Below are 144,179 nucleotides of genomic sequence, written 5' to 3'. Positions count from 1 at the left end.
TTACTGAAAATACTGGCAGTCTCACAGAGATTTAGGTTGAAATTTAGCACTGCGTCTATCTCAAAAATATGTAATAAGGAGAACTGGTAATTTCTCTGATGGATTGCTCACAAAACTGTTTTTCAATATGTGTATTTTCCCTGCCTTTCTTTTCTGTGCTTTTATGTCAGAATTCATGCTAGAAGGAGAGTTCATAAAATGCAAACATACCTTAATGTAATACACATCATGGTCATCCACTATCAGCTCCAGGTGTCCAACTCGGGAATTTTTAGAAAACTCAATCCTCCCTTGGAGAAAAAGAAATCTCTTTACTTTTTCTTTACTGTTTAGTGATGCCTCATAAGATTGTACTTGAAATGATAGTTGTTCTTGTTATCAACAATAGATATAGAGAGATTAAAAACATAAATATCAGCTTGAAGGAAAAAAGGATCAGAATTTGCAAAGGCATTTTGCAAAGTGTCTTCAGAATAAACTAGTAATTTTGAAAAGATATTCTGAGGAGAATAATTGAGAAGAGTCAACAACAGCTTAGTTCTGGAATTGATTTATCCACTTCCTTTAGGCCTGTGCTTAAACTTGTGAGTTGTGTTGTGGAGACATTTCAGGAGCTCAGAACACTGTGACAAAGCTTTGCCCAGTGCTGATAAAGCTTCCTTGCAATCTATTTGGAAATAACCAGGATCAAAAAAAAAAAAAAAAAAAAAAAAGAGTGGAAAATGCTAAAAACATCATATGGCAGAATATATCAACACAAAAAATCACTTGACCAGTACACCAAAGAAACTGAAATATGTTGTCTATATTATTATCATTAATTTATCAGTTTATTTTTCATCAATGGGCTTGTAGATTCTCAATTCTATGTTACACTGTGATTAAAATGTAATTTTTTATTATCATGCATGACAATATCATAGTCAGTACTTCACTGATTTAGCAACAAATAACTTTACCTTATAACTAACGGAACACAGCAAACTGAAACAATAAGGCAAGATCAGCATATGTAAAAGATGTCAGAACAATGCACTCTATTCTTTGGCTTTCAGTTCATCAATCCTGGTAACAGCTTTCTTCTCTAACAAGACTTTATGAGCCAGGTACTGAACCTCAGACTGTGCAAAATATAGTCTTAACCAAGATGCAAACCCCACTGGGAATGGCTGCTACCTAAAGCAGTAAACTGAACAGTTATCACATAGCAGTTTCAGCATTAGAGTAGTGAGTGAAATATGCTGATATTTCTCAGTTAATTGTAATGACATTCTCCTAACTGACATTAGGCTCTTAGTTGAAAAACCTACCATCAATCTCAATTTTTTTCTTAGGTTGCATAAACTGGATGCTGAATTTTTTCTGTGGGACACTAAAACTTAGGTCAACACCAACATCTCTTTTCATGTCTGACTTTGGAGTCCCAAGGAAGAAGTGGAAGACAGCTTCACTAGGGATCCATGAATTCTCCTGAAAGAAAAAACGGATAATCACATTATTCATTGGCACACCATTTACAAAACAGTCTCTCACACTGAGACAACAGATTGTTTGTGTGTGCTGTTTTGTAGATAAAAAGAGTATATACATCCTATCAGCATCAGTAATTTGTGTTCAACACATCTTCCCATATATTGGGAATGGAATGAATAATAACACAGAGCTTGGAATGCAGCGGGTTGGATATGCAGTACTGAGACACACCAGAATAGCAAACTGCAACTAAAGGCAGAGTCCAGCGTGCCAGTGGTACCTGAGCTATGTAGTTATAGGCAGCTTCCACCACGTACTGCTGCAGGCCTCTGTCTTGCTTAGTTAATGTCACAGCCACTCTCAAAGGTCCACTGAGGGGGAAAACCAAACCACTGGCTGGGTCAGGATAGGACATTTCAGAACACAGCTGCCAGCCAATAATCTCAGATACTAGTGGAAGACAACAGTTGAACATTCAATTAGAACAGCAAACAAAGAAAACACAAAAATGAACATGGCACTGTAGACCTTTTAGAAATAATACATGAAAAAGAAACTCTAGTGAATAAAATGATCTGTTACAGATATTTCGGAATGCCTTTCTAAGACAAACATAACAGTTGGACTCACCTTCCTCCCTAGTGCAAGATCTGGTTTCTGAGTGGTCTTGGAAGACATCTATATCTTCTGTCTCATCCACCATTCTGAAGTAGAGTTTAGAGCTACAACCAAGAATTTTGAACAATAACTTAAAACCAATTATGCTAAAGTTGCAGCTATATTGAAGCAAAACTGTCATTCATATTCAAGAAAGTTAACAGTTACTGTTTTTGAAGATGCCCTTGCTTAATGTTACCTGTAATTAATTATCTCCATAGATTCTTCAGGAGTGTTCAAGAAAACTTTGAGCTCTTTCCCTTTCTTCACCTGGATTCCCCCATCAAGACTAGTAGATGTCCTCATTCCTGTTAACCACTTTAGGCCAGCTTGTCCCAGAGTCCCCACAATTCCCATTTGGACAGAAAGCTGAACAAATGCACTGTTGAGAGATTCATGTACATATCCTTCTATGAAATGCAGTTTCTTTTTAAAGCGCTTAACTTAAAACTCTTCAATAAATACACAACATCTGATGCTGTAACACAGTATATTCTATGATTGAAATAATGAACTATTTTGTTTCAGGTAATAACTGAAAAGACTGCATGTACACCAACACACACTTTCTAACAAGAATTACAGTTTTACTGTATGTCCTAAGGAGGGGATTTGAATGCAGCTTTCAGAATAAAATATTAAGAAAGGGAAAGCAATTAGAATTGAGTATCACAGGGCAAGTTTCTCTCTGTCTGTACAGCACTTAGTAAAGTTTAGTAACCTCTTCAGTATGTACAAAAGCTAAAACAGCCAGGTAAGGAAATATAGGGTTAAATCCTCCACTGGTTTGTGCATCCATAGACTGTAACAGCATTATTTGATCCAAATAAAAATCCAATTGTCACATGTAAAACATTCCAAAAAATCATCTGCATGCAACAGTTCAAGAGTTTGATTTAGAGACAGAAAGGAATAGCCAGCTTAAACCAGTACTGGAATAACACAGTGAGAGCTCAAAATCAGACAGGCAGGACAGGAAAGCACTGCTGCCCCTACACCATGGCAACCATTCAGCAACAGAAAGATGATGACTGCTTTTGTTCTTCAGGAATCTCCTAATTAATTAATAGGCATTCACACAAAACTTTCACATCAGGAATTGCTACTTTACATCAGGGATATGTGAAATAGACACATTTGCAGCATTTAATACCTTGCCTTGATATATCCATTTAGAAAGAAATTGGACTGTTGTTTGAAATCAGCATTCCCTTTGATTTTTATGTTGATTGCTGCTGAGGCATTGACTGCCAGTTGAACAGGAAAGCCTGAAATTGCTGGAAACTGGAGCTCTTCAGTGGCCAAGCTCATCCTTTTATTAAACTGGACCTCCTGCCCCTGTGGTGAACAAAGCCAAACAAAACCCAGAATATTATTTTGCATAATAGAGTTAGGATTCAATAAATTTCCCAGATATAACTTTTGACTGCACCTGTCTACTGTAAAAGTGTTTTCACCTGAGCTGATCTGGGACATAAAGAAGAAACTAGCCCACAGCCTGCCTATGGCCATGGCATGAGTCAGACACCAGTCCTACTCTAGTTAAAAAAAAGAATTTGCATTTAAGCATGGATGGATTTGAATGACAGAAGTAAGAAATAAGAACCATTAGACAGCAGAACAAATCTTGGCCTAATGTACTGAATGCTGTTTAAACCAAATATATACACTGGTGTCTTTTAGAGTTCAATTTAGAGAAATAACAAGTAATATTTTGTACCTTTAACATATCTGTCACACGGCAATTTCTCAGGATATTTACTTTCAAATAGAAAAAAGGTTCCTTTTACCTTCAGAAGTCTGACGGCCAACTCAGCCAGATTTAAGGAATAATGTTTCATTTGTTTTCTTAAATCTTCACAATCTAAGAAGCTAAGTTCATTTCCAAAGATTTTCATGCTTAGCTCACATTTCAACGCCTCCTTTCTTACTGTTCTCTCAGTGAACTGACATGATAAAAAAAAGAAATCAAAAGGAAGGGTGTTATAATTTCCTTTCAAACTCACAATAAACAATTCCTCAATGCAGGCTATGCTATTAGTAAAGAAACATTATGGTCCCTTTTCCAAGTACTTTGGAGACCACTTAAGACTCTGGATTAGTAGCTGTTCTTTCCAGCTACACTTCAACTCCATAGCAAACAAGCTGGCTGCCACTATGAAGACTGGTCATGTCCAGTCTAAGAGGGCAGCCAAAGGAGAAGTATTACAATACAAACCCACAAAAGCTTTGAAAAATACAATCTCAAAACAACATTAGGGATGCCTTGATTGCTAAATAAACTGCTAGGAAGTAAAAATTTTACATTTTCTGTCCTTACAATTCTACAATACCACAGCAACACAATATCATGAGCTTACTCTCTAAGAAGAAACCCTAAGAAGATGAGTCCAAGAAGAGAGATGATCTAAGACAAACTAAATGAATCACAGTCCCTGATTTTTCCAGCTAATATATCAACAACTGAAGTCAGTTCTCAGAGCTTCCCTGTTGTGTACATAAAACACAGCTCTCTCCAAAAATGAGTAAATTCTCAAAGTGTCACTGTGACATCTGACATCAAACTGGGAAGTCAGATTGCAAACAACAGGACTCAGTAACTCAACATCAAGCAGCTATTTAAAGTGTCACAGCAGTCAATCGACAAAAGGACATCAGCATAAAGGGAGCAGAGCTCAAAATAACGAGAGGAAGCCCAAAACACAGGCAACATAATCCCATGGCTGAGTGTCATTGTTTTGAGACAACGAAACAATCTGAAAAAAACCTAAAGATCTGACTCTTTGCTGCTCCCTATTTTCTGCAGCTGTTAAATTCTCTGCAAGAATAAGTTACATGTGCTTTATGCAAAGGAGTCACAGTAATCCAGAGCACTTGTCCAATGTGATATGGGGCCCTGTGTTTGACTGAGAAATGTCATTAATTTTTCCAAGATCTACAGATTCGGTTACCTTTTTGACTAACTCATTCATCCTACTGTATTTTCTACCAAGACAATTTTGGTTTGTTTTTCTCAGCTTTGTCTTGCTCACAAGATGATCAGTGGGGCTATATTGCTTCAAAGTCGGGTTCTTCTGCTTGACTTTCTTTGCTGTTTCCACTGGAGTTTCTGACTTGTGGTTTCCTTCATTAGTGTTTCCAAAAAAATAGTCACTGAAAGTAGAAGATTTCAGCCCAAAACCCTTCTCTATGAGAGTTTCAGCATTCTCCAATCGTACACCAACCTAGTGAAAAGCATGCAGCAGTGAAAAGTCCAACAGTGGCCATGGCCAGTTATAAAGCAGAAAATCAAATATACAACCAGCTATAACCAACACAAAAGATTTACCAAGCAAGATCACAGTCTACGAAGTTTAGCATTCTACCTCCTTCAGCATTCAATACTGGATATTCCAGTATTATATTTTCCCCCAAAATTAGGTATGTAAAGCTCAGTCCAAAATAGAAATCCTTTTTCCTTCAGGTATTGTGGTCCATTTGCACCATAATGGGCCAAAAGGGCATACTGCTATTTTGGCATGTTAAAAACAGTATTTTGGCTCAAAAACAGTAACACATCCTTTTCATGCTCTGAAATAAGATTCTGTTTGGAAGTTTACTTAAAACAGAATTACTAACACACATAAATCCAGGCTATGTGGCACTGAAAAAAATTTTGTTCCCTTGCAAGCTTAAACTTGAGATCTGAAGGCTACATTAACTAATTTCTTTCTTTCATGTGCACATTGTTACCTGGCACAGCAGGTAAAGATGATGAGGTCACAGGCAGGTCATTGAAATGTGCCAAGCACTGGAAGGTCAATGGCACTAGAACAGTGACTTCAGCTAAGTACAAATCTATCTCTGTATTAAAGCAATGCTACCCAAGGCAATCCATTTTCCACTGTACATCAAGGAAAGGAATCTTACTCTCCTAAACAGGAGCTAGAGCTGTGTCTCAAGAAGCACTGACTAACGTTTCGTTTGAATCAACAGGAGCGGAGTAGAAGTCTTTCCTAGTTCATGGCACTAGCAGAGTAATAGTGCTTTTATTCTGACTAAGCCCATTACACAAAGGACTCACCAGTCTGAGGCAACTGTGCTACAGCAGTGAAAAGCACATTTTGCTAAAGAACTACAATAGGAAAGCAAAAAATGCTTTGTACTTCAGTAGTCCAAGTGTCACTTGAGAAGGAGGATAAAAAACTCCCACAATTAAAAAACCCATAAACTTGCCTCCAGGAGATTTATAGCCTGTCCCATGAAGTGAACAGTCAAATTTGTCATGACTGATCGTGGTAGAAAAGATGTAGGAGAAAAGACCACTGATGCTTCCATATTTGCACCTGTACCAGCTGCAATGGAAAGTAGATGTCTGTCAGCTGGAGATCAGCTGTTCTCATATATTTTGCAAAATTCATAATTCTTCAGAAAACTGATACTCCACTCAATAAGAAGATGGTGAATGAAACATTGTCAACAGGTGAAAATATTTAACTTTTTAATGCAGCAAAGGCATTACTGTAAGTAACTTCCAGCTATTGAAATTCCATATTTACTGGATATTACTGGGTATTATCTCACTAACATCAAAAGGAAAGTATTTATAATGCATAAGATACATAAATGCACTGGAGAAAATGGACAGAAAATCAAAATGTAACTCTGAAAAACATCATCTAGCATTTTCACTGAAAACAAATGAACAGATAGTAAAACAGAAAGGAACTAGTTTGACTCTTTTCTTATACTAAGGACAGCACATGGATTAGGAGAAGAAAAAACATCCTAGTCCCCTGCTGCAGCAAAGGAGGTTAATTAAGGAAGGAATTAAAAGTTGATGTTCACAAAAATAATCTTAAGTGTTCATTGGTTCTTAGCCTCCTCTCTCACAAGAGGCAAAGGAGTGTATTTCCTGGTTTGCAGGAAATACATTTCATATGCTCCAATTAAGGTCAAAGCAGAATCAAGCTTACATTTGCATATTTGGATAGTATTAAATCACAAAAAAATCAAAGTTCTCTGGAACAATATGTAAAGGGACAGAAAAGCCACGTAAATAATCCATATGCTACAAAGTATTAAGTTCTAAAACTCCACATACCTGAGTGAAACGTGACATCGGAGTATGAGGAGTATTTCCATGTCTCCCAGTCAAAATCTTTGCTAAGGATTTCATCAGGAATAGAATCTCGAAGGTGCTCCTTCAACGGGTCATCTGTCTCCAGGAGCTGAGAGAGATGACTCCAAACAAAGGAGCCCACTAAAATTCAACCAAAAAAAGCATGTGGAAATCAGAGAAAAATTACAGGAGTCTTAAAAAGAGATACAGGAATTTTTTTTTATATACCACCATTAATTCTAATGGTGGTATATAATTCTAAGCCATTCCCCTGACCACAACAGAATCCATTCATTTTCAGCATGATTAAAATCAGTCTGATGCACCTACTGCAACAGCATCTTAAATAAAAAAAAAAAGGCACATACAATCAAACAATTGTGATTCAGAATTAGTATTTCTGCATGACACTGTGGAGTCCCAGTTTGGCCATGTATGTGCTGTATCATGGGGGACAAATATTTCCCATATGTTCTGGAGTCTGGTTCCTAAATAGAGGCTTTTTTGTCTCCTGAAGATAAAAGATATTAGACTCCAGTGCTAGTTCAATGCACAGACACTGAATACTGATGTAACTGCATTTTTCACAACATAACTTTTTAAATTTCATTTTCTGAATGTGGAACCAAAAACTAACATGTGCCCTATGCCTTCAAAAGCACTTGTTATTCAAAAGTTTATTATATAAATTATTTAGATGTCACATCAACAAAAGACAAAGGAAAGAAATTAAGAATAATAATGAGTACTGCATTAAATAGTTTGAAACATACAACAATCTGGATGGACTTGTAAAGCTCCTTCATAAATCAGACAAATTAAATTTTCTGCATGGAGTCCCCAGGAGGAGTCACTGAGGGTACACCTTGACAGGATTTTGGAGGTGGATGCAATTTCTCTCAGTCTGAACTCTGAACAGAGAGGAATGAGTGCCCTCCAAACCACAAGCCATATCAGCAGGTGAACACAACGCTGAGCCTGAATTCACAATCACTGCAGGAGACACTGGTCTGGACATAACATCCTGGGAAATGGATACCAGCTCCAAGGCCGAGCTGGACAGGATCCAGACACAGCGCAGACAGAGCCTGCTTTCATTTGCCTGCAAACAATCTTACAGATACCCTTCTCATGTCTGCTGCTTCTTGACAGATGTAAATGCAAGGATTTGTCTAGAGGTATCCTTCATGAATGTGGTGATACCATTGTAGAATATCATAACATTTTTTTCTGCCACTTGCTTCTTTCTCAACTTAACAAAATGCAATTTGAAGTCATGAATTTGTATTTCTAATGCACAGAGCATCCATACATCCTTCTCAGGAGACTTCAGTGAATGAAATGTTGCCAGTAGAAGGAACTAATTCTATGAGAAGTCAGTCCTTACTTTTGCTAAACTAACAGTATCACAATTTCAATATAAAATGTCACAATCATACAAACAATTATTTAGAAACAATCTACAAAGCACTGAGATTAAATAAAAATTGACACAGATTGGTACCATTACACCTGCAAAGTAAATGTCACATTGAAGTGTCAATTAGGAACACGTAAGACTTCAGCAGACACTTGGCTGACCTTGGCTGGATGTTTCTTTCAGCAAAGTCTTTTGTACTTGTTTAAACAACTCTTCATGTGGACATTTCATTGCTATATAATAAGCAGCAATTCTTATTTCCACATCTTCACTGGTTGCTTGATACAGCTGAACTAATATAGCATTCTAAGAGAAAAACACAAAAAGATAAAGACAATTATGATTCACTCCCCTGGAACACCTCATGCACTTTCAGGTCCTGGTGGGTTTTTTGTACTCAAAGAGCTATTGTTACATTTATACCTTAAACAGCCTTATACCTGACAAAACCACTTTGTGTAACATGGATACAAATGTATGTACATATTGTCTATACTACCTTATCCACAAATTTCCTGAACAAGCTGTCATTGTGACCTTGAATCCTATACAGACAAATCTATACATGACTCTGCAACACAGAGCTTGCCCTGCATGCACAACTGGTAAGAATGATTTTATCCCACCACATGGGAGACCTGTCTGTTGTATTTCTCATGTGCTACAGCCAATACACAGAACAATGGCCATGGTTTTGTTCACAAGCTATTAAGATCATTACTTTTGGTCTCAATCAAAGAGCAGGCCAGCAACAAATTTATTCTGTTCAATATTTCCCCAGTACCAATCAAGATAACTTTTTTGGTGAACTAAGGAACTAAGAAACCAGTGAATGATACTACTAACATTTTTATTTGCATTTAACAGCCCCAGTCCACCCAGATCAGCAGTTCATTTGCTAGACAATGATGGGGAATATGACAATATACAGACTCGATACTTTGAACACTTCTAAGGAACAACACCAAGCTTCATAACTGCAGAACAAGTGAATCACAACAATCCATGCTGAAATTAAATTTTAAAAAGCCATAGAAAGGTGCTTCTCCAAGTTCAAGTCCCCATGGAGCTTCTTGTTTTTCTGTCAGCTTTGTCCTTGCTTTGCCATTCTTCTAAGTATCAAGGTATTAGAGATAAATAAGTCTTGAACTTTCTTCCATTAAACCACTCAACAAAACGTTTTAACTATGGCAGTGTATTGCAAATCACAACAAGCTTCTCACATTAATACTTTATGTTTCAGAGAATGAAACAGTGAAACAGACTATGGGAAAAATCAAGTCCTGTGTGTTCTCAGCCACAACCCAACTGCAGTGCCTAATTAAGAAGTCGCAAACACTGGATGTGCTACCTCAACTGCAGCAAAGCTCATTATAGATTTGCTCATCTGGGTGGTTCTACCCTCCCCTCCAACAGCAGAGGGGCTCTGCTGGAACATATCTATACTTGTTCCTTATCCATTGGCATGTTTTGTAACTATTCCAACGGGTCCCAAATGTGTGGCAGTGGCAGGAAGCCATCAGTCACCTGTGGCAGTAAATCACTCACCCTGAGCGAGCAGGGGATGCGCCGGAAGGCCTGGACAGCGGCGAGGCGGATTTCCATGGGATGGCTCCTCAGGGCAGCGCACGAGCTCAGAGCAGGAACCAGCGAAGCCGCTGCCAATCCCGCATTCCCGATGCCTTTCAACACCAGCTGCATCTGGAAATGCAAAGCAAGGTTGAACAGAAAGCTCTCCAAGTGCTGGCAGCTGTACATTGAATTTCATGGCACTAGCATCTTCTGCGCAAAAATCTGTTTAAAATGATTACTGGTGATTTGGGGAGTTTACTGCAGCTCCTATTGTACTATCTATACCCCGGCTTTACTGGGAGGACAAGACCAATATGGACCATGTGGCACTTGTAAGTAGAACCTGCCTCAGACCCAGGGGAATGCAAAAATATTTTTTAATAGACTACATTGCAACAGAATAGCAAAGTCACAAATTTTACGTACTGGAAAGGTTTTTCAAGTACTTTGATATTTTATCCCTTTTGACCACAGATATTTTGACATGTTAGTGGTTCAACATAGAGTTCTGGACACAATAATTAAATTAAAATAATAATTTGTCAACAGATATGTGTTCGTCATATTGCTCAATGGTTTGAAGTTCGCTTCATCAGTAAATTCAAGGCTTTTCTTTATTTCCACACACAAGAACACCCACACTGATAGATTCTACTGTTGGATTACAAAATTTTATCAGCTCATTCCAGCAAGGAATATTCATTTACTAAGCTTGCATTCATGGCTGTCTGGAAATCCAATGAATACCATTTTCATCAAACAAGTACTAGACCATAAAGGGAAGACCAGAAAAGTAAAGCCTTGTATCATGTGCCTCTGTACAACCAATACCTTGCTGAGATGTTCTGAATCTTGCACGGTACAGTTTTCTCCCAAAAATTTCCCAAGAGTCCTCATCACACTCTGCACAGCAGGTACAACACCACAGGAGCTGTGAGCTGAACAAAATCTATGTACAAGAGCAGTTACTCCCAAGAAGCAGCTCTGGCTTGCTCTAGGTGACTTCAGCAAAGGCTGTAAACAACCACAAAAAGAATGAGATGTTTCAGAAAAGTAATGAGAATGACTATTGTGAAATACCACAGATTATAAATGTATCAAAATATTTACATACTCAAATTCAACCTCGACAAAATTGCCTGGACAGAGCTTTGTATAAATCTGCAAAAAAGACTGTTACTGTAAAACACAAAAACTATGAGCCACCTAGATTCATTACAAATTAAAAAAGAAAAAACAACACCCACTCACAGCAAGAGATTCAATCATGCCCGAGGTGGGATTAGGAATGAATGCAAATGACCAGAAGAAATGCTCTACTTTGTCTTCCTCAACTTCTCCAGAAGCTATGAGGTCTTTCATTAGGACAACACATGTCTCTGTGGCACAAGATGGGAGAGCATCTATTAACGGTTGCCTGTAACACAAGAAATAAGTACAAAAAAACCCTAAAATGACCAAAAATACTTAGGAATCACATAACAAGTACATTGAGACTGGGCTTCTTTCAAAGTAAATAAATCTTGAGTGGCTTAGCAAATTCCAGATTCCACAGAAATAAATATTACCTTCTGGTATAGTGGCCTGATAGGAATATGTTTCAGACAGGAGATGCGATGGAAGTGCATTGTTGTTTCAATGTACCTAACCAGATTTTCAAGAAAATATTCAGTTGCTTTCTCTGAGAATTAAACCACATCATATCCCAGGTTTGACTTCTAAAGACTAAGGTACCTTAAAGCCTTGACTTTTTATTAAGGTGGTTTTTACTTTTCATTTCACCTGTAACACGAGTAACAAATTAAAATATTAAAACATTAAAAATGAATTGACCAGCTTTTACTTCCTGAGCTTTTTCAGACCTTTTCTAAAGGGAAAGCTTACACCAGCATGACAGACAATACATATTAAACATTTAAATATGAGACTTACCAATTGTCTCTGCACTTAAATGATGATCTTTGCCATAGTGCTCTTAAGGCTTCAAGAGAAAGGTGCCGAAGCTCAAACACGAGAGTCATGAAGAGGTCTGCAGTCTGTAAGTGCACAACCACAACTGTAATATTCCTGCTGTGCAGAAACCAGCTTCAGAGAACAGAGCACGGGGTTATGCTGGCATTGCCATTGACTTACAATGTAACCTGAGACTGAACCCTCTTTCTTTCCTGTGTCCTTACATTTCTTCCTCATTTGCTTTTCTCTCCAGACTGCAAATGTATATGGAGAAGGGCTTTTGCTCTGGATGTCAGTCAGTCCCTCAGACAACAGTTCTCAGTGACCATCACACATACCCCACTGGCATACAAATGAATAATAAACCAAAAGGCAACAGTGTGGCTACAATCCAGAAGAGAAAGTCAATCTTCTCTGAGTTTGTCTGGCAAGATCCTGATTTATGACCAGAAGTGCTGACAGCTTTGACACAAATGAAAAATGGTCAAGCTAACTGTATATTAATCTTAGGTTTATATGAAAAATCATTTAACTGAGATTTGGGCAACACTTAGAAGTTTCACTTAAGAACCCTTGGGCCGTGAGAAATGATTCTATCTTACTGGGGAAAAGCCCAAGCAGAACTGCCCTTACCTCTGCAGGCAGCACAGAACTAGCTGGAAATACAGAGGCAGAAGAGCTGCGCTCACTAAGAGGAATTGCTACATCATAGAGCAGCTATTTTACCTGGCATTTTAAATGCTAAATAGCACGTGGATGTATTCCTCTGAGACCTGATCCAAAGTTCAAGAAAGAAGATAGGTCTCATTACATGAAAAATTAGCAGAATATTCAATACAATATCCTGTATGTTCATGTGAACTGAACTTTAAAATGTGTAAGTTTTAAACATGATCTATGTCAGATTTACTTCAATGCTTGATTCACCTCAGATGTGAAAGGCTTAGACATAGGACTAAATGTATGGTTCCAAAGAAAACATTTTTCTTTACATAAAAATCATACAAACCAAGTCTAGTTTCACTAAGTCACATTTCCAAAGGTTTGGGGACAGACCTAATTTCACCTTCTGACCTTCCTTCCAGGAGCCACTCCCAAAAACAATGAAAACATGGAATAACCCAGTGCCAGCATTCAATTTTAATTCAAGACTGCCAAGCCATTTTCAGTAACAAGAAGCTGTTTTTCAGTAAGAAGCCTGAGTAATTTCTTACTATTTTGTTTGATTGGCTGAGGGAGGAATTTGTCAGATCCAATATAGGTATAGTTTATGTTTTATTCTTTTGGGATTTATATTATTCTTAGAAATAATGTATAATTTAATCAAATTAAAACCTGTTCTCGTATATGAAGCCCCACCTATGTATTAATTCTGTTAACATTTATAATTCCATACCTAGAATTCAGATAGATCCACATGCATTCTCTTCTATTCCATTCCACCCCTCATTACCACTGAGATCTAATTTAAAAAGAAATTCCAAGCCTGTACACTATGGAGCTAGTGAATAATAATAATAATAACTTTTTGAAAGCATTTCTAAAGCATGGGCCCTATGTGCTTTTTTCCACAGGTAAATCTACTGGGGGGCAGGGGATCCTCACAGATCTCATCACAAGGAGCTGCATGTGCAGCTGCTGCTGAGCCCCGGTGGCCCATCAGCTGGAGCTGCAGCACAGGTCAAGATAAAACTGCCAGACTGATTTACTTTCAGGTGATACAATTTTAGACTGTAAACTGACTTCATTCTGCTTCCCACCTGCTGACTAGACAAGCTCTCATCTAATAACTCCATGTAAAATTTTGCAGAGAAGCAGCTATTTTTACTCTCTAATAACAAATCTTTAGAATGAACTGTCTGACCAGGTGGGTTGTTTTCATTTTCTAAGGCTGAAATTGAGCTGTCATTGCAAATTCCTCTCTTTGTAGTATCATAGTAACAAACTACATTCAAATCCAACTCCCATTCCCACCTCTGAAAGAAACATAAGAAAGCCTGGCTTTTATTCTACATAGAAGCTTGATTGCCCTTCTATCTGCAGACCTGACATATTTTAAAAAAAGAAACTAGGTAAAAGCAAGCAGTTAGAATGCCCTACAAGGAAAAAAACCCTAAAAACCAAAACCAAACAAAAATGAAAGATCATGCCCTGAGAGTAAACTTTTTTGGGTCAGACTGGGGTCCAGAAGCAAGGCAAAGCAAATCTGACATACTCTTGCATACACAGCCACAGTCACCAGAGCTACTGACCAAGCACCAAATCCCAGCCAGTCACTGGAAATGCAGCCCCAGCAGAAGTGGTGTGACAGGCTTCTCTCCAGCCTCTCTCAAGAGAGGGTCCCTTCTCCCCATCCCTTTTTCCATTCTTTGTCAGCAGGCAGCTTGTTCACTTAATGGTCCATTAGCTAATCTACATCCACATTGAAATTCAATCTTGTCTCATAATAGCATTAAAAAATTAAACAACGACTTTGCTTCCTTGGAACTGACACCATCTCCACCTCCATTTTCTCATCCCTTCACTGTTTTCCCCAGAGTTGGAGATTTTCCCTTCCATTTATTCTTGGTTTTGTGTCCTGAAAGAAATGCATAATCTCACCTCATTCAGAGTCAAACAATAAAGGGACAAACAAGCTCTACATGCATAACAGTGCAGCTGTCTCCCAAGCAACACTGTGGGCATTCCCATAACTTCTTTCTTGGTCCAAAGGACATTTCATTGGTTGAAATGAGGGATGATAAAGATTCTCTTTGAAATGTCTGGTCACACAGAAAGAACACCCTGAAACAGTGAAAATGGTTGACAACCAATCAAACCCTGTGCTGGGACAGGCACATGATGAATAATTCACTTCTCTTTCAGGCAGTGGCACAGACAGCAGCCACTTGTGCTAATCTTAGTGATTGAAGAAAAACCCAAATTTCCCACACATGAAGCCAGTCAGTCTTTCTGGAGGCAGAAATGACATCCCACTGTTACTGGGAAAAATCATCTCCCATTCTTTCAAAGGCATTGAATTAAGGGTATTCCATAGAAGGTAGGATTTAGACAGTTTCTCAGGTCTCCTGCAGTAATTTCATCCTTCAACATCTTCCAAGCAATATGTGACCCTCTAGTCTGTGCCTAAATGCTATTTCATACTGCTGTACAGTGACAATCCCATGGAATTAAGCATTACCCCTCCCCAGGAGGAAGGTCTGCTCTTATTCTATATTAGCACCCACCATTATTGTATGGCTCTCTTAGCCTTCCACAACCCCAGTCTCCATAGCATGCAGCTAAAAGACCTGCATATAACTCAGAGACAAGAAGCCTATCCCAAATATTGCAACACCCACAAAGGCTACCTGCTGCTTTCTCCTCAGCCCCATGCCCAGGCTTTAGTCAGGCTGTGATACAAGGTCAGCTATGTCCTTACTCCCAACCTGTTAGTAGTTAGGAGTAAGGTCTGGGGCTGAAATTTATCACAGCTGATTGAAGGTGACGGCCTCAGCTGCTGTGACTTATCCTGCTCCACCCAGTGCCTTGCCCTGAAGTCTCACACACAAAACATGAGCACCTACCTGCGCTCATGAATCACAGGGGACACTAAGAGAAAGGTGAACACACCCAGGGTATCACTGCAGAGCTGTAATCCAGCACTGCACTTGTCTGCAGTCTGCATAAAGCCTCTTCTCCATCCCTCAGTATCTGTGTCCAGCCCAGGAAAAAGACAGGAAGAGCTTCTGTTCTTTGACATGGGACTTAATCTAAACAAGGAAGGTGAGTGCCTTCCATGCTGGGTCTGCAGCTTTCTGTTAACATCACTTGTACCTATGTGCATTTACAGGAGAGATCTCAGCCTCTCCGCACAGGAAATACCCTTGCTCCAAAGTACAAGCAATCTGACAACAATCTCAGAGGACAGGGAATATATCAGCAACGAGATGACTAAACTCATCAGTGGCAAATACATGGAGGCACCAGTGCCCTGTTTAGTGCCTTTCCCATTAGACCATACTTGTTTTCTATAATATCCTGACCAAAAATTATTTAGAGTGTTTTCTTCTGTTTTCACATTTACACTTTTTCCCTTATTTTTCTCTGGAGCTTCACTACTAGCAAGAACCACCCTATTTGAAGGATAGTGGGATATGAAATGTCCTCTGTTTGCCCTCAGTTGATCTCAGGTGAACAGTGATTAAGCACCATCATCTGTTGATCGTTCTGTATTGTACATAACAGGTGTTCTTTATAACCTAGCAGGTGTTCTTGATAACGACTGAATTTCAGAGATAGGGATCTTCATTTCAAAGACAGAGAAAATTACTGACTGATTCAGCTGCTGCCAGTATCAACAAAAAATACAACACCCAAGTGAGCTAAGGAGACAGGCAGACTCATCTGGAATGATGGTCATCATAAAAAATATTTAAGCCACTGCCTGTTCCACATGACCAGAAGATTCCACCCTATCTTAGCAGCATTCGCCAATGAAAATGGTCTCCGGGGCAGAGATTCCCTCTGGACCGAAGCAGCATCCCCAGAAAACACGATGGTTGTTACAGTTCATCAGAAGCACAAGGAACCTACCAGCCAAGACCAAGAGGCAAGGGCATCATGTGCAAACTGTTTTGAAGGGATGAGGCAACAAAAGGATGACAGAACTCCAATAAACATGGAGACAACAGCACTGCCAGGGGTAGTACAGCACTGCCAGGCTTTACACACCAAAGCTGTAAAAGATGTGTTTTACAATAAAGTATCAAAACTGACAGACACAACCCAAACCAGATACTTTATATGCTTTTGTTTCTTCACAGCAAAACAAAAATGTGGGACATTTTCTTTCAGATTAATTTAGAATATAGTTCAAAACTGCTTTTGTCTAATATTCAGGGGGCTACAGGATATTTTAACTCCTCAGTGTGATTTACTGCTTATATAAGAAAATGACATTCCAAAGCATTTTCTCTTTTCTAATTTCACATTTAAAAATGTCCGAAATGATGGAAGGCTTCAATATTTCAAAATTGCTGCTCTCCTGGTCGCCTCTTATCTGTGCAGGAGAATTCTCAACCCATGAAGAGCCTCCCAAGGAAGCAGAGGCTGTACAGCTTACCTCATAACTTGCACTGTGTGCTAAGCAAAGCTTCCACACCAGTTCAGTCACTTCTGCTCCAGTGACCTCCCTCTTAGTTACCTCCCTTTCATAGAGAATGTCAGTCACATACAGATCCTCAGAGTCCCCTGGAACAAGGAACATAAAGGGAAAACCACATCTCTGGTGATTGCTGGCCATTTGCTATCATTAACCCTACATGCAAGGCTGAGCCTTTACTTCTCCCTGTATGAGTACGAATGCCTGCAGTCAGCTTGAATTTAAGAACACAACGGATTGTTGTGCACCCAAACACGTGTAACCAAAAAGAGTCAGAGAAACAAGACAGAAATACACATGAAAAAAAGCTCTATTTTTTACCCATCCATCTCTTAGTATGGCCCTGCTACTTTACATTCATCACCTTTTCCAATGTCATCTAATCACTAGTCCCACACTTCAACCACCCAAAAGTGAACAGGAGATCTAGGTGCAAAGAAAAATAAATGGCTTGGCTCTGAACCTCTTCCTGAGGAAAAATTCTATCATGTTTGTATAATAACAAACAAAGTGTTCTATTATGTTTGTATAATAACAAAGCATTCTGGAAATTTGGGGGTTCCTTTAAAAAAAGAACTAATCAATTATTTAGAAACAGACAAAAAACATGTTCCTCAACATTTAGAGTTCAACTTGGAAATCATTCCTCAGGCAAGCCACCTGCTGACTTCAGTAAAATAATTTTCCTAAGGAGAAACATATAGGGCAAAGAAGGAGCAAAAATTAAAATAGTTCTCAGACACGGCATGTCCTTAGTTTCATTAGAACTTGCAATTATTTAGGCTCCATTTATATAAAAACTAGGAATTGTCCACAGACCTGGGAAAGTTGATGCTCTGTGTACAAGGGCCTGAAGTATGTAAAGTAGATAAAGGGGAGCTAGCCATTACAGACCATCACTGTTGGAAACCTACCCAGTTTTGGAGATCCACACAGTTTTGTTATGGCATGCCCAAGCCCCCAAAGAAGGGACAGCTCAGGCCAGCCTGTAAAAACACCCACATTAAAGCAGTTTAATACATTAAAAGTGAAAATCATGGATGCAAAGAGTTCTCACATCAAGACAAAGACACAATATTTTTCTAGGAAATCAATTTACTTGACTTTAGCAGAAGCATAGTTACCTTTATTGTAGAGTGTCTCTGTTTCCACGTGCATGAGTTTGAGTGCAGACCGTGTCTGTGTTTCTGCCCCACTGCCCTGCTGAGGGAACAGTGTCACACGGTTGGACTCGGTACATCTGGCCTCCTCCAGGACCCCTTCCCTAATGCTCTGGACACATTCCAGTTGGGAGGACAGAATCTGCTGGTCAGACTGAGAAAAACAGATACTTCATGAAGATTCCTGATGACCTGTGTCAGCCTACCCAGTCCTTCCTCTCCCAACTTCACAGAGGATTCCAGTTCTGGGATAGTGGGAAGTCTCTTGTCCACACCTCTGACAGTGCCCAGCCTGTGGAGGTTAATGCACTCCTAATTTTAGCCTAGTTTTTCAACACTGAAAAAAACTGCTATTAACTGTCAGCATCAAATGGTGTCAATTCATTTCAATTCACAAAGCCTCAAAGTTAATCAAATACTTTTGGTCAGCAAAGTAGAAAAAAAACAAAAGTCTAGTAAATTCTGAATGGCTACTACAATACAAGAAACAGGTGATATTCACCTAATAAAAATAGCACAAGATACAAACATTGACTGTATTTTCTGTCAACAGTGGAAAGTTGCAAGTCTGGCATTTCGTAAATCTTCTATCTTTCCAAAGTTTTCTACAAATAATAACTTTCTTTTTCTAATGTATTTTTTCTTACATCTCTCGATTCTTCCCTTCCACAGACTATTTTCAGTTTATCTCTGTAAAGTATTTTAATGAGAGTTTAATCCAGGTGCCTAACAGCCCTTTGCATTTCATACTGTAACATTCATCAACTACAATGCAAATTTGCATTGAAACAAATTCTGTGAATAACAGACATTACAGGGAAAATAATATTCACCATTTCTTTGCTAAGAACTCAAGTTTGGGCAGACACTCTCTTCAAATGAGTCAAAAGCAAGAGTCAGTGTTATTCTCCAAAACTTACTGACACATGAGGAAGAACAACAGACTGCACAGAAGTCAAACCAGAAGAGCGATGGGAGCAGAGGTTTAAGTCCCTTGTCTTTACAAGAATGGGACCCTTTCGCTGATACCTGGTTGGGCATATTCCCAGGACATCCACCTAGTAACAAACATACACTGCTGAGTCACACATGCATATTTAAAATACAAGGAGATAGTGTAGGTTATTGCAATCAGTTTTAACAATTACTTTTTTTGTAATAACAACAGAGATCTAAATTCTCCATTGCAGAAGACCAGTATTGCCACAAAAGCCATGAAAAGGCAAATAATTTTAAAGACCTTGGTCAAGTTTATAGCAGCTAGGTTCTCTCGGTTTGTTGAATTTCACTGTGTTATTCTGAATCAGATAATTACAGACATATGCTTTTCCATTTAAAATTTTGTGGGCATGCAGAGAAGCATTAATTCAGAAGAGCATTACTAGGCAGAGTAACTTCAATTACGTACGGGTGTGCCAAGCCCTACTGCAGAACATCTCTTTAAGCACTGACACGCAGCAATAGCCTGAGATAATTTTAGAACATTCACTACAAGAAGCAATCAGATGACTGCCACTGTCTGCTGAACTAAGTGGCAAACCCCTTTATTTATTTATAATGGAGTAGACTTAACATGTACAAGAACTAGGAGTCACCTCAGAGCATGACTGACAGTCTCACCTCCGCAACAACAGCACCAGCAGAGAATTCTGGCGCTGTCTGCAGGACACTGAGAATGCCTCGCTTGATGTTCAGTGCCCAGGTCTGTTCACTCCTCACAGGACAGAGCTTCAGAACTTTCCCATCATGGAAAGAAAAACGAAGAGGATGCTGTTCTAGTATTTCCCTGTGATAAAAAATTTATCATTTCTTGCTCCAAAGAATGCAAGTCAATTTATGACATTAGACTCAGATTTTCCTCAACAGAGCTGTTCTTCCACAATGCATCTGTCTCACTATGTATCTCTGTTCTTTACAGCAAGCCTCTATTCTTCATAAACTCAGCCTAACTCAAGGAGTCCTTAAAAAAAAAACTGTGAAACCTAAAAACAAATCTGCTCAAGATAATTACAGCATCCTCAACATAACTGCAATACTTAATAAAAGCAGTCCCGGCAAATTATTTACAAGAAAATGTACTTAATGGCAGTGATTCTTGTTTGATTAAGAAAGAAATTCCATTTTATTATTCAGGGTGCCTTTGGTAGGCATGTCTGAATTGCATAGTAACTGCACCACGCCTCTTCAGCTGTGATGCACGCAAGAACAATAGCTTCCCAGTTAACCCATATCTTCCTGCTCTGCTAGGTGTGAATACTCAGGCTCTATCCCAAACTTATTCCCCAATCTCTGCTGTTAGTACACTTCCTAATGGCTTTTACTATCCCAGGTTAAGAGTACAGTGTTTTCTACCTTACCAAGGGATCACTTTTTAACATTGATTTTCACTCCTAATGTAACATACTTTAATCACATATTTTTCCCTCTAAATGGGGAAAAACAAACCATCCAAAGGAAGAATTTTATTGTAGCCCAATGGTCAGTTCCCATACAGGGAGCTAGACAGGTCACCTGCATGTTAACTGGGGCACTAACTATTCATCTAGTCAGTCAGTCACAAAGGAAGAGATAAAACTTTAACATACAACATCTAGATAAAGTCCTTCCAGAAGAGACTGGGCATACAAGACAAGGGTTTCTGAACTCCCAGGCAACTGAGTCTGTTTTTGCTACTATCTGTGGAAATTACATGCATGTTCAGAGGACAAGCTAGACCACTGTATATTCATAATAGGCTGAGGCAAATGCTAATAAGCTCACTTGTCTGAATAATTATTCTGAACAGCCAAGCTTCACTGAATGCTTTCTTTGCTACCTCTCTTTTTTGGCTTCTCTGAAAAGAACAATACACAACTGCTCTTACTGCTATGAAAATCTTGCAAATAACTTCACAGAAGATGTGTCTGTACACTCATTTGAACTCTGATACCACTGCCCATAGAGAGAACACAAAGTTCTTCCTGATGAATAAAAAAAGCAACGCATTTACCCCAAGCTTGATCTTTTTGACCCTTTGAATTGAGTCAATTACCTCAGTTCTCAGTGTTGTTTAAAGGCTGAGAGTCCAAGTGGCAGGACAAAGAGGAAGATTACAAGGCTGAGCTTAATCAGACAACAGAACTGCTTTTTTTTTTGATGACACAAGAAGCATCAGCTCTCTGGGAAAATGCCAGACTTCCACAGTTTGAGGAGATCTTTTTGTATAGCCATCTACACTAGAGACTATACCTTGGCAAGTCAATGAGAAACACTGACATATGTTATGAATGAGCTACTAAACCCAAAAAGAGAAAAGGAAGAAAATCTCACTGGACAAATAAATGAAATATAAATACCTTGGAAGAAAAAACCACAAAGTTTTGCCTTACAAGAATCTTTTAAACCAAGAACTTCTGAAATGTACTGCAACACTCTACAGTCTGTAGAAGTAAAATCTGCAGGTCTGAGAGCTGTTATCCACACATGCTGCTAGAGGCCTGGTGATTTGTACTCAAAATAATTTGAACTGTCTACTACCCAAATGGTTTTACATACAAAAAGATGAAAGTTACGCTGAAGAAAAACCTGCTTGGACCAAATGTCTCTCATTCTCTCATTTTTGCTTATGGTGCTCATATCTGGATCCTCATCTTAAAAAAAACCAACCAAAACAAAACAAAGAAAACCCCTAAAACCAAGGAGAGTACAAAGCAGAGCGAGCAGTGTCCAGTCAAGCTGCTGCTAAGCCATATAGTTTCAAAAAACTCCAAAAAACACAGCAATTAGAAGGTTTTCTACCTTAGACCGTCCATTTCCATCAGAGACTCCTCTCTGGATGCAAAACTTTTCTTAATCTGTACATCTTGCACCTAGGAGCAAAGATTATACGCAATATATTTCATTGTCAGGAGGAACTTGTGGATTTATCACATCAGGATATCCACACCAAACATTCCACACTATGATCAAACGTTCAGTGTTGCAACAGAACTGCATTAGCCCTATCTTCAGGTGGCATATCTGAGGCAGTTTCCAGAAAGTTCTTCTACGAAGAAGTTTCATTCACTATTAAAGCCATTTTATACAGCACTATTATATGCCTTTTTCCATCAAATCACTAACCAGTGAACTTTTATCCATGTGCTAGGACAGGGATAACTGTGCTCTTCTTTGTTGGCCTAGTGTGTGTGTATTTAGTAGACACATGTCTACTAAAGCAAAACCAGTGAATTATCCCCCTGCTAACCTGAAGGAAAACCCAGGCAGTTGAGAAGTTTATTTTCCTTGCTGCCCCTGTAGTTCTCCACCTGGCCTACCACAGGGCTAAGCCTAGGAGAAGCTCTGCAGTTTGAAACTGCCCTGTTGCTCTTGTCACTGAGAGACAGATCCCCTGTTGTGATGAATGGAGTTGTACAAGATTGAATTTTACACTGGGCTAGGAATGGCACCAATCCAGCACATCATACAAGTTTCTCAAGTTCTCTTGAAAATGCTTGCTATTTTAAAATTATTACTACAGATATGGAAGTGCTTTAAAGTAAACCAAGTTCCTTTCAAGGCTGCCTTTACCTCCAGTTCTATACTTCATATTACAAAACCGTGAAACTGTTGTGTCACTTAGAAAAGAAAACAATTATTGCTTAATCTGCCTTTTAAAACTGGCAAATACCTAATTTCAAATTGTGGTGCATCAAAGAAATACTGCAACTCTAATTATGAGATCCATAATCAAACTGGCTTTTAATTACAAGAAAAACAAATGTTTGAAATGTAGCAATAATCCCAAAGAAAAATAAGATTCCACATCAGCTCATCTCAATCGCTCAAACAATTATGACAATACTTACTTTCAAAACCATCTGGCAATTCCCCAATACTTCAATGATCACTGTGCTCTCCAGAGAGATGCCACTGCTTTTGTAACTATTTCCCTGCAGGAATGTGTTCGTGACTGCTGAATATCTGTAGCTGTATCTAGCTCTTTTGGGGAAGTATGATGCACTGTGTCCTAGGAAATAAAAAAAAAGGGGGTGTTTTCTTAGCCTATTAAACTTCCCCTTTTTCTATAATTTTAATCTTTCAGCCATGGAAATCAGCTAAGTAAAGGGATGGATATTCAGATTGTTTCCACTTGGACTTTCAATTGGAAGAACTGGGTTTCTGGTAACACCCTGCAGGCCAGCTGTAGCTCCTGTAGGGAGGGTGAAAAGACTTCCCCTCTCCCAAGCACGTAACCTTACAATTTCCTTCAAGGCAAGAAGTTAATTTCCGAGGGCAGAGCAGAAATGTAACGTGTTTACAGCACCATGCTCTTTGGACCCCTTTCAGAGAGCACCAAAGCAGGACCTTCACCACAGCAAAATGAAACAGATCGGCTCTTCATGCTCATGGGTGGGCTTAGTCCCACACTGGTTTAGTCCTTTGCTCAGCTCTAATGCTTAGGAGTTTTTCACAGTTCACAGAATGCAAACTTCAGGCAGGTGTGGACCTGGTAAACCTTGGTGGAACTTCTCTGCTACTTCCATGAATGTTGATCAGTCAGAGATAAGTATCATTCTTCTCAGAACACAATATCCCTGTGCAAGTTTTCAAATTCCTCTTTCCTTATCTTGTTTTACTCACCTGCACATTCTGCAAAACAGGAAGCTCCATAATTTAACCTCTCTGAGGATCCTGCAATGACAGGTAACAGAACAGAAAAGTGCTGCAAATTTGTGTGCAGCTCAACACAGACCTGCTGCTTCTGAACTTCAGTGAAATTACTGAAATCAAAGCATGGTCCTCAAAACAAATTAATAAATCCGTGAGAGTTTTTTCTAGCAAGTATACAGACTGACACAATCTCACTATTTCTGTTGCTTTCTCCAGAATGCTGAAGGAAGATGCACTATTTAATGCATCCTCTCCAAGGAGGGTGCTCTCCCACCTGCCCAGTACCGCCCAAAGAGCTCAGCAAAGCAAACTGCTACACTACACTAAAAATCCAGACCAAGCTGCTACAAGAATTACTACAAACCTACAAGCTGTAACATAATTCTCTGAAGTTTTACCAGTGAGAACATTTCTTAGTAGGAGTATTCTGCATTGAGAGAGATCCATCTTAGCAGAGGAAAAATTTCTTCTACTTACTCCCTGAAGCTCCAGCCACAACAGCACAGAGTAAAATGATGGTGAGCAACCCTGTGGCCATCGAAATCACCTCCTCGGACCAGAAGCTAACAAAAACACATCAGTTCTGCTCTCAAAGGCACCTCTGAGCAAGGCACTGAAAGAAAATTTCCTTCACAAAGCAGGAGCTCACTATTTCAACTCCCCTCTTCCTGCCAGAGGAGGGGCTCTGGCAGAGGCAGCCTGCAGAGGGGAGGGGGAGGTTGTGGTAAGGGGGAGAGACAGATACATCACCACTGATCTCATCCCCAACAACATTTCAGCCTTTTTGCAAAAGAAGAGAAAGAGAAGTTAATCTATTAGAAATCCTACAAAACTGCAAGGAAAAAAAGAATAGGTATATTGCGTCATAATGGAGCAAATGGTCAGAACAATCCCATGCACTGAATTTAAACCAAATTAACAAATGTAAAAGCCACCCTAGCAATCACTCCTTGACAATCAACCAAAAAGTACACAGGATGAAAGCCAAAAGCTTTGGGAGTAAAGGAAAGGTGTTTCCACTGGGGGTAAGCAAGTTCATGGGAGGCAGCATATCCCACCAAACAAATCCCAAACCTCAAATGGGTGAAACTGTGTGTGAATAACACACAAAACCACTGAACCACCGTCCTTCTGGTACCAATCAGGTTTGTACGACACATCAGACACAGGCCTTCCAGGCAGACCCCTCTTCCAGGCTCGGGGCTCTTCCCACACTGCCCATGCACTCTGGGCTCATGTACCCATGAGCCACGGCCACAACTCAGCTGTGCCTGTGTGCCAGCACCTCCCAAGTGAAGCCTGTGGGCAGGCAAGTGCTCGTTTCCTCCTGCTGCAAGCCCTCTGGTCTAGGCTGAGCTACTGCTCACTGCAAACCAGAGTCACAAAGAGAACTTTCAGTGCAATCCCAGTCACTGGTACTACTCTCCCCCTCTAGGTTTGTGCTGCTAAAGCCTCTTTCCTGCACTTGCTCCCTCCAGCATACAACTCATAACTAATTTCATAGCTCATGAAAGCAACTTCTCAAGTGAGGTTTGCAAACATCAATGGCTAAAGAAGGTGAGAGCAAGCAACTCCAGTCTAAAGAATTAATAAAATACTCCAAGATGTAATCTGGGCCCTTCTATCAAAATCCCTGACCTGCCATATGACAAACTCAGAGCCAGCCTAGGTTTGAAACTCAATTAAAAAAAAAAACAAAACAAAACAAAACCAAAAACCTACATATATCACACAGCAGCTCAAATTTCCTAGAACCAACCCGAAGCACTGAGAAAGCTTTCTTCTGCCTTCACAGTGATTTTTCAGAATATCCTTATTCTGAAACTGCTTCAGAGATTTCTTTGTGGAAAATTTGCTGAGTTTGCCATTTTTACTCTGCTCAGCTACTCAGTCTGGTACTCATTCTAATTCTTCATTTAAGACTACATGTCATCTAGGCATAGTATGTACTTCATGTAAGAAGTCATCTAGCTCTTGGTCTACTATCAGCAATATGGATAGAAGCAGGAAAGTTGATAGCTGGGCAGGAACATAAAAACATGATGAATTTACCAGAAAATTGTTATATTGTGACAGTTCTTTTCCTAAATCACTACTATTGCCCAGGTTCTGCACCAGTCTGACTTTTAACTATTTATATAATAAGATTTTTTAACATATTTCACATAGCTCTGGAAAAAAACCTTTAAAGCATAAAATTTGTATCAAAGTCAGTAGAACATCAACACTGAAATTAGAGAGAATTTCTGCTTTATCTTGACACTGATTACAGTGCAGAGAGCACTTTGGGCTTTCTAAAATAAACTAATTTACATTTTAATATCAAGTTTTAGCTTTGTAGCTTCCCATTTCTTAGGGAAGAAACTATACTAATAAGAAAAGAAGAAAAATATCTTATGGGAGGACTATGAGAACAGTCAAGAATTTATAAATTTGAGCTTGCTTGACTCTTGACAATTTCATAGGCCCAAGAACAAAGAAATTTATGAACAAAACTCTAAGGCTTTCTTTGATAAAAATATTTCAAACAGCTGATTTCAGCAGAGCACAGATTGGGGGCAGTTTTTATTGAAACATCTAAATACAGAATTAAATGCCTGAAGAGCAGCTAGGATCTAAATGCACACTGAAGTCAAATCTTTAAGATAAAATATCACATAAATGTCCTGTGCACTTGACTCAGGTGACATCCATCATGTAGTGATTGGCAATTGCAGGATGGAGCCCAAGACTCAACATCTTGTAAGCATTTTTTCCTACCGAACACCAGGTGAGATTTTCTAAGAAAATCAAAATACCACCCCCAAAACAGGCAGAAAAAGAACCTCCTGAAGAGAAATTTCCAGAATATTGCTGTCTAGATAATCTTTAAAAATGGCAGAAAATCTGACACATGTGCTGCAAACACACTGGTTTAATATTGGTTTAATGACACACTAGAGACCCACTCTGGCTGTAAGTCTCAGAAAAGTATTCATTCATTTTAATGGATACGGTACTGAAGTTTGGAAAATTAATTTAATAAAAAGTACCATCGGTCACACAACAGGGTAAGCCTGTCCATGGACACCAGAGAACTGTTCACCAATAATGCCAAGAAAGCCTGAGCTTTTACAAACTGGCAGTCAGCTTTGTATAGGCCTCACAAATAATATTAAATTAATATTATCATAACAGTGACGGTAGCCTCAGCCGGAGGGAAGTGCCCTTGGCCAGGGTCCCACACCCACCTGTATGCTCGCCGCACCTCCGCCGCCCATGTCGGGAACTCCGCCTGGTTACGGTCCCGGACCGAGCTCGCGGAGCCCTCATGGCGCCGGGCACCACCGGGAGCCCACGGCCGGGGCCCCTCATAGTGCCGGGCATGTCTCGGAGCTCCCCTCACAGCGCTGAGCATGTGCCGGAGCCCCCCTCACAGCACCGGGTACCGCCTGGAGCCCGCGGCCGGGGTGCCCCTCACAGCACCGGGTACGGCCTGGAGCCCGCGGCCGGGGTGCCCCTCACAGCGCTGGGCATGTCCCGGAGTCCCCCTCACAGCACAGGGCACCGCAGAAGCGCGAACGCCCCCCCATCTGTGGGGAAAACGCCGCGAAAGCGCTGACGAGGCACCAACGCTTTCCAGGGCGCTTTCCCAGCCGAAGTTAATCAATGGAGGGTCACCTGTTCGCCCCAGAGCTCTGGTAGCGGCCGCTCCCCGGTGGACCGTCCCCAAACTCGGCCTCCGAGCGCCGAGGAGCAGCCGAGGAACCCGCGGCACAGCCAGGGCGAGGGCGGGCAGAGCGATGGCCTCGGGGAAACGGGGTGGTGGGGCCGCACCTCCAATGGGGTGTCCAGTCCCGGACGTCTCGCAACAAGAAGGACATTGAGCTGCTGCAGCGTGACCCGGGACGTGCAGCGGAGCTCCTCATCGAGACTGATTAGCAGCAGCTGAGGGAGCTGGGGGCCTTGGCCTGGAGAAAAGGACTCTCAGGAGAGACCTTTGAATCTTTACAGTTTCATAGGCCCAAGAACAAAGAAATTTATGAACAAAACTCTAAGGCTTATTTTTTTTATATAAAAATATTTCAAACAGCTGCCTGAAAGAGTGGTCAGGCATTGGAACAGGCTATGCAGGGAAGTGCTGGACCCACCATCCCTGGAAGCATTTAGAAAATGTCCAGGTTAGGGACATGGCTGAAGGTGGAGCTGGCAGGTTGGAGGTTGGACTAAGTGATCTCAGAGGTCCTTTCCAACCTTAGAGATTCTATGATTCTATTACCATAGAGTAAAAAAATACTTGTTACCAAGACACAGAGCACTCAGAGTAGCATCAGGAGAAGGTACTTCAGAGGCTGAGTGGAGCAAGAGATGGCAATTGCTTTGGGTTTTTTTTCCCCCTAATGCTTTTGTGAATCCCTTGTTGTCCCATTCAGGTGCACCGTGGCTTTAAGTCCCAGAGCAGTGTCTGTCATACCCCCTGTTAATGCCATGGTCCTCCAGAGCTCACTGAAGCTGCTTTTTGGGGGTAATTTTTTGTTACAAAGACAAAGCTGTAGTGTGAAGCAAAACAGCCAACCACAAAAGAACTTTCAAAAAGCCACCTACCCACTCTTGGTTTATTCTCAGCTGAGGCGCAGCTACTTTCAGCACCTCCAGGCCACACAACTATCTGTTTAAACATTAAATTTTCAAGTTCTTAAAAAAAGAAAAAAACCAAAACCAAATGAACGACCCAACAAAAATCAATTTTAAGTGGTTATAATTACTTCTTTTGACATCGGGAGGTTTCACATGCACCTTTTAGTGTCCTGGTTTGCAAAAGTACTAAGATGCTCATTGGCAAATTTATTTTTATACTGGCTTCACACCCAGCATATCATACATGAGTGTTCACCACACAAAAAAATACAATAAAAGTCATTCTAAAAAAAGTAAGTTCATATCACATTGCAGGATCTTATGAAGCAAACAGGAACACAGAAGATAATTTCCTATAAAATGCAATCACCTGAACTACAAAAACTAGACGTTTGTGACAGGACTTTCACTTCTTCCTTTTTACTCCAAGGATGACATTATTGTATACTCCATTAGTGACACCCTGCTGTTCAGTTATGAATAATAATTAACTGAGTTTGATTTTTTTTTAAATTAACTAGAATTTCTTCAAAAAACCCCTTGTGGTTAGACTGCCAGAAGTGCTTTCACAAAGACTGCAATAAATAGCAGCTTCTTGAAACCACTCTGAACTCATTTAACTCCCTCTTGTAGGGCTATCAGCTGCCTTTTACTTGTTTTAACAACTTTTATTTTGGATCCTCTTTGCATGACAAAACAAATTTTATTCTTTCTGGATCAAGCCTCATCAGAATTTGAACATTGTGCAAGTTCTGTCTAATAAAAATAGAAGCCTAATGAAAATAGCACTGTCAAAGTGTAACAGAAAGCAAAGTCATCCTGGAAAGCTTATGAAGGTGGGTGTAGGGAAGGTTTTACCTGCATCTGTAATGTGAGGCTGGAGGATTTCAGCTGGCTTGTGCTTCTTCTTTATGTGAAAACAGCTTGAGTCCATAAAGCCAGCACTGCTCCTTCTGTATCTTACCTTACCAAGGAAAAACTATTCATACAACACTCACTGCCAAAATAACCCTAAAGTTGCTTAATAAAAATAATAAATATTAATGCATTAAGACAAACTTTTTTGAGGTACTAACCTTACCTTCCTTTAAGGTTACCTTCCTACCTTTCTACACCTCAAAAAAAAAAAAAAAAACCAAAAACCCAACCAACCAAAAAATATAGAAAGAATATTGAAAGAAATATAGAAAATATTGAAAGTAGGGTATTCTCACATGATTAACAGGGATTCTTTTCTACTGAATACAGTGATATTTGATATATATTCCTGGTAGGTGAATGTGGAGCCACATTTATATGTGTTTGTTTAGTTGCATCGCAAGTGAAAGTTTTACCCAGAAGTTTTAATTGAAAAAATATTTTTAGGGCCCAAGTTGCAGGAAAACAACACATTTTCAGTGTGGCTCTGTGTGGGGACAGTTGGTCTGCAAGGCAGACAGTGCCATATATCAGACTTGGCAGACTTGGTGAGACTCTTTCTCCCTGTAATTAGTTTTCTTTTTTCAGCCATCCATGTGTTTGGAAACATTCCAAATATTATAATTTTCCAAGTACAAGCAGTAGATAGGAAAGAAAAGGTTTTATTTTAAATAGAGTCAGTTTTAAAAATAAACAATAATGTCAACATAATCAAACACAAAGTGCTTTCACACAAAGCAAGTTATATCCTGCATTTGTTTGTCCAAGGTGGGTTTAACAAAGCAGGTTACTTTGGCAGAGTCTGTAGATTATTCCATACACAAGAGAACAAATACAGGCTTTGCATTTAAGGAAACACAGCTACAGAAGGGGCAGCAGAAAGCTTTGCAGAATGCTGAACTGGAAGGAAGAGCTGCCAACATTGTGTGTCCTATTCTCAATCCATACAAGGAACTTGAAGAGAATCAACGGACTGTCCACATAAATCAAAATGAATTTTTGTTTTGTGTTTTGCATTCTGGTGCCACCACCTCAGATTTTCCAACCATCACTTTGGAGAGAAAAGGGGAGCTAAGGTAGTAACAACTGGAAGACTTACCAAATGAATATATAGCAGGATTATACAGACCAGACTGACATGGTACTAAACGAATTAAAAATCCTTCCTACCATGCAAGCAAATCCCAATCTTGGAAACACTGGGAGCTTCATTCCATCTTTCTGTCTTGCTCTGACAATAAACTGACAAGAAGCACATTTTCTGTGACATCCAGTAAGGTACAGGACTTGCTTGTGTCACCAGAACAGAAAATTCAATGCAGCACCACCCAAGCCCTTCAAGAACACAGAGAACACTATGGTGGTGCACCAGCAGACAAAAGCACTTACTTGTTGGTACCACGTCAACAGCATGGAAAGCTACAAAACCATCAGCTTTTTATCTCCATCATCCTCTTGCCAGTGATAGCTCCTGATGTACATTCTTTTGGCATGAGGAGACCAGAAACCTTTTCCAAATACACAAGGAAGCTCTTCAATCACTTGCAGACTGCCTCACAACAGCATCAGTTTACAAAACCTAATTAAGACAAGGCCTAGAGATTGTACATGATTTACAAAATTACTGGATTTCAAACATAAAGTGTTGAAAGACTTTTAAAAAACTAACTTACGCCAAATATATACAGAAGGCACATTTGGCTAGAACAGTAAATGCAATATTTTTTATTTATATTTATTTTAGCTTTTTACTTTTACAGATATTAATACAGTTTTACCAACACAGCCTTGTTTAAACACCTGTCTGCCTTTTCTAGACAGGTATCATTTAGGTTGGACATTAGGATGATTTTTCCAGAAAGGGTGGTCAGACTTTGGAACGGGCTGCCCAGGGAGATGGTGGAGTCACTGTCCATGGAGGTATTTAAGAAAAGATTGTGTGTGGTATTCAGCACCACGGGCTGGTTGATAAGGTGGCATTAAGACACAGGTTGGAAATTATCTCAAAGACCTTTTCTAACCCAGCTGATTTTGTGATTTGGATTCTGTAATGTGCATCAAAATGCTGTTTGATCCAGTTGTTTATGACACAGAAATTACTTCAGAGAAACCTTCACAGCCTCATTCCCTAATTTTTTGTGATTATCATCTTAAATAAGCATATCCAGCTAAAGTTTCTAAAAGCAGAACTCATCTTTCATTTAATTTAGAAAAATCAGAGAAACTCCTTAACATACATTTTACCTTCTTAATAAAGAAACAATAATTAATGAACAGATCATCAACTAAAAGCCTGGGTGTTTTATTTATGTGTTTCAGGTGGAACTTGAGCCTTAAGATAAGGCTGAGGTTTGTTTATGGTCAATCAGCTGACTTACGTAAATGTACAAGGAAGTTTTCCAACGCTCTAACCAAGGTTCTCTGGGCATTTCCACCGGCGTGAAGAGAACACTTCACAGACTTTCAATCAGCAGTTAAGAAAGCCTCCAGCCTAACAAAAATCACTGAACAAATATCTTCTATATGAACATCTTTACTTCAGATTACAGACATGACTAGACTTGAAACTGGCAAGAAAATTCAGATACTAGATTCATTCACCATTTTTGCACAACTACCTGAATTGTCCATTGGAAAACCTACCTCCAAGAAGGAAGAAGCCTTCAGGTTTGCTTCTCTTCAAACTACAAAAGTTTTAAAATGAATTCTAGCGCTCATGAAAAGATGACAACAAAAGATTTCTTTTTTCAAAGAGGAGCACCTGTCTCTGAGGCAACTCCCTGCAAGTTCATAAACAGTGCTGCTGCCAAAGCATGAGCCTAAATAGTTCTCCATACATGTCCTCCTCTTGTTCTGTGCTGAGAATTTACAGTCTCAATGCAAGCACAATGTGCATCACACCTGAGACAGGATTAACTGAAGAATATCACCAAGCTGTTCTATATTAAGCAAAAAGGGAAACACTTGATTGCTCTCCATTGGTGCTGGACTGAGTGGCCCATACAGATTAGGTATGCTTTTCACAGACCTATGTGAGACTCCTCTCAAGCAATTGTGTATTCAAACCACCTAGTAATAAACATTACTTTTTATTGGTTTCCAGTGACAGGATGCACAGAAAAAATGGAAAGTCTCCATAAAGCTTCTGAGAGGGCTTGTAGAGGTGCTAAACAACTTCATCAATAACGTATAGACACTGGCTATAAACGTTTGTAAGAGCCAACAAGAGCACTGCATTTTGGACAGGTGTGATCCACATCCTTTAGGGCATCAATGCAGAAGGGAATTAAGCAGCATCCTGCTATACACCTGCAAAGGCAAAAAAAGGAGAAAAACACTGCTTTATCACTTTTTATACACACAAGAAGGTAAAATGTATTTCATTCAAAAGCAATCAGTAAAACTGGTGCCATAAGCTTTTGGAAGAACACACATGGCTATGGAGTCCATTACTGTAATGTTCCAGAGCTGCTTTAAGGTCCGGTAGGACACAGATGCAGATGTAGGCTAATTGAAGCACAAAGGCTCAGGTCCCACACAGAGAAAGAAAAGCTGAGAGCTCTGTTTAACTCTGTGTTAGAGCTAAAAAAAGTCAAGGTAAAAGTGCAAATTGGAGTTGACTTACCCCAGCAGGCAGAGGCCACCACATGACAGCCAGGTCAAAGCTCCTGAGTCATATGAGAGACGTGTCACTATCACCTGGTTACAGGAAGGGCAGCACATCTGAACTGGGCGGTCATAAAACATTACTGGCTGCTGCACGTACACTGTCTGAACAGTAACTGAGCAGAGAAATGGCTGGTTACTCCATGAGGAACAGGAAAAAAGAGTAGCAATCAACTTCCTCTAAACCAGGTATTACTGAAATATTCAGGGCTGAGAACAATGAAATCCACAACGAAAGACAGAAATAACCATAGCCTTTCCTAATGCAGAAATACACTGTCTAAAAATAAAGCTGCACTAAAAACTGCAGAAAGCCAAATGATATTACTGATATCACTGCACACTGAGGGATTCACAGGAATTGATTCATCTTATTCTCTCTTCAGAAGTATTTCTGGCAGGCATTGAACACCTATGAACCACAATTTTTCATTTTCTAACAACACCTATTATACAACCACTTTGACACCACCTTAGCATGAGGTACAGAATAGTTCTGGAGGCTTACTGGGGTTATTTGCTGGTGGAGGCTGTCCCATGTGTGGGGGAAGGTTTGTTCCCTTCCCATCTGGCTTCTGTCCAGGGCCAGGGACAGGATAGGGATGAGGATAGTTCACATTGATTCCTACAGCTTCCTCATAAGAAGGTGGTGCAGATGGAATAGGATTGGCACTTGCAGCAGACATTATATCTAAAACATAAAAGAGAGAAAATCATAACAAAAGGTATTATTTATTAATGGCAATTGACAAATAATTAGGCTCAACTCAACAGCAAGAAGATAACTAGATTAAAAGGGACTTTTACCAGCATAAAATCAATAGGCTGGTATTTGTTTCTGATAGTATTAAATATTAATCTTTCACTCTTGCTGTTGCTACTTCCCAATTCCTTTGCACTGAGAATTTTTTACACTTTGCCCCCACACCAATTCTTCCTTTATAAATTAAAAATACCAAAGCAGGGAGGTGGGGCATCTTTATTAGTATACAAAACAGTCTAAGTCTCATAATTCTCCAAGAACACTATTTCTAATCTCTCTTGTTTACCTGAAAAACAGAACAGTATGATAGGCCACATGGTAGCTGCTAACCAACATAAGCCTGGTTTGTGGTGAAACTTCAATATTTTAAAAATACTATTTACCTCTGCTGTAATTTGAAAGAAGAAATAATTGTATTGAAGGAAAAAGAAATCCAAACAATTAAGCATGTCCAACTGAACTCAAAGCTTTTACAACTATCAAATATATCTAATACATCTACCCTTGCCATTTTTGCTTCTCAGCAATGTTTTAATGAGTTTGCAGGTCAAATTTTCCTCCCACCAATTGTTATTTTGTTGCAGAGGATAGGAATGCTGACCACCGCCAAGAAACTACTGGGGTTCAATTCAGACTTCCTCTCTTCCTCACCACCTACCCACTTCCTGTAGTCTGCCCACCATTTTCTTTGTGGAACGAGGTCTCGTGGCATCAATGCTGACCAAGCATCTCCCTTTTCCCCTTCCTCCTAAGGACCATCACAGACAGCTCTCCAAGAGCCCAACTCCATTCTGCTGCAGCACACTATCCCTCTGTACACATGCAAGTCTTTTCACTCAGTACTGTCTGGGAAAGGCAAGCCAGTAATATTTGGAATATTACTTCTATGGTGCTATAAAGGTTATATAGGAGCTCAAATAGAACTTCATAGAACTACTATGAATAAAAGAAGGGAACTTGCACTGATGCAATTTGCAGGTACAAAAGACAACATGCAAAGAGAAAGAATTTCGGGTGTGTCTGTTTAGGACTGCTGTCACTCCATCCACACAAAGCTTGGGTGAGACCCAGCACACAAGTCCCCAACAATGACACAAGCCTTTCCACTCTCCCAGAGCATGGAAAAGTCCCTGGAATACTGGTGATTACCTCCCTCACACAATACAGCTTTCATCAGGATTTCAGTGAAGTCTATAAACACTCCCATAAAGAACTTGTCACAGGTTTGTTCACTCTTCCAGGTTACACAGGACTAATCAGCTGCACTGGAGGCATGGTGATACACCAGCAAACACCAATGTTTATGTATTTCAGGAGGCCCACAGTCTTCCCAGCAGATTTAGCAGAAGTGTGGAAAGGAAATTGTGTACTCAATCAAGTGTGCGTTTTATAGTAGCCCTGTGGCCAGGAGCTGGTACAGAAGAACAGACATGCCTACAGGTGCTGGAGCAGTAACTGTGGTAAGCCTGAGACAAACATTGCTCCTTCCCACTTTTCTCATACTCACACTGCAGCTTTGGCATGACGAAGAGGAAACGGGACAGCAGTCAAAGATGTTGAAACTCAGTAAGTTTTTGTAGCAACCAGGATTTCATGGCTATACCTTTAAAAAACACTGATCTTCTGTTTTCTTTAGAAAAGAGAACTTTTCTCCTTGTGACTAAACTACAGAGCTGAATCACGATCTACTGCTCCCACTTGGTGTGCTGGTGTTGGCTGGGGATGTACAAGAAGCCAGGAGGGGACACTGCCAGAACAGCTGACCCCAGCTGACCAAAGGGATATTCCAGACCATAAAGCATCACACTCAGCAATAAAAGCAGGAAGGGTTTTGGGAGGGAAATACTACTCAGGGACTGGGTGGACATTGGTTGGATGCTGATGAGCAATTGCTCTCATTTACTTCATTTGCTGCACTGTATTTCCCTCTGTTCATTCAGTCTCCTCTTCATTACAACTATTAAGTAATTACTTTTCTTATTATTTTATTTCAATTATGAAACAGTTCTTATCTCAGCCCATGAGTTTTCTCACACCCGTCCAGTTTCCTCAGGGGTGCAGCGAGTGAGCAGCTGTGGGGTGCTCAGTTGCCAGGTGGGGTTACTTCAGCTGCTCAGCTCTGCTTCACTTGACAAGTAAGTTGTAAGAAATTGAACAACACCCTTTCACAGATTTCAAAATTATAGAACTTCCAGCATAAACACTTCAAGTATTGATATTTACTGATTTTAAATTACACTGCATGTTCATTCCTACCACCAAATGGTTTTGAACAACCATTTCAGTTTAAAAGTGATCACTGTGCTTTTTCTGCACTTTCACTTTTTTTTCCTTTTTCTGTGGACAAACATGAACAGGTCTCAGGTGCTCACAGCACTTTGTGGAATCCCTTTTCTTTTTTTTTAAATTTCAAATCTGTAGCACAAATAACATGTACAAAGTACTACAGTGAATGGTAAAAAACTAAAACCATGTATGAATTCTTTAAAGTTATCTATTGAAACAAAAATTGCTAATAAACATCAAGATGACATTGGGACTACAAAAAAAGCCTCTTCAAATTACTGAATATTGTAGACGTAACCACAACTTCAGCTTTTCAATTTCATTTTTCTAATGTCCTCTCTGCTTTAAATGTCAACTCTGAAGAATTATTTGAACCATCACTTCATACAGCCTGTGCAAATGTGTTTCACACTCCAGATCCTGAAAATTAGGCTGGGGACAAGGAAAAAAGAAGGTAATAGTCCACCTCTCTGCTTGGTATGTAAAAAACCAACCAACCAAAAACCCATCCAGTAAAGAACTGCTCACAATTACAGCTACCCTAACCTAGTCTGGCCGAACAAATCTGTTGATGCCCTTCCCTTAATCTCTTGCTAAAATTTGACACAATTTAATCCTTAAATTAAACAATACCTATGCAGTCCTCTTCACTAGAAATCCCAAGCTGCCCTCCAACACCAGGGGTGGTTTAGAGGGCTCCCTGCACATCAGAGTCTAAGACAGCTACCGGTCAGCAACACCAAGAATGAAATACAGGTTGAAGGCTTTTAACAACCCAGCAGGATATACAGGTTTAGCAGAGCACTCGGATTTTTGCAGTGCAAAGCCCTAACACAGCACCTTCTTGGACCACCAACTTCGTCTGAACTCTGGACGACTTCCAAGTTTACCAACCTGCTGAGAAATACTATCTCAAATTTGTTTAAATTTCCCAGGCATTTGTGAGAGAATAAAATCCAGTAATCACAACAAAAAAGACTCTGACATACTATTTCAGGAAGAACCAATAGCATTGTGGTCACATTGAATTCTATATTGGAGAAGTATAGTAGTAAAAGTAGAAGTAAAAGAAGAAGCGCGGTGCGTTCCGCCGGCAGCAGCGATTTCAGAGGCTAGAGAGTTACTTTTATCAAGTAATCAATAGCTTTGGAATAATCCTGTGAGTAGCTTCATCCTGTGAGCAACCCCCTCCCCGGGGCAGGGCCGGGCCGCTCCGAGAGGAGCTGCTGCCGCGCGGATCCCGAGAGCATTCCCCAAGGGAAGGGCCACCTTCCGCCTTCCACACTTGGGAAAGCGAAACTCCGGCCTCGCTCGGCCCCCGCCCGCTTCGCCGATGGCAGAGACGTCGCCCACGGCCTCTCCCGGACCGTCCCGGGACCGGGACCGGTACTGCGCCGCTCGGGACACCGCTGGCCCGCGAAGCCCCAACCTGCCCTCGGTGCCCCGGGGGCTCCTGCGGGGCGGGACCAGCCTCAGAGCCGCGGCTTCTCCCACTCCCCGCAGCCGCGTCGGAGCACTGGAGCACTGGGAGCGGCCCGGGGAGGGCAGCGCTCGGGCCCGGAGCAGCAAAGCCCCCCCGCTCTGCCCTGCCCGCCGCACCGCCAGGCTCCGGGCGGCGTGGCACAGTCCTTACCGTGCCGAGCCGTGCCCGCAAGCCCTCCTCGCCTCTCCGCTCGTCTCCGCTCGCCCGGGCGCGGCCACCGTCAGCAGGGCTTGTCCCGTCCCGTCCCGTCCCCACCCGCGTTTCCTCCTCCCCTTCCCCCTAGAGCCGCGAGCAGGCGCCGCGGGGGTTGCTCGGGAGGGCGCTCCGCTGGCCCCGGCCGGGCCCTGCCCGGGAGCCGCTTCGGCCGCTTCCCCCGAGCCATCGGCTCCCGGCAGCGGCGTGTCTGGGCAGGACGGGAAGGGGGAAAGCCTGTGGAAGTACAGGCACTCCTGGCGCATTTCGCAGTCACTGCCATCGGGAACTCCGCGGCTTTCGCCAAGAGCTCGCTCAGATTAAACCAGTAATCTTCAACTGCCCCGTCAGCAGCGCAGCCAAGCACCACGTTCTGTAACACTGCAAGGAAATCACTTTACCTTTACTTACCAGATAGATATTTCAGACAACATACAACAACACATAAAATTATCAACAAAACTTTCAAGTTCAAGATTCAGTGATTTTAGGTAGTGCCTTTACGAGCAACTGAATTGGATTCAGTCTTTGGAAAACACAAGAGTATGTCTGTTGTTCCTCTATCCAGCTCCAGGATAACACAAAAGTAAATTATGGCCAGATCCCTAAATGGGCTTCAAAAGGGACTGCTCCACATGCTGGTTTGTGTCAATCTACCTTAGACTGAAGGGACTTCATAACCCCTGAGAACTATCAGCAGGGACAGTTCATAAGGCTTTTTGGCTGAAAACATCTAAAATCCATCAAAGTCCTAGTTTTGTATTTAAATCTCTTCTTGAACCTTGCCCTAAGGAACACACATAAAGCTTTAATTCAAATCCATCCCGGAGCAAGGAGTCAGGTTTTATAGGATGAAAGAAGTTTACCCAACGTGATGATAAACCCAACAGGAAGCTCTGCAGTCACAGTACTCTATTGAATCACCTGGAAGTATGGGTGCTTGGGGATGTCATCAGATGTTGAGAGTACTGAGGGCATGAATGCTCCAGTCCCCCTGATTTAGGGAGAGGAGTGTGGAGTGTGATTCATCAGCACTGAGATTAGAACTAGACTTAGAGATGAATAAATTTACACCATTATCAAGAAATCACACAACAGGAGGCCCGTCCTCCTCCTTGGGGACCCCAGTAACATTTCTCCTTTTTGCCCTACTACTGTTTCCCCCTGATGTCCAAGTAGGCAGTTGGCACCCATTTACTGGTACGTGAGTGTATTTCCTCTCACTATCCATCCTTCTTCTCACCCTGCTCACCATTTGCTAATTCTGCCTTTCCAGTCCTTTTGCTGGATGGCATTGGGTGAAATGGATGGCATCAGCTTTAGTCAGCCAGTGGCTGACCAGGTCACCACAGTACTTGTGTGTGGAAAATTACACAGAAGTCACAATTAATGGAATGTTGTGTAGTGGTCAGTGGAACAAATCAGCCCAACACAGGCAATGGGCTCTGTGGCCACCTAAAGTAACAAACTAACACTTTTCTGAGGAATATGTATATCCTTGCTAATAAGTACTTGTACCACCTTGATCCAAGCGTGCACCTTAGGCAGAGTTACCCTGTCCATCAGGCACCATAAAAAGTAAAGGCCTGCCTCTTAATACTACATTGGTAAGGAGTTGTATTCCTGATTCTTAGTGACAAGCTTGTGGAAAATTGGCAGGTTTGCTATGGAGAATTGATGAGGCTGGCTGGGCAAGGATGAATTGAGGCACTTGCTTATCTTACACCTGACTTGAGCGAGGCTTAAGCCCTTCATGGTGTCTGGGCTAAAGTGTAGAGCTCGCACTTAGTGAAGTAGAGAGCGTACTCACACACTGGAATGGAGACAGGGCCTCAGTCTCCTTATCCACACACTGCAGGCCGTATTAGAAGTAGAAATCTGGTCCTGTGAGATGTGTCGCCAGCAGGCCAAGGAAGGGGATTCTCTCTCTCTGCTCCACTCTCATGAAACTCTACCTGCAGGGCTGCATCCAGGTCTGTGGACCCCAGCATTACAAGGGCGTGGAGCTGCTGAAGCAAGTCCAGAGGTGGCCATGAAGATGTGCCAAGGGCTGCAGCACTTCAGCTGTGGAGACAGGCTGGGAGAGCTGGAGATGTGCAGCCTGGAGAAGGCTTCAGAGTGACTTTACTGTTCCTTTCAGTACTTGAAGGGGACCTGTAAGAAATTTGGAGACAAACTTTAGCAGGGTCTGTTGCAACAGGAATATTATTATTTTAAATGGAAGGAGGGGTCTGTTTAGATTAGATGAGATACTAAAAAAAGGAGGCTTTTATAATGTGGGTGGTAAACCGTTGTCATAGTTTGCCCAGAAAGGTGGTGGATGCCCCTGGAAACATTCAAGGCCGGGTTGGACAGGGCTCTGAGCAACCTGGTCTACTAAAAGGTGTCTCTGCTCAATGCAGGGGCCTTGGACTAAATGATATTTAAAGATCCCCTCCAACCCACACTGTGCTATGATTCTGTGATGATGATGTGCAGTTGTAAAATGCTGATGGGAATAAAGATGATCAAGCAAAGGTCAGACGATCTTTACTGCTGCTTCAGCTGAGTGGAGGAGGAAGCAATACTGAAGTATCATGCCTCTGTTCTGCCTTTGATTCAACCATTAATCCTAACTCAGCCTGACCAAAGGCAACTGATATCCTCATAATCCCTCATTTACCTATGAAACATACACCAGCATGCAACTGAGAAAGTGCCTCCCCCCACTATCTAAGATGGACGCAACAGGTAACCAATTATATTTGACTCCAGTCTCACCTCTATTTATCTGAAATAATAAAATTGATATTTGGAATTCTCCATGTAGAGGATGAGACTATGATCCCATTTCATAGACAAGTGGATGGTTTTGCTCTTCTCCCCAAAGGAGAGATGCCTCTTTAGTAAGTTTTGTGTTTCTGTGTCACACGGTACATGGGTGAAACTAAGCTTAAATAACTGTGAAGTGTAATGAAAAACTGAATTTTTAATTTATCTTGAAGCTAACTTAGCTTAATTAACCATTGGCCAGTGCTAATGCGCTAACAGCATTTATCAACAGCAATTCCAAATCTGTATTCCTGTTGCTTCAATAACTAGCACTATTTGTGAATCTGTGATTGTGGATGTTCTAACTAAACACAACCAGACTAGAGTGCCAAATTAATAATAACCAGAAATTAAGGCCAGCTGTATTCAGCCCCTTTGATCTCCAACACAAGTGGGGTTATTTTGTGCCAAATTTCATAGTCTAATGGAACAGAGCTGCAGACCTACCTGGGTGAGGCCCAGGAAGCCCACAGAGCTGCCCCAAAGCTGCTGCCTGCACATTGGCACCCACAGAAGTTCCCTTCCTGCGGCACACTGGGTGACTGGGGGTGACACAGCCAGTGCCAGCTCAAGGCGTGCATGAGGAAATGTGGCTAGAAACTGATACAGCTTTTTATCTCACCCTCTACCCCTGCTTCCCCATGAGCTGTGCACCTGAAGATTATAAACATAACTAGTTTTTAAAAAATCATAAGTAAAAAGGGCCCCGTGGCAGTTTCAGAAGCCTGACACACAAATGCAGCAGGATGTAACCACGAGAGCTCTGCTCCATCCCAGTCCCGTGGCACGGTGTGATCAGCAACCCCACCTGCTCTATTCACTGTTCAGCTTCTCTCTGCTGTACTGAGTCATCACCAGGTGCTTACAGCACCGTGGAAATGTACAAAGAATATAGTGGATGTTTTGTCATCACACTGATTGCACACACAGTGTTGCAGAACACCAGCAGATGTCAGTTTAGCCCTCAAAATAATTGCATGCTGGATTTTTTAGCCTTTGCTTTTACAGTAGTAGGCTTCTGTAAAAGAAGCTAATTGAAGTTCAAAAGTTGATGTACATTTAAAAGCCTATTAGCCATATTTTACATGCTGTAATATGTTCTTAATAGCATGTAAAATAAGCAAACCTTCATCTTACCTTAAATTTCTCCTGCCTGGAAATCACAGGACTTGTACACATTCAAATAAATCTTTTTTGTATGTGTGTATGTCATTTTGCATATACTGATTCGTTGAAGGTAGATAATATCTCTGACTTTTGATAATTTCAGCAAAACTAGATACTTATGGAATTGTACCAGAACGCAGTTTCAGAGCAATGATCAATGTACAAAGAGAGATTTAAAGAGAAGCAAGGTAGATACATTAAGCCAAATAATGTGAAAGCATGTTTGTTTTTTTCTTCACTGCTGCAATGGCTGATTCAAGTTGCTAAGCAAACAGAACAAAAACTCCAACACAATTTCAACAGTTAGTAGTGCAATGATACAAGTGTTGAAGTTCACATGAGAAGCCTCAAAGATGACAACAGGATCCCATACTTTAGCATCATTTATCACATTAAACAGAAGCAGTACATCTAGTCTAAAACTGCAGATGATTCCCCAGGAATGCAGTTGATTGACAGAATTGTGAAATGAATCCAAACCTGAATATTAGTACTTTGCTGTCCTTCTAGTACTGCTTCCTTCTTAATTACCAACTCCTGTAGTGTAATTTGATCATCATAACAACTGATAACAGCTGCCAGACTGCAAAACACAGTACAGCAAAATATTTAAGTATGTAAATCATATAATCTCCCCTAGAGAGTGGGACAGAAGTGTGGTGTCAAAAGAGGTAATGATAAATTTCTTTTTCTCAGAACACTTGGTACTTCATGTAAAGAATTATGAGAAGAATAACCACTCACTGCCAGTAATGGTTCTTCTAGTATGAACAACCAAAAAGAAATGGTTATGATAGAAAAACTTCACCATTAAAAACAGCAGGTCTGTCCTGATTAAGTTACCCGTTATTTGATGGATTATCTACTAATGCCATGACAAAATAGAGAGGAAAATTATGATTCTCGAACCATTTACCCTTCAAATTCATCTTCCTACTCCTTTGACAGGCTACAGGAATTATGTGATTTTAAAAATAAAGCTGCCTGATTATTTTTCCTGTAGACAGAACTGAAACATAATTTCCACTGCTCTGATGTCATTGCTGAATGAAGTGGTGCAAAAATCCTTTCTTCCTACCCTTCCTCCAGAATAATGCCTGACTTGCTGTTTGGCCAAGCTGTGGTATAATCTTGGCATAAATCAGCCTTGCCAGCTCTTGTATCTGACACTGAAATCACTGATCTAAATCTTACAGTGAAGCTTCCTGCTATTTTGCTTGAGGCAGCAGCCAGACATGTTTTCATGAAGTGCTTTGATCCAACTCTGTGGATCCAAAGTGAGTAAGGAATGATACAGAATTGTATCATGGTATCTTGTGCATAATTCTGATAGAATATTCACACAGCTGTCATCCGGAATCCAGGATTATTGTGATCTAGTTGAGATATAGGCAAGAAATACAGAAATATGTATAAAGATTGAGACCATATTACTAAAAATTCATAGGTATCCAATAAGACTTTCCTTTAGGCCTCAAATACTCCCTTCTCTTAAAGTCTGTTTCTAGCATCACTCACACATTATGTGCAAAGATGCTTATAGATTCCTGTAAGCATTTGTTTTCTTATGCTTCTCTCACCTTAAGAGTTATTGATATTGAATTATGTACTGGGTTATAATTTCTAGGGTTTTTTTTACTTAGGTTACATGATTTAAGGATAGCTTTGACATCATGTTTAGCATTTCAGTTGGCCATCTCTGCAGGACTGCCTTCATTGAAGCCACTTCAGCGAATCTCTCAAGTCTCAGTTTGGAAGGGGTCAGTTCCTGTTTCAGAATCTCAGACATTACATGTCGGATCTTGTCTCTTGATTGTCTGTAGGAAGCATCAAGCCAGGAAGCTTATCATCTGGGCACAAATGTCACAGCTACAGAGCTAAAACAGCAACAGCAATGTGAGCATTGACAGCCATTTACCAAACAGATGACTGACTAATCATGGTGAAATGCAATCTCGTCAGCCATTGCTACACAGTAAGAAAACACTTCCCCAAATTTGCTGTGCAGCCTTGAGTGGCTTGTTACACTGGATGCCAAATATTTCGGACACTCCTTGTTTGAAATGAAACCTTTGTCTTTTCAGACCGACCCTTTATGATAAACAAAGCAATCAGTACACAATTGAACATGCTTACAAAGACCTGTAATAAAGATAAGTGAACAAAAAGGGCTCAGGTAGGCTGGTGAGAGCTGGCTGATCTGCTGGGTGCAGAGATTCTGCAAGTCTTGATTGTATGCACAGCTCCTCTTGAATTTGCCCTGCAGCAAAATCATGTGGTCTGTGACACAATCACAACAGAATCTACAGTAACTAAAAATAAACTGCTTCTCCGCAAATTTATGGCTCAGTTTAGTCCAGTTTATAAATAACTGTCCAGCACTGGTCAGCAAACACAGTTCCTTATGATTATCACATTGTCCACAGCCTCATTAATTGTCATTAGAGCCAGCTCTTTTATTACCTTCAAACACTTGCAACACGTGGGTTTATTCCCAGATGATTGTTTAGTAAGTCATCAGTTCCCTGAGCAGCTTGTGTTACCCTCATTTGTATATCTGACCCAGCTGCTTTGCCACTTCCTTGATAGCTTTCAGCACTCCAGAGTTGCCTCACAAATCTATTACAAGGAGCTGCCACCTCTGTGGCTGTAATTCTGTCACACCTGGGTGGTGGGAGGGCTTGGGAATCAGCCTCCTTTCCAGTACCTGTGCAGGTGCAGTTCAGAACTGAATCCAGAAATCTGCCCTAAAGCCAGGAATGGCTCTGACCACCTGTAGGGCAGACACAGCTACTCAGAGTGAAGACAAAAATGCTTCATAGGAAGATAAAATTAATAACAATCCAGAAGAAACCATTCAACGTTTAGCCATTGCTGATTAGTTCAGACACTGGGTTTGGATACACAGAGGAAAGACACAAACGTCAGCTGCAAGAGCAGCCTAGAAGAGCAATGTTACATCAGTGTGAAATCAGCATCTAATTTCCCCATGCAGAGGAATGTGACACACTTTTTAATTAAATGTCAGCCTGTCGATATTTTTCAGATTAGTTATGAATTGAAATATACCCAATAAAATGGAATTAAAATGGGCAAATTGGGTAAACTCCTGCTGACACATTTAATTTTTATTCTCAGTGCCCTACAATGAGCATTTTAAGAAATTAAAGCTTATCTTTTTATTATAGTAATGAATCAATTTTCAGGTTTTGAATGCAAGGCATAGACCAAAATATTGCATTTATTCCAGGTTCAAACCCTATGTGGAGGCTAGAATTTGTTTATTTGATGCTAGAATTCAACGTCAAACATTTAAGCTGCAATATCATCCTTCTGGAATTGAGGCTGTGTGTTCAACCATACATTATTATTCTGGGGACCATTGACCTGAAAAAAAGGGAAAAACCTGCTTGTCTTTTCTTCAGTACAAGCACACTGTATCCTTTTAGCTGTGATTATCTGAAGCACTTATCAAGTCTCAATCAAACTCAAAAAACTCCAACTTTCTTCAGCAAGATCTGCACTGAATTCCCAATTATACAGGGAAAGCTGGATGGGTGATAACAACCCTGCCATGATTGTAACTGACAATGCTGCAGTTGCAATTCTGCTCTTTCAGCAGCTATGCAAAAGCAAACTGGGAAATAGAAATGATTCCCTGGAAACTGCAGGATATACTAGTTAAAGCTGCCCTGTTTGAATTTACAACCATAATGCAAATAGGATAATGCAAATGGGCCTCCCAGGTTAGAAATTAGAAATAATCATACCATCTTTTATTGCTTGAATTAGATAAAACTTGTACCTGAGAAATACAATAGTGCAAAAAATAGAGCTACAGCGCCTTATCAGGACAGTCTATATCAGAGTCCTACCAAAAGGACTTGAGCATCAGCTTTTAGGACTTTCATTTATTTATGTGCTACACAGCATTGGATGTCCTCTTAAGTGAAAGGGCAGAGTGCTGCTGCGGTCTAAATCCCCAGAAGATTACTAAAGCTCACAAGAGTGGTATGAGATCGGCACTAAGAGAAGGGGTGAAAGATCCTGGATGAGACATGCTGCTAAATGTGGGGAGGGCATGAGGCTCCCCATGGCAGGTCCTCCCTGGGATGCTGCCCTGCATGGATGTACCTGGGAGACCTCTGTGTAGCTTCAGACTTCACGAGAATGTACCAGCACAATCCAGGGCAGGATCTTCCTGTGACCTCAGAATGGTCCACAGGCAATATCCACACAGTTAGACAGGCAGACAAGAGGTACTTAAACACCTGTGCTAGAGCAGCCTTTGACAAGGCTTACAGATGTAAAGGTACACCTTTCACCTGTGCAAATACCCAAGTCAGCAAGGTATCCATGCTCTCTTTTCTCACAATATGTGTTTACCTTCTATACAAGGCAAATGGAGCAGCAGTAAGTCATTTGCTTATCCCAGACAAAGAGAGGCTGTACAAAGGATGTTCAGAAATTCTGGTTGAGGATTATATTAATTAAAATAGCACTCTGCTCCTCTCCTGTCTCTCCATGTTCCCTCTGAGTTTTCATGAAACAGGACTGCTTCTGTCTAATAAGGAGAGACTCAGAAATAGCTTTTGAGATGTTTGCTGTCATTCTGGTCATTTCTTGTACACCGTTGTATGGACTATGCATCATTTGTTATCTTCCCTGGCATACGTCAGAGTACACTCCTGCTGTAACATGCTGGTGCTGAAGGTTCAGTTACTGTGTGCCAGACCAGGGGGTGAGGAACAGAAGGAGCCCTGTCTGTAAAAAAGCCACATTGCTGCCAGAAAGAACAGCTGAAAAAAATGCTTCTGCTACTTATTCCACAATGAAAAATGAGCTCTGCTCAGCTCCAGAGACTGAAATTCTGGCTCTCATCCTCTCATTAGACTGGACCCTGTGTTCAGTACACAAGCGTACCATGTCCGTGAAGTTTTGCTACTCTGGCTGCAAGGTCACACAGCCCTGAGCAGCCAGTCCAGCATGTCCAGTCCTTGTGTATGCACTGTAAATACTGTTAACTCTCTGCAAGACTGCAAGCAGGACAGATGCACCTGCAGCCTGGGTTGCAAAGCTAACTGAGCATTTTTATACCTTCTTCCCCAAAAGAAAAAAACAAAAACAAACCAAAAAACAACACCACCTTCAAGTCTATCACATGAGATGTATTTATTAAGCAATATATTGTAAACAGATTGCTTGTCTCTGTTGAAGAGAAATCACTACTGATGATTATGGACCAGAAGCACATACACAGCTGCAGATTCTCTTGTCTATTTTTTCCCTATGAATTGCCAAACAATGGCAGTGCTGCATGCAGGACACACATCTCCTTGCTAGCTCCTTTCCCTGTTTTAAATACAGCTCCACTTTCTAGCAAAGAGTTTTCTTAGAACTGATGCTTCTGCTTATGTGGAAAATGAGATTCCTTTATGCAAGATCCAGGTTTTTCAGGCTCACCAAAAAAAAACCAAAAAACCAAAAACAAAAAACAACCAGAAAAGGGCAAAAGTTTGTTTTATAACAGAAACTTGCAGTTATTTCTGCATTTGAAATGTAATTTCCAAAAGAAAGACGAACAAAATACTACCTATAGACAGCAAAGATTTATTAGGATGGACAGTATTTCATTGGATTCCTGCAACTATTTCCTTACTACACACATTACTCTTAAAATCAAATTCTCCTTCCCTTCCAAGTTGAATGGGATCTATGTTTTTCCACAGCAACAAGAGCAATTTATAGCTACCCACATCAACTACCTTGCTGAAAAACATTGTTCTCTTCCATATCATCCATGCTCCTTTTTAATCTTTTAATCTTCTACAAATAAATTAATTCCAGCTGTTTCAAGCTATTCCTTCTGTGTGAACTTGGTTATGTTTTCCTTCTTTCCATCTGCATCAGGATGGCAGAACTACCATCACCCTCTTTCCCTTTAGCTCCTTTATTAATCAGACACAAGTGTATAACAACTATTAATAATTAGTATGGTAAGAAAAGTGAACCTAATTCCACTTCAGTGTTTTCACTATCCATGAGATATTATTCCTACTCCTGACAAAATCTTTCATCAACTCCAGCTTCTCCAGTCATCTTCCACCTTGTGCTTCCATGCCATCCCACCCCTGGAACCACAGCATCTCTTCCCTGGCTGGCTGTGGGAGAGCCATGGGACCCACAGGAGGGACAGCCTCTGGCCCTGCAGCCTTGTTCTGCTTCATCTCACAGCACCAGTCTTCTTTTTCCATTACACAGGGCCTGCCTGGAGCTACACAAACCACTGTCGTGTTTTCTTCAAACCATTAAATGCATGTTCTGAAGGGAATTTATGCTTTCAAGGATCCCTGCTGTCAACAGGATTTTCACAGGTTGCAAGTTAAAGAACCCATTTGCAGAAAATTACTGTGCGGCTCCTGCACAGTAATTACTCTGACAGCTCCCCAGTCTTCTCTCAAAGTGACACTAAATACACCAAAGTTCAAGACCTGCTTTAAGACCATGAAATTATATCTATATATTTATATAAAGTAAATGCACAAAGGCATTCAAGATTGCCAGTAATACAGAATATTATCCTCCAAAGGGGATGAAGCTCATCAGATGCTTCTGAGTAATTCAGAATGCTGCTTGACCACATGCGAACTCAGTGCTAATTTATAGCCTTGCTTTTCTCTTGATTAGCATATAACTGAACATTAATTCAGTGATTAACCTCCAGTAGATAAAAAATAATTAGTTTGAAGGGGAATGTAACATAGTCACAAGTGGGCTTAACCATGATAGTGAGCAGTTGTTTACCAAGGGCATTCAATCTCAGTTTGTTAATCTTTTATTTAGATTCTCCTGAAACCATATACAAATATCTTCCTCCTTCTTTCCCTTTAAAAATCTGTAGGGTAGTCTGGACACCACACCCACAGGCACCACAATTTGGAGAAACTTCATTGTAAAGAGATACTAAAAATATACATTCTCATAACTTAAACATTTGTCCAAAAGGAAAAAAAAAATTGCCAATGTTTTGAACCTTAAAATTATTATGGAAGTACCACATAACAGTAGTAGATGAAAGAGAAATTACCAGTTAAAATGAAGATGAAAAAAGATATTCATGAAAAAAACCCAAGTTTTACTCAAAGAGATACAAGAAAGGGTTAAGAAACATAGGGATGAAAAATCCTTAAGTTTGCTTCTGCAGATTTTGCAATTTAGGAAGGAATTTGTGCATCACACACAGATGGATGTTTACCAATACCGTGCCACAGTGAACAAAGTGGATGAAGGCCATGTATCAAAAGTAATGGAAGTAACAGATCTTAATATAAGTGAGCTTCACACTCCAGTGCTGAGTCCTCAACCAAATGACTGCAGGAGACGTATTTTGAGTCACAAGAACGCAGCATTTTATGGAACTTTGCTTGTGCTGCCACAAAGAATGGCTGTGCAAAACCACCTTGGATTCTTAAAGGATGCAATATAAATGCTTTTTTCATAGCCACCTTGCCAGCATTACTAACAACTCTGCTTCTCACCTGCAGCTCCAGTGTGAATATGCCACTCACCCAGCAGCCCAAGCTGCAGCCAAACACTGGAGTCTGTCCAGCCAGCCCCAGGACACACACTCTGAGCTCTCCCAGAGCTGCAGGCCTGGGCAGCTCTTCAGAGGGGATGACATAATGGCTTGCAGCTGAAAGGATCTCTTTGAAACAAGCTGCTTTCTCAGAGCTGTGTACAGCCTATTTACTCTGCTTCAGCTCATCTGGAAGAGAAAATACAAATGTTCCCACTCTCCCATGAATTGCTTGAGTTATTGAAGTCTTGGACATGACAAAAAAAAATGGACTGTGTAATTTTAAGTGTTAGGATTGCATATATTAAAATATGTGCTTTTTAATCACAGAAAGAAGGAGGTGGAGAATTTAGGAGTTGAGAGCAGATATCTTTATTAATTTTCTTTCTAGGGCATGTAATTCCCATCAAATATGCCTAGATAATGCCTTGCAGCCAGCAGTACCGCAACATACTGAGCTTTGCTGAGCTTTCATGTAAGGGGAGAACTGGGTAGTTTATATCTAGGACATAATTGCTTAGCAATGTTTTAAATAACATTTAAACCTTTCCATAATGTGAAAACTAGGCTAAATGTATTAAAAGCTCTTTAAACTTAAAAATTCCAGAGAACTACAATCTCTTTGAAATTTAACAAAACGTTGGCAAAAAAACCTATCCTCTTTACTAAATGCTTGGTGACCATAGTGAATTACTGGCATGGCTTTTTCAGTGATGCCCTAACAAAAACAGATGATGGCACTACAGCTTGGACCGTAGATTAATGAAATCAATTTAGTCTTACAGATTTTTTTTAAATTATCAGATTATTTGTATAAGCCACGTCATAGTTATGGCCTGCAAACATTTTTGATTCTGCCCAAAATAGCTAGGCAGCATGGTATATGATGAAATCACAGGGCTGGTTACTGGTTGGGTATACTTTTTAGATTAGAGAAATTACTTAAGCTTTTCATAAAAAGGTTGATGCTTTTCTGGTGTCAGTCCCCATTCACACAACCACCACCACTGTATAGATAGCTAGAGTTCTGCTGTAAGTACATGCACTTGTATAAAGCACCAGTACTTACTTATCTACTAACAGAACTCATGGTAATGGCAGGGCTCTGCTTCCCCTTCTCAGTCAGTTCAAGTACCTGTTCAGTCAGAACTCACTGTTCATTCCCCTCCCACAGCAATTAGTGCTGACAGTACAGAACTTGCTGCAGTGCTGACACCGCACCAACACTTGGACCTCAGGCAACAATCCAGCATGCAGGGAAAATGGTAATGACTCTTGATTTGACATCAACCTTAAACGTTGGCTTATTTGTTGGAGCCTCTCTCTTTTCTACAGTTATTTTATGTGTTAATAGCTGCAGAAGCCATAGCAAATCAGGTAATTGGCTAAAACAGGTTTAGACCCCTATTCATCCCACCTAATTTCAGGCATCTAAGGTATCTGAACTGTTAATACAATCACCCAAACTACACAGAACAGGCACCCAGAGACAGCATCCTTTAGCAAGTGCTTGGCTTTGTAATTTGTTGTTTCCTTTAACAAACTCCCTTCTTCTATGTTTTGTTTAATAAAGGAAGGAAGCCACACTTTTCTACAGCAGTTCCATTATTTGCAGTCACAACTTCCTGCATTAATGACTGGCAGGTTTGAAAAGCACTTGAAGTCTGTGCTCCAACAAAACACAGGTGCCAAGTGCCCTGAAGAGAGCACACCCAGCCTTAAGCTCAGAGCACAGTCTGCTTCAGGGAAAAACCGGAGTGTCTGCAAGGAAACAGTGTAAGACAGACGACACTGCCAGTTTCAGTCCTGCCAGACTGTAGAGATGACTTAACCACGGCTCTTGTGTTGTGACTTGGCACTTCTTTAGCACCTCCTCATCCTATAAGAAGAAGATGTGATTTAAAAACAAGTGATGTTGAATGTGCTGGGCCGGGTGAGATTACATTCTGGTGTAACTTCAGTTCTGAGGCCTCACTCACACAGGAAAGCTACAGAGTTTAAACTGCAGTACAAATTAAAACAAAATGAATCATATCCAATGTAGTCAAATCAGTGGAATTCACTTCAAGGATACTAATTTAATTTCTACAGATTGTCTCATTGCAGCTACTGCAGATACTCATGGTTAAACATTAAAAGCTGCTTCAGACTCTTAAAAAATTTATTTCAGTATGATTTGAGTAATTTCAAAATTCTACTTATTCCAAGCTATAGATATCAATACACCTTCTGGTACTCTAAATTCTCAAAAATTACAAGCTGAACAAGTGTAAACAGCTTATTCCTTGTAATAACTAAAATCCTAACTGGTGGTTTTTCATTAAAAGAGCTTCCAGTTTTTCTGACAGCATTGGCTGAAACACATCTAGTGAACCTGCGTCTCTTGACTCAGACATTCAGTATTTCAATTTACTGTGAAAGCTGAACTTTGCACCTGTAAGTATGGAAGACATGAGTACAGAGACTCATAAAGAGCATAACTGCAGAAGAATACCTGTTAAAATAGAAGGTATTGCAGAAATGGACACAGTGTACAGGAAATTAAAATCTATATATAGATGACGTAGCCGTATCTGCAACTTGAACAGAGAGGGGATAAATCTCTCTCTCTCTTTCTCTCTCAATAATATAACCTCAGCCTGCAAGTTTTCACCATGTTCTTGGTTTTTACTTGATTCTGATTTTGTTTCTTTGTATTAATTTCAAACTCAGTGAACTGGCTCCAACAGAGGCTAAAAGGGGCAGTGAGTACCTTCTTCCTTGCACCAGTGCCTTTGCAATGGTCATACCAGATTGTATCAGGATTCATTTCTCTCCTCATTCCTTCATTTTGGGGAATGAAGAGAAAGGTTGTGCCTGATTGCATCAATGTGCAATGATAGCTCTCCTAGTGCTGACAATATTACTGCAGATTCCCATCTGCAAGGCTTTAAAGACTAAAGGAATGCCCAAAAGATCTTCCCTCCCTTGTGTCATGACCCTTGCAGGACTCATGCAAGGCAGTAGCTGCCTGCCCCCACCACAGGCAGGAATTGTTGCGGAATGAGGGCCAGCCTGTCCTGGAGATCTGTGTGGGTTGAGGAAGGGAATGAATGTTTGTGAGATACATAAGAATGAGAAAATAAGAATCTTCTGCCACTAACAATATCTCACCCAACTGCAATCTTCTTAGCTTTCATCAGGAAAAAGTACTACACAGAAGCAACAAAGCATTTTCCCCAACTGTAACTGCAGTATGAATATAGTTACATATACAGAGAATGTGTGCTTTTAGAAAAGATGGCAAAAAAGAAGTACAGCAGCAAGTCTGACTACAGGAGTGGGAGTATGTGGGTAGGGATGACAGCACACAGAGGTGTAAAACAGGTCTAAAACCATAACACAGAATAATTCAAAATCAAAGGAATTCAACAGCAACATACTAGACAGGATTATCAATTGGGAAGTGAGCAAATTGTGCCTTTTTCCAGAATGTGCACAGGATTTTGACAGGAGGATCTTGCACATTCCTTAAGGCTCAAAGAATTTCACCCCAGAATTGGCAGGATTTATGTCCAGGAGACACTCTGGGAATTGAAGGAAAATGTATAAATATAACACATTTCTCCTTAAGGGAAATGAGTTAAGGGAGTTGCATTCAGCAACTCTTGCATCATATCTGTAGCACTTAATTCCCTTAAGCCGTTCAGATTCTCTGGCAGAAAGAGGGCAGCACAGTAATGTTGGAGATCTAGAAAAAATGAGATTGCTTTCAAAAACACTTCAGTGAGAGGTTTAAGCTCTTCTATTTCATATCCAAAAAGCATATTAAAATGGGAGAAAAAAAAAAAGACTACTAAATCCATAATGTACTGCGTTTGGTCCCTATCTGACAATTTATATCTTCTGTTGAGCCATAATGAGATCTGATGTTAAATGACAAGCTTCATTCATTCTGCCAAGATTCTAATGAGCTGCATTCCCAGCTTTCTGAATGAGGAACAAGATTCCTTTCCCATAGAAAATGCTGGGGAGTGGAGAGGCAGCAGACACATGGCAGCAGTGGCAGAAGGACTGCATGGACTGCAGCACTGCCCAGGGAACTGGGAAAGCAGTGGAAGAGGGACATTGTTCCCCTCACAAAAGAGGCTGTTATAATGCCAGAAGTTTCACAAGTGAGGATTGGACATCCCTGCACCACACACACAGTGCTCCATTCATTCCTCTGCAAAGAATCAACTACTCTCACCCAAACACAAAACAAAAATTGGATTCCCTACAAGAATAGCTCAGTGTATGTCAAAATCTACAGCACTGCACTGTGATAACAAGCCTTGAAGTCTGCTGATGGATTGCAGAATTTTACTTCCTACATGAAATGCTAAACAGGACTTTGCTTCTACCCACACACACACATTCATAAAGACTGGTATGTTGTGCTACCTAAACTCCACAGAAAACTGGCCAAATGCTATAGGAAAAGTGAGGATGTGTCAATTTATGGTAAAATCTTTTCTTTGTAGAGCTCTTCTTCAACTGTATAGAAGATGGCTATAGGAAGAAGACTTGAATAATATCCCTAGAAATTACAAATGAAGGTGCTCTCCTCTTACTGGTCTTTATACATAGACTGTGGTGTTCCCTGCCCCTGAGCTGTGCCTTCATTCCCTGTTCCATAAAACTGAGCATGGTGAGTTTAGATCTGTGGGGATTCTTACATAAGAGTTTGATTCCAGGTGTGTCATGAGTTCTCTGGAGAAGCCTAATATGCAAACTGAACAAATAAAAGCAATGACTGCACTAGACATTGGCTAAGATATTCTGTCTCCTTCTGTTTTTCACACCTTGGCTGGGTAGTTCTGAATGTAAAAACAGCTTAAAAAAACAGGCAAGGAATTTATGGAACAGTATTGTACATGACCTCAGAATTTCTTACAGTTTTCAAACAGAGACTGTTCCCTAATTCTGCTGGGCAGAAAGGAAAGATACTGGAATTAAACTGTGGACATTTTGTAATATCACTACAGAGAATGGAAGGGAGGCAGCAATACCTAATGCTATACCTGCCCCAGAAAGCAAGAGATGCCCAGCAGTGGGAATGAATTCACATCTTCATTTTTTTTCCTAATGTTCTGTAAGTAATTTCCAACACAGCCCACTGACTAGCAACAACGGATCCACTAGGAATTATTTTAAGGATGGACGTGTCTGGTTTAAAAAAAAATTTCTTTACCACAGCATTTATGCAAAGAAACAAATTAACTCATATCAGCATTAAATTGTAGGTTCTGGTAGTATTGTAAGCTTGCTGGAAAATCTGCATTGTGCAGTTCAGTTGTTAATCAGATCTTTAGTTTAATAAAATTGTTTCCATTTAAGGTTAATCACATTTACAATTTGCTGCTGCCAGAGTTTCTAATTGCTGTTAGTTAGGGTTTTCAGGACACTGGGGAACTGCACATTCAGTTCTTGATCTGATCCTATTTTGCGCTCCATCATACAATGGATTGCTCAAATAATTATTTTAAAATAATTTTGTGACTATTCAGCTGGAGTTCTATGTCACAAGCTGTAGAAAGACTGTATGTCCTTTGAATACAGATACAAGACCAAGAACTCTATTTTGCTGCAAAAACATTTATGAGAAGTGAATTTCAAAGCACTTGCAGCATACTGACAATGTGTGCAATCATTTAAATCACTGAAGTACCACCACAAGATGCTCAATTAAGCATTAGTGCCTAAATGTAGAGATTGTGATTGAAAAATTGGAGAAATAGATTGGAGCAATTTCAAAATTGCAGAAATTTTGAATATCTACAAAATCATAAAAGTAAATAAATAAACATCAGTTCTGTGCAAGAAAGTCACTATGCTGGGAATAGTTTTCTCAAATAATTGTGTTTGGACCTCCACAAAACCGCAGCATCAGTTCTCCCCTTACACAAGAACTGTGTGATGAATAGAACAAACACAGCTCTCTTCTGATAAGGGTACTTTTGAATTCAGAAGTATTTCTTGCATCTTGTGCTTGAAAGTGTATGACAAAAGCAGAAATCAGCCATGGAATGCTGTTGAGGGTTTGCTCAAAATACCAAACTTCTCTCTACCTTTCTTACTAAAGCAGTGGTACTTGATGCACTTACAGAAAGTAGATGTTGTTTTGGATATACAACTAGTCCTGTGTCAGCAGTGAAATAATCTACTTTATTTTTCAAATTCAGCCTTCAATAGTGGTTTATTATAAGCACATAATTGTAAAAGACTGATGCTTTGAAACTGATGAGAATGCAAATATTTCTACAGGACTGCTAGCTCAGCCTATTTACTGCTGTCTTGCATACAAATTTCTGAACAGAGTTTATTTATGTTAGAGTCTTAAATTGTGCTATTAAGACATTGAATATCCTGTGACTAATTTAAAATATTTTTGGTTCCTTGTAATTTCAAATGTACAACTTTTCCCTCTCTCCAAATAGTGGAATTAATTTTGCCCTCAGCTGTATCTATTCATTTTCCATATATTATAACTGCAGTTAGAACTGCCAGGCCTTGTTTTGCTCCACTGAAATCAATACTAAAGCAGGAGTTTAGTTCAATGACAATGTGCACTAAATTAAGCCTCAATCTTTGCTACCTATTGGAAACAGAGGCTGGGAAATGGGGTCCTGCAGCTCCTGGGCCCTCTCCCTGAGGAGCTCCTGCACACCTGCTCAGATCTTCAGCTTGATGCCATAATGACAAGAGTATTAGCAAAGAGATGGTATTAGAGACAGTCTGCCTCAGAGTTCCCTCAAAATGCTTTGAAAAAACTAATGAACTTCCATCCCCTGCACTTAGCTGTTTGATGTACTTAGATATCATCTTATCCTTCTGTTTGTGGAGTTTTTCTTAATTTCTTGCCAAGCAAGAAACTTTAGAAGCTTCATACTAACTGCAGGTGAAGTTGACAGAACTTCCCCTCTTTCCCCTTTATTTTGGTTTTACTCTGACAAAGCACTTTGAGTACCTGTCAGGTGAAAGTCCTCACACATTGAAACCTACCAAAATATATAGAACAGAATGCTAATGCGATCTTAAAGAGATTAACAAAATCATGTGAGCACAGACCTTATTGCACTACAGCAGCTGCTAGATTCTCATGCTTCAGAAATTATTTCATTGCCACAAAACTACTCAGGATTCCTTCTCTTGAGGACAAGAGCCAAATCTACAGCTACAGCCAGTATCAGACCTGCCAGCACAACATAAGCCTGTCCTGCCTAAAGGAGGCAGCTACCTATATGCCTCATGTGCAGTAACTCCAGAATGTTGATGCAAATATAGGAAGAAGTGACAAACTCAGGAGGCAAAAGATTTTACAAGTGCTGAGAACTAACATTAGAACTTGAGTTTGAGACATTGTGATGATAAATTGCTCCAGCCACTGGGGCTAGTGCCAGACAGCAAAATAGGCAGGATAGAAAATTAAAAACTAATCTGGGCTTTGGGTCAAAGAGACAGTTCTGCTCCTGCCTCAGGCAGTCTGTGAGTGCAGCACAAACACACCAGCCTGGGCTCACAGGGCACTGCAGGCTGCAGCTACACCCACTGCCATGTACTGTTTATCTTCAACAATCACATTTTGGCAATAGTTTTTTTAAGGCTTGTTGAGTACAGAAAATCTCCCTCTAGGGGTGTAACAAGGATTCTTAAAAAGATGAAGAAAAGCAACCACACTTTAAATTAAAAAATGTTGCAATCAGTTCAAGATAATTAGGAAGAAACTAAGACAATTGTTTTACCTGGCCTGAAATGCAGTTTTCCATATAAAAAGGAAGCATAAGAATTTTATTCAAAGGCAAATGCTATTTTTTCTTTTTCTGGTTTTACATTTTTCCACACAGAGTAGTGGATTAAACCAAAGCAGTGAAATATATTCTCCACAGTACAAGATGGCCAAAGTGGCATTGGCTGTATACAGATGCTGCATAATAGGCTTGTACCACAGGTGAACTTAGCTTTTGGTGGAGGTGGAGGAGAAACAGACCCAGAAAATGGAAGAATATCCCTCAAGCAGCTGGCATTTACAATGTTATATGTAATTATCCCATGACAATGTGTGCACATGCACTTTATCTGAGAAAGATTCAAACAGCAGCAGAGCTATCATTTGTAATTATATGTTCAGTGTAGAGTACAAAGTGTCTAATTTAGAGTCGTTCATTGTGATTTGGTCTGTTGCATTCCCACAAAGGTTTATTCACTGAAACAAAGCGATGCCAAAAGTTAGTTATTTCCAGCTGTGAGTGTGAGGGTTATCCTCTTCAAAAGGGGAAGCATACTTTCATATCCTTTGCCCATCTGTGAGATACCCACTATCTGCTTACATCAGCTGAAATTAGCTGCCAGTTGAGAGCCATAAAGAACTACCAGTTAATTTTTCTCTCTTGCACTAAATGAGCTGTGGCTCTTCATATTATCTGAGGAGTAAATTTATATCAATACATCTATTTCAAGATGGTTCATATTTATACTTTATGCACAATATCTGGCTATGATGCTTTGGATGAAAAAATATTTCAAATGTCAAACAAGTTGATACCATAATGCACCAGCACTTCTGATATCTACTCATCATTTATAAAAGTTTTGTCAGAAATCTGAAGTTCAAGATGGCTTCACCCTGATCTTGGACAGTCAGACTGGAGATGAGGCTTTCCAAACTCAGTGTGCATTTATCTGTACTCCAGGTACTGGGTCCCAAAACAGCCTCCAAACACTTCACTGTTTGAATGCCACAGGCTCTCGAGGAGAGGCCCATCCTGGATATACCTTGGCAAGTTCCAAAGTCCATTGGGGCAGCGTTTGCACCTGAAGCACCACTACAGGTGGCATGTCCTGAGAAGTTAACTTTTTAAAAGCAATACATTTGATGATGGATCTATGCACATAATTTAAAAATGAAAGCCTCATTTAAATGAAAATAAACTTTTAAAATGTTTTAATGGAAAAAATGTTGAAAATCTACCCAAAGAAGTTATTTTGCTGAAGATACAATACAGTGCACTCAGTTTTTAATTTTCTTTCCACATCTCAAAGAATTAGAAACTCATAAATGAAACTTCAGCAAGCTGAGCAGGCCTTTTGTGATCTTTAGAAACAATTTGGCAAGTGGTTTAAAGGGCTGCCCTTGGCCATGCCATAAATAGAAAGGAGCAGATGAAGATATTGTCCCTTTAGGCACTGACTGAAAGCAAAGTGCAGGGCTGATATTACTTTCCACAGAAAGCAAACTACATAGTGATAGTACCAAAAATATATGGCAAACTTTCTTCTTGATTTAAAAGACTCTAGACTCCTTTATCTAGAGTCAAAAATGGCAAAAATAGAACAAATATATTGATTCTGCTGCCTAATCCTCTGGCCCTAAACTTCTGATTCATGTAAAGCAGGGCCAGGCAAGTTCTCAGCACCTTCTGCAGACCAAATACTCTCTTATCGAGTTCTATGAAGCAGAAAATGCTAATCCATTGCTGACTGGGATATTTTAGGCAGTGGATGAAGAGAGGGAAGACAATAAAAATAGCTTTATTATCCCAGTCCTTGAAAGGTGAAAGTGACATATAGCAGGCTTAAAAATGTTCTGTAGATAAATTTTAAAAATTAAATATTTTTTCTTCTCTAGTTATTTTTTTGTAACTTCTTTTGGGTTTGCTACATATTTTAAGGTTAGTCTGGCAAGTAATGCCCTTCAAAGGAAAGCCAATTCTTTTACACTGGCCAAGTCCAAATTTTATAGGAATCTTACGGAACAATCAAACCTTTTCCTGTGTGACATGGACAATGTTAGCAGTAGACTCCACATTGCTCCTTCCCCCTCCTTTCTGCTGCCCTTCCCTCCCCCCCATCAAGTTTAAGGGTAGTGATGACTGTCTTCAGTCACAGTCTGATTAACAACATTTCAGATCTGCTCTTTCACTGTATTAGTGCAGATTGTATTTACAGTTCTGACCTGACCTGAATGGCCAAGAGCTATACTCTGCCAATGAATTGCCAGATCCAGTGCAGTATTTTAGAAACTTATTATCACAAGACAGTCTTCCTTCCAAATTTATAAACTTAGATATTAAATCTAGAGAGAGATGCTCTCTAAAAATACAAATGAATAATTTTTATTTGAAAATATCAGCATCAGTTGAGACTGCAGCATTAAGGTTTAGTTTGGAACTGGTCCAGGCAAAATAAATCTTTAAAACTGAAGGATAATATGACAGGAGAGGTAGATCTAAGCATTAGGAACCAAGTAGTTATTTTTCTGTAAATTACAGAATTTTAGATCTCATACAAGTTCTTTGTGATCTGGATTTCTCAGTACATTTGGAATTAAACATTATATAGACAAGAGAGGAAAAGGAAAAGTAGTTAGCCTTTGAGATATGTTGTTCAAAAAGGCAAAGTCATAACACTGTAAAAGATGGAATTAAATTCTTGAAAAAAAGAACTAACAGAACTATAAAACTGTGTTTGAAATTACTGGCTTATCTTTGATGTTAATAATCATATGTTTTAATTGACAACATCTCCATAGCCCGAGTGCATGAAGGTCTATTGAACACAGTATCTATATTGGTAGAGCCAATATAGCTTGACCTACCCTCTGTGTGTAGGGTAGGTGGAATACAACCAGAAAGCACATTAGAACAATACAACTCAATATTTATTGGATTCAAAGTCCAATCCAGTTCCCTTCTTGCACCAAATATTCTGAAAAACTGAAGTGCAATTGGCTTAAAAACAAATGAAATGATGCATTATAAGGCAGAATATTTAACAAATATGACTCTACTGTGCTTAGTACTGAACTATTATCTTCACATCTATTTGGATGACATTTTTGCTCTATTCACCCTGGGTTTTAATTCCCATAGGTAGGATTCTAATAAAGAGCTGCTCAATAGAATACATTTATTCAGATCTGCTGGTCATTAAGGAATAAGAGTGTTCTGAAGCTTACAACAATTTAGATTATTCACATTTTATGTGGTCATAGCAGTCATTATGTGCTCATAAAAGCATGTTACCTCATGATACCTATGAAATCAGCATTTGAGTTTCAAGATATTCTTAATATACACAAGAAACACCAGATACATGCTCACTGAAATTACTGTAAAACAGTAGGAATACACCTTTCACCTTTCACATTTCATGCATCTGTTAGTGTTGTTGGACTGACAAGACAAAACCAGTAAACCTATACTTTGTACTTTTAATCTGAAACTTTTAAAATAAGCATTATTTTATCATGTGTTTTGTATGTTTCTAATTTCAATACAAATAAACATACCAGTTTACTAATGCCTCACAACAACTCCAGGAAAGGGCAACACTGATGGATCACCTGATTTCAACTACATTCATGGATCATCACATAGAGATTGTGTTAGGAGCAAAATGGGAACACCTGTACTGCCTTAGTGTTAGACAAGAGCCAAGGGCTCTTGCAGAAGGGAAGAGAATTTCCTTGCCATTTGCCACAATTGTAAGAGAGTCAAGTTAAAAGATCTTTTGGATACATCAAAAGGGAGGCTTTTTCGCCAGTTATCTATGAATGAAACCCATTTAGGTCACAATTTCTGGTAATATTTAATAAGAGAATAATTTAATTGGATAATGTGCCGATGAGTACTTGTCCAAATGAAAAGAAGTGACCTACTTTCACTTTTATTTCAGGCCCCAAGGAAGGATCACACTGTTCTCCAACATTACAGCAGGAGCAACAATCTTTTCTATTCTTGTACCTCCTTGCCAGCGAGGAAGCTGCGGGTGCACAGGAACTTGGGAGGGGATGGCTGATCCCACTGGACCCAAGGGAACTCACCACACACATCCTCAGGAAAGCATCCTCTGAAATACAGCTGTGATATTCACACCTTTGGGGGCCACACAGGCTTCCACAGTGACCCTGCCTGGGTTGATACTATAATCCCCCAATGCTTGTGGCCAGGGATGAGGAATGCTGTGCTGACAGATGAGTTCCTTTCAGGTACATCACATTCCCTTCTGGAAATAGAGGTACCCAAAATAATTTTACCTGGACTTTTCAAAACCTGACTCCTGCTGCACATAAGGACTGACCTGAGCAGTTTGAGCTCAGAATTTCTTAGCAGAGCTAATGCCACATGCTTTTGTGTTCTCTGTGTGCGTTTGGGGGATCCTGGCAGTGTCTTTGCACAAACACCTTCCCCAGTTCACTGGGACCAGCAGCCAAAATCCTGCATAAGCACCCACTGGACCTGGAGTCTTCATTGCTTCACCCTGTCTGAACCAAGCCTGCAGTTTCTACAGTGTCCACTACACCCCAAATTAAAGAAAGCAAAAACCTAATCAAACCAGTGAACAGCATTATTTAAGAGAAGAGCCTCTCATTACCCTCCCTCACTGTAGAGGAAGTGTCCAGAGACATCCTACACTCTAAGAAGACTCAGACCAGAAATAACAACCAGATACTCTGACATAGTATAGTTTTCTAGACAAAACTTCCCTGTTTATACAATAAATTTCTGCCTTTCTGAGGATGATGTACAGATTGCAAAGCAGCTGCTTTTCCTAGGAGAAGTCTGCTCCCCCTGCAGACTTTCCTATTTTTTAAAATAAATTTGCTGTTATTTTAATAAGGACAGAAAAATCCTTCACTGTAAAAAGTCTACAGAGGGGAATAAGAAAAGCCTATAAACATTTTTGAAGGATACATTAAACAAATTAGATACATAGATCAGATTTCTGGAAAGAAAAAGTGTTTGCTTGCTTCTCTTCATTTTCCATTCTCTTTTTACCCAGAGAGCTTTGATCATTACCAAATGAATCCAGTTGGATCAGCAGAAAGAAATAAGTCATTAATAAATTTAAATCTTGAGGAAATTCTTCAGGCTTCAGAGATAATGTTAGAGTTGTTAGCAGTGAATGGTTTTCTATTAGCTATTATTTGTTTATCATTCAAAATTGCTAATTTTGATAAATGTTAATCAGATTGCTTTGGATACTTGGTAATCAGATCACCAGGTATTGTTCAGCAGGAAATTATGAAAGCACTCCAGCTCCTTCGGACTGCTTGCTCTCTGTTTTTCTTGCTAATATTCTTACCACAGAGTCCTTGACTATTCAGAAGAGTAAAGGAATTGAAGAAATTGCCCTGGGTTCATAAGTAACTGCTCTCCCAGCAGCAGCATGGCCTCTAAGTCCTGTGACTCAATTTGCAATATCCCACAAGCCCCAATACAGCATGTTTTTGCCAGCACTCAGCCAGTGCCATGGCCAGCTGCCAAAATAGGAACAGCTACAGTGTCTAACTCTGGACAGTCCAGGCTGTCCAGAATATCTGCCATTGACATAGCTGCAGTAATGAGTAATAGCAGAGAAGCTTCACAGGAAAGTCCAGTAGACATGAGACTCTTCAAAAAACAAAGAGGTCTCTAACATGGAGAGCATTCAGATGGGGTGTTAGAGCATCTATAGAACAGACAGGGGAAAAAAAGAATTTGTCATTCTATTTAAAGGGTTATATCTTTTTCCACGTAGCACAGTGAATCTGATTTCTTACAGCAATTAATATAAGCTTCAAAGAATATGTGTGTCCAGTTTTGGAATTCTGAAATGAAGTGGAAGAAAAAAATTGAAATATTCCTGCAAAAGTTGCCTTGCAGGGAATAACTGCTGACTGGAGACCTCACCATAAGGAATACCATATGGGTTTTCTTTAACAGAAAAATGCAGTGCTGTTTTGAAGCCCCGTGCATTCACCCTGGGGAGTCTCCAGAGCACTTTGCACTGTAAGAAAGATATCTTGTCATTAATGACTAATGACTGGTGGGTAATCCTGCAGCAGAGTCTCTTTATCTGACAGGGCTGCACGCATGGATGACTTGCAGCACAATTACCCTACTGTGGTTGCTAGGTGGCAAATGTAGTGACTAGAAAACATCTGATGCTGACAGCTACTGTAAACTGTTTTGTAGGAACAGCTTTACCACTGCATAAATTCTGCAATAAAGTTTTCTAAACTAGAGCTATTCCAAACAAAAGCACCACAAAAATCACATTTATACTGAACTTTTGACATATACAACTTAACCCATATTTCTCAGAATAAAAATTTATAAAACCAGAATTTTCTAAAAGCTGAGTCAACAAAACAGTCAGGTCACTAGAGAAAAGGCTGTTCTGATCCTTCCACAGTTTACAGGCACTTGTAACTCTGCCCTCCCAGAAGGGACTTGGCACTGCTCAAATAAGCATCGTAGCTGATGAAACAAGGATGTAAAATTTTACTTGCAAACGACTCAAGCACCAATGCACTTCTTGTGCACTGCTCACCATGCAGAGTTAACACCTTGAAGTCCTTGGTCTTCTAACTCCCCCTTCCCTAAGGATCTGCATATGTTGCTAGCTGTAGTACTCTCCCAAGATGCACGCCCTGAACTCTGTGATCCTTGCAGCTTTGTGGGCTTCTTCAGGAGACATGTTCCTCACACAGTGACCAGTGCATCCTCTACCACTACAAACTAGCATTTCATACCCTCTTCATCTCTGCTACCCCCGTCTAAACTGGTCACAGAAAGCTATCAACAATTAAAATGTAGCAAAAAGCACATACACTTACATTTAGGATTTGACACAGCACAATGCAGCTACTGTAGCAGAATCAACCCAAATTATGTCCAGCTGCGGATATTGAGAGGGAGAGTACACCTAATCTTAATAAAGAGAAAAAAGATCTTTACTTGACACTTGAAACAATGGAAGTAAATGGAAGAGGGGAAAGTTACAGACAGATTGAGTTGCAGGAATCTGAAGGAGAGTGAAGGCCTTTGAACAACACCATCAGAACAGCTTGTGGCTCAGCCTGAAGTATAGTGTGTAATTGCTGGTATTCAGGAAATTAATCTGAAGATCTTAATTGCAACTCAAACAATTACTCATAATCAGACTGCTGTAATAGTCTTCCCTACTAGTAGATAAAACAGCTCCTTCATGTGTTAAATATTGTCTGTATAAAATGTTCTAATTGCTCTTGTGCAATATTCCTATCCTGGGTTTCATAGGTTGTGTTTACTCCCAGGAAAACAGGAGGAGTAAACAACATCCAGGCAAAATTTATCAGGAAACTTGCAGAAAAAAAAAGAGTACCAGAGTTATCAAGAGACTAGATGAAGCTGTCTGAGTTGATTTGTCAGTTTGGACTTAGTTTTTCAGATTATTTCCATCTTCCCTTTTTACATCACTCAAACCCCCATTTTGTCTCTAAACCATCTCTACTTTCTCTCCTAGCACCAGGCAGTTCATACTAAAGTGCAGTGGCAAATGTTTCATTAGATTTCTATTCTGGGTAGGTATCAGCCATCTAGTGTTTTCTGGTTTCCCCAAGAGCTGACACTTCCAGTTTGAACTGTTTACTATGATTTGTTTTCAGAAGCGCTCCTAAAATTCAAAGCTAAGTCAGGCAAATTGGCACAAATGTTGAGATAACAGGGGATTTCTTTTTCTCTTTGCTACAGTAGGGAAGGTTCAAACCAGGCTTTATCTGGAGCAATGTTTCCCTGCAATGCAATCTGTCACAGTAACTGCAATGCACTGGGGGACACTGATTTGTGACACTGCTCTAACACTGTTTCAGGAAGCACTTGCTGTAAAAAGCAGGACTATGATGATAAAGTCTAATAAGACCGTCAAGAAGTTACTAAACGTTTGACTACTCAGTCTCAAAACAATCCTACTCCAATCTGAATGTTGTAAACGCACAAATTTGCAATCTAAACAGATTTTCTTTGGGTTTCCATAGCTAACACATCCAACACATGCCTTGGAGACAGGAAATATGGCTCCAGTAGGGGAAGCAGTAAACAAGGAGACAGCTAAAAATCTGGTAATGTTCAGAGCCACTTTTTTTTATTTGATCAAATTCACTTAAAATGGTAAACTTGAAAAAGAAAGCTTAGTTCCAGTGTACAGGATGGCGTACTTACTTATCCATATCTCCAAATTGGCCAAGGTCTAACAAGATCCATACATAAACACTAAAGACTTCTTTACAATTGGATTTTTTAATACCTGGAAAAAAGAAGTTTCTTAATAAAACTAGTTCATGTGACCAAGTCTTCCAGAAAGTCGCTAAATCACTCAATTTTTCATTAAATGTTTCTTCCTAAAATAAAGAAAACAAAAAATCCAACAACACACATAATGGCTAGCAATGTAATTTTTAAAGACAATTTTTATATTTTGGTCCCTGCTTCTCTGGACTATCTGCAGACTATGAAGGTTGCTTATCTAATCTTCAATTTTTGCAGCCATTCAGCTTCCTACTAAGAAACCAGTCAGAAGCTGATTGCAGACTGTTTGTCCTAAGAGACTGCTTTGCCAAAGGAAAAGCATATTCTGGGCCATACTACTGATGACAGAAGGAAATAAGAGCATTCTAAGTTCATCCAAAGTAGGAAAAGGCTACACGCAGGAACATAAAATATGTGGGGTTTTTCCATGGATAAGGAACGAAAATCCAAGGAATGAAAATAAAAACTTTTTGCCTCTGCTTCCAGTCTTGCAACAGGGAACAGCCTTGTTGTAAATCTCTTTGTGGCAAAGTTAAATTGAAGGAAATGCTGAACCACTCTAACAAATGTACTTTCCAAATGCATATCAAGGAATCTCTTTTTCAGCATAGCAGAGTTACCTATAGTGCCAAGAAAACACTGTTCCTGTAAAGTTTGTTACACTGCCAAATCTCTTAACTAGAAAACCATCCCCACTCCTGTCTTCTACAATTTGGGCCTGCAGCCTAATTACAGAGCAACATTTGATTTTGCTAAAACCTGTCTGTTCTCAAGTTTAAAATAACATGTTTTAAAATGACTGCGGGATGCTAAGTAATAACCTGGAAGGATGGAGAACTGACTGCACCCACATCCATGGCTTGAGCCTGAGATACTGGCACTCTCACCAGATGTCTTTTCTCAGTAGGCTTCACAACTCTGGCAGAGAGCTTTAGAAATAACTGTTGCACAAAGGAAATGCTTTGTACCTTGTTCATCAGTTTTCAAGTACAAATACAGTCTCCAAAGCATGAGACAAAGATGATCAACACAGCAAATTCATATTTTTGCATATTTTGAAGCTGTGGAAGTGAATAGGAGATAGCTGCAGCTATCTCCTAGTATTGTAGCAAAATAAAGATTATCCTTTTCATTGTGAATATGATGTATAGCACCGTTTTCACCTTTTCATCTTCATAATCTATAGAGTTACATATAAAAGCTGTGTTTTCAGGGCAGAATGCAAGGCATCCAAGCAGAAACACCTCTTGTCCCAACTTAGGTTCTATGCCAAAAAAGGGCTACAGCCTTCAGAATCCTAAATTAAAGCTTATGCTCAGATGGGTTTTAAACAATCCATTTTTCCTGGCCTGGATTCACAGTCTCTCATCATGAAGTACCACTTACAGCACTAATCAGAATTAGAGAATGCATCATTCAATTATGCTGTCATATAAAAGCTATCTTTTGAGGGTTTTCTTTTAAAAAGGTTTGGTGGATATTCTTAGCACTAATGCAGACATGGATTGATTCTACTCTTCAGATATACAGTGAGTCTATTCTCACACTAATCTTAAAAGCGCTTTTACACTTCATGAGTCATACCCATAATTACAAATAGCTGAGTAAAAAACCCAACAGATGCTTTCTTAAGCAGAAAGCTACGGAAAGCTGGTAGGGTTCCACAGCAGAAGAATGCAAGAAAAGATTTGGGGGCATGTACATCATGCTCTGATAGAGGAAGCAAATCCTGGTTTAGTATTACCCTGAGGTTTTGCAAAACTTAAAAATAATTAAACTTTGACCCATACAAACTCTTCATATACTTTCATTTCTCTTCATGCACAGATCTGGATTAATAATTTCTCGTGCATTTTTCCCCCAGGCGAAATAAGAAAATATAAAACCTGCTCAAGTTGCTGGAGAGGGTCAGCTTGGTCCCATTTTCTGTGTAGGTGCTCTCCAGTGACCTGTAGGTAAAGGTGCAAGATGCTATTTACACCTCCTCAAATAGAGACAGCAGCAGTTTGTCCTTTTTAACAATTCCCCTACAGACCTGCAAAACTGTTCTTTTTGGTCTCTTTCTCTGATAAAGTTTCTAGAGTGCACAATGATTACTGAACACATTTTGCACCAAGGAGTGCTACAGAACAACAGGAAATGGAACAGATATTATAGGTGTAATATGCATCTGCTGTGTATTCTCTGTCTTTCCCAGTGGAAATAGAGGGAGCACATGGTTTATTTTACTGGCCACCATTTCAGAAGTAATACAACATATGCCCCCAATTAAAGGAACAAATATTGACAGTAGTTATTCAAAATTTAAGCATAATGAATATACAAACAATATACTTAGAGGGACAGGATATAACTGACAGAAGGAAACTCCAAAAATAAGTACTTTTAAAATAGCTACATTAGCAGACAAGGAGTGTGTGATGTAAATTGCAACAATGGAAACAATTTATTTCAAACAACAACAACAACAACAACAAAAAATACAGGCATATCATAATCTAGTCATTTATTTCTCTGACAGTGGTATAGTCCCTGAAGAGAAACAAAAGAATCTCTATAATTAGTAACACTTAAAATCAACACTGCTGGAAACTATGCTTGGGTCAAAGTAGCTCCAGCAGAGAGCCAGATGACTGTCACAGTGGCAACCACAAGTGACCTCAGAATTGTTCTGTGGATAATTCCCAGTGCAATCTATAAGCACATGTAATGGTTTAAGCTCTTGAGTGCTTGTGATATGAAAACATCAAAGCAGAAGTGTGTGCTTAAAATGACAGCATAAATTTGGAAAATTGTCAAATTTCTTTGTGCAAGTTATGAATATTGAGGAAGAAATCGTACTGATAAACTTCTAATTCTTCTCCATGGAAGAGAAAAACATCTGTAGTAGCATATTGCATGTTTACAGTTGTACATTACTTGTGCACAGCTAAGGAGCAACAGTAAATAAATGAGAGAAAACTCTCATTTTTTCATCCTTAGCACAGCTGAAAACCATATTACTCAATGGCTTTAACTGAGTATGCTTCAGCAGCTCCTGGTGAACAATACTGTGGGTTCTTTGCTCCCCATGTGTGGATCTGAGATCATTAGACCCTTGCCCCTGCTAAAAGCCTTCAGCGTTAACTGGGGGTGGGTGAAGGTGGGAAAGTAAGAGGAGCTTTTAAAGCAATTTTGAAGGATTAACAGCCCTGTACTTTCTCCACAACTGACTGGAAATTTCCCATCCAAGCCTGCACAAAGCAAGCAGCCCATTTTCAAAGATAAGAAACTGATGTGAATGAACCTGCTTTGTTCTTCATGCCATTTACTAAATATGAGATACAAAATGACTATTAAAACTTTCTCAAAGGCAAAAAGTTTTCAAATTATACCAAAAGAGATTGCTAGTTTTCTTCTCTTAAGGCTGTGCTATTATTGGGTGGCTTTTACCAGTAAGCTTTATCATAATTGCATTCATGATTTTTGTACAAAAGGGCATGACCCTTCTCACTGAAATGGATCGGGACACTTACATACAGTGGAGACTCCATCCATGGTTACGTAAGTAAAACAGGCATCTCTGGGGAGATTCAAGTATCAAAATGAGATTTAGATATCTCATTAAATTACTGGCCCAAAGGCTACCTCTGCATCTGCTCACCTCACAGAAGGTTACAGCCATGGCCAATAGTACTTTGCCAGACTATTCAGACCATTAGCAACTGACAGTGGAAGTAAACAGTGTCTGTGCTTGCTCTTACACTTCTTTCAAAAAAGATTATGAGCTTTTAAGGTTTAGTAGTGTTTTAACATCTTTTCTATGGTAGTTGATTCATAAAGACAGCAGAAACTGATGCTGCACTACACTTATTAGTGTAGTGCAGCTTAAACTGTTAATCTTACATTAAACAATGACTTCTATAAAAACATTCTTAACTGGCTGTGGTATCTCAGATATTCCATGCCACCATACATTTTTGATTAAACAAAATACAGGATGGTGTGCTTGGGGCAGTGTGTACCATGAAACAGCTGCTCTGCTAATGCTGTAAACTGGCTAGATAGGATTTGAGAGCAGTTCAGAGTTACCTGTCATCTTAGGAAGGTCTCCTGACACAGCAACATATGTGAAAGGGGCTGTACAGCTCCCAGGCAAAATATGACTTGCGTCTGCATGGCTTAGAGAGCAAGTAGAGGAGGTGAGACATCCATGGGGTACTGGGCCATATTTAGCTTTCCACTGAACGAGAATGGAAAGAGACCATGCACCTTGTTTCATGCTTATGGTGGAGACTGCATTTAAGGAAGGAAAAATTAGTTTTACCCCATAGAAAATTTTGCAGTTGTGCTGGTTTTGGTTAGAATGGAGTGAGTTTTCTTCATAGTAGCTGGTGTAGGGCTACATTTTGGATCTTCCTTGAAAGCAGTGTTGATAATTAAAAGTGAAGAATAAAATGAAGTCATCTGATTCTTTCCCCCATCCTGCCAATGGGAAGCTTGTTTTCTGACTGGGGACAAATTGTGTTGTAAAACAAATTTTTCTGTAAGTCGTTGTGACTTCCAAACTTGATCTTCTGTCACAGTCTATTCCCTCAAAACTCATTCTGCCAGACTTCAGATGAAGCTCAAACAAGTTGGCATCTCTGTTATCAGTAACTATACCATATCAGAGGAGTCGCGATATTGTTTTCTACTCCAGTAACTTCAGCCGAAGGGTGACAAATCCCTGTATGGGGCAACTTCCTAACTGCAGCTCCGTGGCATGAATTACCAAATAAAATTGGTATATTGGGAATGGGACCTTTCTGCAGGTTCGAGGCAGACGCCCTGCGGGAGGCGGGCGCTGTCTGCTCGGGGCCACGGAAGGAGGGCTGGCCGGGCCCGGCGGGGCCCTCAGTGCCACCAACACCGCGGCCGCTCAGGCGTGGCCTCCGCTAACAGCGCCCCTGTCCTGCTGCTGTCCGGTGAAACGAGAAGGCGCCTCTTGCGGGGTCACAGAGGTGTCTGAGGGATTTTAGCCCGGCGGGGCTGGCGAGAAGAGCGCTGGGGCTGGGTCAGCAGCGTGCGACACCCTGAGTCCCTGGCGGGGGCGGCTGTGCCCTCACGCCCTCGCCGCGACGCCGCGCGGGGCTCAGGGCTGAGGCGGCGAGGGGAAGGAGCGCGGCCCTTCAAGGGAGCCCTTCAGCCTTGCGCGGGCCGCCAGCGCCGAGACCCGCCAAGCAACGTCTGGAAAACATGTCCTATGGAAAGTGGCTGAGGGAGCTGGGTTTGTTTAGTCCCGACGAGGCTCCGGGTGGACCTCATCACTCTCTACAACTGCTTGAAAGGAGGTTGTAGTGGGCTGGGAGTCGGTCTCTTCTGCCGTGCCCACAGTGAGGGGAGCAGAGGAAATGGCTTTAGGCTGAGACGGCAGCTGTTCGGGTAGTCAGGCAATGGAATAGGTTGCCCCGGGCGGTGGTGGCGGCACTATCCCTGGTGGTGTTTAAGAGGAAGAGGCGTCTGGATGTGGCGCTGGCTGATGTGATTTAGAGGTTTAGGGGTGATTCTGATGGCTCTAGATTGACGGTTCGACTGGACGGTATTAAAGATCTCTTCCAACCTCGATGATTCCACGATTCCACGCCTCTATGATTCTCCGATTCAGTGATTCTATTCTGTGATTCCATTCTCACCCCTCGCGGCGTGGGGCGGGACCCACCGTGGCTGTCACGGAAAGGGAGGGAAGGGCCTCGGGCGCCCCGCCCGTCAGCTGTCGCTGCCCGGGCCCCGATTGGCGCCACTCGGCGCCGCCCGGCCCCCTCTATAAGGCGGAGGCGCGGGCGGGGAAGGAGCTGCCGCGGCCGCGGCGAGGCTGGTGGGTGCGTTGGGGTGCTGCGGGATGGTGACCGCGGGCGAGCGAGCCGGGGGCGGGGGGAGGCGCGGCTCGGTTCCTTGCGGGGTGGGCTGGCTCCCTGTGCTGTGAGCCGGGGCGGGAGGGTGGTCGGTGAAGCGAGCAGGAGCCCGCGCCGGGGTCCGGGCCGCCAGAGTTCCCCCCGAGTTCCCCCGCCCTGGGCTGGGGCCGCCACTTCTCGCTCTTTGTGTCCGCGCCCGGCCCTGCTGGGTTCCGAGCCGTGCTGAGCGCCCCGCAGGCCTCGCGTGGGCCCCTTGGGTGACTCGGGGCTCCCCCGGCCCGTGTTGCCTCGCCCGGGGCTCGGCCCCGTCTCCCGGTGGTTTGCAGCCGCCCTGCCGTGCTGCAGTCACAAGGCGATGCCTCACGGATCGTCGGCGCCTGCTCGGGGTGTGCGCCGGGCTCCTCTCGGCTGGAGAGGCTCGTCCCTGCTCTCCCAGTGCGAGGAGTTCTGTACGTGCTGCAGGGTTATGTCCAAACCGACCTTTGCAATGACAATCCGGGAGTTTTCGGTAACGCAAGTTGTTCAAACTGAGTCTTGTTCCTTCCTCTGAGTATCTGCAGTGTACCGTGGCGTCTCGTGCTCTTCCTTTTCCTGACACAAATGTAGGTGTAGACATTACACTTGTCAGTAGCTACTGCTTTTGAATAAACCTAAAGAACTCGAAACCACTTGTGAGACTGTTACCTTGATTAGCAGGTAGGTGAGACGGTAAGGGATCTTTCCCTGACAGCTTGTGCCAGACTGGCTAGTAGTTAAACATAATTATGTCACTGGAAAGCCAAAAGTGAAAGGCACTCAGGATGCAGAGCAGCTAGAGACCAATGTGATCACTCTCCACAGGGGAAGAGCAAGAAGGAAGACTTGCCAGACAAGATCCAAAACCAGTGTGACCTTCGCCTTTAATAAGGTGATGCAGAAACTGTGTGCATAGAGGACTCCTAGCCAGAGCTGCTTGCTGCAGGTATGTGACTGACTCCTGGCATACTTGCTGTCTAAAGATTTGAGCTGTGTATAAAAATGGTTTGACTGTCAAACATCAGGTGTTGTGTAGCTGCTGTTACACAAAGCCATTAAAAAAACCCCAAAATGGCACATTTGGAGAGCTACCTTGAATCTAAATAAAAAATCTTGTTTCTATGAGCAAATTTAATGCTAGCATCTCAGTAATTCTTCTAATATATCAAGAATTAAGCTATGCCAGGGGATATATGCAACATAGTACTTCTGGTAATGGAATGTCAGAAGTGACTCTTATGTCAGGACAGACTTTTCATTAGAGCACCATGGATGTGGCTGTGACACTGATAGATAAAAATCTGGAGTCTGACAGATGTTTTGCCAGCCATGCAATTGCCTCTGTAGTCAATATGGTCTTAACACTGTAAGCCTGTTTCCAGTTCTGCATTAACTGGCTGACTTGCCTGACAGGCAGTTACAGCATAAACTCTTCCACTTGCTGTGCTGCTGAGAAAGTCTGTCTGCTCTTTCAGCTGTTGTCATGTCTGGAAAACATCTTGGACTACTCTGCTCTCATCTCTCCATCTTGCTGTCTTCTGTAAACTGCCAACTTCTGTGTGGTTTATCTTGGTGCAAGGCTTTAAAAGTGAATGTTGATTAATTCTAAGGTACCACTACGCCTCGTGTGGGAATTAACTGCTGTTCCAGCCAATGCTGTTAGGTATTGGCTTTTGTTCTAGATTGTCTAACAATTGCCTGAATGCTAAGTTCTTGGAATTCTGTCCACAGCTAATTAGCCACAGAAAAGTCCTGTTCTTCTATTCCTCATCAAAACTGTAGTAAGGGTGGGAAAAGATGATTTGCATTGAAGTCTTCTACTGAACAGCTTCCTGCTTCTAAAATAGCCTCTGGCCAAGCCCCAGCTTGTGCAAGGTAACTTGGCATTATCACAAGGTGGTATTAACTGGAGTGAATGAAAAATAACAGTGATGCCATTTTTTTACGTGCAAGTGGTGACGCCTAAGCACTCCTGTATTGTAAAGGCCTTGCTTTTTATGGGTAATATGGGTGCTATGACACTTGTGTGTCAGTGGTAAATGTACAGCACTGATTTTCCCAGTGGGTTCTCCCTTTGTCTTCCATTGGCAAGAAGGGTGTTACTGAGATGAGTATGCAGGATTCCTCAAAAAGGATTTTTTACTAGAGAAACAGGAGAAAGCATTTTTCACAATTAGAAGCATGTTGATTTAGAAGCTGTTGTTGGAGGCTTTTTAAGGAAACAGTTCTGATTTTTTAAAAAAAAATTAGGTGAAGGTCACTCTGATAGTTTTATTCTCATTTCTTTACTGTGCCCCATTTAACTTATACAGGAGTTCCCACTTCCTCCAGTCCCTCCCACCTTCCACCCCCAAAAAAAGCCAAAAGACTTAATACTTGAGCCTTGAACAAAAGTACTTGGTGGGGACTTCATTATATCTGGGTGAACTATAGTAAATTGCTTTTGAAGCCTCTCCCTACAGCTTTGGCTTGAATGGTAGCAGTGGAACATGCCTGTGGACATTAAAAATAGTGACCTTAGCGGCATAATGCCTGTAATGATGACAAACTTGGTTTAGGAACTAATTTCAGTCTTGCACTGCATTTGTCCCTAAGCAGCCTTCTGCAGTTCAGACTGTCTTTCTGTTTGTCCTTTAGTTACAGCTTTTGAATTGGATAATAAAACTTCACAAATGAATTTCTGAGTAGAAGCTGGTATTAGGCAAAAAAGAAAAGCAAGTTAATTATGGAAAAATGGTTTCTAGCTGATGTTTTCACTGCTTGATTGCTGTAAGAACTAAAATAGGCTATTTGCAGTTCACACCAGTCATCTGACTAATCTTGCTAGTGAGTAAATATGCTTAGATGCTTGATTTGACAGCAAGTGTGGTGGGAAGGGACATAGCTCTACAAGTGCCACCAAATATATGGGTGGTGCTGGCAATCCCTTTAAGATCAGGAATTTGCAGCCTCTGATATCTTCCAGTAAAAGTGACGAATGAAGGCAGTGCTGCTTCTGGTATGCTCAGAGGGGCTTTTAACTCAGGTAGGCTTTAAGGGGAAAGTGAGTCTGAACAATTTGTGGCCTTTAAATCAGTTTAAGGGGATCTACAAAATGCAGTATTTCCCCTGTCAAGAAGGGGAGTACAGAGTCAGCTTAATCTGGATTCCAGTTAGTTGCTGGTGGAAAGAACAGCAAGGTTTTGGAGTTGTGTGTCCAGAAAACAACACAATCCAAAGGCTTCTCTGAAAGTCCTTGCTAATATAGTTACAACATGCAAATGGACTGTGCCAAGACTGCAGGAGAGCTTTAGTTCTATCTGTACAGTGACCTAAAGCCAGAAAAATAGCAGCATGAGCTAGCAACAACACTATAGCTTCCAAACTATCTAAAGCTACTGTCACACACTACTAACTAGTTGTTTGTGCTGTCTGTACAGATGCTTAATACCTGATTTCATATAAGGTGCTGGCTCCCAAGTCCCTGAGTGGGGAGAGGATATGCCTGAAGGAAGAATGCCTGCACTTTGTCATTGAGAGGTGAAGTTCTTTGAATGCTAAATCAATTAGAAAACATTTGGAATTTTAAAGGTACCCTATGAATTTGACCACGAAAGATTTTAAAGAGGAATCTGTAAGTTGCTGTGTTGGACTCAAAATTGTCAAGTCATCATAAAACAGTCTTGTGCATCCTGAAACAAAATTGCCAGAAAATCCTGGTGATAGAGAAGCTGGTGATGTGAACAGTTTCATACTTTACATAGTTGATGCTGTCTACTCACAGACTGGCAGAGGGGTAGCATCTGCAGTAGTTTCCACTATTTTCTAGGTGACAGTAACTGCTTAATGTAAGGCTATATGCTGACCCAAACTGCCATAGAAGAACAGTAGGCTGTCACAGTAGTGCAAGCTGCAGATGAAGCCTCAATGTGGCTCTCCAGTGTCTGCATATGAGGCAAGGTAAATATCTTTTATGCTGATGCTGTACTGTTGTGGCTGGATCAAACAGTGCTGCTCTTCAGACATGCCCTGAGGAAAATGCACTACATGAAAGTCACTCTTAATCACCCTCAGCTGATCACCCTGTGTTGAATAAGCACTGCAGAACCTAGTGATTATTGCAAATCGTCCAATACGCTGGCTGCAGTGGGCACACAGTCCTGCTGAGGGTGTGTGGTGTGGTCAGGTTTGGTTTTACTATTTAGGCAGAATTGGGTCTGCAGAACTTGGCTGGTTGTATCAGATAACACTACAAGCTATGGATTGCTGTAGTTTACAGGGCTGGAAATGTAACCAGTGTCTGCAAGTTATGTGACGCTGGATATGGTGCGTGTTAAACTGTAGTGGTGTCCTTGCTGAAATGGTGATACACGTGGGTCTGTTATTCCATGACACATCAAGGAACAAACTTGGTCTCTGGCTTGAGCTGTCTTGGTAAGGATCCTGCACTGTAATTGCCTTGACTTGTGTTGAAATGCAGGTGGGACTTTTGGTGCAGCTGGGTGACACTCACTGTAACCCAGTGGTCCTGGGTGAGGGTGGGTTAAGACTGACCCCTTCGAGGGGTTTTTGTATGAAGATGCTGTACTTGCAGCTGAGGCTGCAGCAGTGATGGTGGGGAGGAGCCTTTCCTGGATAAGTGTATATGACCCTCAACAGACTGGCAGCCAGAAGATACTCCTGTTACTGCCAGTCAGGGGCTACAGGTCCAGAGAAAGGCACATGTGCACTTAGAGCTGGCCTTAGAGCCTCTAAGGACTGCACCTTTTATACCTGAAATGGCATTTACAGTAGTACAGAGGTAAGAGATGTTCCTGGCTAGGACTGGCTCTGGTCTCTACTATAGTCGTGCATGAGTTTGTGTTTTGTTGAAGAGGTTGGGTAGTAGGAAAGAAGCAAGTCATTCCTTCATTACCTCTTATGTCCTAGTCGAAGGAAGGAAAGTGAGGCCTTTGTAAACAGTAACTTTGAAACTAAAGACAAGGCTCACATGACTTTTTAAAAGAGGGTTGTGAATTTGGAAGAAGTAGCAAAAGACATTACCTGTATATTTTTTTCCTGCTCACACAACAGCATACTAAGGAAGTCTTGGAGCTCTTCTAGTTTCCTGCTGCTGCCTCTCTTCCAATTCCAGCTGCAGTCCTAACAGACTGTTTCTCCTATGGTTTTAAAGCCACTAAGGAGCAGAAGCTTCTATTGTGCTTTTTTAGTTTTAAATACAGCTCAACCCACTTCTTATTAAAATGGCAACAGATGTTTTATGTGCTTAATGAACAAACAATTAATTATCATATACCCAGCCCTTGCAAGCAGGCCAGGGTTATGGGCAGACTTACAGTAATGCATTAGCACTGCAATTACCTTCACAATTAGCTTACCAGTCCTGGAATTGTTAGTATATAAGAAGGATGTTTGTAAATTAGATTTTAAAAAAGGCCAGACACTCAAATGTACTGTTTCTGTAGGATTCCTTGAGAAAAACTAAAGGTAACTAAATTGGTACCTTGTCACAGATTTGATATTTCACTTGTGATACAGCATTTGTATGAACAGTCTTAAATTCCCTGTGCTAAACTGTAATTCCATAGAGCTTTCAGTCTTCTCTTGTACCTTCTAGTGAAAATCGTTACCTCTTAGTAGGTTGACCACGTGCTATCTCAAGCATGTCAGGAGCCAAAACAGGGTTCTGTGATTCTGTGACTGAGCAGCACAAAGCACTGGAGTTGCAAGAGGATCACATGCCCTTGTGCACAATACCAGCCATAAATATAATCTTGCTGACTGCAGTAAAACTGCAAAAATTAATTATTTATTTTTAACCCTGCAGGAGTTTGAAGATGCATCAAGACTGATAGTGAGGACAGAAAAATCTCCTGAAGAAGAGTACAGCCTGAACTATTGGCCATGTCCATCACAGATCACAGCCCCACCACAGGAGTGGTGACTGTCATCGTTATCCTGATTGCTATTGCGGCTCTGGGAGCCCTGATTCTGGGCTGCTGGTGCTACCTGCGGCTGCAGAAGCTCAGCCAGTGTGAGGATGAGGAAAGCATTGTGGGTGAGGGAGAAACCAAAGAGCCCTTTCTGCTGGTGCAGTACTCTGCTAAAGGACCCTGTGTGGAGAGGAAAGCGAAGCTAACTCCCAATGGTCCAGAAGTACACAGCTAACTCAGAGCAACACCTACAGATGGGCTATGCTCATGACATGTAACCAGCAGAAGCATCTCAGTACTGTGAAGAGCCTGGTGACGTGCACACTACTCATCAGAAAACGCCCTGATGAGAATTAAATAAGCTTCGTTTGCAACTGCATGCACTGAGAAGTTGCACTTTGCATCAGCTGTGTATCCTAATTCCCCTGTGGCAGGAGCTGACTCGCCCAGTGTAACGTCCATTGCCGGCAATGGGCACAGGGATGTACTGGTGTGAAGAGACTACTACTGTTTTTTGTTACTTGAATGTTTAGCTGAGCCTATTTTGATGGAGCTACTACTGTAATGTGAACTACTTTACAACTGTGAACTGTAAATAGGCTGCCAGAAACTTCTTGCTTTGTGCTCTGTAGCATACAGGAATATGATGCAACTGTATATAATACACAGGGACTCCTGAACCACTACCATATATGGGACTCCAGACCTTAAAAACTGGATCTGCAGTTAAAGCTTGCTTCTGCTACTAGATTGAGTGTGCAGCCAGAACTCCTCCTTTGAACAGTTTATTGGACTGATGCAGAGTACTTCATTTAAAAAGAAGGGATAAGCCTTCAGTAATATGCTGAAGTAGGAAACACATGAGCAAGAAAGGAAAAGTTGCTTTAGCTGCAGCTATGTTGGTTAAGTTTTTGGCTGCTAGAACTGAGTTCTCTATGTAGCTACTGCTAGGAAACTGCCATTTTGATGGGTTCCAGCCTGGGAACTTGTGATGGATAGTGAACCCTCAGAGAAAGTCCAGATGGTTTCCAGGTGTTTGAAATGGCAGTAGAGCGGGCTTCTGTCTTCCATAGGTCTGTGTGCTGAAACTGCATAAGTGGTTACTTAGCAAAACTGGCTTAAGTGCAACTAGTATAAATTGTTCCTAGAACCCTGGTTTGTGTACATAGGGTGTATGTTAACAGCCTGTTGCAAAAAGGCATTTTGTAATTCATACAGCCAGACAACTCTAGAATTCAGTTAATATATCTTGTATATAACTTTGGATGGAACTGTATTACAACAGTAGTCTTTTCTATTGTTGACAGGGGCAAGGGTTATTTGCTGGTCAGTTTGTAGAAGTTTTTAGCTAGCAATGGCCAAGGCCTTCCAGATAACACATTTCCTGCTCTGTGCTGGAGTTCAGCTACAGGAACTGTAAATAGGTGTTAAATGGGAAGTTCTGGACTGCAAAGGTTTGGGGAGAGGAGAAGGAACAACACTGAGCAGCCAATGGCAGCTCATGTATTCTAAAATTCTTCGTGTAGGCACACATGCTTAGAGGTCACTGGCCTGTTTTTTATTACTTTATACATGGCCTCCTTTGCATACTGATGTTTTTAAACACTTAATTGCCTAGCCTTAATTCAGCTCCAGAGGAAGTATTAGGCCTGCTTCTTGTACTTTTACATATGGAATAACTTAAGGCCTAGCAAGCTTGCTTGAGAATTTTAACTATAGGCAAGACAAGAATAGCCTAGACAAAAAGTTGTTCCCTTCTTCTACACTAAGATGTTGAATTGCTTTGTTAGTGCTTTGAAAGCTGTAATTTGAAGCAAAAAAATGCTGTCAGTAGTAAAATGCTCCTGCTGTTGCCTCTTGAGTACAACATATGGGGTACAGCTGATAATGTTCTTCCCTGACACATGCTTTTTAAAATACTGCTCTCAAGAGACCTGCATGTATAGTCAGACCAGTCCACTTAAATAGCTGTGAGACCTCTTAAAAGCAAAGAAAAAAAGGATTAATTCAGTAAGACTTCCTCTAGTTTTCAGTAGAGAACAGTTCACACATGGCTCTTGTGGTTTCCAGACAATCAGAATACCAGTATACAAAAGTGATACAAAGTGCTGAAGTTTGAGAACAGAACAGTTGTAGCAAGATGCCTTTGTCCATTCAAGTTTACTGATTACACAGATGAAGTATCTATTTTAATTCAGCAAAGAGAATGCAGTGTGAAGGGCAAATTTCAGAAATTATGGAAAAGTATAAATCAAAGGTCTGATTTCCCTTCTAGCAGCTGTACAACCAAGCCAGTGAAAACTAACTGGGGTCCTCAGTCAGAGGTGCTGCACACTGCTGCCCCTACAAACCAGTATCTTTCATTTAAATGGATAGGTGTTTGCAAGTTAGTGCAATAGTAAAGTGCAGAAAGTGTTTTCCATTCTCCTCTTCTCTTAAGATGGCGGTATCTAATAAGTTGTTCAAGTATACAAAAATATTCCATTTGATTTTTCTTTTTCTAGATCATGTGGGGGGAAGTCTTTTATTTACAATGAATGTCAATAAAATTTGCATAAATACCTACCCAATACTGCATCACTTGACTTTGTGTAAGCAATTATTCTGTCCTATTTCCACTACTGTGCTCTGTCTCTATGGAATCAATGCTATCAATCCTTTTTTCCTCTAAAGCAGCAGTAGCTGTTGAAAGTGATATATCATTATCTTCAGAAAGTGTTTGCTCAGATTGAAGGGGTTCTTCAATTTCATCTTTGCTCTGTAGCTTTCCTCCTCTTGATGCCACCAGAATTCTCAGTAAAGCATTTTCTTTAAGGAGGTTTTCTGATGCATCAGCTAATTCTTGAAGCTTTTCAGCCATTTCTAACAATTCTTGATTCTTCTGGTCATATGTGGCCTGTAATTGCTCACTGTGGAGCTGCAGAGTCTTGTGCTGCTTTTCCAGTGTGTGTTTTTGCTGCTGTAGTCTCTGTTCCTCTCTCCTGGCTTCAGAAAGCTGTGCTTCAAGCTGGTCATGGGCCTGATGAAGGGCACTGATTTCTGATCTTAACTTCTGAATTTCTCTCTCCAAGTGTGAGATGTGTCCTTGCTGTAGAACTGATTCTTTATGTAGGCATTCTTTGGTACAGGGCTCTGATGAAGAAAGACTTGAATGATGTAAAATAAATTTCAGGAGATTTGGAAGGTTAACTGAAAAGTCTTCAGGGAACTTCACACTTTGCTCTTTCCTAGAAGGACATAACAGGTTAATAGTAAAGTACTCCAGAAGGTCAAACATAGTTTTACCTAAGCATCTGCTGTTTAACTCCAACTTGATACCTTATTTTTTATCAAGTATGGTTAGTACAGCAGCTAAGAGAAACTCATGTAATAGAGATAGATCACACAGATTGTCTTTTGATGTTCACTTTTCCCCGGTTCCAATCTGAGTGCTCTAAGCATCTCTGCATGGTACTGGTATTTGAAGAAAAAGTTCTGTTAAATCTCAGAAGACAGATTTCATTCTTAAAAAAGAAATATTCACGATTATGGGTTATGAGCTTCAAGTACCTAGGGAAACATCACTGTATGATCGGAGTACAGTGCCATTAGTATTTGTAAGTTGAAGGATGATGTTTAAATGTTCTTAAGTCTACATATTATTATTTAGAATTTAAGTGCAAATATATAAAGCTACACAATGGGAAATCACTATTTTGAATTGGTTTTCCTGGAAGCAGTAGCTTAGTGAATTCCAGCACCTGAAAGCCATGGCAAGGGAGCAAGCAGTTTGCTTTTAAACAGTAAGTCACTTTAGTCAGAAGTAAGGCCCTGTCAAAAAATAAATCTCTTTACTTGTTCCTCTTACTGCTTTGTCTTTATGTCATAGGTGATGAAGGAAGCAAACCAAACAAGGTTTTTCTGTTGGTTTCTGTTGGTGTTTCCCCCCCCCCCGCCCCCAAAGCTGTGAATACTATGCCCAGCATATGGAGCTGGTAAGCCTCCTTGCTTTCTACAACAGCATAAACCGTTACAAGAGAGGCCAAGAACATCAAGTACCAAATTTCTTCAAACTATTAGCCACTAAAAATACACGAGCTCCAATCCAAGTCCGACAGATGTTACAATTCCTGCCCTTTGTGAACCTGTGCACGCATATGAGGCTAACTGTCCTCTAAGGACTAGACTGGAACTCGCTCTTCTCTTTCTGAACCAGTTCCACCTTCAGCCTTTCACTCAACATGTTGCAGTATAACACAATTTCACTTCCTCCTGCAGCACAGCCACTTCCACCTCACCCTGTACAACTGGAAGCCAGCTAATAGTTTATCACTTTGGGTCTGCTCCAGCTTTGCCAGTCAGCAGTGTATTCTCTCTTTCCTGAGGCAGCCATCAAAACAAGGAAGAAAAGCTTAGTTTGCTTCCATCTGGCTGTCAAATTCATGACTAGAGTAATGGTAAGTAGCGCACATTCAGATATGGGCTAATTATAGAAGTGAGAAAAAGGACAGAGAATAATCCCAAACAAAAATTATTGCAAAGCAAGAAAGCCTCCTGGTGCTCTTGTACAACACACACCATGGACAACTCTTATGTCCCCTTGTGTGTGATGTGACATCATGTCCTGAATTGGTTACAATGTGCATCTGGAACAGGGGAGTTCCTTTCTTACCAATTAATTACACTTCCCTCAAAAATGCCTTCTGTAAAATCCAACTCATAAACATGTGGGATATAAAAACATTTCATTTCATTTACTGAACACTACTTGCTGTACAGCAGGTAGAAGACAGATACCATCTTTTATCAATAATTCAAGAACTTCAGTCAGATGAGGCTCCTGCTCATCAAGATTAAGCTATTTCTGGCAGAGTGAGCACCATGAGTTTTCTTCCCCTGCAGATTCCTGATGATGGACCAAGTTACTCCTCTAATTACCATCAGCAGTTGCTCAGCTGACTATCAGCTCCCATCCCAGATTAAAAAATCATGACATAATTTAGGCAAAAAATAGTCTACGCTAAATCAAAACTGACTCACTATATTGTGGTAATGTTTTATTACATCATCATCCATTTTTATTGATCAAAACCACAGCATGTATCAAAGAAGCTAAAAGGCTATTTAAAACCAATAGCAGAACAAAATATTAACAGCATGTGGTGGAAAGAAATTAAGAAGAGAGTTAATTTGCAAAAATTGTTTCCTAAGGCAAATGGATAAGAAGCTGCATAAAAAGCCCTAATATGAGGCACCTTTATATCCAAAATGAGTATGTGACTACTCTAGTAATCCTACACGTACTACAAATACTATCAGATCCTAATTTTCTTGATTACCTACATGGAGCAAAATATAAAAAACACTGGAGAGGAAAAGCAGGAGTGAAAGCAATGACTAGAGGTAAGGTACCTTAACAAAGCCAGCTGGAACATGACAAAAATAACCTTAATAAAAGTACTCAGTCTGTCCCACCAGAGACTGTCTAGAGCATTACAGAGACCGAGACAAAATAAGTACCTAAAAAATAAACAGGAAACCAAGCAGTTGGGGTGGCTCAGAACTGATATAAACAAAACTCACTCTGTACTGGATTAAAACATCAATGGCAAAATTTAAGGCACAGATTAGAGATTTTGTGGTATGTAGCTGCCCAGTACCAGTAGACTGAATTCCCATTTGCTGATGGTAAGAGCCCTTGAGGGAGAAGGGTGGAAATCTGTGAGTGTTGGTTGTGCAATTTTGTTGTTTTCCTGCTGGTTTTTTTCATTAGAATATGCATGTGGAAAGAATGCATATATAGAAATGAATTACTCTTTGGCTTCTTTCTCTATGAAGACATGTACCACATACCAGATAATTACTGCAGCTCAGTCAAACAGAAGTTAAAAAAAAACACAGGGACAAGAATTACATTACCTCTGATGAGGAAAAAATAAAATGGTTGGGAGACGGTCTGTCATAAATTCCCAGGGAAGGTCATTTCGAGTCACATCAATTCTGTGAGGAAAGAGAACAGGCAGATGAACAATCTGCATTTTCTAATAAAATGCCATTTTAAGGATTGCAAAGAAGGAAATCTAAGTATCTGTGAAAGTAAGTCTAAATGTGTTCTGCCAGAAGTACATTGTGCATATGAGTCAGCAGAATTAATTACCAATATTCAAGCTGATGACTCTCAGTTTAACAAATATCTGTGCGGGGTTTTCTCTAGAATAGGATGTTCAGTACTGCAACTGCTCTCAGCCAGCAATTAAACCCCAGTAGCTCACTGTGTACACACAGTGCACACATTGTGTACACATCTTCCTTCTGAGATAGACACACCAAACGTGAGACAAGTTATTTGTAGTCCTGAATTTGTTCCTCAAGTACACTCTTAATATTGTCCCCTTGAGCAGTTTTGGGAGTAAATAATTTTGCTTCTTCCAAGGACAAGCATGTGCTTAAAGGCACTTTTTCCCCTAAAGCTACGAATAGAAAGGAACACTTGGTTCAACTGTTTTTTACTGTTTTCTTCTGCATTTTAGGGCTTCTTTTCACAAATAAACTTCTTATTAGTTACAAATTATTATAGAAAAAAACAGATAATCACATCAGTAATACTGCTGTGAAAATAATGGAGCAAAGGAGAGAACTTCAAAGTCAGGCAAGAGAATGGATGTAGCCTTGGGAATAGCATCACATCTGTGGCAATAAAGCCACAATTACAAACAGGGGATAAAAATCCGGATTTTTAATTGATTAATTTTTTCTCTATATCTCATACTGTCTCCTGGAGTAAGTTCAGTCAGAATCAAATAAAGATGCAATCAGAGCAGATGTTTTAGGTATTTAGGCATTATTATCATATACATCAACAAGAATGTTTCAGTTGCACTGAAATATAAATAACCCTGGAAACACCAAAGAAAACAATGTGTTTTTTACATAAAATATGTATTTAACATGTATATTAAAAATGTACATTACACACATGCATATATAGATAAAAACATATTTCTGTAAATTGGTTTGGCCGGGGTAGAGTTAATTTTCTTTATCATAGGATGTAGGCTGCCATTTTAGATTCATGATGCAAATGGTGTTGCTAACAAATATACACACACAAATAGCGTATTACTATTTGCTACAAATCATCACAAAGATATGGATTCACTTCCTGAAATTAGAAGTTTCAAGGTTAATTGCACAGTTTAAAAATTAATTTTAATGAAAGTGGATAACTAGAACATAAAATAGTGAGATTGAAAACCACCAAATATATACAAAGGAAAACAAAACAATGCATTCAAAGAGAAATGAAGCAGATGGCATTCATATTATATTGCACAGTTGTACAGAGAAAAAAAGTATTTACTTTCTAGGCTGATGACCTCAATGATCTTACATTATTCTGGAAAGATGAAAGAATCTTTTTACCTTGCCACAGTGAAACTGTCAGGAGGCAAAAGCCGAGCAAGTTGAATAAAAATGTGATTAAGTGAAGCACAGAATCCACACCACTGTGCATAATACAGCAGCAAGACATTCTGAAAAAGGAAATGGAGAAGAGTTTGATGATCTATTGGAGGTAATCTGCAGAAAGGAGGACTACTTTTCACACCATCTAGCATGGGAACTCTTGAAATGTGAAAGCAAATTTTTTCCTAATATTAATGAACTTTATTTTAAGTTATTCACTGCTGCTCTCTGACTACTGAGTTAACACACAAAAAATTATTGGGGAATTCTCTTTCCATAAAGTCAGAATGAAAAGATATTTCGTTTAGGAGCATTCCCTTTAAGTGAAAATGCACCAAACTTTTACTACATTTCCCAAGATTCTTTTGCAATCTTAAATTCCTATATATCTAACACTGACTGTACACTTCATATGGGGGGACAAATGATGCCCAGACTTCTGCTTTCTGCCTCTAACTGGCAAAGCAGGGCTTGGGGCTGCTGGAAACAACTGAGATGCAGACATGCACTGCAGACTTGAATGACAATGGATTTTCCTTACTATCACATATTTTACAAAATCAAGGCAATTTAACTGCACTCAGAATGACATCTGTTTTCATGGCATGCAATTGGAAAGGTTTAGAATTCTTACAAAACACTGTATTTTATGTTACAAGTAAGAAAAGCATGTCAATATTAAACACCCCCTCCTTAAAATCCGTGCCCTGATCAGTGAGAAAGCCGCTGAGTGACGAGGGGTTACCTTGGCACTCAGGAACACGGTCTGGTGAAAGGTGCTCGTGGTCACTTCAGTGACCACATGCTCTTCATGAAAATGGACTGAAGGGTCATCAACCAGATGCCTTTTCAAGGGACTGTAGAGAACACTGAAATTTTTAATGAAGTTCTCTGAAATGAAATTGATACACACCAAAGTTATTACGGTTTTGCAGAGGTGATTTTGGCACTTTTTGCTTTAGAATTCAGATGAAATTACAGAGAAAATACAGATTGAAATCTGGTTTCACGTCATTAATTTCTGACAGTTTGGTATCAACTCTTGAGTAACCACAACTGATGTGAAAACAGGATAAAGTTTCACTTGTTTTGATTTTGCTCATTGCAATCTTGTCAGTTGCCACACTGGACTTTAATCTTGTGTCAATGTGCCTAATAATATTGTTCTATTCTCCTAATCACACACCTGCTAAATCATAAATAGTAATCTCTCAATTTTTTAACTTCTACATATATTGAAAGGCTCTACTTAGTTCCACATTTATTTGCATTTTTTCTTCCATTTTTAATTACTTTCTCTGTAATTTTCTTCTTTTGACCTTTAAATATCTGCTATTTCCATGCCAATATCACCAATCCCCTTTTGTCTACCAGTGACGACCTTCCTCTTTTTTCTACCTTCTCCTTAATTTTAAGGTATTTAGCAAGTAGCTGGCCACTGGTAAAAATTTAAAATAAGCTCCAAAGCCCTCAATTACCTTCAGTTACAGTACCCTGAGCCTGAGCTACATTCTCAAAATTGCTGCAGGTATCAGCAATATCCTTCTTTTCAACTTGGATAGAGAAGTATTATTCTGTGCATTAAGAAATAAGCATATTTAATAATCAAGGAAAAAAGGTAAAATATGAAAAACATTAAAAATAATTGTTTTATCAAATAGAAACAACTTTGTCCTTGTATTTCCAGCATAAAAACGAGGCCCAAGTAAAACTGACACTTTTGTACAGACATACAAAATACCAGATCATCAAGTTTATCTCTGAAATGTGATCAGCAGTACATTTAGTTCCTTATATACTATTCAGCACATAATTTAATTCTCACACCAGGCCAAAAGAGGCTTTTTTTTTCTTTTCAGATCTCCAGACTTGGAATATCTATGCATGATAAAACAATAATGAAAGAAAGGGGTTAATTAAAACAAAAGATGTATTCCTGAATTTCTAGAAACCATCTATAAAGACTGAGATCTGACATGGGTATTAAGCACCCATCAATATGTTTTGATATTATGAAATATTAAGTTAAAATCTTAAGGAATTAAAATTAAAATGAAAAGCACAAAACCCAATCATAAATCAGAGACTCTTTGATAAAATACATAGAAGCAAAAGTTTTCTGGATGTCCAAATGATGGAACAGCAATGTACTGAATCCTACTCTGCAGAGAATCTCTCATCACGCTCAGGAAATCCTGTGACCTAAAAAATGTTTGAGACAGAAAGTACTGGGAGCACAAAGGGGAAGGAAATTTCTATGTCCTCATTCTGATCTTAATATTTCCTCAGTATCCTTTTATGGCAACTGAGGCTTTTGTTTGTTTTTCCAGAGTCTTCCTGGGGGTTGGAATAGACAAGATAGAGGGCTGCATGTGATCCTTAATAAGAACGTGGCTCTTTATTCTACGTTGTGCATTTTTTTGTACTTATGATTTATGGCAAAAAGGAAATGTAATTGGTGCTATAAGAATTATAGTGATATATGTTCTTGTGCAATTTATTTTAATAGCTGAATTTTCTTCCATGTTTACTTACGTAGCCAACATTAGGAAACTCAGTATTGCCCATCAGCATGACAGGCAAATGCACACAGTCAGGAATATTTTGTCTTATTCACAAACTTGAAAATAAATCAGAACTGCAATCCTTGAGTTGTTCTGTCAGGCTTTTGTTTTGTTTTGTTTGTTTTTCTGGGTTGGTTTTTTTTTTCCCTCCTCCAATTCAGACAGGAAATAACAATAATTGGCAGATTTGGCCACAACCACTTCAGAGCACCAAAAACGCCATTAATATACAAACATCTTCTGTAATCAGGTATTTTAGATGAACAGAAATTTTTTTCCACACACAAGTTAATTTAGATTTTACCAATTCCACCAGTGCATGCAGTCAAGAATCACACATTCAGGTTCAATTCTTATAAAGCAAATTACTTATAGTATAAGGAACTTAGCTCTTGTGTCACCTAGAATATGATTCTTTTCTAGCCAACAAAATCATAAATGCTTGGTTAACTACTAAATAGAATAGAATAAATTACAATTCACAATGTTAACTTCACAAAGAAGTCTCACTTTTAAAATGGCATAAAGTTTTCCATTCCTGCTTGGAAACACAATTTTCTGAATGCAAGCATTTGTATAATGAATACTGTACCCAGGGTAGGTCCAACGAGTGACTGATTCTGGTCCAGGACATAGTGCACTTCCTCTTTCAGGTCCACAATGGCAGCAAATTCCTTAAGATGAGTAGATCTGGATGCTCCTAGTCTCTCTGCATATATCCAAAAGAGATTTGAATCCAGTAGATAGAGATTCAAGGTTTTGTTGGTCCTGCAGCTCAGACCAGTAATGTTCGTGCTACTAATATTAAAGTCAGGAATAAAACAATTTCTATCCTCAATGTGAGGAACAGAAAATTGAGTGTTATCTTTCTTCCCATGGGAAGAAAATGATACTTTGGGGGTCTGAAAGATGGTCTTCTCAGAACTAATGAAACTTAAAAAATGCCTGTTTACTGTCCTGCAACATGCAGTGTAATAGCTAAAGGGACTATAGAAACTTAAGAAATTGCTGCATTCTATGGTATTTGATATTACTTGAAAAAAAGTATGTTCCTGGAGGTAGAAAGAGTCCAAAGCTGCTTCTATCTCTAAAAAGTTACAGTGTGGCACATGGACTTTATTTGGTTTGACACCAAGAGTCTGGTTAACACAGAGCTCACAGACGTTGTGAGTTCTGGAGATGGAGTGCCACTGTGGAAGCACCACTGTGTTACAGCACGGGTACTTGGCTATGGGAAACGTTTCGGAGAACTTCAGCTGTGCATCTGTGACAGAGGAATCAAACGCTGGTGAATCTGAGTCTCCTGCATGCTGAAGGTCTGCCTCAGCTGCCTGGCTTTTATTACACTTGTGGTATTCCAAGGCCACTTTGGTAATCTATAGGAAGGAGTAAAAGAGAGAGAAAAAAAGTCAAGATTTACCTGTACATAGTTCACCCAAATGCAGTTATCTCTTGTAGGTTTAACACATTATATGCAATTAAAAATGGAATTTCAGAAACAGTAAGCTGACTAATCTTTGTTCTTTCAAAATATTACAGGGGGCTCTGACTTGACAACAAAGTTAATTTTTCAGATATTTCAGCATATAAACATTGAATATATAGAACAAGGGAGTCAATTTAAAATATTATTCAGTCCACCACACTGATTGCAAGGTCCTCTGTGAACATTATTCACTACAGTGCAATAACACTACATGTTATGGCTAAACCCCACTACACAAAGCATTACTGAGTAAAGGTTCCTCAATTTCCTTAATTTTTTTTTTTTTTACTTCAAAAAAACAAAAAAAAAGATTTCACTTACTTCATCTAAAAGAGGATGAATTTCTGCTAGGGGATTATAAGGTATAAATATGAGAAGTGCTGGTCCTTTCTTCAGCTCATTGTTTAGAAGAAGGCTTTTCCCACCATGTGGTCTCAGCCAGCGTATGAGCATCTCCCGATTTTCCAGAGCCCACTTGCAAATGTTCTCAGCAGTGAAGTTCATGATGTCTTTTGGATAGATCTTGGAGTGGGAAAAAACAGTTTTGTCCTCACTTGATTTAGTAACAAATGCAGTTCTTCAGTACAGTATGAGTTGTTACTGTAGTGATTAGAACTTCCTTTCTAAATGCAATAACTGTCAGCAAACGTCAGCATTTCATACAAGCTTTCCCTTTGGGAAAGCTCTCCAAATGCTCATCAGATTATAGTAACATCCACAAGCAAAAAGGATTCTACCATGGAAGCTCCTCTTTCTTTTACTACATCTTTATAATCTTGAGTTTTCTTCAATAGTACAAATTTTCTTTTTAAGTGAAAGAGCTTTAAGCTGGTATCATCATATATGTTAACTTATGTCAAGTTAGAATGTTCTTCCCACTATTCAGTTACCATATTAACTCATTTAAAATTAGGCTTTTAAGACTCAAACATCAAGGCTGCATTTAAAACTGGTATTTCTCATTCCTGAATGCAAGGAAAGAAATATATAATAAAAGGTGCTCACAGGTTCTAGGATCAATTTTAATATATTCAGGCAAGTTTATCTTAAGTAATTAGCACAAAAAAGTAATTTTTATATATTTTATGCTATTTCATCCAAACCCCTGTTTTCCGTAGTCTCAACTGAATAAAATGCACATCACAATACCTGTTTTACACTCCTGGTGCCAGTGTGGGTAGGTAGTGTCTCTATGCCAAATAGTAAATCTGAAAGTTACTATTTTCAGCCTTAACTTTTCAAATGCAGGGCACATGGATTAAAAGTTATTATAAATTAATTTAATTTAATTTTCAGTGCCATGTTATACCTTTAAGCCAAAATGGAAGTTTTCACCATTCCTACTATCCCTCCACAAAATCTTTGTCAATATCCTCATTCAAGTAGTTTTCTAATTCTGATCCCTGAGCATGCCTTCACCACATCAGAGTCCCTAGAGGACACAGCAATACTCACAAGAGATGTGTTGGCATGTCTGTGCAAATACACACTGCCAGAGTGCACCAGGGAGATCTCCTCTGCCACACGTTTATCCGTGACCACTCCAAAGCGGATTGTCCCAAGGTAATCTGAAAGGGCATGTTTGCAATCTTTGAAAACAATTACACACACTGAACTCCCCTGGACCACCACCCTCAAACCAGAACACACATAAATATATATTCTACACTTATAGGTATGTACACATAAAGACAGACTGCTTATCTTTATGTTGCAAAGAACTAATACCACGTAAAAATGTGAAAATCACAGAACAAAATATAGAACAGGCTCTTTATCACATCAGTGGCATAGTAAAAAATAAGAGTGAATAAGTAGAAATAAGAAAAAATAAGTATGACTCTCCTTCCTTTGCTGACAAGAGGAAAATTCAAAAAACATGTTAATTTTAAACTTTAAGAAGGGTCTATCCCAAATTCATGACCCAAAAATGAGGTAATAATCATCACAAAATTTGCATGTTTAAACACAATCAAGAGAGTTTGTATTTTAGATTATCAGTGCAAAATAAGAGGGGGAGAAAGGCCTTCTCAGGCTGCCTTGCAGCAGCTCTGTAACTCCACCCATCACTGAATTCAGTTTCCAAGGCCTGACACAGTCCAGTCCATCCCAGTGCCTCTGACACTGCACAGGACTAAGGCTCCAGGATCACTTTAAACAAGTGCCAGTCTGATTACGGCCCTGGATGGGCTGCAGCTACGTGTGGGGGTTTGAGGGAACTCTATTCTGCTGTAAACCAGGCTGATCACATCGTGAGCTTTTTATGTAAGCAATCCTCAACTGTAATGAGACAGTCCCACAGTTAGATCAACAGCAAGAAACACTCAGAAGGAATTCCTAAGTTACAAAATATTGCAAAAAACTCCTGAAGTACTTATATATAACTCATTCACATTTCAAATTATGAAAATGGAGCTTTTACCTTTCTTTAATGAATGTAATGCTGATGTGAAGAATGTTAAATAACCAGGTGGTTGAGGTGAAGCATTGAACTCAAAAAATCCCACAACTCCAGGCTGAAACAATAAGAATTTGAGTTATTTAAGCCATTTTCAAGTATAAATATATGGGACTACACTAAATACAACAGACTTAAAAGACAACAATGTTTACTGAAGAGCAGTCACTTTCTGCTGCAACAAAAATTTTAATATTAAAAGACTGAATGGAAATCAGTTCTCATTCAAAGAATGAAGCTGTCATTCAAAAGCTTATGTAAGAGAGAGGGGCTTTATGGATGCTGTTTCTAATGGTGTGTTTCCCATGTTCAAATTCACCAAAAACAATTACTATTTTCTTTGCAACTATATTTTGAACCAGTTCCAGCATCAAGGTAAGAAGTATAAGCATTATAAAGATTTTTTTTTTAGAATTGGAATATCTAATACAATTTTTCAGAGTATAAAGGGCTTAAGCAGTAACATTTTAATTGTTTATGTTGCACATAATTAGTATTTACAAATGAATTCACACATTCAGTGTGTCAATACTTGACCTGCTAAGGTAAGTGATTATCCCATCTTTAAGCTACAGTCACTGTAAATCCTTCCAGTATATCTTAAAGAGTCAGTGAGAGAACAACTGCACAAAAATCTTGAGAACTCCATATCCCATCTGCATATCCATAAAGCTCTTCAAATTGCCAGACAGACAATTCCAAATTTAAAAGACTCATCCCAGAACAAGCCTACTGATTTTTCCAGGTGAATGACTTCCTATTAAACTCAGGAGAGAATCTGGGAGAAGCTGGCTTGGAAAAAGGAGATACACACTCTAGATATTTTCATTCCAATGTTTCAGTTAAGCTTTGGTTTTAAATTTTTAGCAATATAATCCATTAAAAATTACTATTATTTATATTTTTGACTCATCACTCAAATGGGCTTAATAAACCTTCAGGACAGAGTAAGTGATGGCATTTGGTTATTTGGTGTTATTTGTTCCTCATTTCCACCAGTGCATACAGAAGGCATTTGACACACAAAGCAAGAGCACTCCAGGGACTGCTGTGGAACAGAAGATTCCAGACTCACCTGGCACCCATTTGTGTGGCAAATACATCCTTACATGAGGATTTTCATTTGGTACCTCAGAGGCTGCCTTTTTTTTTTTTTTTTTTTTTTTAGCTCTACATATAAAATGTTTAATTTCTTTTTAAAACATGAACATACATTTACCTGTTATTATTAATACGAATTCAGTTATTCATATCAGCCTAACACGCTGATCTAATTCAGTACAATTAGCAATCTTGAAGATGTTCACCAATAACAACATTGCCCATTCCAGCTCATGACTTCTCTTTTTAGGCAGGAATCCTCTTTCATGGATGAATGCTAAGCATAAACCCCTTGTTCATAAAGATTCTTTGTGAGGTGCCCCAAAAAAATTATCAATAACAAAAATGAATTACAAGCAATCAGGGAAATTTCTGCAACAATAATTACCAAGAAGAAAATAAAAACAGAAATAAAATAGTAGCAAAAAAATGACAGCAAAATAATAGGACTCAGTGCTCGTTTTTAAATAACACACTGGTTAGTAATTAGTGATCAACTTTTTCTCTTAGTTCCAAACTAAGACACTAAAAAGAAACCATCCTTTCTAAAAGACTTTGAAAGCATTCAAATGAACAAAAATAAGGAGACAGATAAGATAATCAAAATTTTAGCTTCCCATTCCCTAGGACCATTTTTGAATATTAATCCTGCACCAAGTGAATTTAGGACACCAAACAGTGAATGAAAGGAGAGTCAGAAGTGACAGTAAAATGTGGCAAGAAGCCAGAAGTCAGATGCAGAAGTATTTATAATGTTATTTAAAAGGTAACATTCTGATTGAGAGTGCAAGTTCTGCTTTACACTACCAGAAGCTTAAGATTTCCAGATTGTGAATAATATTTCCCAAAAGATAAATTTTGTAAATGGTTTTTCAATTAAAAAAAATTGTAGTTAGAGAATGTATGCTACTGTACACCACTATATATTCTAGCATTTACTAATGCTCTATGATTAATCAGTAATCTGGTTAAATAATGTCCTGTTAATCATCATCCCAGACCAGTTAAAGTTTTTGTCCTGTTACAGGGTGCAATTATACACAGGAGTCAAGGGACTAAATTACTGTATTTCTTCTGAAGTACCAAGAAAGTTTTCTTGTCTGTAAGAATGAAATTTTTAACAAAACTGAACGCTTCCAGGTATTGCAACTAACAACAATTCTTGCTCTGTACAAGTGAGGTTCGAGTCTCACAGAAGAGGTATCTTAATGTGAACAAGAAGTTCTTGGTTTGGAATAAAAGTAGGCCAAGAAGAGCTGTACAGCAATAACTCCCACCTTCTTTCATGTAAAACCCTCCAAAACTCAGGAACAGCTGCTAGCAAACAGTTCAGGAGGACATCTACATCCAAACTGTTACTGATGAGCAGCTGCTCCCATCAGTGTGCAGGTCCGGGTATCTACCTTCATGTGAGCACTTAGGAGTAATCACCCGAACCTGGTGCAGTCTGAAGTCAGAGGAATAAACACTGGCATGTGACACAGGGATGCTTGGGAGCATTAGGAGCATGGGCATTGCTAGAGTGGAGCTTGCTGGAACTTTTTTTCCAGGAAACAATTTTCTGTCCCTGTCTCAAACCAAGGGTCTTTAGGAAGAGCTTTGGAGCAAACCTGAGGATGTCCATTAGTGAAGAGTTCTTAGTGCTATCTCCTAATGAAACTCATATATGGAAATACAAAATCATTAACTGTAGTGAAGCCTATTTCTTGCTTGGTCCCTACACCACAGGAATGGAAATTCATATGGGATGCAATTAATCAAGTAACAGACTTACCAAGCATCTCGACAATTACCAAACAGCAAGTTCATGGAAACTTTAAAAATGGACAGAGATTTTCAGATGAGTAATTTCTTCTGGAGAAAAGCTAGTAGTGTTATTACTGAACCATGCCTCAAACCTATCACGACTTTTGGAAGGAATAAGCAAGCATTTAGATGGCTCTATGCAGCATGCTGTAATTCCCTGAAGTCTAGAAGAAGCCACTCTTGAAGAAACTAAGATGATAAGAAATAACATGGAAGGCCCTTTTCCAGATTAGGAAAGTAGGAACGACAAAAAGCACTTAGAAATTAATGTTTTGCAGCAGCCAAAGATACCAGCCAGGATGTGTACTGATACTCAAGTAGTTCAATATTTCCATAAGCACTTTAGAAAAGGGAGAAAAAGGTGAGTAACAACACTTGCAATGGTTGATGGGAGTCACTGAAACTACAACTGACTTGAAGAGTTTTAGAAAGGCAGCAGTAAATGACTGTGAGGAAAAAGCTCTGAAATTTAAAGGCCAAAAAAAGTGAAATAATGGGAACAGAAGATATGAAAAAAACCCCAGCTACTGATTAGTTTACAACTGCACAAATGTTTTTGATACTCCAGTTACTTCTACCCCAATTTGTAATTTTAAAAAAATGTTTTGGCTATATTGCATTGAAGTAAGGAAGGTGATTTTTTTCAGACTCTCAGACTTGTGCAGGCAGGCAATTCCTGCCTCATTTTATCTGTGAACATGGGAAAGCCAACAGCAAGAGGAAAGGAATGTGTCTTCTCTGGGGAACAGAAGAACCAGTATTACATACCACTATATCTGTACTGTAGAAATGCAAAGAAAATGTTGACTGATACGAGATTAAATTTACATTTAACATCCTTTTCCAATGATGTTAAATTCATTGTGTACCCAGACCTGAAAGCAAATTTTTACACCATTATCTAACATAGGCACCATATAAAAGCCATCTGAATGTCTGTCTGTCTCAGATCTACCCAGCTGCAGATGCTCAGGAAGCATTTCTACACAAAGAGAGCAAAGCAGAAAGCTGACATCATGTTAAGGGATGCAGCAGCCACCATCCAGAGAGACCAACTCCTCTCCTACTGCTCCTGAAGCCAGAAAATTCCCTGAGCACATTTAATATTCATTAATGAGTGAAGCTTTTTGTCTAACTACGACGGCTTCCTGTTTCTTCCTCTGTGCCTCAGGAGGCTGAGGCCATTTCTAGCAGCTGGGGCAGTCCATTGAGGAATGAGACATGCCAGTTTGGATTAAAATGAAACTGTTACATCTCTGCAGTTAAGAAAACAAAAGACATTTGATTACAGGTACTCACAGGTACCTTGAGTTATGGCAGAAACCGCACATCTTTCTGCTCACTTAACTTAGGTCTTCCTTAACATTACAAGATTTGAACTGCCTTCCAAATGGCACATTTTCCTTGCTCTCAAAAATTAATTCTTATCCATTTCTAGTTTTACACTAATATCATTCCACAACCCCCGAGAAACCAACCTTAAATAGTATCAGAGAATGCAGGACCTCAACTTTCGAGTCCTTAACCAGGGTTTTTTTTCGTGGGGATTGAGCGCCCTCTAGTGAGAGCAACTGGCATGTCACGACAGTCGTGATGGGGTCGAGGAACGAACCGAGGACCAAGTAACAAACACCACCGGTTCTTACATTTAACTGGATTCTGTTCATCAGTATCTCTTCTAGTATGCAGAACTCTTTTACTATCAGAACACAAGACTGAAAATTAGATAGTGGGGATGACAAATCTTGCAAATTATTTTAAGCTTGAAATTAATTAGCTTTTCAGTGAAATCACAAAAACACAATCCACCGGCAGAGAGTTGCCAAAGTGCCCAATAGCAATCCTTGATAGTCTTCTGTCCTTTCCCTTCTACTAAAAATTAGTATTTTTTAAACAGAGAAGATCAAAAGTCAAAGGAAGACACTAGCCAAGGGTCTCAAAATAGCAGCTAGTTTGTGCCATACATGTCCCAATTGCCCATAATCTACTCTATTCCCCAAACTTTCTCACTTAAACACAGGACTAACCCCTGGATTGTTCCTCCTACAAAAGGCATCAATTTCTAAACTCACAGGGAAAACATTGTAAAACGTTCACATTTCTGACAGAAGTGATTAAACAACCTGTTTTATTTTCAGTTTAAAACTAACTTTTCCCTTGTGTCTATGGTTTTCTCTGCATCCATCTTTATAAACAATTATGTTTCTTTCATCTTATCTGTATTTGTTACTTTTGTATCCCCTCCTTCCCCTCCTGCATAACTTTACAGAGGCAAGAAAGACATTGAGCACCATGACCCATGGTCTGGGACAGAACTTCAGGCAGGAATGACTGTGGGGAAAAATGAACAGAAACAGCTTCTGCTCTTGGGCCATTTCAAAAAAAAAAAAGAACCAACAAATGCTGAACATAAATAGCAACTCAGCACGTAGAGCCACAGAATTTCAAGCACAGGAAGGGGGGAAAGTCTGAATGGAGAAACAAAAATATCTGTTCAACTGCTAAGCAGTATTTAAAAATATCTTTGTTACTCCTAAATTTGTCTTTTATTTTAGTGTTTTTTTCAGTGGAAGTGCACCTCTAACTGTAAAGCAAATTTAAGCTTAATGACAATATGCTCATTGGTAACCTTCTGCAATCCACCAAGAAATAACACAAACCAAAAACCAAGCATGGCTTTCTTCAAATCTCTGTAAGAGGCAAAGAAATGTTTTAGAATTTTAGAATAGAAAAACTGAAGCAATGGAAGGACAACAGAATTCCTTGTGATCACATAAAGTACCAGCACCAGAGACAGGCCACAACACTCACAGCCCCCGCTCAAAACACTGGAAAACCAAACCCAGTAGTAGCTCCTGGCATGAACAGCACAGCACCTACCCAGGGGAACTCCCAGTGTGTGTCTCCTACACCGTGGCAGCTGCCACTGAACAGCATAGCTCATGCTCCACCCTGCAGCAGAAGCAGGCACTGCAGTGTGCATCACTCACACAGGATCTGCTCCAGTCCTAAACACTAGAGGGTCCCTCCTGTGCTGTGCCCACTGCCACAGCACTGATTTGTTGATCAGGTTTCCCACACTGCTCTCACAGCTTGGGCTTTTAGTAAGATTATGGTACTTCTGCACTGTGCACTGCAAGAATCAACAGTTATAAAGGGATTTTAAATGGCGGGCTCTATTGTAAGCATATTTTGTCTGACTGGAAGTTATTATTCCACCAGTATTGCTACCAATCTTGTCACCCCTGAACACAAGAGACAAAAATGAATAAAACAACATATACCAGTGGATTAAAATCATCAAGTTACCACATACAAAGTGATTAGGAGCCCTTGCTTCAACTGGTTTCATATTTGTTCTCAATTAAAAGACCTATTCTACTAGAAAAGCTTACTATTCTTTAAAAATTAAAGTAATGATTATAAATTTCTCAAATGCTGTCCCAGCTTAGACTGCAAGATTTTTGTAAAAAGATTTCTCCCCTCTTTCTTGTTTGTACCTAACAGTTTGGTGAGATAACAACTTTGACTGTTGTCTCTACCTACTAAAGTAATGTAAACTAAGAGCATCACTAAATCATAATAGTAACTATACAGGGAATCAACATTATGAATTTATCATTTCATATTTTAATGATTTTAACAAATTTATAGGGCACTGATTTCAGGATCCTGAAAATAAACTAGTACTTTGGAGCAGATCAAATTTAATCCTTAAACAAGTCAAACTCTTTCTGAACCACAGTGGTAAAGCTAGAGAAGAGAGACAAGTACCTCATAATTTGAGAGGAAATCTAGTAATTTTGATCGAGACGAGATGTAGAGTAGTGGTGTCATCACCCGGCGAACAAACTTTTCAATATATACAGCACTCATAGGGCCTTTGTATTCAATTGGTCCAAAACTAGTACCAAAAAAAATAATAGAACATTAAGACTTAAATTAACAGTAGAGAGTCCCTCCTGGGGGTGGCAGATAGGAGTTATATAGACAGCATGCTCAGCCTCTAGGGAATTGCTCTCTGTGTTTTACCAATAGCTTTTGTAAGTGATGAGGGAGTTGTGTTACCAGAGGGAAGCGCCAGAGTATCTGTGGAAGGGGCAGAGCGTTGGTGAACTTGGAGACCACTTCTAAGTCCCATTAAAGAACTTGGTAAAACTCAGATATAAATTACATGACCATATACATATCTTTCCACTTCTTCTGAAGTAAACACACAAGACTTAAAAATACTGATCTGAAAATCCTCACCATTTTCCCTTGTTTTTTCAGTGTTTCAAACAGTATCAGTAACAGTATCAGTCTGAAAAGGTGCAATATTTTTACACAAGCTTTTATGAGCAGCAATCAGTAATGCAGGGACAAATTCAGTTGCACTGCTGATGAACAGACTCAGCAAAGTTCCAGTTTCCTCCCCAGCCATATGATCAAACAGCTCACAACGTTAGTGCTAAAACATAAGGTGGGCTGGAGCTTGCAGCTGTGAATTCCAGAGGTTCTCCTCCTAATTATAAATGGATTGGACACAGCATTATTGTCCCACATGAAATCAAGCACGAAGAGCATAAAGAATTAGTCCATATCCACTGAAGAATTTAATGTGATGCATTTTTAATATAGCTTGTATATACAGATACACTGGAAAATACCCAACTCACACTGAGATACCGGTATTGAGGTGCTTCAAAATGGTTTCCTAGAGCCCACTAGATCATTCTACATCCTGCATCAGTTTATTACAAACCTCTGCCTTCACTGCAATACTCACTGCTCAGCATGTCACATGCCCAGGGCACCACATGTGAGGTTTAGTACCTGAGGCATGAGGGGTGCGCTGCCCTTCAGAATTTTATGAAGTACCAATAGGGATTTACACCTCATCTTGTTACAACTCTGTTTAAGGTTACTGATGATACCAAGTGCACCCATCTACTGCGTTGTAACTTCAAGGTCAAGTAAGTTTCAGTCAAAGTACATCCAAGTGGGATTGCAGGGTTCTTCTATTACAGCTTGAATTATGCCAGTGTCTATTACATGTTCAGTTAACAAAGACCAGGACTGTTCCTCCTCAATGCATAAATTCCCCCCAAAAAACAAAATCAGCCTCTGTAATGAAAGAGAGCTGCAGTTCAAGACTAGTAAAATAAAAAGTAAAATACAAGGGATAAACACTTTTATGTAGTGTTAGAAACAGTGTGTTTCCTTACCTTCTACTCCACACAGAGAAAAAACCAGATGATACATACAAATACTAAAAAATAAAAGTGAGGGTATATAAAATCTTATACAATGATATCTTAGCTTCAGGGGAATAAAAAAGTGAGTGCAAAGTTCAAAATTAGAACAAGGTCTTCACTATGTAGTGCAATTTAAATACGCACTTAAATTCCACTAACTTCAACAACCCTTAGGTACATTCTTTAATGCTGTCATAAATTAGGACCAGTTGTTATGGTCCATCCAGAGAGCAAGGAGACATCTGAAATTAATATGTAACTGTGAATTCTTTTCATTGGAGGCAGAAGTTCCAGGAGATACACAGGCAACCCAAAATTTCCATAAGGATGAAGAATTGCCCAGTGTGTCATTTAACTGACAGTTACAGCCCTACCTGGCACTTTAGCAGCATACAGGATGAGCTCACCTAGAATCTACCCAAAAACTATTTACTGAAGCCAGAAATGTAACATTTTCAAAATGCAGCACTTTATATGATACCTCTGTTTCCCAAAAGAACAATAAAAAACCTAGACTCTACATATGAAAGCTTACCTCTGATGGTACAAGTGTATCACAGGAAAATAAAAGAAATGCTTCTGCTTCCTGCATTTCCCCTGGTTCCACCAGCAATTTACAGCCACAAACAGCACCTGCAAAGCACGTAAAAATTCAGAGCTAACAAAGTACATTACTGTGACCTACTTTATCCACGATGTACTTGATGTACTTTTTCCAACCCATTTCATCTGATATTTTCAGGATCTTTTCAACTCAGTATTCCATATCTGTCACAGACAGAATTTTTTTTAAATCTTTTTGTCATTTTGCAACAGCAATCCTTTTGGTCACTTTTCTTTTTAGCTTTTATGCCTCTTAATCTAAATCCTTCAAATTTATAAATTTAATGATAACCCCCATTAACTACTTTTTCTGCAGAGTGGAGCTCAACAAGTGGAGGTTTAGGACAGCTGTACCTGTGAAGTATTCACAGGCACTCAACTGTTTGAAAGCACTGCTATGGTTACAATATTTATATGATTACCAGTGTCTCCAGGGATCCCAGAATTGGAAGCAAATTCCATGAAATTTCTGTCTGAAGGCAGGTGAATAAATCTGAAAACACTTTTACAACAAGAAAGTTGTAGGCTTCCCCATTTAAAAGCAGAAATAACAGACAACTGAGCAGGAACCACAGGCTGCCTCCATTTATTCTACCACTCTGTATGCTAAATTAAATTTAAAGTGACTGCTGAGTTTCCCTAAAATGTGAGCATTCAAGTCCTACTGTTTCTCATGAGAAGACAGAAAGCAGCATCAGCTTGGACACTGAAAAGCTACCAGGTCATGTTTAAGATTGGTATTTTCTCTGGAGTTACCTGGTCTGACAATCTGCTGGCCACATGTTCTATTTCTTCTCTTGCTGCAATGGACTGCCCGCACCACGGCGCGTAGAAGAAATACAGCACAATTTCTGAGTCCTGACGGAGCTGATCTGCGTAGTCCAACTGCCCCCGGAAAAGATCAATCACTGGAGATCTCGTGGAGAAAAAATTCACTGGAAGCTTCGCTGGCATTGTTACATCTTTTGCTCGGCTGCAGGAAGAAAAATAGGAGTGGTTATTGAGACTGTACAGCAGCAGTTAAAAAACTGAGCCCAAAGCCCTAAGTTTTATTCTTAGCAAAAGTCACACAATGACAAAATTGATGCAGAATGACTACAATTTATGTTATCTGAGTTAGTTTCATGAAATACTATAGAAATCTAAAGATCACCCTTCACAAGCTTTAGAAAGTCACACTCTGTTACCATGCACTGTGCTTATGGGTATGTTAGCTCACACTCTAATGGCTGGTTGCTGTAGAGAGCATAAAATTACCAGGAAGAGTGATTTCTTTTGATTTCTTCCCTGGCCTCATCCTCTTTTAACACCTGTACTTTAGGTAACAGCAGCCTGATAAGAAAAGAGATACTGGTCATAAAGTTTTGTGATGTGTTGTTTATATAAACAGAGCCTATTATCCTGCTTTACGCTTTGTTTTACAGTATTCTATACTTCCTTTGTTTTGGACCGTATTAGGAAAAGATATATAAATGTGCACTAGTTTATTTTACTGATCAGAGCAGGGACTGCAAACAGCTCAGGGCACATCAATGTAAGAACAGTATCAACAAACAGTCTAAATTTAAACAGATTATGACAGATTAAGTTTTTTTAAGAGAAATCAGCTTGGCCAGTAAGTAATACGAAGAAATAAACCAAACTCAGGAAACCCTTTCTATCCAATCAGCAATCAAACAATCCAGAATTTGGGACTTCCCAGATGTTCAGAAGTTGCCATGGTATAATCTGCCTGAAATGCAACTGAATTATCATACTCCCTTTTTATATGGTCTTTATTATAAAATTTTTCCCTAGCTATATTTACACTACAGTAAGCCAGACTGAAAACTGGACAACACTCTCATGCTCAATTTTGCCATGGTTCATAACAGGACTGGAAGTTCTAGGAAAGACTGTGCATTTCTTTACTTTGTGTGCATTTCTTTTACTTTCTTGCAATCAAAAGCTAATACAAAAATCTTATCTGATATTTGATCCTTGTCAGGTTATAATTTTATTAATTGTGATAAAATTATTGAGCACTGTCAGACTCATATATTAAGCAACCTCCTAAAAACTCTGCCAGTCAAACTCATATATTAAGCAACCTCCTAAAAACTCTGCCACACTTTCAAACTTTACAATCTATCTAGTTTTTAAGAAGTACTTTTGTCTTTATAATACAGCAAAAAACTGTATTGTAGCTTGTCTCTCATTTCTGGGCTACTCACTTAAGCTTTAACATTTTAGAATTGCTCTCAGTATATACCACAAGTTATAAAAATTCTTAATTTGTATATAAAATTGCCTCAAAATTAAATCTTCAAAATCAGAATTTTGAAAATCTTAAATGGTTCCTCCTGTTTAAAATTCATTAATTCATCCAGTCACAACATTATGTTTTCACACAGATTATCAAAAATCTCCTTTCTTCTATGGATTTCTACCTGTGTTCCTTCCCTTCTCCCCCAGCCACCATCTCAGCACCTCCTTCCCAACCCTCAAGTTCTTCAGTCACCTCATAACCAAGAGGTTCCCTGCCATTCCTGCACCCCATGCTTATCCAAACTGCAGCTTCTTGCCATGATTTCCGCCTGCCAGCTGGACAGGACACAGCTCCAGTGTGAGCTCTGGCACACACAGGCTGATCAGCTGCTGAAAGCACAATGCCTCTTGAGAGACAGCAACTAGAACTTCTCCTCTCCATCTAGTTTAATGAAAACAGACAACGTCAATATGTTTAAAACCTCTGCTTCCTCTACTGAATAAAACAGAAAGAGGATGGTTGGTTCAAGAATTACAGCACGAGACTTCAAAATTAGATAATGAATTGGCTCCAAATTTTAAGAATGGGTCGAACACATCAGCAGAAGTCCTGTGACATGAGTCAGAAACCACATGACTGCCTTCAAATATGACAAAAACTCCAGTAACTATTAAAAACCAAAATATAATAAATCAATAGCTAACAGCTGCTTAAGGAGATTTGCTAAGTAGTGTCTTCCTCTGCAATACCAAACAAACATATAATAGAATACCTTGACTAATTTCCCTAAGAAAATCCCTAAAATTTACACACATATAAACTGAGGATAACAAAAGAAACAATTACACAAACGTAATAAGCACAAACTCTTTATTAAAACACTGATTGTGTTATTTAGCTGCTGCCAGAGCCTACAAAAACTTAAACTTTCTATGAGAACACCCTGGTAATACAGGGAAGCATATGCAAGTGCCAACAGGACCAGCAGCCCCTTTGCACAAACCTGAGAGTGGGGTTGTTTTAAAGACATTTGCATAGTGCCAGAAATAATTCAGGTTCTAGACCACAGGCTTCCCATACCACCCATGCTAGGTCAGGTCTCATCTGGCTATTCCTTGAGTCACTCTAAACTTGCAATTCATCAAATCCCACTAGTAGAATGCCTTGCAGTACAGGCATTTTTCCCTTTCTGTACTTTTTATCCATTGATATCATAAGTTATATATTGTAAGAACAGTGGTAGTACCTATGCCCTGGCGCTGCGTGTTGCTAGTAAATCATACTGACATGTAGTGAGAAACTATGTCCTGTATTTATAGTTAACATGTGCAATTAACCATGCTCCAAACTTCACAAGGAATTTTTACACCTTAATTTTCTATATTTCTGACAGCAACCAAACAGGGAGTACCTAACTGATATTAGTCTATTTTAACCACAACCTGAAAAGCTGAACCTCTTTAACCAAACTTCTAGATTACAGGGTAGTGATAACCACATTCCAATCACATTCCATCTGTGAGCTTTCAAACACAGCTAGCAGTAAAATGAAATAAAAATGCAGGTTTTGAATACAGGAGAGCAGGAAGCAACATTTTAAGTACAAAAAAAGTATTATTTTCTTAGTAATGCAACACCAGGGAGGTGATTATATTCAGAAATCCTTCACCACACATTCTAAAATATGGCAAGAGCTTTACAATTTCATCCACATTATCTGGTCACTGTGAAATACAGTCTCCTGGAATGGAGGCACAGCTACTCTGAGGCACTCATTCACAGTCTTAAAATTCACTCTGACTCAAGTAACACACCCTTTGTGGACAGGTAAGCAAAGAAAGCCTTGGCATTTTTCAGATGCATTACCTGTGAATCAAGTGTTTTGTGGAACAGATGCTGGGGAACAGGGACGTAATCAGTACCTCATAGCCTTCTCCTAAATCTCAAAATCAAACCCCAAGTGCAGTAGATGTTCTTAATATAGTATGACCTGGAGCACGTAACAGTCACCTTGACCTAAAACCCATGCAGAAGATTTAGACCCTGCTTTAGGCTCCAGAACCGAGCAGCCTGTGCCCACCGTTCATTGCTGCTGCTCCCCGCCCCTCCAGTACAAACATCTCCTGGCTCCACGTACACCAGCTCCGGGCAAACAGGAACTGGAGAGCCCTTTGCAAAGAAGGAAGTTCCAGCTCCCAAGAGGAACACCACCAGACTGGGAGGGAAACCACGAAACACCTTTGTGTCCGAAGCAGGTGCAGGCAAAGGGAGGTGATGACATCCACACATGAGCCAGGGCAGACTCATTTGGCCCCGCCGATGCTGAGGGCAGGGCTGCAGCCCAGAGCCCCCTCGGCCGTTCAGCGGCAGCGCGAGGTCCCAGATACCTCCGGAGATGAGCAAAAGCAGCTCCATCTCAACATCGTGCCTGTCACAGGGCTACAGAACGGGTCAGGTTGGAAGAGACCACACTAGGTCCTTTGGTTCCACCTCCCCGCTCAGGCAGGGTCATTCCAGAGCACATGGCAGAGGATTATGTCCAAATAATTGGAATATCTCCAGAGAGGGAGACTCCACAGCCTCACTGTACAATCTGTCCCAGTGCCCGGTCACTAACGGAAGAAGTTCTTCTTCATGTTCAGGTGGAATTTCCTGGCCATCAATTCCTACCCGTTGCCTCCTGTCACATTCCTGAACCTCACCGAGTAGAGCCCGGTTCACCCTCAGACACCGCCCTGCATATCCTGATACCGTCCTCACAAGCGGGTGCCCCCGCGAATCAGCCGCCACAGCACGACACCCACGGTAGGGCAGAAGTCTCCCAAAACACTCCGTTCCCTCCCCAACCACGTTCTTATCACCCCTGCCCGCCCCGCTGCCATCCCGCTGAGGGAGACACGGCGTCCCCCCGACACGCGACCGGACGCGGTTGCCCTGAGGACCGCATGTGGTGGGGCCCGGGAGGAGGATCCGTCCCCCAGCCCGGGGATGCCCGCGCCCGACGCGGCCCGGCCGTAGCGGGTACACGGCGCCGCCGGGCGACCCCGGCCCTCCAGGCCCTGCCGGCGGCTCTGCCCCAGGCCCTGGAGCAGCACCGTCTCTGGGAACGGCGGCGGACCGGCAGCCGCTCCCCCCTGACCGAGCCCCGGTCCGCCCGCTCTCCCGCCGATACCTGCAGGTGACTTTGAGGGCGATGAGGAAGGCGCAGCCCAGCACGATGGCCGCGCCGCACAGCAGCTCGGGCCGCCGCGCCATCAGGGCAGCGCGGGGCCGCAGTCGCGGGGCCGCCGCGTCGCCGGGGCCGCTGCACACCGACATGGCCCGGCCGAGGGGGGCAGGGCCGCGGGCCCCGGGCCGCTCCCGCTCGCACACGTCTCCCACCGCCCGCCCGTGAGGCGCCCCGGGCCGGGCGGGGCGGCCGCTCCGCCCGCCAACCCGCCGCCGCCACGTCCGCCCGCCCGAGCAGGCGCACAGCCCGCCCGGCGCTCCAGGTCCTGCCCGCGGCACCGGGAAAAGCGGGACGGGGAGCGCTGTGATCACCTCCTGCGCTCGGCAGCGGGAGGAACGGGACGGCGATTGCCGTGCTCGCCTTCTGCGCTCGGCATCGGCACCGTTACCAGTCCCCTGGCCCCGATCAGCCGGTGGATAATCCCCGAGCCCCCCCGGCAGCTATTCCCCAACAGCCCCACCCCGCAGCAGGAAAGATTTCACACCGGCCTTAGAGAACAAGGATGTCATGTTTAGTTTTGTCTAGAATTACTTCCAATGATTTACAGAGCACTTACATTAAACAGTGAAAGCATATAATTGAGAAAACAATTCAGAAAGGCACACGATACAATCAGGTTTTGTCACACAAATAACAGTGTCCACAGTACTCTGTCTCACACTCACTTTGTATTACAATGTAAAAAATCAGCACTGCAGCAGGTGGCATTTCAAGCACCAAGCTACTCCTACTCCAGTGTCCTGCAGCCCAGCCCGGGAGGAGCAGTCACTTCAAAGAGCCCCAAACTAAGTCTGAAGCACACATAGGGTGTTGGTTTCAAGTTTGTTGTGCTTTTGTGAAAGGGACACAGCATCCATGTCACGTATGGGTTATCACTGAACTTTGGTTCAACACTTTTTACATAGCCAATGTATGCCCAATGACTATGTTCGAACTACTGAGGTCATTGTTAAAGCTCTTTGAATTATGTAAGGTCAGCCAGGAACAGAGAAAAGTACCGGGTGGGGAGAAGGAGGGAGGGAAGAAGAAACCTAGTTTTAGTTATTTTGAATGAATGGCTGAAAGAAACTTAGTTGGGGGGGGAAAAAAAGGAAATAAGCAAACACAAAGAAAGTAGAATGCAGGATCTGCAGAGAAGCCAAAACACAACAGAAGCTCCAGTAACTGGAAAGCCCAAAGGCTCAGCAGTCAGGAGTCACCTCAACCTCCAACTTGTTTTCCATTTCCTGTGCTCTGCAGGAAAGGCAGTGGGAAGCACCATCCACCATGCAGCTGAGGCAGTGGTTCATGTCCGTGTCCAGGGCTGAAAACATGTCCCAGCACGACGTTGCTCCAAACTGCTTGCCTATATCACAACTTACTGGCCATTTCTGTTACTTTAGTGATGCCATGAGCTAATGACAATACAGAACTGCAAACGAGCCACTAGCGACACAAATACCAACTCAGTGAATGTTTAGCTACAGGTGCTCAAGCTTTTGCTAACTGGCAAATTATTGTTTTTACAAAATCTCAATCCTGAGAGGCTACATGCAGAAAACAGCTTTGTGTAAAGTTCTCTTTATTACAGGCAACATTAGTCCATACAATAATACACAATACTGACATACAAGTGTAATCTTTCAAAATCATCATTTAAACAGCAAAGACCAAGAAACAGAATTTTAACTACTTCATTTTCAAAAATTAATACTTTTTTCCTCTCAAGATCCTTTTTCAGTAAATTATATTGAAACATACAAATAGAGAAAAAATACCCATTCAACGTATATTGTAGTTAAATGGTTATTTTGTTTAAAATCTTTAATAAGAAAATCATTTTTAGCAACCTACATATAGATAAGTAGCAAACTTTGTTTTAAACAAATCCTCTCCATTAAAAGATCTGAAGAATTTTCATCCATCATTTTCTTAGCCCACTAACACTCTCTTTTGCAATACCTTGATACCTTAAAGTTTTTCAACTGAAGGTCTGAGACTAGGGGGCTTCCTAGATATTATAACCACTTTTCCCCCCTTCTATTTCCTAACTTTCTGTCCAACAGGAGGTGAGTAAGCACATAATACTTCAGATTTTTTTAATCACCACTCTGTTTCATGAGAGCATAGACAGGTCTGCTCCATCCCCCTAAATCTACCATACTTTGCTGTTCAGGAGGAACAATGTATGCCAATAAAAGCAGAAAACCTGCAGCTTTTCTGTCACATGCTTTTGATTATTGTCAAATTTTCTGGTTTATGCTTCCAGCTGATAACATGTATGTGTCATCTCTGTATTAGTTTAAATCTTTAAACAAAAAACTATATTTTCCAAAGTCATTATCACTGGGAGCAATCAAGTGGTCTTTTCTTGCTTTGCTGAGTTTCATTCTTAAAACTTGTCTTCGTTCTTCCCACTCACGGAGTTCAGCATTTCCATGGGCAAATTTACAGTTGTTTCCTTCAGTGCAAGTACCAGCCATATATCTGTTAAGATAGATTTTGAACAGTGTTTTCACAGAATTACCATGATCACTACTTTTCTTCAGGTTATGTTTTTCAAATAAACTGCATAGTAAGGCTAAAAAAAAAACAAAACTGGAGTATATACTTTGAAAAGTTAGATGACACTAACTCTGTTTAGCATTTGATTGTATTTTTGTTTCCCAGCTGACAAATATATGCAGAGGACAACAGATGGCTCTTTTCTTTCTAGTCTTCATGTTCCTACTTAGACTGAGACACTTAATGCTTGAAATCATCAAGCTCATCATGTTAATGAATACCTCATCATTTAACTCACTAAGCTAAACTATTTTTTAAAAAATCCAACTAATTAATTACCCTTTTAAACTAAATTTGAGGTTAGAAAACTCAGAGCACCTTAATATGCCAGTTTGTATTCACTTTATGCTGCATATCCAAGGTCTGTTATGTTCAAAGCAAACACATTTAGAATGCTACTTAAAAATTTAGTAAAGGGATATGTAAGTTTCCATGCAGAGACTGCAAATGAAAAATAACTTGCTTTCTCTGCTATGCAGTTTCTCAAGATCTCCAAGACACTCAAAATCTTCAGCTGAAAATGGAGTAACAAAGGCATCCGCACCAGCAAACTGAACCTTAAACTCCAGAATGCTCGATTCCAAAGTTTTTAGCCTTCCAAAAGGATTCCAACAGTAGAAGGAATTTAGAAAATATTTACCAAAAAAAAAAAAAAATCTAATGAAGTTAGGAAAACAGGCTGCACTTAAGAATTAAAGGGAGCAGGAAAACATACAACCAGTTCTGGGAAAAACCAACAGATCTTGGAAGTCCTCTTTCACCTATTCATAAATAATTTCTAGTTACAACTACTCAATTTTAACAAATTTGGTTTAATGCTAACAATATTTCTACTTGCCATAAAGCTCCAGTATCACTGTCCAGCTGTTCTTGGGCTCTAATTAATACGCAGATGCCTAAGGAAACTTGTAATAATACCAACAGTATTCACTTCACACAGCTGCAATGAACTTGCAATTCATTAACATCACACAGGCAGTTAATCTGGTTCCAAACTTAGGCACCTTGTTACTCTTTGTCACTCTGTCATGTTAAAATACTGTTAATTACTTAATTCCTTGTTGAAAGATGTATGCAAATCAAGAAATACTGGAAACTTTGTCAGAACTAGTAACTGCCTTAATTATTTAAACGATCAACTGTCATTTTTCAGCATTTTTGCCATCTTACAAAAGACATACCTATCACAAATGCTAAAATATCCAGTTGGAAAGCGATGCTGCCAGCAGTTCTGATCATCCTCAGTGTGGAAAACCTTCTCCTTATGCTTTTCAGAAGAAATGTGACCCTGCCACTGCTTCTCACTATTACAGTTCTTCCCACACATCCAACAATGAAAATCCACCTGTTTTACAAGGAATTTGAAAACAAAACATTGCAAATTCAATGCTGTAAGGACAGAACTTCTCCTAATACATTTTGAATGTTTTCTTTATGTTGGCCAGTGGGATATTCTTTACCTAAACTGCCACAATTATTTAAAAAATCACCTAAAGTTTATGATCTCCACTGGCTTTAGAAGAACTGATGTACAGTGTCAGTTACATTTAGTATAGTTATCTATGGTCTAAGGAAGCACCAAGGAAACAAGGGAAACAATCTAAGTTACTGACTGGGAAAAAACAAAAAAGCCCAACAAACCCCCATATGCTTGGATTTGGATCATCCCCATGATTACTTACTGTAACTTCAGCATAGTCAGTTGGCATATGAATTTGCTTCCCATTTTCTCTGCTTGCCTGAGCAGCCGTATCATCTCCTTTTTCTGGTTTTTGAGTTTTTAGCCATATGTCATACAACTGCTCCAAGTCTTGAACTAATGAGAGCAGAAGCTAAAATAAGTAATTAGCAATTAAGGCAAGAGTTTGAGAACACTAGATAAATGACTGAGTTTATGAGCATAATTCAGTCCCCACCTTTTCTAAGAAGTAAAAAGGGAAGGAAACAAATGTTGACAGTAACACAGTTCAGAGATTAAGAGCCAGGGGAAGAGGCATCTCTGGCTACTTACCAAAAGCTCTCTGTGCCTCTTGAGGGGACAGCAAGAGATTACAAGTTTCTGAATGGGCACCCAAAGTACAGACAGCAACTCTGCTGCTGCATATCAATACTGAATTTCAAAGAACTAATCTCATGTGTGCTACAGCTTTTGGTAAATTTGGTTTGCTTTCTTGCAGACCATGATCTGATCATTTATGTCATTTATTACTTCTGATTCTTGATGCTTTCTCCCCAGTAATACTGATGGGATAGTAAAGTCAGCCACAAAAAGTGAATGGCAATTCCCAGTAAATACACTGGAGGCATTGTTCTGCAAATAGTTTCCTCCATATGTAATTCCATGAATCCATGTGTGTGCACATGGCAGCACAAACACCAACCAACATTGCTGCAAGGATCAATATTTCTAAGACACCTAAAAAAACAACACAGACTACTTTATTGTTAGAAAATCCATCAAGCACTGAATACACACTACAGCTATTTTTATTTAATACTATTTTTGAATGCCTGGTCTGGGTTTATTTAGATTCAAAGACAAGGGCACCTGCAAGGTTTACTACAAGAGATAATGAAAGAAATTAGATTAAAAAGTAATTGAAGTACAAGAACGAAAAGCAGAACAGTTGGATTTACAACACGTTAGATTTGCTCTTCTACTTACTGCTGTTCTCCTTCATATAGGTCCACATCTCTCTCTCCTCAGGACTGTGAGCAAATGAGCAGTTTCCATCATACTGACATTTCTTGCCTGAAGCAATATGATTGCACAACTGGAACATGAATTTAAAGAAATCCTTAAGAATATAAAGCAGAATGGATGCTAGTAGAATTTTAAAATTTTTTTTCAGTCTTGGATAGTGTTTCCCCTCCCAGTCAAACATTTATATAATGTGAAAGATAAAATATTTATTTTACAAAAAACCTCATTTATAGCTAGAAAAAGAGAACTGCTGGAAGCAAGTACTATGAGTGCTTTTTGCCTCCTACCACACTACCAGACCCCAGATATGTATAAATAATTTCAGAAATATTTATTTCCACTGACAAGTAAGGACTTCAGTAGTAACATGAGATCAGTGCTTTCCTAAGTCTGAACATTGTAGAAACACTATGAACATTTTCCCACCAACTCCCATGGGAATTTCTGATGAAACCAGCCCAATTGCTAGTGTTTTCCAGTGACTATTATCTCTTTTCTTAACCAAAACATTAGTTTTAGGTTAACATACATCAAACTGCAGAGGCACTTGTTTCTTTGCAGGCAGAGGACGAATGGTCATCCACTTCTTACGTTCATTAGACATTACCAGCACCACACGGCGATCTTTGCTCCATCTGGAAACCACAAGCATTCAATCAAAGAAAACACTATTAAAAAAAACCAAAACCAACACAATTTCTGCACAAAAGCAGAACCAGGAAAGCTCAGATAGTCTATTTTTAAAGCTTTCACCATGTATTTAAGATTTAATCAAGTTCTATAGAAACTTGACCAAAACTCATAATAAAAAAAAAACCTTCCAAAACCAAAACACACTTTGGTAGCCATCAAAGTGTTCTCTCAGTACCAATTATTAGCATACCACAAAGAGATAACCCTGTTCTACTTCAGTATGTTTATTTTTTTTTAATTCCTTGTATGACTCTTTCCTAAGAAGCAACAGCTTCCCAAAAGAGGTTTTAAATGGCTGACAAAACAGTAGAATTTTCACTGTTTGATCTTACTTACGGGTGTCTTGCCTTTGCACTACAGTATTTTTTGTTTCTGTCTGGCTCACTGACTTGACCATTTCTCCAGCACTGCCCACAAACAAACTTCATCTTCAAATTAAGTGATCCATATTTCATTTGGTTCCCAAGAATCTTACGCAAAAAAAATAACAACAATAAAAGGTATTTTTTTATCTGCAAAGATATCTATACATATTTATTAATTACCCTCTATGGCAGAGATTTCAATACATGTTGGGAAGCAGATATTACACTGCATGCCTTGTAAATAGCTCACCTTGTCATTTCAAACTAGACACTTCTAAACAAATGCATTTTTTTATTGAACTCTTTTCTGATTTAGGTATATGTACCCTGAAGTTGTGATAATATGTACAAAACTAAACACATAAAAGCACTACATATTGAAAAGATAATTAATTGCCCAAGAGCAGCTGACTTGGAACTTATATTTACATTTTATGTTCCACCTGGGACAGAACAAGCAAAGCAAAAAAGGAGTTGCACAACAGCAGAGCAGGCATTTTAGCCTGAGTAAGCTGAAGAAAGCCTATACAATGAAAGAGATTTGGAAATCATTAAAAAAGTAATTTCTAAAATAAGCTACATTATATAAACACATTAAAAAAAGTATTATTACCACAGTCACTGCAAAATTAGTTGAATGGAAAAGTGAAAATACCTGTGATCCATGTGCACTAGCTTCCATGTTCTGCCAGTACTTCTTTGATTCTTGAACTATAGTATCATGTGAAATACCTGTAAAGGAAGGGAAACAGTCTTTGACTGTTGCAAGGGAAAGGAAGGTAAACAGTCTTTATGACTGTTGCAGCCTTACAGACAGGCTCAATCTGGAATGCTACTGAAGCCCCAAGGCTTTGATCCATTTTTCTTTTTCTGTATTGTGTAAGTATTCACACACATGTGATAGATATACATGATATGCACTTACATCACAGATACGATGTCATGTCCATACACACAAATACACACACATTTAAGAACATTGTGAGGGCATCCAAACCAGAAATGTTGCCCGTATCATCCCAATGGAAAGCATACAAGGTTTTTAAGTTACAGACTACTCACATCAGTTAAGGTGCATCTTTCAGTATGTAAATCTAATGTACTAGAGCTCTAATGCCAATGTAATTATAAAACCTACACTGTATGTCCCTCTCCAAAATGCAAGCGGACACGAACCAGGTTGCTCCTGCTTGCTTTCTGCACTGATCCCAAGCTGCTAATTTCAGAGGTAGTCAAGAAAAGGAAGGACTGGCAATACAGTGAAAAGTAAAATGAGCATTTTACTAAACATACCTGATTCTTTTTGCATTATCCAGACTTTAAGCTCTACCAGACTGTGAGCATAAAAGCATTTATCCTCTCGTAAGCAGCCATAGTGCACCTCATGTCTGCACAGGTCAAGCTGACACCGAACTTGGAAGGGGCGGATTTTGGAATACTTCACCATAGTCTCTCGCAAAATGTGGACAAGGCACCTGTTTTGAAAACAGTCAGTTTTAGATATTCTTTAAAATCACCATCCTTCACCACAGCTTGTTCAAATATTCTTTAAACACATTTACTTGAAATCCAAAAGTCAGGAAAGTTCCCAGAAGGAGGTCACATCTAAGCATTGTTTAGTGTGTTTACACAGCCTCGAAACAGCACCAAACAGTTCTCTTGGGAACCCAGAGTCCCTCTTCTGCAAAGCATTACTGAATTCAATCCAGCTGGATCACTGGTTTCAAAGAAGGAAAGCAGATCATGCCCACTTTCAAGTATATAACCTGACCTAATTACTACCCCACGTACTATAAAGGAATATATACAGAGCACCATTTAAGGAAGAGGTGATGCAGAACAGTAACAGCCTAGCTCTTGTAGCAGCAGTGCTTCCTCAATACAGGGAACTGCAATAGAAACAAAGCAATTCCAATGCTCCCACTTACTTTTACATCATACAAAGACAAAAGTCTCTTAATTCTCCAAAACTTATTTTATACTATTACAACACTAAAAACTTTTTGAACTTCCCAAGAATAATTAAAGATACTTCTCATACTTTTTTTATCAACTAAGTTAATAAGGACTGTGGTCCTTAGGACTATTTTGTACACTGCAATTAAGGTAAGCCTGAGTTAAAACTACAGCAAAATAAGCAAAACATTTCAAAGAAAGAGCAACTTAGAAGTTCCTGTTTTAATTTAACATTACACATCTATTTACAGCAATACAGCTCACAAGGTAGGTAAGCTGAACCAAATCAACCTGAACAACCTGAACCAAATCCCATAACATTCAAAGATGAGGGCAGACACCACTCATTTTGAATAACTGATAAAGAAATAGCTCACTTTAACTTGGTTACATTTGTCAAACCTTGCTCTTTAAGTCTGTCTTGCCTAAAGCATAACAGTCAGCAGGGAAGAGAAGTTGACCAACAGGGAAGAAATGAAAGTCAGTTTTAAAAACTGCCCTTGCTTTTAAATTGCAACTTATAGAGATGGTATTTCAAACATACTTGTTATCTTCAAAGTCATGCATAGCAGGGTGAGAACAAGAAGATGAGTTATCCTTGTTCCTTTTGCTTATTATTCTGGGCTTGTGATCAAAACATTTCTGGAATAGAAAGACAAATAATTTTACGGTATATATTTTAGACAGTTAAAAATATACCTTACCCTAAAGATTTTAACAGATACTGCATTTAGTCTCTAATCTAAAGGTAGCCAGAAAATTACTGAAATCTGTTTCAAAAGTTACAAAATTGTCATGCACGAACCAAAGCATGTTTTTCCACATATTTTAATATTATCTATTACCATTTTTATTGTGTTATGAGAAATGAAGCAGCACCTCACAAAGAAACATAAATAATCCGTGGTATTCTTGAAGAAGTTGGGACACAGTCAAGTTGATCTTCCCAGGTCCTCCAAAAAGGGCTTCTCTGCTGAAGGCTCCCTTGCGCTCCAGCGTCCACACATCGATCTCCTCTTGGCAGTAGGCAAACGTGCAGTGGCCTGGGTACCTGCATTCCTCCTCAGCAGCCACATCTCAAAGGACAGCATCAAACATGGCATTGCTTTTACACAACTTTTTTTTTGGAAATTCATCTTAAAATTATCCAGTATATCAGTTTTAATATATCCACTATATCATACTTTTAATAAAGAAGTCGCAGAGATCTGTTATAAATTTGTCATTTAAATCTAACAGAAGCAAAACACTATGCTGAATGACTTGGTGAAAATGTCAAACTCCTCAAAACAGCTAATGCACACCTTTATCAACTATCCTGCACTAATCTAGGGCAATGATGCCAAGAACCCAGAATACCCTCTGCTCAAATAAAGCTGCTCATTAACCCACAAGTCACCTTGCTTACATCTTAATTAGAGGTTCACATTGCAAAAGTCTAACAAAAATGCTTCTTTTTTGCTGTGTTTAACAGTAATCATCCAACACTCAAAAGCAAAATTATTCCTGATGGGGAACAGTACAGAAGTACACAGCCTGTTCTCTAAATAATCATATTTGTGGTCAAGATATGGATCTCCTTACAGCCTTTGAAATTATAAACAATCCAAAACTTCCTTCTCCACCTCCCATAAGCATAAATAAAAATTCCTTCAATACTTCACTATGGAAAAGCTAGATTGTATTACTTTGAGCATAGGCATTAGCAGGTTACCCTCTGTAACACCTACCTTTACATATATGATATGGTCCCACATACTGTGTCTTTGTTGGTCTTGGACGTATTTTTTTCCATGATTTATCTTCAGAGTTTTTTATTCTGCCAATTAAAATATCCTTCTTACATTTATGTTCTAAATTGGGATGGTAAGCATAATCCAATAATTTAGGACCTGAAACAATCACAGAAAATTGCTTGTATTGGCATAAATTGCATCAAACATGAACATGTCCATACACACACCAGCACAGAAGCCCAAAAGCAAAGTACACAAACACATTGTACTGAATTCCTACTTGCACCAGCAGCTCTGAAGAACCAAAAGTCATTAATCACCACGTTGAGCAAAATAGAAAAAAAAAACCCAAACACTTACAAAAGACAGCCTCAGCAAGAAAAAAACCCACAAGTTATTTTATATTTGGGGAGGGAAGGTTTCTCGGGGTCAGCAAATTGCTGCAGTTCTTCAAATTACAAAGTATCCATTCCAACAACACTAGTTTGAAACTTAAATTGCTTGTGGATAGTAAGTCAATGCAGGTGAATTCCAGTGATCAGTAAATTACTCTCTAAACCTTCAACATTTATTTTATTAGGAGAGGTACTGTGTTCAGGGACAAAGCACACTCAGTAGGAAGTTCACACATGACAAAACAATAAATGCCAATCCCAGAACTTTGTGATTTTGGAAACAAAAATACACCTAGCTTCAAACTCTCTCTTTAGGATGGTACTAAATGAAGACACCAGGAAGAGCATCTGAACATGAGCACGGCTCAGTGAATTTTGCTATTTGTGAGACTGAAAAACAAGAGCATGACCCAGTTTCCTCTGGACAAGAAGATGATGGAACAGTCCAATTTCAAAAGGCAGTAAAAGCAGGAGACACTTAAAGGCTTTGATAGAGATGGAAAGAAACAGAGGAAGCAGATGCATTGACACAAAAAGGGAAGCTAGGAACATGCTAAGTACTCTCACCAATATGTTATAGCTCCAGCTTTAGCAGAACATGTTCTATGGTTTTTCAAACATCACTTTTTGGTTTTTCTAGTAAAAATAATTTTAAACTAGTATAGAAGTTCTTAAGGGTACAATAGTCATCCCCTATAGGTCTCAATACAATTTTTTATTAGTATATCAATATCAATGATACCTGTAACTTCAAACACAATGCTTATTTTTAAGATTAGTTTTAATAGAAGCTATTGCCTTTAAAATATGGCTCTGTTTAACAGCAACAGCTCAGGCCTAAAAGATTAGTTATATTAATGACCAATACTGGTTAAGCTCCTTCAAGTCACTACAGGGAAGTTAATTATTACTAAGGCTTGGAAGCCTCATGATTATGATTTAGAATTAGTTTGAAAGAACAATAAAACAGATGGGATGTGAAGGTTACCAGGTACTTTGAACTGCAGTTCAATTCCCCATGGCCAATCAGACAGAGTATTGCAAGTTTTATTTAGTCTTGAGCAAAGGTGTCATTCTTCACAGTACCCTGGGGTTTGGGAGGAAAGGGGATACAGAATGTGAATGACCTTACACACAGGGAAAGCGTGGGGTGATTTGTGCTGGGTTTAGAAATCAAGAAATCTATTAGGACAAGAAATAAAGACAAGAGGAAAGAAGATAAAACAGTGCTTGAAATATTTCACCAATCATAAGATCGTGCTCCATCTGCAAAGAACAAGTCAGGATTAACATGATTTAGAAGCCAACAGTGTTAAATTAGGAACATGAATATTTTAAATGTATGCTTTTAAATTAAAAGAAAAAAAAATCCCATAAAGTCCAATAGCTCCTTACCTTTTTTGACAAAACATAACTGGCAGGCCTGTCTTAGCTCATGTGTGCCTTCCAGTGGGTTCCTTCCCGCCAGTGCCGGAGATACAGGAATATTAGCAGTTGTACTGCTAAAAACATTGGAAAAGTCATTTCTAGTTTGGCCTGCAATTCCCATGTAATTTTCGGACCCAAACAAACTACTAGGACCATTTATCTGTTGAAAGAAAGCATATTTTACTTGATACATAGAATGTATTTATCTACAATTAAAATTTAACCTACTGAAATTTTTCTTCATAGCCATAATAATGAACTTCAAACACAGAAGGGACGTGGAGATTTTACAAAGGCCACATACACAGCATAAAACAAGAGCCACACAGGTACAGGCAGAACAGCAGCCTTTGTGAAGCTAATTGTTACTCCCTCCTGGCTCCTGAGGATGCAATCCTTCATGCCACCCTTCCCCATGCAATCAGTGCCAGCAGTGTGACTGAAAATGCACAGCACGACTGCAACACAGACAGCAGACAGATCCTCAGACACACAGTGGCATCTGCTCTGTTCCTGTACTAGGACAGTTCTTCAGATGCCTAGTGTTTGGTACTCAGATCATAAGGGATTTAATATTAGTTATTTTACAATTCAAAAGTATTTTACAGCAAGTTCCTCAAAATAGAATAATGGTTGTGACATCAGTCAAAATCTGCATACATAAAGCAACCTCCGTAAATTCTTTCTTTTGTTACCATTCCTGTAAGTTCTCACAGCCAGAACCTACTTTTAATGGTAGAAGTGCTATATTTCTAAAAATAGAAACTTCAGCTGTAAAAATGCAGATCTGTGTAAAGCCGCCAAGGTGATAACATCTGAACAGGTGTGAGCAAAAACATGAAAAATACGTACAAACAATGGGGAATTATTGCTGTTAAGTGTTGGTGTTCCATCTCTAGAAGCTGAACTTGAGATGTCTAAAGGAATAAAAAGATGTTTAATTAAATGAGTTGTCAAGAATATCCCATGCAAAAAATAATTTATCATTCCTGAGAAATATCAGAGGTTTGGGTTTTTTAACAAACACCAATTTTTTTTTGTTTGCTACAATAAGTTTTTTTAAAAATTATGTAAAAGGCCCTTGTAAACATCTGGGCTGAAAAGTTATTAGGCAATCATCTTCAAAGTATACACCTGGTACCACCAGCAGTACTGGAGATACTGAAGGCAGATTCACAGGCAGATACTGAAGCAACATGAAAATACTTGTTCAGTACAAAAAGGGCAGCAAGATAAACAATATCTGACTATGAAAAAATGAGGAGATGAGAGAGGGGTAACAGGATTCTTCAACTTTTTATTTTATTTTGTAAATCTGGCTGTGTTCCAAAGCCAGCATAGTCCTGTAACACTGATAATTAAAGACAAAACTCTATTTTATCTTTTCTAGTTTCTTACTTGTATCTTGTTATTTCACATACCTGATTTCACTACATAATTATAGTCTGTGCAGTTTGAATCCAAGCTGGTACCTTTTCAGAGTACACAGTTACATTACCCTTTTAGAATTCTTGTTTATTGCCAAATCATGACAAATAGTTTAAGCTGTAAGAGCAAGATTGTTTAAAAAAAAAAAAAAGTTTGAGGGAACAGTATTTCTTCTTTAAACTTATTCACTTATTCACCTGAAACAAATAAATTTACATAATGGATACAGAAAAACTAACAGAGGGAGCTTGGAGTATGCTTATGCAGACCCCAAGGAAACAAAGGCTTTATTTATGAGTTCTTATATACAACCAATGCTCAAAAAACTATTAGCACAGCTCAAATGTTATGTGGTAAATATAACTAATAGCTGTGAAAACAAATTTGTTAAAACGAAAAACCACTTGGCTCATGCACAACTCTCATAATCATAAAAGGTTACATATTAAGACTCATTTCTTACCTCTTTTTGGGTCACTGATTGAAAAAGTGCTTAATGGTGAACAGAAGTTTTCCAGTGACGAAGCCAAAGGCTGTGAAAAGATTTCTGAAAGAGAAGCTGAAGGAACAAATCCTGCAGTAACTGGCAGTGTCCCCAACAAAGAGGCAGAGAAAGGTACACTAGGAGCTACACTCCCTGCAGGAATGGGTCCTCTGGCTCCTGTAGTTTGCTGGAAAAAAGAATTAATTAAAAAAGAACGTTCAGACCAAGCAAGAAAGGCCTCAAGAGCATAATCTGCCACAGCATTTCTTTTAGTCAAGTTTCTGCAAAGTTTTTGTAAACATCCTGAAAAACATCAACGACAGGTACACCACAGAGCTGCAGTAACCAAGCCCTAAACAATGCCCCAGCTTCAAGGCATTACCCACTGATCAAACATTTAAAGGTTCAGTTACCAGACAATTACTAAGTTAGTAAGAGATCTGGATTTTTTTATCCATTGGATTGTGGTTGAATTTCCAAATTATGTTAAAAACATAGACACCAGGGAAGAGTAGGAAGAGTCAGATTATCAATGGGATTTGTTTCTAAAGAAAGAGAATGTAATTCAAACTGTAGTACAGCAAAAGAGGTCTGGGCTGGCTTTGAGGTAAGTCCTCAGATCCAATCAAACGCTAACACGTTCTGCAAAGGCCAGGTCACATTCCTTCCTCCCACCGAAAGTAACATATCCTTCTGTAGATTTCTGTTAAGGACATACCAAGTGGGGGAGTTTCCCCTCCCTTCCTGCCACCCCAAGGAGCTCCCTCCTTTTCTGGATGTTGAGTGAGTAGGTCTGCACAGAGTCTGCCCACTGGGAAACTCCACGTTCCCCCAGCTATCAGTCTGCAATTCACTCAGTACAGCTCACTCAATTCTACATTCCATGAGACTGCAGTCTCTCCTGGAAGACTGTATTTCCCCTGGCTTTCACTATGGCAAACATCCTAGGATCTCTTAAAAATAATTACTTTCTCTATTTCTGACATATTTTCTAAAACACGAAGTGCATAAAATAGAAAATCAGAAACTCAAGCATTTTTGATTTAAAGATTTGCAACTGTAAATCAGAATTGAATGAGGAATTAAAATCATAACTGCAGAACTGAATGTGCCACAGCCTCATTTAACACTGCAATACGAATGCAATACAAAATAAATACTCCAAATGACTGGCAGGGCCAGAGCAGGGAGTCAGTAACCTTGGTAATAGGTTCAGACATCTCTGCTCATCAATCAGAGCTCTCATTTTGACTAACTGCAGAACTCTGGAGGCTTCACAGTCTGCTCTAGGTCTGGCATAAGGGTGTAAGTAGGAACAACACTTCATAGAACTGCATTTCTCTAATATCTCTTCTAAAAATACAAAAAGTCAGACTCACAGTGGTCTATTTCTGTTCAGCCAGGTGGTGGACCTGGACAAAGTTCTGATTGCAGAGATACCAGTGACCATCCTAGAAGGCCACAGCCCAAGTACTACTCTGCTTATGTTTAACTATAGTTTCTACACCTAAAGGGCGAGCATTCCAACACACTGTTCATGTTCTAAGAGGGTTAATTTGCACAAAAAACCTCCCAAAAAACCACACTAGCCCAGACTTCAAATGTCGAAATTCACTTTTCACAGTACTTCCTCTAAGTAGCACTGGTAGTAACATAACAGTATTTCTGAAGTAGTAGTAGTAGTAGTCCTGCTATCTTTACAGCCACATTTAGAAGAATCTGAACCTGAAAAAAAAACCAACCTGACTATGCCCAAAGACAGCTCAATGTAACTAGGAAAGGTAACTAACATCAGCACTAGCCCACCTGATAAAAATATGAGATCCCACTCCTAAAGAGAATCGTTCAAGAAAGAAAACAGACAAAAAAGTCTTACCATTACACTTTCATCTGGATCAGGCACAGAATCAAGTAACTCATCAAGTTCTTCTCCGATAATTATATCTCCATCTCCACAATCTAAACATGCTTCTGGCATAGAGAAAGAAACGTTCCCTCCATTTGCCAACACTGTAGAAGGCAAAGGAACCTTTTCCATCTGAAGAGGCATAACAGTAGGTAAAGGTGGTACAGGTACTGGTGACACTTTAGACACTTCAGAAACAAAGTTTGATGAAGAAGCAGCAGAAACCATCTCTTGTTTCTGGTCAGATAAATCTGAAATAGGTAAGATGGGAATGACTGGAACCTTTGTTCAAAGATGTGAGAAGTTCTTGAATTATTTTTACCCTGACAGTGTGGAGGGTGAGAGAGTGAAGATATGTGAAGAATGTTTAAGCAAAACCCCACTAAATGTTTTCAGCTTCCAAATTATGTGTATCTTCATCTCAATGTTTATTTATTACTCAAGCTAAAACAGAAAGAAAAAGTTGCAGATCTGATACTTTATTAAATCTTTGGCATATTCTCCCCTCCCTATTTTTTCAAGCTAAAGAGGACAGTATGGAGATAATCACTACAGGAGCAGTTACAAACATATCAGGTTGAGGAGGCCAAAGTGAAATCTGCTCAGCCACTGAAATATGCAGTTTTAGAGATAAACAGATCAAAATTTACCCCAGTACTTTCAAATGACCAGATGAATTTTCATCCAAATTTTCCAAATACAATGAGATATGTGTGGCATATCTAGCTCCCTAGCATTAGTAATGTAACACAAGACTCACCTAACTCAATATCTTCTACAGAAGAATTCTGTAAATGAGAAAAAAATACCTCTCAGCCACAAGAGCCATTAAAATTTTTCAAATACATATTTACAGACAAAGAATGTAAGCCCTCTCAAATTTAGGTTCTACAAAATCTCAAATTTACAAAGTCTAATGTAATGTAAATGTCAATTGTTTTGGTTTTTGGTTTTTTTTTTTGATAAAGTATCCATTTGCAGACTGAATTCCACTGACGGTATCACTAAAAATTTGCAACCAACCAACCAAAGCAAGAGTGACACTTGAGGGAATGAAAAAGTCTAAATGATATCTTAAATGAACTGTTCCTTCATTTCTTCATCCCTTTACAGCTAAATTGTCTATATTCCTGTGAAAGAAGTTTGTAAGATAAAGATGAACTCCTCTTCACTACTGCTATTCAGACACAATACAAAGAGCAAGATAAATGCAAGTTCAGTTGCTAATGAAGGTCAAATTTGGATAAATGCATATAAAGTGAAAGAGATTTTATCCCAGCACCCTTCAGTTTGAAAATTGTCAACTAAATAAAATAAAAAATAAATCCAATAACTCCACTCTTGCCTCAGGACATGAAAAATACATATATGCATTGCACTGGATTGAATCTTTTAGCTAACATTTATTCAACAAAGATAACTCAAATAATAATCTCATGTCCTAGTCTGCCATACATGTCCAGCAAAACAGAACAGAACAGAACCCCAAAGTCCCAAATAACAGCCTCTAATACAAAATGTCAACTGCACCACTGTCCCTTTATCATCATGAAATTATGAAACAATTATTCCCTGTAGTTTACAGGCAGCTTGCTCTTGGAACATGTAAAACCTTACCTGAGTTGATACATCACTAGAAACTGAATTTGATGATGGTGGCTACAAAGAAAAGATACTTTCATTAAATACAAATTTGGTATCAAAAGAGGGAAACCTTAGCAAAATTTGTTAAAATAAAATCTTACCTTTGCTCTAACATATGCTTTCCTTATTTTTAACCCTAGTTTTTGAGCTAGTTCTTGAGTAAGCTTAATCACACTTTCATCCTAAAAGACATAAATAAAATTTCATAATTTACATGTACTGTCATCAAGCAAAGACATCTGTTTATATCTCAGTCTGTATTCTGCAAGATCCCCACATGCAGCATGTCTGAAAATGCAGCTTTATTCTTTCACAAACACAGACCTGAAACCTATATCTGAAAATACAGCTACCCTCAAGCAAAAACTATGTTGACAGAAAATGGACAGTATCTTCCTTCTCCTTTTATCTGGATTTAAATAATATAAAGGCTTCCCAAAGCCAGAGAAATTCAATAAGTGTTTTGTTGGGGGTTTTTTTTGTCATTTTCTGGGGGTTTTTTTGGTTTGGTTTGGTTTTTGGGGTTTTTTTTGTGGGTGGGCATTTTTTGTTTGTTTATTTGAGGAGGGCATTTGCTCCTTAAGGGGATGGGGGCTGATTTTGTTGTTTTGCTTTTACACAAATTGAGAACCATATTCCTGATCAGCATATGAGCTAGTACATGACACTGATGAATATTTAATGAGCACTCTGTATTTTGGGAGGCATTGCATCATACTATTAGAATTAAAAATGTCATTATATTTCCCTCTGTCCTACAGTTATAACTACCTATTTAAAATATTTTAAGATTTATTATTCAGATCACGTCCTACAGCTAGAAAAAGCTATTTATAAAACTTACATAAAGGCATATTAACCTTAAGCAAAAACATTCAGATCTGGAGGTGCAAAGTGAGGATCCAAAGTCCAAAGTTACACATTCAGATGAACTGTTTATGTCTTTGGAAACACAACTGAGACCTTCTCTCTATCAAGAGGCAAACCTATGCCCAACACTTTGTCTAGTGTCTCACTGTAGTTTTGATGCAGCAAGTCAGTATTTTATCCTGTGATCAGTCTATTTTGAGCAATGCATGTAAAGATTCCATAAGCATGAAAGTTCAAATCAGGAATGCATTTCTGGAGTGAAATCTCTTAACCATCCTCACTCACAGCATTATGAAGGGTCCCAGAGAACCAAACTGGGTTTGCATATAACTAAAGCCCTGCAGGAATGCAACTGATGCACTCCAGCTCCTAAAAAACCCAAACAAATAAAAAACCACAACCCAACTACACAAACAATCATGGAATGCAGATCCTCAGGACCAGCATTTCAGTCTACAGATCATCTCCTACACCACCCAGTGCCTGCTAATACATACAGAGCCCAAGATTCAGGATGCACAGCAAGTGATTCACAGAGAGAACAATGCACTGGTAGCAATGTTACTAAATACTTGAAAAGCTAAAATGCAGTTATCAAAAGAATAAATGTATATTATAATTATGGTGGGATTCTCTTCACATCATAGAGAATTTTTAACAATTAATTCAGTGCTTATTGCAAACGTTCATGGCACTTGACCCCTGCTGCATTTCTTCTGCTAAAAGTTAACAAAACAAACTGAGCTTGGGGACTGTAATCTCTTCCCCCAGTCTGTACTTCCACAAGAAAAAATAATGCTTAGAGGAATAAAAAATATTTTATTGCATTAAAAACCCCCAAACCAGAAGAAACAACCTTGGTCTTGAAATAAGTGTATGTTTCAAAACTTTAAAAATAATCACCAATATACAATTTACCCACCTGTGGCACAGCAAGAGAACATTTTGCTACAGCATCATAAGCCTTCTTATAGCTTCCCAGTTCATTCAAAGCTTTGGCTTTGCGATAGAGAGCTCTGAAATTGTTTTCATTCAATCTTAATGCTATCTCACAGTCCTCTAGAACTTTTTCATGCAAACCCTAGGAGGAGAAAAGAGGAAAAAAAAGCCACTAATCAGAACTATTATCATGGAAATAGTGAATTTGAACTGCATTGGATGAAGGTATTGAAACACTATCAACACTCACCAAGGCCACTGCACAGTGCATTTGTAAGTTTTGCTAAGTCACCAAATTAGGCAACCAAAAACAAGCAGTGCCATCATTACGTAAAATCCAGTAACAGTCACAAAGAAAATGTAGCTCTTTCCCAAGAGCCACCTTGTTCCACAGAGAAAGCAAAAGCAGCCAACTCAGTGCAGTCAGCAGTGTAAATGGATAAAAATTCGATTCCATCAAATTCCAAGCCCAGTCTGACTCTTTTACGTTATTTCTAGTATTAGTAACTAAAATACCTCAATTATACATGTAAAAAGCTTTTCAAGAACGTGCCAAAGAGATGATTTGAAACATGTCGATCTTCAAACTGCAATCAAAAGCTTTTCACTCACTAGACTCTGTGTCTTCATACCCTGTTTGCATCCTGTTCTGGAGAAATGCTAGTTTAAACAGAAGCTTACCATATTTGAATAACAGGCGATCCTGTTCACATGCAGCTTCTCTAAAACATCATCAGAAACATGGATTTCTTCTGAATTAGCATAATCAGCTATGTTTATAGCTTCTGTATAATGACTCAGTGATCCTCTCCAATCACCTTCTCGATACACATCATTTCCTTCATGAAAAAGATTTCTAACAAGATCTCGTATAAACAACTGCAACAAAGAAAAGAAAAACTCATCGACAGCAGTTCTTGTTTATCTTCCATACTCCCAAGGAAAATTTTAAATAGAAAATTTGTACTTGTAACTTCATGAAATCGGAGTGAAATGCAAAACTTTTGTCTACATAAGTGTTTTTCTTCTGACATTTTTCCAAGACCATCTCAAAGATGTATATATATTTTCCATATATTCTTTCAGCAAGCAGCAGCCATAGCAACTGACAAAGCAGGAGAACACAAAAGCTGCTTTGCAAAAAGGGTTTTTTCATCAAAATGTGAATGGCAGAATTTTTATCTTATATGTTCTCAAATCCAATGAAATCACCTCCCACCGGAAAAAGAACTAAAAAGGTAAGTCTGAAAATACGAGCCAAAATTATGCAAAATCATAACACATACAGAAATAAAACATGTTCTGAGGTTTCTGTGACTGAAATCCTTTTATTTCACTTTTGCTCTGCTACTCTGAGCTTTACTCAGAATAGCACATTGTTTTACTCAATTAATGCCCCAAATTCATCCACAATACCAGCAGAGAAATACTTCATCTCAACTGCTGTATGAATAAATTCAGGACACCCAAATATCTGAATACCTGTATCATAATGTTAGTAGTTGTCCAGTTTCAATTTTGAGACTTTTAAATTACCATTCATATTATATCATCACCTAAATGATGACTAAAACCAAGATTAATTATAATAATACAGTCTGGAAATTAAAAAGTCATTTCATTACCTCATATTGTTCTTGTGTCCCTGGATAGGGCAAAGTGGATCTAGAAAAAAAAATTACAATCTTCACTTATTATACATATTGCTTAAAAGACAATCACACTGAGGAATGCTGGTTCTTAGTAAAAGCAGCCTTGCTTCTGCAACAGGCAAATCTCTGAATATTGCCCATAGCCTGCACTGAACAAGGAAAAGTGCTGTAGATGAGTTTTGATTAAAAACTGAGCTTTCTTACTATTAATGGCTTACGTTCTTTTGAAGTTACACGGTCAATCTGAACTCTGCTGTTCAAAATGCATTAAGGTTTTGAATGCTTTGAGAATTTTAGACATCACTGTTCTTTGTTTAAGAGCAATCCTTCCTCTCCTCTCCTCTGCAGAGCCATGTTATAGATGAGGAGAACTGCAATCTTCTAGTAAGTACTATAAAATGACAAATTATCTATTAAAAACTCGCATCAATTCTAATTAAGTCATACCAATGACACAAGAGGAATTTTAAGAGTCCTTCTGTATGACATGCAAGAGAGATTTTCTCTAGGACAGAAAGGAGGCCTTTACTTCTACATTTCCAGGAAGAAAAGCAGAAATCCTATCCTTCTGCATAAAGGTTAACTGAGATTCTGCTTTTATACCCATTTTTAAATGGTCAGGAGTTTGGGGGGTAAAGTTTGGTTGTGTTTTTTGTTGGTTGGTTGGTTGATTTTTTGTTTGTTTTTATTTTCTAAGAATGCCATATATGAGCAGTGAACAAGTATAAATTTTCAAAATTATTTTAAGATAGCCAGGATCTTCAAAAAAAGTTGGCATTGACCCAAATGAAAATTAAATACTCAGATGATTTCTCAATAGCTTAAATTTTAGCTCCAGAAAGTTAAAACATTTAGGTAGTGGTGAGCAAACCCATCCCTTTCAGTAGCAACCTAGTTTTAGGTGTAGTTATTCTTAAGGTAGATTATCAGGCTACCAACATTTTCTACCCACAAAAAAAGATAAAATGCTATTTTTTCCTCAAAAGCAGGAAAGAAATAACCTCTCACCATGCAATTGCTCTGTTTAGGAACAAAGAGAAGTGCTGTCTTTTCTTCAAAGCTGCTCCCTGTTTAACATGTTAGTGCTAGCAAATATTCTGAGGAAAAACACAAAAGGTCTTTCCCAGAACCATCCATCTCATAGAAATATGTAAAACATGTAAATGAAAATACAAGAATAAAAACCACAAAATCATACTCTATAAACTGGAGTCCTTTCTTAATGTCCTGTTGTCTAGTGCTTCTCTCTTCCGAGACATTGGACATGTTATCCTGAACATCCACTTTTCGGATATGCCACTCCTCAAAAAGGAAGAGAGATAAATGGCTGTTATAATGAGTTTCAGTGTGCATCTAGCCCAGAAGGATCCACTCTCACACCAACACTAAGTCCATTGTACAAAGATGATTCTGCACCAGGCTTCAGAGACCACTGCAGAAACTCCTGTCACAGCTGAAGGACCCAAAGCAACAGAGAGAGAAGCCCCAGGTCACAACCAACATTCCCCCCATCAGTACCCAGTTAGACAATATTCAACATTTCTGCTGAGAACCCTTCTTCCAGCTTCTAATTAATCTTTGGTTTCCACTCACTTCCTCCAGAGGATGCAGAGTCCTGTCAGTGTAACTGCACCAAGCTACAAGCCCATCTTTTCAGGGATTACTGCCAAACTGAGCTGCAGTTCCACACTGTCCCCTTGCAAGAGCTTTACACTTCTTTTATTTGCTTGTTGAAGTGGAAATAAACTCAAGATCCTGGTATATTTATTAATAAAAACCAAACTGATGAGAAAACTACTATAAAGTTCTACAGCATCTCATCATCCCCCAAGCACTAAGGTGAAATTAGAAGCAAACACTACTGCTTTATTAATATCAACCAGTCAGCCAAGGGGAAAACCATGGACACTTTACCAGCAGCAAAGACTACCTACTTCACTTGAAAAACTCAACTACTTCAAGGTAACTCCACATCATCAGCCTGACATTTCAATTCCATTTATTACACATCATCAGCTTGACATTTCAATTCAATTTGTTTCAATCACTGATTTTTTTTTTCAGTTTATGTCTTTAATTGACTAGATTTACAAATGCTCAAGTTAAAAAGCTAAAATGATCTGCAAAACCTTCAATATAAGGCCATGTACTTGGCTATGCCAAATTGTGATTGAAGAATACAACTTATTTTTCCAAAAAACGACCAGTAGAACAAAGTTTTAGTCTGAAAATATTTAAGTTCAGAAAAAGCCTTTTTGCTAGAGGAACTGTGTATGTTTTGTGAAGAAAATTACTTTTTGTAGGAATTTATAGTTAAAAAAACCTGAACTACATGCAGTACAATTCTGTTCGCCTTGAAACTAAGTTAAAAAAAGCCAGTATTTTGTGCCAGGTTGCCATTTCACATCAGTGGCAGAAGAATGAAAGCAAAGTAAAATGAGAAACAAACTAACCCCTAGCAAACTCCAAAAAAACCCAACTGAGGACAGAAACACGCTGCAGAAGATACCCTACTTTCTCTGATGATTTGGAATAAGGAAACAGATTGAAGAATCTTCAGGTCCAATAATGTTTACAAATCTTTTCAAAGCCCCTTAAAGGAATGTATGAAGTCCAGACTACTTCCAGTCATTACTAGTTATTCCAATTGTAATACATTCCTAAAATGAGCATAAAAATGAGTAATTTTTCTTAAGGTCACTAAACAAATTATTGGAAGCACTCCAAGGTCCCCATTTCACTTCACTTCCCACTGTGACCTCAGAAAGTGCAAGCTTTAAAAAAAAGCATGAAACTAAAACTCAATCTTTAGATAAATATCATGCACAGCTCTCACAGTTCACTAACAGGAATTTCTCAGCTACTGCTTGCTTGGGTATATAAAAAGTCCTCAGTAATCTACTTTCCAGAGAGGAATTAACTGTTTTTCATGTCATTTTATGCATCATCTTTTCTTCCATAAATTAATAATACATACTATGCTTTTGCTATATGATAAAGGTTTTAATAAATAAGAGTGTACCCATGAAGCAATTAAAATGTAAATGTCTAAAAGCATTTTACTTGAATAGTTTTTATGTACTCACTCATTGATTAGGTTTTAGAATTCAAACAAAGTCTTGTAAGACTAAGAAATTATCACACTAACCAAAAAAGTAGGAATAGTAGCACGTTTCCCTCAGAAGTAAGCTTTGAAAAACACATTTTAGTCCTGCAAATTAACAGCTGACAATGTAATACCTTGCCACACAAGAGTCTTGCATATGCCACAATCTGGGCAAAATTAAAATGAGCTTTACTAATATTAAGAAATCCCAGTATTCCACCCCAACTTGCAATGACACAAGCAAAGTCCAACATAGTGACACCTGCATTTATTTATCACCCCTAACAGAACATTAAAGAATGATATATTGAACTTGAGGATGTGCAGCCCCCATTTCTCCACAACAATAAAGTTAATGGAAATGTTACAAACTGGCATTGCATACATAAGAATAGCTAGCAAATGATGAACATATGTGAGCGCTGAAATTTATTATTCAAAGCAGTTTTCTATTTTATTCCTGCTCATTTGCATCCACAAGATATTCAGGCAAAGATTATCTTTTCTTAGAATACTCTGACAATCAAATTGCTCCAATATTTGATGATTTCACAGAGGATTTAAAAAAATTTCAGATAGCACCTTTAACAGTATCTCTTCCCCCCAAATTTTCCTTATATCCTCTGAAGCAACCAGAAACATGTTAAGACTCAGTTATATACAAGGCAAATGACAATCATGTCTTGACTTTTAATGTTATCCATCCACTTTGCAAGATGAAACCCCTACCTATATAGCTACAGCCCTTCCCCATCTGCAGGGACTGAATTTAAAGAAAAATAAACTTATGTACATACATACATTTAAACAGTCTAAATGTTGCGTGTTGCTGGAAAAATTACAAGAAAAGCAAAGCCTGTACTTTTGTTTTATTCTTTGTGCAAGTCACTGAGAGAAACGACCAAAAATAAAGAAAAAAATAGTACGAGAGCTGGAAAAAAAAGCAGACTAATGTATCACTAATTAACATCACAGGAAGAACTAATTGTTGCATTAAATGCAGTATTTCTATGACTGCTGCTATGAGAGAATTGAGCTATACAAGCTCAATTTACTAAATGTAGTAAAGAAAAAAAAAGCTGCCCAGAGATTTTAAAGAACAATTTATCCTGGTTTATCTTCATCACAGGCTTTTAACTCATCCTGTTTCTCAGAAGCAGAAGCCAAGTGACAGAAAGGACTCTGCCAGGAGCCAGTGACACCTTTTCTGACAGATGCTGGTGCACCCATACAAGCAGCAGATAGGAAGGACAACAGGTCTGTGCCAGTGCAGGCAGGCAGGAACACCTCCACTTCTCTCTTTCACAAGCCACTTATGGCTCTTACTGGTTATTTGCCTTCCTTCCAGCACATGGCAAGATAGTTTTTTTCTTTTCTGTATTTTAGCACTTCAAGGCATTCAAGGTACATTTTAAAGGACATTCCCATTATCTAGCATATACCAAGTGCCATATTCAGGCACAAGGGTGTCGAGTACAATTGCTAGACTATGTCTGCAAAGCAAATCTCTGGAACACAAGTGAACAAATTCACAGAGAATGCAGAAATTGAGTTTTTCTGTAGAAAGAATATAGGCCTTGGCTATTGTAAAAAGGAAAGTCCCACTGTGTAAAACTAGAGAGAATTGAGCCTTTCCATTTCTAAACTGCAGGACCAGAGAACAACTACCTACAGTCTGCCGTGCACAGAAGCTCCCCCAGACAAAAATTCAGTCTCACAGGACAGGGAACTGGGAAGGACTGATCCTTTCTCCTCTTGCACAGAGTTTTGCACATTGCTTCTTTAGAGATGAATGGAGAACGCTGTGAAAATGCATAACATCATTTGGGGACCAGAACTACTCCCTCTGGGAATTAATGACCGTCAGCTGACCAAGTAATTCTGTTATTGTCTGTTGTAGATATTTATGGCTCTGGCTATTATAAATACTTCAATTAAGTATTCTCTGCACCTTCAGGCCTAAATGCTGAAAACAACTGGAAGTCAGTGATCCTTGTTTCACTTCTCTCTCCACAGAACTAAAATTTACAAAGCAAGGAGAGCGTATAGATGTGTTCTTTTAAATTACAGGAGCATATCCTCCTGCTATGTATCACTGAGTTCACTATTTACACATTTACTGGGTGACAGGAATCTCAAATTTCTATACAGTAAAAAGCACATTGAAAATTTTGTCATTACTGCAGCTGATAGATCTCTAGCAGCCTCAGTGGTTCAGCTGCATTGGTGAATAAAATCACACCTTCTGTATCCTAGCACCAACCTTCTCCCCCTCAATTCTGACAGAAATGAACTCATCATCTACACCATCGTATGTCAAAACTTTGGTCAGAATCTGTGAAACCAGAAGCTTGTGTATAAAACAACACCAACAACAGTTCACCACTGTTTCCATATAGGAAAACTGTACTCCAGATGAGAGAAGTTATATCCTAGAATAAAGGGAATACTACAAAGAGAAGAGCAAGACTGAAACAGAACAGCAGGAGTGAAGATATGATTGAGGCAGGCAATATAAATCCCTCTCACCTACTAGAAGCAAAAGCCTATCTCTGCTCCTACCTCCTGCACCACTAGCAGCAGCAACAAGCACAAAGCATTCAGGCATTTGGATCTAAAAGCTACATAGGTGTAATTCCCACCCCAGGGGCACAGGAAAGCAGAACTCTACCTCGATAGAGCCAAGTGAGAAGTGACACGCACGCAGCTACACCCAAATTGCTTCCCCAAGAGATGCCACCCACACAAACATCTCCAGCACCCCCAGCTCCAGCCCAGCCAAGGACCCAGCTGGACATCGAGCACATGCTGTCACAGAATAAGCCTTGCCAGAAAGCAGACTTGTCAGAGCCATTTTATTGCCCAGCCCAGTCATCTGACAGATTAAAAGCATAATTACAGATAATAAACTACAGTGCAAACTAAAGCATGCCTTACAGAGATTGTAAACTGCTCATCAGACTTGGAGTGGCATCAAAATAAGGAAGGGAAGATAGAAACCTTAATACAAAATCTGTACAAAACAAATGTGTTCCTCAGACAGCAAAAGCACAAAAGAGTTTATGTTCATGTTTACACACCATTGAGCTGTTATATGAGACATTTCAAACATGCAAGATGCTGGGAGAGAAACAGGAAACATATCACACAACACACATTTCAATAGTCCCAAGTTAACTTCGCTGCTTAATCTAGTACTTCTGGCCACAGTCACAGAATTCTGTTATGTCAGCTCAAAAAACCACCTAACACAGACATAATGCAGTTCCACCTTTTGTTTCTAAAAAATGAACTTGACTGTAACAAAAATAAAATATCTGAATAAAAGAAAATAGAACATATAGCAGTAATGTAAGACCTCTTAATTTCCCACTCTTTATTTACCTTCGGTATTTAGTTGCATCTTCTCCCACTTCTTCCCTATCCACAAAATAATAAGATAGTTTTCAAGATTCATTTTCTATTTTCACGGCTTTGCTACTTTTTTTTAAAATCCATGTTAAAAACAGGAGAGAACAAAAAGGCTCTATGAAGTCATTTCACTTCCCTAGGAGATTAAAAAGCAGAGCTTGAAGACTTCGGTTTACAGTTCTCTCAAATACTTCAGTAAAGAACAGATCCAAAAACCTAACCACAGGAAAAGCATCTTACCAACAAATCCAGATTTATCAACAGGATTTAAACCAAGATAAACTTTGATACTCGATTTTGGTCACTACAATGGACAATATTCGAGTATCGTTGCTGGTTTTGGTTGTGGGGTTAGTTTGGGGTTTCTCTCCCACTTCCTGCAAGACAGTTCTGACTTTCCGTAACAAAACTCTTCCAGCGCTGCCTGCCGGAGCTGCCCGGACACACCGAAGGCACGGCGCACTGGCACCGTCCCCGGGCTGGAGGAACGGCAGAGGTCACCGCGCACCTGTTAGCGCGGAAAGCCCCAAACCCTCCTCCCGGGGGGACGCGGGCAGAGGACGGGCCCCGGCGCGGCCACTGTCAGCGCTCTGCGGGGTTTGTTCCAGTCACGGCGCAACAGGAGAGCTCCTAACCGCGGGTTGTGCTGCCCCAGCGCGCCGCGCCCGCCCGCCGCCTTTGTTCGCGCCCAGCGGCTCCGGCAGCCGGGGAGAGCCCTCCGGGGGGCCCGGCCCGGCCCGGCCGCGGCTCCGGCGGGACTGACAGCGGCCACGGCCGGGACGACACGCGACCCCGGCGGGAGGGGCGCGGCGACCCCGCGGCTCCACCTCGGCGGGGAGCGGCGGCCCCGCGGCGTGGGAAGGGACGGGCGGGACCGGCTCCCCGCGCCGGGAGCGGGGCGGAACGGCAACAGGGCCGGCCGCGTCTGGGCACTCCTTCCTCGGGCGGGGGGGTGCCGCGGGGGCACCGGGATGCGGTGTGTCTGTCCCTCCCCCCGCCCGTACCTGCTGTGAGGCCGCGGGAGCGCAGCGGGAGGCGGGGCCGACGGGACGGGCGCGACGGCGGCGACGGCGATAACGACACGGAGAGCGGCGGCAGCGCCTCCTCCGCGCCGCCCGCGCAGCGCCGCCGCCCCCGCGCGCCCCCTGCTGCCGGGAGGCCGCGGGCACAGCCCGGAGGCGGCCTGAGCCGAGCGCGCGCGGCGCGGGCTTCTCATTGGCTCGCCACGATTGTTTTGGGAACCGCTACTTCTGATTGGGGGCGGCTGGGAAGCTCTTGGCTGTTGATTGGTTGGCTGTCTGCGGCCCCGCCCCCACGCTCCTTTCCCTTCAGCGGGCCGGAGCCCGCCCTGCCCGGTTTGTTGCCCCGTGCGGACGGTGCAGTGTGACCGGTCCTGTAGACACCGAACCCGGGGCCGCCGCTACCCGGAGCCGCTGCGCCCCTTTAAGGCCCCGGTTGGCTCTTCCGGAAGCCGCCTGACGTGAGCAGCTCGCGGGACTTCTTCCGCCCAGTGACGTCACTCCTGGTTGACAGGGCGCTGGGCGTGCGCGTTCCGCCGTGCGCGCGCCCTCCTGCCCTGAGGGCGGTGAGGCTGCGGGGTCGCGCTCAGCCAAGAGGAGCGCGCGTGAGCCCCGGGGATTGCTGTGAACTGGGGTTTCTCATGTCGGAACGCACAAAATGAAAATGCCTTTGCCCGATAAAAGCCCCTGAGTGAGCACGAGGCCCAAGGAGCGCTGTGCTGTCGTTCCTTTAAGCCGCGGCCAGTCTGACCAGCGGCAGGTGCAGGCGGGGACACTTTCCCTGGGCCGGGCAATGACGGCGTCCCTGGGCCAGGCAGGTGGCACACAACCCCTGCCCACGGAACGGCCGCACTGGAGCTCTCTTCAGTGCTTTCTCAAATAAGAGGAATTGGGTTTGCCCTTCTCTGTGGGCATGATTGTGTTCTGATAGTATCGTGATGAACATTGTCAAGGGTCTGGAGAGGAAGCTTTTTGAGGAGTACCTGAGGTCACTTGGCTTGTTCAGCCTGGAGGAGACTCAAGTCAGACACTATTGTGGTCTTGGAGCTTCTTCATGAGGGCCAGTGGAGGGACAGACACTGATCTCTGCTCTGGTGACCAGTGGCGGCACTCAAGGGAATGACTGTAGTTGTGTCAGGGGAAGTTTAGGTTGGATATAAGGAAAAGGTTGCCCCCAGAGGGTAACTGGGCACTGAAAAAGCTCCCCAGGAAAGTCATCACAGCACCAAGCCTGACAGAGCTCAAGAAGTGTTTGGACAAGGCTCTCAGGCCCATGGTAGGATTCTTGGGGCTGTCCTGTGTAGGACCAAGAGCTGAACTCAAGTGATTTTTGTGGGTTCTTTACAACTAAGGATTTTCTGATTCTCTTTCCTTTTGTTCAGCAACATTAGCGATGGCAATGTCAGTAGTGCAGTTGAGCAGTCTTGTACAGATGCCCCCACAAATACTGTGGTAACTGATGTGACCTGTAACTGATGTGACCTGTAACTGATGTGACCTGTATGATAGGACTGCATAAAGAAATCTTTAGAAGTTCTAACCAGTATAGTGAGAAGATTAAACTGCCACCAATCAAGACAGAAAGGAATGCAGCCAATTAGTAGTTTATCAGGTGAAGTAATGCTGATGGAAAGTTTGTTGACCTTGTGAGGCCTAAAACATTAATTATTAATAAATTAATGTATTAAACATTGTTCCAGTCTAATTACCCTAGAGGACCTGTGTCTAAATTGTTGAAGCTTTGCCTTGAGGCTTTCCTCAGCTCCAAAGGGTGAATTACCTCCTGCTGATCTTAGCCCAGTGATTCTTGAGACTGTGACAATTCAATCACAGCAGTCAAATATTAAATTGTAGTGCTTAAGTGTATAGTATGGCATTTAACAGACCCCTGAGAGTCATGGTGAAATTGGGCCTTTGCTTACTGCAGAATCTAAAGGGACATGAGAGAAACAGAAAAAAGATCATGCATAGAAGAACAGTTCTATCCATGGATCATAAACCATGAAATAGACCATAAAAATGGTAAGAAGGCTTATCCAATTCCAAATTACAATTGTTTAAACACTAAGCAGCTTAAGAAAGCAAGCAGTATGATCATTCTCATCCAGAACAACAAACCACTTCTAAGGCAAAACCTTTTGGCTGGTAGTAACACAATGAAAATATTAATCTTAGCTGTTAATCCTCTTGATTTATAGGTATTACATAAATCATGCTGCTGATTTTTCCAAGCCTGCTGTTAGGATTTGCTGCATATTATTCACCTGGAGAGAATGGCCTGTTGGGAACTCCTGACTATTTTGGGAATATTTCAGATGTAATACAGACTGCAAATGTGAGCTTGAAAATCACATCAGGTAAAGTGAAATTACTAAAATATCTATATAAATATGCTGCCTTTCAAACTGTTAGAAAACAAAATAAATTTTGGGTTAGAATTAGGAGGTTATTGAACAAGTACCTGGCTTTAAAAGTTACATTCCCATAAAATCTAGAATAAATTTGTGAAACAAAGCAAGCAAACGGACTTATCTTGAGCTCTAAACAAACTTTTGGAGAGGAGACAAAACCAGTCTGACTTTTTATAATTCAAGTATTATAAATTGTTTTGGAACCCATATTTATTATGTGCTCAGTGATCAAGAGGATTACACGGGTATGATTGATAGTTCCAGATGAGTGGAAGACAAGAACATTTTTCCAGTGTATTCCTCAATCTGCAGCATGGGAAGTTCTTATCATGTAACACTTCCTGACATGAGGATTACAGTTCACTGGAATTTCTGATGTGAATAATATTTATATGTGGAGATAATCTGAGGAATGTACTCCCTTCAAAACACTTTTGATTTTGATGTTTCAATTTTTTTTCAATTTGAATCAAGTTCTTGATCTTTCTCAGTCTCAGAATGCATAATAAATATATGGATGGTGACATTGCTCTCTTTCCTCCAACAGTGGTTATGGAATACATAGTTATTCCAGCTCTGCATGTGTCATGGGGAGGAAAAAAAATCTCCTTGAATAATTAAACCAGCAAATTTCCATTTTTTACCTTTAAATATGTCTAAAAAGAGTCAGTTGTGATCAGACATGAATTTATAACGACTACCCTAGGAAATATTCCCCAATAAAGAATGTATACAGTCTATAAATTTTACTAAGAGCTTTATACAAAACAAGAGTATGAAAAGGAATACCCCTTTGGCAAAGTCATACTTGGGGGTATTGACCTGAATTAACCAAAGTGAAATACTTAAATCATATTAAAACTTTATAAGAAGAGAAACCTGCAAATTTTAACTAAACTAAATTAGAGTATGCACAATTCTCTTCCAAAGGTGACTTAACTGAAATACTGTGTTTAGTCAAGGTAATCATGTGTATATTAAATATAGTCTAGTGTAATCCATTCTAAAAGTCAATTTGCAGTGGCTGTTGTTTAATTTGTTGCCACCACTTGACACAGCTCTTTGCTTAGTATGCCCAGAGGTGAGTGAGCATTTCTCTGGCCAGAACAGGAAGATTTGTGGCTGGCCAGCATATGGAGGAGGACTCTCACTAAAGGTATTGCCAGTATTAGGTTTTGTGTCTGCTTTTTTGTTGGTACTGATGGATTCTTAATATCTCTGTAATTAAAAAATTGAGTATTGCATGCAAGTTATGCTCCTTGTGGTACTTTATTTGTTCTCTCATGTGTGTATCATGCTTTTGAAAACCCTGACCCACTGCATCACTGAAACAGAAACAGCTTCTTCTTTTTAAATGCTATTGAAATTATACATTATAATTTCCAGCACTTACCAGTCAAATAATGTGTTTGAGCCATGAAAATAGGATGGCTTTTACTTTAGCAGAAGCTACATCAGTCTATATGTTTTTCTAAATCCATGCAAGAAAAAATATCCTATAGCAGACAACACTTGCTTGTGTATGAATGAAGAGCTTTTAGTGTTGGGTTTTTTTTAACTTTTTTTGCTTATTCTTTCATAAACATCTATATATTATAACTTGGTTACCCTCAGACTTGAAACAGTGTATCAGTACACAAATGGGATGCTGCAAAGCTGTGTTTTTGGCTTGTCAGTCTAACAACCATTGAAGTTCAGTTGCTTTTTTCATACAATTCTTGCCCTGGCAGAGACTGATTTCTAATGTCTCTGGGAGATTGACCGTGGTGGAGGGGCAGCAGAGTATTTGACAACAGTCACAGGACAAGTTAAACTGTAACTTTTGTGGTATGAACGCGAGGTTGCGGATGAACCTTTAGTTTCCTTGGGAAACTATTTAGCATTTTAAAAATTACATAAAGATTTCTTGCATGTTAAAATTTTGTTGGAATTGGTGGAAGGCACTGAAACACCTGTAGGTTTTTTACAACAGATAATATCTTGGAATTATTTCAATGTCTCAATCGTAATCCGCGGCAAAAATTAACCCCCTTAAAGAACCACTCCGTACCGCCTCGCCGGGGATTATCTCACTCGATCCAAGGGGAATTTCGCTGCCACGGGCCAGCAGGGGGAGCGAGTCCCTCCCGGGGCGTGTCTGACCCGGCCAACGACAGGTGAGGAACAACGATTCCTCTGCGTTGGAAGGTGCAACGTTAAAAAGGATGGCTTGAATTTAAAAAATAATAATAATTAAAAAAAAAAAGTAAAGCCGTTTCAGTGCAGTGTTTGAGCACACAGAAAGCAGACATATTAAGCGGGGCTAAGCTGCAATGTGAATGCCAGCCACCATCAGGAGTATTAGCTTCAGGCCTCAGGATAGCCTCAGAGAGAGTCATGAGTAAAATACATTGCATTGTGACAAAGTCATGGATGACTACTCTAATGAGGATGTGAGCAGAAAAACACAAAACCATTTTTAAAATGGATGACTGGTTAGAGATCTTCTGTTAGCCAGAAATAAAACAAAAGGAGTGTGGGATACTGCCAGTCTCTGTGTTCAAACCTTCTCTAAATGGTGGTAACAATTATAATGGGCAGGCGGGAGATGGATCCAGGTTTTTTTCCCCAGCTAGCTTTACTCTCTGAGGTATCTAATTTACTCAAACCTCTCAGTATGTTTGGCAGCAAATCAAACTGCACCATCTCACTTTGGCAGGGGGGAGGATAAAAGACAGAATTGTTTGGCTGTGGTGGTGTTACAGCTTAGACTGTCTCCTGATGGTGACACGCACACTTGGACAGGAACAGGGGTAAAACTGAAGCCATTCCTGAAAATGCCTCTACAGCAAATAGCCAAACCATCTCTTCCAGCACGCTGTTCTAAAAATGCAGTTGCTAATATTTTAATTGTTACATTCAAGGTGCCTAGCTAAGATAGCCTTCCTAAGCATTAGTTGTCCAAAGTATGTAAAAAATTGGCAAATAAAGCTTTTTGCTGGACTATGAAATTCAAGATTGATTTGCAGAGCCACACACACAGAGAACTTTGAAAATGTGGTTTAAAAACTAAGTGGAAGATTCTGTATTAATTCAAACAAGGAATACTAAAGAGTAAATAAATTTGAGAGGCTGATACAAATAAAAGTTCTGTTCTGCAGGCTCTTAGTAGATTAAATTCAGTTTTCTACCTTACTGCGCCTTGACACTGCATACTCTGAAGATCTGTAAATCTTTTAAGGTGCTTTACAATTTGGTTAAGAGAGTCATACATTTGCAAAATTTCTTACAATTGGAGAAATGTATCTGTGTGGACAAAAAGGCTGTATTTCAATAGGAATAATATATACCTTGCTTCAGTTCTTGATTTAACAATAACTTACTTATCCTAGCTATTACAGGTAATGAGCAGTCAGAAGTTCAGATAGTTCTGTGAGCAGTTCTCACTTCATATCCAGTGAGATAAGAACCCTTCTGAAAGTGCAGGATAAGCGCATAATGTTGTTTTTAGTTTGTCAACTCTTCTTTCAGAGATACTTCTCAGTTTGTTAATATTATGTTAGTCTTTCAGTTTCTCTAAAAAAAAAACCAACTGGAACTTTTCCTACCCTTTGAAAAGAATCCTTTTTTTCCTTGTCATTTATTATAGTTAGGAATGATTAAATGTAGCAATCTATGTCCCATGCTATTTGATTATTTTGTTCTATTCCATTTTCTCAGAGGTGCTGTTTTATTTGTATGTAATAAACAGGCTTTGGAGATTAAGGTGAGGAAAATTACACCTATTTTCTGACCTGTTTGCTAATATAATATTTACCTCACTGTTGTAACACTGTTGTAACTAACCCATTATCATGAGCTTCAGCTGTTTACATCATGTCTCAATTTTAACATTTGCTTTTCTGTAACTGTGGCTGCACTAAATAATTTAGCAACATAAGGTGTGTCTGATTACTTCCTTTGGAAGACAGAGACTGTCACTGCATCCACTGCTAGCATGAAACTCAGGAAGTGTTTTATTCAATACATAATGCTCATTGCAGCTGTACTTTAGAGCTATGTTTTAGTTACTTTCAATATCTTGATTTTTTCACCTGACCTTGTCCATATTTTTTTTAGAGGTAACTACAACAGGTCTTTAATGCTAGAGAACTCCGCTAAAACTGGAAAGATGGAATAGAGGTAAAGTGAATTGATCTCTTTTCTATCACAGGTTATATATAAGGTTTAAATCTGCCCATAAAGAAGATGGGGGAGGGGGAAACAATGTTTTGTTGTCTAATTCAGTTAAAGAATGGTGCTTTGCCAAGTAACACAGCAGAACTGAGGAATACCTCTGTCCACAGTGAGTTTCCTGCGAGAATAAACCTTTCTTTGGTTTTTAGCTTTGCCAAGATCTAGAAGATCTCAATCTCTTGGTAATGTCAGAGGAAAATTACTATGCCTTTTAGGAGTGTATGTTTAGTACAAGCTGTCCAAGAGAGACCAGAGAGGAAGGTGTGTTGGTGCTGCTGGTTTTGCACATGCTCATGCCTGTGTGCAAGCAGACTCATCCAAGTGAAGCCCTTTCATAAAGCAAATGTTGTGTAGCTGTCAAATGCTCAGCCTCAATGCACATTTCAGGGGTTAATTTTGGAATTGCTTTAGTCTGAAGACACAGATTGAATGTCATGGTCAGAGGACACCTTCCTGTCTTATTCCCCAAAGGAGTCCCATGCTCTGAGACAGCTCCATCAAACAAACCAAAGCACAGCGCATGGGGACAATCAGTTTGGCTCAGTTTTTGAGCCACAATGAAGTACTAAATCACACACTTGGTGAGATAGTTTGCTCTGAGCATGAATGATCTCTCTGAAGCAAGTTTTGCAGGAGACTGCTAAGGGTTGCTTATAATCCTCTTGAAGCTGGCAAGCAGATTATCCTTTTCGTAGGTGAGCTAAGTAGGTTAAACATCTTCAAAGCCTCTAAACTGTTTCTCTCGTATCCTGAAAGCTATTAACACATCAGCACTGAGTCTGCTTCCCTGCAGTCTTAGGTCAAAGAGGCTAAATGTTACACATCTCTTCCATGCTTAGCCATATCCATGTGGCTAAAACAGAAATTTCCCAATGATCATATTGGCTCTTATGAATTCTCAACTCTCTCCATGTACTATGGAGGAAGCTCAGGCCTTCTATAGAGAATGCCACGATGATGCTCAGTTATAGACCAATATCCTAATTCCTGCCAGCTGGATAAGCATTTATTCATCAGCTTATCTTAACTGTCATACTTACTCCAAAAGGTCAAGGAGTCATCCAAATGGCAAAGTATCTTCAAGCTGTCTGTGTATAAAAACATACTTAAGGAATTCTTCAGCTTCATCTCTGACATTTTGCAAGCAATTGGAGTTTGAAGTCCCTAACAGTAATATTTGTTTTTTGTTTTCTCATGTTGCAGAAAATACTGAATAAAAAATAATAATGTCTCCTGAAATGTGGTGAAACAAAAGCCATGCTACAAAATTAACAATTTTATATATACACTAAATAATTCTGAATTTAAATAAAACTTTAAATAAGGAGTGGGATCTTTCAAAGAAAATATCTCTGCAGAAACACAATGAGAATGAAGTTAGCTGATGCATTCAATGTACTTACTTCTGGTTTTATATTGCTGAGCATCAAACTGATAAGAGTTTTCTTTGTTTTCTTTACAATCGTTATCAAAATACAGGATTCAAAATATATTTTCTTCAGAGGGCAGGGGTGAAAAAAGTCCTCCCACCCTCCTAAAACACTCACCCTTCTCCAGATTAAACTTCTTTGTACATTCCTTCCTGGCAATCTTCATTTCAGTTCTTTACTCTTTGTGTGCAAGTAAGTGTTTTAAAATACAAAAAGGGTAAAGAGTATTTTAATTGTTGTTTGTCAGACTAGAAGGATTAGCATCCTTCTAGTTTTAGGAAACTTTTTTAAGGAAAGTTAAGAATATCACCCAAGTAGAGCAGGAAAACAGGAGAATTCTTTTAATGCATCCCTAAAGCAACCTGTGCTGGTGGAATATGTCCTTGCCTATGGCAGAGGGGGTTGGAACAAGATAATCTTTAAGGTTCCTTCCAACCCAAACCATTCCATGACCCTGTGAATGCTGCTATAGATACCCTAGGAAAGTATTTTCCATAAAGAATTGTGCATCACATCCCTGTGTTCTGCGTTCAAACCAATATGACCCTAAAATGATAAAATCTCAGGCTAAAATTGATTTGCCATATAAGCAATACAATGCTTGGAAATGAGTGGTTCCTCAGAGAATTATTCTGAAGAAATTAATATATCTAAAAATAAATTAGCACATTTTCTTCCTTGAAAGAGTCAGTATTCCCTAGTAAGCACACTGCTCAAGACTTTTGGAAAGCAAGTGTGAACTACTGTTTTAGCAATGCCTAATTTAGTAGTGCTGACATAACTGCAACTGTCAGCTGGATTGGAAGCATCCCAGTATATACAGATTACTCCTACAAGCTGGCAACATCAGAAGTGATGAGAGTTCCATGACAGTGGACTAACAGACTAACTCAGTATCTGGGGCTTATGGAGTTCTAATTCTGAAGTATGGAAGAGAATCCAGAGGGACATGCAGTTTACAGCAGCCATTACCCATAATGGCACTGATGGAGCAGCAAAGACCTTTCACACAGTCTTAGTCCACACAGCTATTGCAAGGTAGGACACAGGTATGAGGAGTCATGTTTTTAAGAAACAATTGTAGTTGCAACAGAATTGCACTGCCATTGAGATTGAAGTTGCTATGAAAGGCAGAGTCCTGCTGTTTCTCATACTTCACTCTAATCAATTTTTCACTTTTTACATGCTTTTGAAATATGTTTTATAAATCCATTTTTGTGTCTCTAAGCTCTAAGAGCTTTCACAAAATTTCAGGCTTGAGTGTGCTGTAAGACTCAAAACAAACCTTGGATGGTTGAGGTTTTAACTTGAATGCTGCATTCTCAATATGGCACCCCACCCACTGGCTGCATAAAAAGGTTTTTGATTGACAGGAGAGTTAACGTTCTTCCAAACCTCAGTCTGGAGCATGTATAATTATACTAAGCATTGTTAGAAGCTATTTTAAAAGGAAATGTTGCCTAGCTTCTGAGGTTTTTCTATATTCATGTAGTCTGGGCATGTCAGCCTTTCTTTAAAACCACAGCATGGTTATTCTTGATCAATAAGCAGAACTAGCACACTAGAGCACAGAAAATGACAAGCAGCTGGGCTCTTCAAACTTTCAGCTTGCACTGACTTTGCAGAGAACTTCAGTTATCCTGAGTCTCACTACTTAAATTTGTGAAATGGGACTTATGCAGCTGTGATTATTTATTTACTTTAAAATGTATTTTCTTCTGTAAACTGCTGAATCTTGGGCATTAGATAATTTTATACATTTTTGTTGCCTTTTAGGTATGTACTGGTTTAATTGAGGTCAGAACCTAACCTGTAACAAATGCTGTTTATATTTTCTGAAGACTAAACCTTCTCTGACTGTCAGTTGAAACATTTTAGTATTGACCTTACTACCATGCCTTCCTTTTCTCAAAGTCCAAATTATTGTTTATAACCTAACAGCCTGCTTTTTTTCTGAGGGGTTAAAAAAGTTGTGTTTAATAAATCTTTTTTTATTTTAAAAATATGACACACTCTGAATGGCTGTAGTCCCATTTTACTTTAAGTCAATCAGTTTTAAATAAATCCTTCCCTAATTTAGTCGGACTGTCTCTGCCTCTGGTGCCTATTCCATTTCAGCCTTCAGACACAGGCCCCTTACAAGATGCCCTTCTGATAACAGAACAGGAAGTTCTTTATCTTCTAATGTTGTGTGACTCCAAATTTAATT

The 144,179-nt window shown here is 39.8% G+C and overlaps 4 protein-coding genes across 10 annotated transcripts; 1 reads left to right on the top strand and 3 right to left on the bottom strand.

Moving 5' to 3' along the window:
* Positions 1–30,291: 30,291 nt before the first annotated feature.
* Positions 30,292–38,108, bottom strand: LITAF (lipopolysaccharide induced TNF factor). Its single transcript, XM_084216329.1, has 4 exons — positions 37,994–38,108; positions 33,820–34,002; positions 33,271–33,427; positions 30,292–32,954 (listed from the first exon to the last, which is right to left on the bottom strand). The coding sequence occupies exons 2-4, from the start codon at positions 33,995–33,997 to the stop codon at positions 32,846–32,848; spliced, it is 444 nt and encodes a 147-aa protein (XP_084072455.1). The 5' UTR covers positions 33,998–34,002; positions 37,994–38,108; the 3' UTR covers positions 30,292–32,845.
* A 33,348-nt stretch (positions 38,109–71,456) lies between these two features.
* On the top strand, positions 71,457–77,710 carry SNN (stannin). Of its 4 annotated transcripts, none has more exons than XM_084216794.1 (3): positions 71,457–71,499; positions 72,373–72,493; positions 77,354–77,710. In XM_084216794.1, the coding sequence occupies exon 3, from the start codon at positions 77,431–77,433 to the stop codon at positions 77,692–77,694; it is 264 nt and encodes an 87-aa protein (XP_084072920.1). In that variant the 5' UTR covers positions 71,457–71,499; positions 72,373–72,493; positions 77,354–77,430; the 3' UTR covers positions 77,695–77,710. The 4 variants fall into 4 exon arrangements, with proteins under 4 accessions (XP_084072920.1, XP_084072921.1, XP_084072922.1 ...); XM_084216795.1 differs by having other exon boundaries at positions 71,475–71,495; XM_084216796.1 differs by lacking the exons at positions 71,457–71,499; positions 72,373–72,493 and adding exons at positions 73,308–73,422; positions 74,967–75,066.
* Positions 77,711–80,052: 2,342 nt separating this feature from the next.
* Positions 80,053–105,801, bottom strand: TXNDC11 (thioredoxin domain containing 11). 3 transcript variants are annotated; one of them, XM_084216791.1, is made up of 13 exons: positions 105,578–105,801; positions 101,415–101,489; positions 100,914–101,130; positions 100,090–100,187; positions 98,092–98,221; positions 91,375–91,468; positions 90,408–90,520; positions 89,274–89,474; positions 88,059–88,842; positions 85,648–85,793; positions 84,861–84,970; positions 83,358–83,438; positions 80,053–80,686 (listed from the first exon to the last, which is right to left on the bottom strand). In XM_084216791.1, the coding sequence occupies exons 1-13, from the start codon at positions 105,721–105,723 to the stop codon at positions 80,059–80,061; spliced, it is 2,823 nt and encodes a 940-aa protein (XP_084072917.1). In that variant the 5' UTR covers positions 105,724–105,801; the 3' UTR covers positions 80,053–80,058. The 3 variants fall into 3 exon arrangements, with proteins under 3 accessions (XP_084072917.1, XP_084072918.1, XP_084072919.1); XM_084216792.1 differs by lacking the exon at positions 101,415–101,489; XM_084216793.1 differs by lacking the exons at positions 98,092–98,221; positions 101,415–101,489; positions 105,578–105,801 and having other exon boundaries at positions 100,914–101,046.
* Positions 105,802–106,144: 343 nt separating this feature from the next.
* ZC3H7A (zinc finger CCCH-type containing 7A) lies at positions 106,145–134,024 on the bottom strand. 2 transcript variants are annotated; one of them, XM_084216838.1, is made up of 23 exons: positions 133,900–134,024; positions 127,577–127,680; positions 126,352–126,391; positions 125,408–125,605; positions 124,710–124,868; positions 123,019–123,099; positions 122,891–122,932; positions 122,034–122,061; positions 121,244–121,524; positions 119,347–119,554; positions 118,308–118,372; positions 117,423–117,615; positions 115,627–115,788; positions 114,776–114,972; positions 114,441–114,538; positions 113,234–113,415; positions 112,596–112,672; positions 111,912–112,045; positions 111,412–111,517; positions 110,844–110,952; positions 109,861–109,994; positions 109,360–109,523; positions 106,145–108,100 (listed from the first exon to the last, which is right to left on the bottom strand). In XM_084216838.1, exons 2-23 carry the CDS (start codon positions 127,642–127,644, stop codon positions 107,911–107,913), a joined length of 2,916 nt encoding a protein of 971 aa, XP_084072964.1. In that variant the 5' UTR covers positions 127,645–127,680; positions 133,900–134,024; the 3' UTR covers positions 106,145–107,910. The 2 variants fall into 2 exon arrangements, 1 of the variants encoding a protein (XP_084072964.1); XR_014616569.1 differs by lacking the exon at positions 106,145–108,100 and having other exon boundaries at positions 109,385–109,523; positions 109,861–110,010.
* Positions 134,025–144,179: the final 10,155 nt, after the last annotated feature.

The sequence above is a fragment of the Fringilla coelebs genome, assembly GCF_963513975.1.
Source record: "Fringilla coelebs genome assembly, chromosome: 16".
Taxonomy (NCBI): domain Eukaryota; kingdom Metazoa; phylum Chordata; class Aves; order Passeriformes; family Fringillidae; genus Fringilla; species Fringilla coelebs.
This window is presented reverse-complemented; position numbering and strand designations above follow the sequence as displayed.

Excerpts from the sequence above, each read along its gene's own strand:
- LITAF (XM_084216329.1), bottom strand. The coding sequence starts at position 33,997 with ATGTCTGCTGCAAGTGCCAATCCTATTCCATCTGCACCACCTTCTTAT. Across the intron at positions 33,428-33,819 it reads TCCACCAGCAAATAACCCCA|TTACTGTTCAGACAGTGTAC; the intron begins GTAAGCCTCCAG and ends TTCTCTGCTCAG. Across the intron at positions 32,955-33,270 it reads GGTGGCCTCTGCCTGCTGGG|GTGTATAGCAGGATGCTGCT; the intron begins GTAAGTCAACTC and ends TTGCCTTTGCAG.
- SNN (XM_084216794.1), top strand. The coding sequence starts at position 77,431 with ATGTCCATCACAGATCACAGCCCCACCACAGGAGTGGTGACTGTCATC.
- TXNDC11 (XM_084216791.1), bottom strand. The coding sequence starts at position 105,723 with ATGTCGGTGTGCAGCGGCCCCGGCGACGCGGCGGCCCCGCGACTGCGG. Across the intron at positions 101,490-105,577 it reads GCCCTCAAAGTCACCTGCAG|GCTGCTGTTACCTAAAGTAC; the intron begins GTATCGGCGGGA and ends TTTTCTTATCAG. Across the intron at positions 100,188-100,913 it reads CCAGCAGATTGTCAGACCAG|GTGCTGTTTGTGGCTGTAAA; the intron begins GTAACTCCAGAG and ends CGTGCTTTGCAG.
- ZC3H7A (XM_084216838.1), bottom strand. The coding sequence starts at position 127,644 with ATGTCCAATGTCTCGGAAGAGAGAAGCACTAGACAACAGGACATTAAG. Across the intron at positions 114,973-115,626 it reads ACCATATCATATATGTAAAG|ATGTGGCTGCTGAGGAGGAA; the intron begins GTAGGTGTTACA and ends CTGTCCTTTGAG. Across the intron at positions 112,673-113,233 it reads GATAATGCAAAAAGAATCAG|GTATTTCACATGATACTATA; the intron begins GTATGTTTAGTA and ends CTTCCTTTACAG.